The 131364-nt window shown below is 59.0% G+C and overlaps 12 protein-coding genes across 37 annotated transcripts; 6 read left to right on the forward strand and 6 right to left on the reverse strand.

Annotated features, from left to right (window-relative positions):
• Positions 1 to 2422: 2422 nt before the first annotated feature.
• IL12RB1 (interleukin 12 receptor subunit beta 1) lies at positions 2423 to 7593 on the reverse strand. The gene is made up of 14 exons (XM_049807069.1): positions 7127 to 7593; positions 6793 to 6962; positions 6569 to 6720; positions 6010 to 6046; positions 5733 to 5843; positions 5567 to 5649; positions 5259 to 5484; positions 4998 to 5168; positions 4804 to 4905; positions 4536 to 4685; positions 4291 to 4434; positions 4050 to 4146; positions 3868 to 3949; positions 2423 to 3764 (listed from the first exon to the last, which is right to left on the reverse strand). Exons 1-14 carry the CDS (start codon positions 7591 to 7593, stop codon positions 3345 to 3347), a joined length of 2412 nt encoding a protein of 803 aa, XP_049663026.1. The 3' UTR covers positions 2423 to 3344.
• Positions 7594 to 7641: 48 nt separating this feature from the next.
• Positions 7642 to 38782, forward strand: MAST3 (microtubule associated serine/threonine kinase 3). Of its 7 annotated transcripts, none has more exons than XM_049807054.1 (29): positions 7642 to 8024; positions 12661 to 12692; positions 15331 to 15420; positions 24205 to 24293; positions 24553 to 24625; positions 24809 to 24829; positions 25934 to 26012; positions 26559 to 26716; positions 28426 to 28501; positions 28879 to 29088; positions 29170 to 29271; positions 29874 to 30006; positions 30512 to 30579; positions 30969 to 31054; positions 31196 to 31404; positions 31752 to 31890; positions 32124 to 32256; positions 32368 to 32533; positions 32821 to 32922; positions 33202 to 33324; positions 33646 to 33755; positions 33900 to 34045; positions 34246 to 34478; positions 34590 to 34790; positions 34875 to 35101; positions 35226 to 35348; positions 35487 to 35623; positions 35828 to 36009; positions 36118 to 38782. In XM_049807054.1, exons 1-29 carry the CDS (start codon positions 7677 to 7679, stop codon positions 37161 to 37163), a joined length of 4842 nt encoding a protein of 1613 aa, XP_049663011.1. In that variant the 5' UTR covers positions 7642 to 7676; the 3' UTR covers positions 37164 to 38782. The 7 variants fall into 7 exon arrangements, with proteins under 7 accessions (XP_049663011.1, XP_049663012.1, XP_049663013.1 ...); XM_049807056.1 differs by lacking the exon at positions 7642 to 8024 and adding an exon at positions 9585 to 9688; XM_049807055.1 differs by lacking the exon at positions 15331 to 15420.
• Positions 38783 to 39783: 1001 nt separating this feature from the next.
• Positions 39784 to 60430, forward strand: PIK3R2 (phosphoinositide-3-kinase regulatory subunit 2). Its single transcript, XM_049808166.1, has 16 exons — positions 39784 to 39907; positions 46848 to 47574; positions 51093 to 51185; positions 51725 to 51787; positions 52821 to 52952; positions 53155 to 53356; positions 53667 to 53752; positions 54052 to 54157; positions 54263 to 54361; positions 54500 to 54680; positions 54920 to 55045; positions 55319 to 55461; positions 55664 to 55840; positions 56127 to 56198; positions 56427 to 56597; positions 56878 to 60430. Exons 2-16 carry the CDS (start codon positions 47235 to 47237, stop codon positions 57068 to 57070), a joined length of 2184 nt encoding a protein of 727 aa, XP_049664123.1. The 5' UTR covers positions 39784 to 39907; positions 46848 to 47234; the 3' UTR covers positions 57071 to 60430.
• Positions 60431 to 61050: 620 nt separating this feature from the next.
• On the forward strand, positions 61051 to 63240 carry IFI30 (IFI30 lysosomal thiol reductase). Its single transcript, XM_049807849.1, has 7 exons — positions 61051 to 61308; positions 62095 to 62274; positions 62353 to 62427; positions 62515 to 62610; positions 62713 to 62865; positions 62958 to 63026; positions 63115 to 63240. Exons 1-7 carry the CDS (start codon positions 61066 to 61068, stop codon positions 63178 to 63180), a joined length of 882 nt encoding a protein of 293 aa, XP_049663806.1. The 5' UTR covers positions 61051 to 61065; the 3' UTR covers positions 63181 to 63240.
• A 1640-nt stretch (positions 63241 to 64880) lies between these two features.
• MPV17L2 (MPV17 mitochondrial inner membrane protein like 2) lies at positions 64881 to 67714 on the forward strand. Of its 6 annotated transcripts, none has more exons than XR_007506914.1 (6): positions 64881 to 65162; positions 65411 to 65581; positions 65889 to 65965; positions 66055 to 66183; positions 66276 to 67107; positions 67274 to 67714. XR_007506914.1 is itself a non-coding variant. In XM_049807538.1 (5 exons), exons 1-5 carry the CDS (start codon positions 64988 to 64990, stop codon positions 66339 to 66341), a joined length of 618 nt encoding a protein of 205 aa, XP_049663495.1. In that variant the 5' UTR covers positions 64881 to 64987; the 3' UTR covers positions 66342 to 67714. The 6 variants fall into 6 exon arrangements, 1 of the variants encoding a protein (XP_049663495.1); XR_007506915.1 differs by having other exon boundaries at positions 67434 to 67714; XR_007506916.1 differs by having other exon boundaries at positions 66276 to 66709; positions 66943 to 67714.
• Positions 67715 to 67985: 271 nt separating this feature from the next.
• Positions 67986 to 71450, reverse strand: RAB3A (RAB3A, member RAS oncogene family). The gene is made up of 5 exons (XM_049807537.1): positions 71343 to 71450; positions 70060 to 70287; positions 69662 to 69780; positions 69394 to 69518; positions 67986 to 68975 (listed from the first exon to the last, which is right to left on the reverse strand). Exons 2-5 carry the CDS (start codon positions 70285 to 70287, stop codon positions 68785 to 68787), a joined length of 663 nt encoding a protein of 220 aa, XP_049663494.1. The 5' UTR covers positions 71343 to 71450; the 3' UTR covers positions 67986 to 68784.
• A 1853-nt stretch (positions 71451 to 73303) lies between these two features.
• PDE4C (phosphodiesterase 4C) lies at positions 73304 to 84508 on the reverse strand. 4 transcript variants are annotated; one of them, XM_049807532.1, is made up of 17 exons: positions 84438 to 84508; positions 83825 to 83874; positions 82956 to 83176; positions 78253 to 78441; positions 78131 to 78167; positions 77956 to 78020; positions 77785 to 77834; positions 77069 to 77181; positions 76847 to 76940; positions 76142 to 76320; positions 75960 to 76058; positions 75724 to 75888; positions 75542 to 75641; positions 75298 to 75452; positions 75082 to 75204; positions 74694 to 74876; positions 73304 to 74620 (listed from the first exon to the last, which is right to left on the reverse strand). In XM_049807532.1, exons 2-17 carry the CDS (start codon positions 83864 to 83866, stop codon positions 74108 to 74110), a joined length of 2328 nt encoding a protein of 775 aa, XP_049663489.1. In that variant the 5' UTR covers positions 83867 to 83874; positions 84438 to 84508; the 3' UTR covers positions 73304 to 74107. The 4 variants fall into 4 exon arrangements, with proteins under 4 accessions (XP_049663489.1, XP_049663490.1, XP_049663491.1 ...); XM_049807533.1 differs by lacking the exon at positions 84438 to 84508 and having other exon boundaries at positions 77069 to 77178; positions 83825 to 83917; XM_049807534.1 differs by lacking the exons at positions 82956 to 83176; positions 83825 to 83874; positions 84438 to 84508 and adding an exon at positions 80406 to 80668.
• On the reverse strand, positions 80563 to 82496 carry LOC126041605 (uncharacterized). Its single transcript, XM_049807536.1, is given in 2 exon segments — positions 80563 to 81307; positions 81309 to 82496. Coding segments are annotated over 2 exon segments (921 nt in total). The 5' UTR covers positions 81485 to 82496.
• A 5012-nt stretch (positions 84509 to 89520) lies between the features above and the next one.
• On the reverse strand, positions 89521 to 90920 carry JUND (JunD proto-oncogene, AP-1 transcription factor subunit). Its single transcript, XM_049808906.1, has one exon. It carries the CDS (start codon positions 90801 to 90803, stop codon positions 89811 to 89813), a length of 993 nt encoding a protein of 330 aa, XP_049664863.1. The 5' UTR covers positions 90804 to 90920; the 3' UTR covers positions 89521 to 89810.
• A 4748-nt stretch (positions 90921 to 95668) lies between these two features.
• On the reverse strand, positions 95669 to 103002 carry LSM4 (LSM4 homolog, U6 small nuclear RNA and mRNA degradation associated). 2 transcript variants are annotated; one of them, XM_049807486.1, is made up of 5 exons: positions 102896 to 103002; positions 102666 to 102707; positions 102428 to 102526; positions 99708 to 99891; positions 95669 to 97157 (listed from the first exon to the last, which is right to left on the reverse strand). In XM_049807486.1, the coding sequence occupies exons 1-5, from the start codon at positions 102896 to 102898 to the stop codon at positions 97069 to 97071; spliced, it is 417 nt and encodes a 138-aa protein (XP_049663443.1). In that variant the 5' UTR covers positions 102899 to 103002; the 3' UTR covers positions 95669 to 97068. The 2 variants fall into 2 exon arrangements, with proteins under 2 accessions (XP_049663443.1, XP_049663441.1); XM_049807484.1 differs by lacking the exons at positions 102428 to 102526; positions 102666 to 102707; positions 102896 to 103002 and adding an exon at positions 101018 to 102421.
• On the forward strand, positions 102982 to 119701 carry PGPEP1 (pyroglutamyl-peptidase I). Of its 6 annotated transcripts, none has more exons than XR_007506899.1 (6): positions 103672 to 103741; positions 106436 to 106488; positions 112091 to 112207; positions 112744 to 112976; positions 113338 to 113923; positions 116613 to 119701. XR_007506899.1 is itself a non-coding variant. In XM_049807483.1 (5 exons), the coding sequence occupies exons 4-5, from the start codon at positions 112771 to 112773 to the stop codon at positions 113528 to 113530; spliced, it is 399 nt and encodes a 132-aa protein (XP_049663440.1). In that variant the 5' UTR covers positions 102982 to 103171; positions 106436 to 106488; positions 112091 to 112207; positions 112744 to 112770; the 3' UTR covers positions 113531 to 119701. The 6 variants fall into 6 exon arrangements, 2 of the variants coding, with proteins under 2 accessions (XP_049663440.1, XP_049663439.1); XR_007506901.1 differs by having other exon boundaries at positions 119048 to 119701; XR_007506900.1 differs by having other exon boundaries at positions 113338 to 113871.
• Positions 119702 to 126989: 7288 nt separating this feature from the next.
• On the forward strand, positions 126990 to 131243 carry GDF15 (growth differentiation factor 15). 6 transcript variants are annotated; one of them, XM_049807481.1, is made up of 4 exons: positions 126990 to 127424; positions 127577 to 127627; positions 127717 to 129250; positions 129972 to 131243. In XM_049807481.1, the coding sequence occupies exons 3-4, from the start codon at positions 128938 to 128940 to the stop codon at positions 130763 to 130765; spliced, it is 1107 nt and encodes a 368-aa protein (XP_049663438.1). In that variant the 5' UTR covers positions 126990 to 127424; positions 127577 to 127627; positions 127717 to 128937; the 3' UTR covers positions 130766 to 131243. The 6 variants fall into 6 exon arrangements, with proteins under 6 accessions (XP_049663438.1, XP_049663434.1, XP_049663436.1 ...); XM_049807477.1 differs by having other exon boundaries at positions 126990 to 127883; positions 128061 to 129250; XM_049807479.1 differs by having other exon boundaries at positions 126990 to 127883; positions 128093 to 129250.
• The last annotated feature ends 121 nt before the right edge of the window (positions 131244 to 131364 follow it).

Raw genomic sequence — 131364 nt, forward strand, 5'->3', positions numbered from 1 at the left:
TTGCGGGGTTGTAAACTTCTTGGCTGCCCGTGCTAAACTCAGGCTGTTGTTCTGCGGGGCTGTGTTTCCCCGAGGCTGAGAAACAGGTTAAACTCCTCGATCCGGGAGCAAAATCCCAGCCCGGACCTGCAGGGATGGACCTCACCTTCCCCGGGGGCTTGGACCCCCCAAGAGCTGATGTTTCTGGGGCTGGAGCAAAGCCCGCTGGCTATTTTATGGTTTTCCTCCTGTGCTAGCTGAGCTTTTATCCCCCAAAATCAGGGAGCCCAAAGCAAATCCCCAGGCTCCGAGCATCTTCCCGCAGCTCCGGCTGGCTGCACTGCGTGCTTTTTAGGGATGCAGCACTGAATTTTCTGCTTAGCAAGAGCAAGCACAGGCAGTGGGGGGGAGTAAATCCACTCGTGTGTGTCCCTGGTGCCATTTGCTTTTGGGGACACGTCGCCAGGACCCCGTGGGAATAGGGAGGGAATAGGAGGAGGGATGCTCAGCGCTGGCCCCGGCAAATGGCACCTTCACCCCCGGCATTTGGGCAGCGCTGGCACCGGTGGGTATAAACAGCTGTACGGAAATAGTCAGCCTATCAGGCAATATAAAAAGGCATTGTGGGACATAATCAGATAGCCCCTAAAAATAAAAGGCAGCGGGTCTTAAATTAGCTTCTTGTAAAGGTGTTGGGGGATGTGCGTGGAGATGGCTGGGGCTGCTCCGCTCTGCTCACCCGGGAAGACCCCAAAGCCGAGGGGAGACCCCACGGCTCGGGGTGCCTTTGGGATCGATGCCGATCCGGCCGCGCTTCTGCCATGCCCCTGCCCTGGGCTGAGTATTTTTAATTTTTTTTTTTCACCGTTGCGATGGTTTTTTTGCTGCTTACCCCAGAGCTGTCCTAGAAGGAGTCCCTCATTCGGTGTAATGAGTTGCCCGTTCTCAGGCTGTGGGTGGCGGTGTAACCGGGTGTAACCGATGGCCTGCGGCACATCTGGGTCCTGGACGGGGTCGGAGCCGGACAGAGGAGCCGGGAAGGTCACGTCCTGGCTGCGAAAGCTGGCCCGGCAGCTGTCCTTGGGTCGCTGGGCTGAGAGCGGTTCCCGGAGACTCATTTCGAAAACAGTCCTGTGAAATTTAAACTAATTAGAAAAGTCCTGAGCCAGTCGCTTGCACTAATTGGGAAGGCCGACTTAATTAGTTTTCCCCGGCACGTTGCCTGCGGGCTCCGCGCGGCGCAGTGTTCCCGGCAGAGCACCGGCCAACTCGGGACATGTGTGGGAAAGGATGCGTGGGGTTGCTGGTGGGGACGGGGTCGTCCCCAAAGGCATCGGGGGGGACATGAGCGGCACCACGGGTGGGACAGATCCGCAGGAGGTGACCCCACTGGGGCGATGGGGGGGTGTCTCCAATCCCTCCCCCTCCCCTCCCTGGGGTGTTTTTAATGCAGCAGTCGGGACCGGCTGTCCCGGCATGAACTTCTTCCATGGACAAGAATGATTAACCGGTGGCGGCGCTGGCCCCGAGCCGGGCAATGTGTTTACCGCTGCCGCCCAACCGTGCTGAGCCGTGACGCCAGTGCTTCTTCCTTCGCCGCTCCGGCCCCAAAAACAGGCTGTAAACAAGGGCCGGCACTGAAACCCAAGTGTGCGCTCATGCCGAGCCGGTAACCGAATACTTCCTCCGCACGTGGCTGGCCTGGTGCGCTCCGACGGCAAACGCGGCATCGCCCAAATCTCAGTAAAAATCCTTAAATCTGATCTCTCCGGCTGGGTTTCTGGGGCCAGGAGGATGCCGGATCGCCGGCTTTCAGCCGATCCCCAAGGGATTTGGGGTGTCGGAGAGCAAGGACGGAGGCTGCCGGCGAAGCAGGGGCCCGTAGGGTGATGCCTGGCGGCGCGGCGGGGAGGGAAAGATGGATTTGCTCTGCCGGGAGGTGGGGAAGCACCGTGGGGACGCGGGGCTGGTGCCACCTCGTGGCTCCACCGGCAGCCGAGACGTCCTGGCCGTGCGGTGCCGGACACCGGTGGGCACGACGGCGGTGGGCACGGTGGTGGGGTGTCCTGCGTGCGCACAACCAGCCGGGACCCCCAGCCATGGGAATGACACCATCGCGACCATTCCCGGAATGCCGGGAAAGGCCGTAAATCCCAATCCACCCATGGTTGGTGGAGGTCGCGTGGGGGGAACGTGTCGAAACGTAGCCATGTGATGCCCCGGTCGCGCTTCCCCTCCCCTCTCCCCGGTGCATTATCTCCAGTCGGCATCGGCGCGGTTTCCGCCTGTGCGTGCCGGTGCTGCAAGCGTCGTTTTGGTGAAATCCCTTGCAAAACACGACTGGGGCTAAAAGCAGCAGCGACGAGGCCGAGCCGTACGCCGGCGGCTGCGGCGGAGGCACCGCCACTGCGCTGGCACAGCCTTTCCCCGGACTTCCCCGTGCTACTAACCCCATTTATATATTTTTATTTTTTTCCCCTTTTTATTTTTTGCACTCTCAGCAAGTGAACGCTGACACCTCCGGTCCCTGCGCGCAGGGCAGACAAAACCGCAAACCGCTCTTCATCTTCAGCAGCATCTCCGGTTCTGCCCCAGATAAAGCCCGAGGCGGTGGCACAGCCCCACACTGGGGGTGCTGGGGGGGGCCCTGCCTGTCCCGGGTCACCCCCAGTCCCGGCCCCGCTGCCTGGCTGCATCCTCCGCAGTGCCGTGGATTGGTCTCGACTCTAAATCCTTGCTGTAATCTGCCTGGTCAGGCAAGGGAAGCCATCTCAGCCCTGCTGCTTGGTGCATTTATTTTAAATGTTTTTTGTCTTTGCCTTTATTTTTTATTTGTGCATCTTTTTAATTTTTTGCAAATATTTTAGTTTCGCGCTTTTTAACATTTTTTGCACGTTTTTTATTTTTGCCCATTTCTAAATTTTTTCCCCCATTTTTTATTTTTCGCCAGTATTTTGTGGTGTTTGGTGCTGAGGCTGTTTATGCCCCCATCCTGCCGGGGCGATGCTGGCCCCAGCTGCGGCAGGACAGCAGGAGGCAGCCGGCCGGGATGAAGCTCTGCCTCTCCTCCCGAACCAGCCAAGGAAATAACCCTCAGCCCCGTCGGGATTCTGCAACCGCCTTCCCTCGTTATTTATCGTCAATGAAAGGTTGAGGCTGGGAAGTGCGTGGCCAGATCCTGGCCCTACACAACGCTGTATCCGGAGGCATCGCCTTCTGTGTCCTGGAAACCAGAAAACCCTCTGAAAGTGCCGGTGCGACCATGAACCCACAGGGTGGGTGCTCAGCATCCCGCGTGGGTGCTCGGCATCCCGTGGGACCCCCCTCTCCTGCCATCCATCCCCGCTGCCCCAGCCCGGTGTTGGCTACAGCACCAACTTCTCCAGCGATGGGTCCCATCCTTCCTCGTCCCTGATGATGATGGGTTTGTCGGAGATGAGCAGGGCGATGGGGACCGGCGCTTGGCGCAGCCCCTGCCTTCCATCCTCTTCCTCCTCCTCTTCTTCCTCCTCCTCTCCCAGCGGGTAGCCGGTGCAGCTGGTGCTGCCAGGCGGTAGAAATCCCTCCGGGCTCAGCACCTCCTGCCTGCGGTAGGTAAATGGCAGCTCCTTCTCGCAGCCCAACGGGCACACCACTGCCAGTTTGTCGGCCGCGGGGCCGGGCTGTGGCGTGCCGGGCCGTGTGCCGGCGTCGGTCGTCTCCTTGCCGGGATTTGGCTCCGGTAGCAGCAGCTCAGCCGGGCTGAATCTCTCCGAGGGCTCCAGGAAAGCTGGCCAGGGCTGGCCCTAAGGGTTGGATGCGTTTGGGGTGGGAAGATCCTGTGCCGGGACCGGGCACGGGTACTTGCTGGGGTGCAGGATCCGGCCCCTCCTGCACCTTGCATCTCACCTGGCTCATTTCGCTGGCGGAGAACTGGATGGCTTTGCTGCCCACGGGTTTGGGCAGGGGTGGGAAGAGGAGGCGGCGAGCCCTGGGGAGGGGGGTGGTTGGTGAGGGGGTGGGTGATGGGGAAGGCTGGGGGGGGGGGGGGGGCAGCGAGAGCAGGGTGGGGGTGAGGGTGCTGCCGTCACCTCTTTTTGCTCAGTTGGTAGATGGTGGCCACGGCGGGGAGAGTGAGTGAGATGCCCAGGTACTTCAGGTTGGATCTCCACGCTGCTCCTTGAGGACCTGGGGACGGGCACGGCTGGGTGGTGGCATTTCTGTCCCCAGCACCCCGCGTGGGACACGGGAGCTGTTTTGGGACGAGGGTGAGCACCCCACAGAGAGCACCCCACAGGGACCGGGTAGGGGATGGGGTCTCCAAGCCATTACCCAGTGCCTTGGTCTGGAAGTGCCACCAAGGACGGCAGGTCCCCCCGGTCTCCGCCGTCACCTCCCAAACGCCCACCCTGTAGGCTGTGCCGGGCCGTAGGTTTTGGAGGGTGTAGTGCGATGCCGTGGTGTTCGCTTCGCCGTCTGGGCAAACGACAACGAGCAGGCAATAGTCCGGCAGCTGCCTGCAGGTTAAAGGCAGCCCCCTCCTCCTGCCCCACGGGGATGGTGGGGGTCCCACTCACAGGTCACGTTGTCCCCCTCGGCCGCGTGGCAGATGAGATACTTGGCCAGTGCCCCGGGACAGGCGGCACGGGGGGATGGGGTCCACCGGAGGACGACGGTGGCGGCATCCCCGGTGCTGGCGTTGATGCGGATGGGCACGGCCAATGAGGCTGCACATGACGGTGAGGGGGGTGCAAAAAAAAAAAAAAAAAAAAAAGAGGGAGCATTTCGGGAATCTCCCTTTTTGTGGTTAAACCGGGCGCAGATGCTCCATGTTTCCGTACGTACTGTTGCTGGTGTAGCGGTGCTGCAGCATAAGGGTGGACCAGCCCCGTGCCGGGTCCCGGCCGTGCACGGCGAGGCGGTAACACACCGGTGCTTCCAGTGCTCCTGGGGCAGGAACCGGGAATGCCGGTTAAACCTCCACCAGGCTCCAGCCCCAGGTGAAGGTAATGGGACGGGGGCTCAGGGCGCTCCCTTGCCTCTCTCCGTGTGGATGCTCTTGGCAGGGAAATCCCGTTGGATGCAAACACCCTGTTTCGGGGTTCCTGGCAGCGGCTGCTGCTCGAAGCAGTAGACAAAGTCAGCGCTTTGTACTTCCCACCGCATCGACACGGTGCTGCCGGCCACGCTGACGTCCTTGAAGCCGAGATCTGGGATGAAACAGGGGCGTGTGAGGGATGGTTGGGAAAATAACACCCTCGAGGCTGCTGGGGAGTTCGGTCCTTCTGCTGGGCAGATACCTGCACGCTGCTCTGCCGGCACACGGAGCTGTTGTGCCGGCCCCGGCCCGGCGGCGTTGGCCGCCGTCAGTAGGATTTCGTACTCGGCCCCGGAGAGGGTGAAGTTGTGCGCTGTCACCTCCGTCCCCAGCACCACGGTGTCATTCTTGGCCGGCTCGGCGCAGCGGCACGCCGGCATGAAGGCACGCAGGGTGTAGGTGACGTTCCCTTGCTCCTCGGGGGCTCGCTGGGGGAGGGAGAAGGGACGGCTTGGGGGATGAAATGGTGGGGGGGGCATCCAGGAGGGTCCCCGGGGGATGCCGCCGTACCTGCCAGCCCAGGCTCAGCACCCGCTGCCCGTCTCTCCCCAGTTTTCCCAGCTGGTAGCTCAGTACTGGACTCGCCAGGATTTCTGCAAGAGGAATGAGCCCAGCTGGGTTGTCGACATTTTCGGGAGCTGTTGGGATCCCACCCGCCTCCTCTCCTCTTCCTCACCCTCGGGAATGAAGATGGAGCTGCTCCAGTCGCTCCAGTAGCTGCTCCAGTGGGGGCGCTTGTGCCGGAGCTGGACCTCGAAGGCGCCGTCCCCCCCGAGGGTGCAGGTCACTGGAGCGGGGTGGCAGGGTCAGGCGGGGGGTGACATCCCCTTTCACCCAGCTTTTGGCCATCATGGGGTGCTGGGGGGGGAGCAGCAGGGCAGAGACCCCCTGCCAGGACCCGGGGGCACCCCCAGGAGATGCTCGTCCCCCACATCCCCACAGGCTAAACCAACCTGAGTCATCCTCGTCCGTCACCGTCTCGCATGTCACCTGCAGAGAGAAACAGGGACAGAGTCACCCAGCCAGTAAAACCAGTATGCTACTGGGACATGAAAGCGGATGGTGCCCTTTGTCCCCTGAACATCCCAGGGGCTGGGAGAGCCAAATGGGGTGCAGCGGACATGGTGGCCAGGATGGTCCCCTTGGCCGGGGTACCACGGATTTGGCCCTGGGATACCCCTGGCAGTAATCGAGAGGGGGGGGGGGATTCCTGGCTGCGGGGGGTTTCGCTGGGGACAAGCATCCAGATTTCATCCATCGTCGTCATTAGTATAATCCGGGGTTTTGCCTGTGTAATCCCCGCGAATCGCGGCCTGATCCTGTTAAAGGGCGGCAGCAGGATCCTGTGGCCGGGAGGACGGGGAAGAGCCGATAACGCCACAAAACAGATGGGACATGGATGGGTTTGGGGAGGGGACACTGGCGTCACCAAGCCCCCACGCTCCCCGGGCTGCCACGACACTACTGACCAGCCTTTCGGTCACCGCCGGCTCTGGCAAACGGCATTTTTACCTGCGTCCAGCCGCGGTCGCCCATCCTCTGGAAGCGAGCCTCCCACTGCAACGGCTGGCCCCCACGGTGACACGGCGGCCACGGCACCCGCAGCCGCAGCCGGCCACCGGTTTTGTTGAAGGGCATCCCGGCGGGGGGCGGATCCAGCTTGACTGGAAAGACGAGGTGGTCTCGCGGTTATCAGCGCCGGTGCTGGCCCCCAGCCTTGCCCCGCCGGGGCTTACCGGCCTCGTTGAGGTACAGTGTGAGATTGGGGGTCTTGTGGACGTGGTCCCCCCAGCGCGCCTCCACCCAAGCCGTGGCGTTGGTGAGGACGTAGACGTGGTGGTGGTTCAGGGTATACGTCGTCCTCGCGCCGGCCTCAAACCGCTGGCACAGCCTGGGCGTCGTATAGCTGGGGCGGGGAGCGGGCGCAAGGTCGGATCCGGATGGGGCAACGCTCACCATCCAGATGGGTTTGGGATGCAGAGGGCGCACGTCCCCACGTGTCCCGCTCAGGATGAATCCTGTGGGTTCCCCAGGACGTGGTGATCATCCCCGCCGCGGTGCCCGACTCACCAGAGCGTCAGGAGGTAGGAGGTGTTGCCGGCGGGGCCGTGGGGTGGCCAGGAGCAGAGGAACCGGCGGGAGCCACATTGCTTCCAGCAGGAGAAGCCGGGGGCCGTGGCGGTGCCTGCGGGAGAGGGCAACGGCTGGGGGGCTGCTGTACCCCAAACCCCGGCAGGTCGGGCAAGGCCAAGATGGAGCAGCGGCGTAGCTGTCGCCCCATCGTCGTGTTGCTCGCCTGGGGGATGGGAGCAGCCGTGCGGGTGATTCTCGCCCAAAAAACACCATATCCCTCCTCCCTGGGGATGCGGTGCTGGCCTGCGCTGCTCGCCCCGGCTCTTGCCCGCTGCCGGCAGGGATTCACCGGGCTTCACCCCGTCCCTGTCATTTTGAGCGAGCATCCCCATCGCAGCAACAGCTCCCCGGGCCTTATCACCCCCAAAATCGTTCATTGAAAGTCTTCTGAAGTTATCTCTCATCTCCCGTCGCCGCAGGAGCACTTACCACCCCACGCCAGCGCCGCCAGCGCTGCCAGCAGCCACCCCACCATCGGCCACCCGGGATGTCCCACGCCGGATCCGGGGCTCTGCTGCCCTTCCTGGCTGCCCAGTTCCCCGGCACCCAGTGGGTGCCCCCCCCCCCAGCTCGGTGGCAGCCCCGGCGCTCGGCGCAGCTCCCCACACCCGGCGTTTCCTCTTCTGCTAAAAGCTTGCCGAAGGGTGGCTGTTCCCAGGCAGGGCAGAGCGCGAGGCGTGAATGCATGCCTCACTTTTACCAAAACCAAAAGAGAAAGCAAACAAAATATCCCCCTTTTCTGCTGGCACGCCTGCTAGGACTTGGCCAAACCCTGCCCCGGCTGCACCGCATGCCCCGGCCGCATCGCGTGCTCCGGCCCGGTGAGAAGCGCAAGGTAAGCGAAAGAGATGTCTTGGGGTTTTTGGCTTTTTTTTTTTTTTTGCTAACTTCACAGCACATTTTGGATCCTCTGCCCGTAACCGGGTAAAATCTCCCACGGCTGCTCAAAGGTTGGGGTCGTTCGGGTTTTTGGGCAGCGTGCGGCCGCGTGTGCGCGTGGCTCTCGCCGAAACCAGGCTCCTGTGCCCATCCCGGGCACAACTTGTCCCCTGCGGCGGCGAACAAAGCCCCAGTGAGGCAGGAGAGCGCGGTGTCACTGGAACGCCGGCGGCCGCGTGACCCCGGGACGGTGGAGCCGGGTGGCACCGAGGGCCGCGCACAGAGTCCCCTTGTTCCCGCAGAAAGTGTCCCCTTGTGTGGCTTTTGCTCGGGGCCGGAGGGCGGCGGTGGTGGGAGCGTTCCTGCACCAGGACGGCGCTGCCGGGACCCCTCCGTCCCGTTGCCGCAGGCATGGCCGGGGTGGGGGCACAGAGGGTCTCCTGGCACCTCCTGCCCTCCTGCCTCGCCGTGTGCCCTCTCCTGCCCACCCGGGGTGGGGGGACACGCCAAGCTGTGCCGTGCCGTGCCAAACTGAGCCGTGCCGGGCTTTGCCATGCTGCGACATACAGCAGGACTGGGCCGTGCCATGCTAAGCTGGGCCAGGCCATGCTGTACCATGTCACGTCAGGCTGGGCCATGCTGGACCATGCCATGCCGGACTGGGCTGTGCCATGCCATGCTGGACTGTACTAGGCAGTGCTGGGCTGCGCCAGGCCGTAAGGACCGTGCTGTGCCGTGCCAACCACAGGACAGCCAGGGGGGCTGTTCCCACCCTGTGCCCTGCTGTGCCAGCCCCAGGCCGTGCCGTGCCAGGTTGTACCGAGCCAGGCAGACTGTGCCAGCCCTGTGCTGTGCTATGCCAGCCCCAGGCCATCCCGTGCTGTGCTGGGCTGTTCTAGCCCTGTGCCGTGCTGTGTCATGGCAGATTCTGCCATGCTGGGCTGTACCGAGCCAGGCAGACTGTGCCAGTCCTGGGCTGTCCCATTCTGTGCTGTGCCAGTCCCATGCCATGTCATCCTGTGCTGTGCCATGCTGTGCCAGGCTGTTCCAGCCCTGTGCCGTGCTGTGTCATGGCAGATTCTCCCATGCTGGGCTGTACCGAGCCAGGCAGACCGTGCCAGCCCCAGACCGTGCCCTGCCATGCCAGCCCCATGCCATATCATGCCAGCCCCGTGCTGTGCCATGCTGTGCTGTGCCAACTCTGTGCCATGCCATGCTGTGCTGTGCCGTGCCATGCCATGTTGTGCCAGCTCTGTGCCATGCCATGTTGTGCTGTGCTGGCTCTGTGCTGTGCCAGCTCTGTGCCATGCCGTGCCGTGCCGTGCCGTGCCGTGCCAGCTCTGTGCCATGCCAGCCCCTGCCGTGCTGAGCTCTACCGAGCCATGCAGACTGTGCCAGCCCCAGACTGTGCCGTGCCGTGCCGTGCCAGCCCCGGGCTCGGTGCTGATGCGCGTCCGGTGACGCGGCGGGGCCGCTGGGCGGCGCCCCGGGCGCACCGGGCGGCGGCGGCGGCGGCGGCGGCGGCGGCGGGGCGGACCGGGCGCACCGGGCGGAGCGGGCGCAGCGGGAGGCGGCGGCGGGATGGACGAGCCCAGCATCCTGCGGCGCCGGGGCCTCCAGGTGAGCACCGGGAACCGGGCACCGGAGGCGGGGGGAGCGGGGCACCGGAGGCGGCCCGGAGCCCGGCGGGGACTGGAGGGGAACCGGAGGTTGGGGGGAGAACCCAGCCCCGGTGAGCCTGGGGCGAGGTGGGTGCTCTGGGTGCGGGGTCTGCAAGGGGTGGGTGCTGCAAGTGAGAGGTGGGCGCTCTGGGCGCGCGAGATGGGCGCTGCGGGTGCAAGAGGTGGGTGCTGCGTGTGCGAGAGTGGGTGCTGCGTGTGCAAGAAGTGGGTGCTGCGTGCAGGGCGGGTGTGCGCAAGAGGTGGGTGCCGTGAGCGAGAGGTGGGTGCTGCGAGCGAGAGGGCGCGCGTGAGGTGGGCGCTGCGGGCGCAGGGAGTGGGTGCTGCGGGCGAGAGGTGGGTGCTGCGGGTGTGCGTGCGCGTGCATGGGAGGTGAGGGTGCTGCGTGAGAGGTGGGGGCTTCGTGTGCAAGAGGTGGGTGTTGCGTGTGAGTAGAGCGGGACTTGGGGGGGGGACACGGGAACCGGGCACCCAGCGCTGGGAGCAGGGCAGGGTACGAGCCCCAGCCACGCCGCGGGGTGCTGGGGGGGAGGGGGGAGAGCACCCGCCTGTGCGAGGGATCCCATGGGAGCGCCGTGGTCCCTCCAGCCCAGCACACGATGCCAAACCGCTGTGCCAGCCCGGATTTGCCCCTCCGAACAGCCTCCATCACCCTGTGCTCCTGTTCCTGGCAGGCCGATGGGCACCCATCCTCCCTGCCCATCCCGTACCCGCTCCCCACAGGAACCCCGGCACCCGCTGTTATTCTTGGAGGGGTGACGGCCATGGTTTCCCCCCCTCCCGGCTCATAGAGCTGAGCGCTGAGCCCAATTTTCCGGGTGACCTCACGCCTTCATCCCCATCTGCAGAACGGAGCCGCAGTAACCGGGGGGCCTGGCCCGAGCTGTCTGGGCGGTTGGAAGATGGCACGGTGCTGCCTTCATCCGAGCTGGCAGCTCCGCGGGGCAACTGCGCTCCGCTGCACGCTCAGCCTGGGAAAGAGCCTCGCATGGGAGCTGCATCCCCACGGATGCGGGTGGATGGACGGACGGAGCCACGGCAGTGGGCTTCGGGGCTCTTGGCCGTGGGTGTCGTTCCTGGCAGTCGCCGGGGAGAGCAGAGCCGTGGGGTGCCGGCTGCGTGCCCACATCCCCATGGTGGGAGGGATGGGATGGGGCTCCCACCAGGGACCTGATCCCAAAGCGCCGAGCAGCGATGCCATCCCCGATGCCGTCCCCGCAGGGATCAGCCGATGGTTAATCCCGGCTCCCAGCGGGACCTACTGATGGGAGATGCGCCGTGCTGGATGGGTGCATCGGGCACCCTGGGGGTGCTGGCCCTATGAGGCTGCCCCACGCGGGTCCCCAGGACCCTCAGGGGATGCTCTGTCTGTCCCCATGGATGCAGCGTGGCCGGGGAGCCCCCGGCAGCGATGGGTGTTGGGACCGCTCTGCACCCTTGCACCCATAGATGGGTGAGGAGGCTGTGCCTCGGGGCGGGGGTGAGCGTGGGGGTCAAGGGTGTCTGTCCTCTGTCCCACTGTCCCATCTGGAGATGGCCGAGCCGTAAAACCCTCGGCGTCACCCTTCTCTGCCTCATTCTCTCCTCGGGGGCTGCTGGCCGGCGGCACGGGCCTGGGTGCGGGTGGGGATCCGGGCTGGGCGACGGCAGGACTGGATGAGGGTGCTGGGTGGGGGGGGGGGGGGGGTCCTGCTCCATGCAGGGACCCTGCACCCCCTTCCCCAGCCCAGGCCTGGGGTCACCTAGTGCTGCTGGGTGCACTTGGGACACCCACACCCACTTCGGGCAACCACCCCCTGCACCCACAACCCTCACCCCCCCAAGCACCCACGCCACCCCGGGGCAGACGTACACCCGGGGGCTGCCGCGTCCCTGTGCGCCCAGGCATGATGTCACCCGTTGCTATGGCGATGCTGCTGCATCACTGTGTTGCAGCTCGCCCCAACTCTGGGATTTCCGCAGGGGCTGCGTGGCGTGGGCAGCAGGATGGGCCGCAGGCACCCCGGGGGGGTGGAGGGTGCATGGGTGCTGCTGCGTGCCCCTACATGGGTGGCAGCAGCCCTTGCCCGGGGGGAGCTCCCTGCCCGTGCCAGGAATGTGTCTAAGCTGCTTAGGGGTACGGATGGGGCCGGCGGGCACCGGCGGTGGGCGCAGGATCAAGGCGATGACGGGGCATGAGCCAGCACGTGGGCAACGCCGCACGTGCCAGCATCCCGCGGCGTGCCAGGGCACGCACCGGCCCGTTCACGCCGTGCCCCATGCGGCGTGCCGGTGGGATCTCTGCTACTCTCTGTGGCGTACCCGGTGGCAAAACGGGTGGGTGCTGGATCTGTGCCGGAGCCGGCTGGTGCCCACCACGCCGGGAGGATGGCATGGGCCAGGGTTCCTGCCCGTACAGCTGCCCTTTGCCCCGTTGCACCACCTGCGAGCAAACGTCTCTTGCAAGAAATATTCCCAGCGGCTGGAAAAATAAACAGCGTGGGAGCTCCCGGCTGCTCCCCATGCCCGGGGTTATGGGGACGGGGTGGGGGATAGGGCACAGCCACCACCACCCCTGGGCCATGCTCCAGCCAAGGCAGCTGGGTGCTGCTCCCGCTCCACCACCCTCGTGTCCTTGCTCCTGGGCCTGGCCACAGGGCCACCAACCCTGGGGACTTTGGAAGGAGATGTCCCCCTTGCCCTGACCCTTGGGAGGGTGATTTGTCACCCTCACCCGGCACAGCAGAGCAGGGACACCCTGGGCGCAGTGAGCTGGGACGGATTCTGCGGTGACAGCTTGGTGCTGCTGGCAGCGGGGATGCTGCCGGACGCGTGGCCGTGGCTGGCAGGAGGTGGGGGTCCCATCCGTGGGCACCCCCCCCCAAACACCTGGGGTCACGCTCTGATCCTGCTTCTTCGCTTTTCTCGTTGCAGAAGGAGCTGAGCCTGCCGCGCCGAGGAAGAGCGTAAGTCCCCGAACTGGGCCACCCGGGGCATGGGATGGGGTGTCACCGGGAGGGACGCGGCACCGACACCGCGGGGGGCAGCGGGAATGGGTGTTGGATGGCGCCGGGGCTTGTCGTGCTCAAATCCAGCGTGGCATCACCGTGTTCTCTGATACCGGAGGGACCTGATAGTGTATCTGCTGGGGCATACTGGGATGTGCTGGGGTGTGTTGTGCTCTACTGGAAGTGTATTGGGGTGTTCTGCAGTGTATTGGGCTGTGTTGGGGTGTTCTAAGTGGTATTGGGGTGTAGTGGGATGTACTGGGGTGCGCCGTGCTCTACTGGAAGTGTATTGGGGAGTGCTGGACTGTAGTGGGCTGTGTTGGGTTGTTCTGAGCGGTATTGGGGTGTACTGGGGTGTACTGGACTGTCGTAGGAGGCTGTTGCGAAGCTGCACTGGGTTTGTGTGTTGGGGTGTACTGGGGGTGTTTTGGGGTGATGCGGAGGTAACGCAGGGGGATCTTGGCACTGGGCTGGGGCTGTCAGGGGGTCATGGGGCTGTGTGCTGGGGGGCGTACAGGCTGTGCTGGGAGGGCACTGGAGAGATGTTGGGGCTGTGCTGGCGCCATACTGGGGCTGTGTTAGGGATGCACTGGAGGGGCACTGGGGCCATACTGGGGCTGTGTTAGGGATGCACTGGATGGGCACCGGGGCCATACTGGGGCTGTGTTAGGGATGCACTGGAGGGGCACCGTGGCCATACTGGGGCTGTGTTAGGGATGCACTGGAGGGGCACCGTGGCCATACTGGGGCTGTGTTAGGGATGCACTGGAGCGGCACTGGGGCCATACTGGGGCTGTGTTAGGGATGCACTGGAGGAGCACCGTGGCCATACTGGGGCTGTGTTAGGGATGCACTGGAGGAGCACCGTGGCCATACTGGGGCTGTGTTAGGGATGCACTGGAGGGGCACCGTGGCCATACTGGGGCTGTGTTAGGGATGCACTGGAGGGGCACCGTGGCCATACTGGGGCTGTGTTAGGGATGCACTGGAGGGGCACCGGGGCCATACTGGGGCTGTGTTAGGGATGCACTGGAGGGGCACCGGGGCCATACTGGGGCTGTGTTAGGGATGCACTGGAGGAGCACCGTGGCCATACTGGGGCTGTGTTAGGGATGCACTGGAGGGGCACCGTGGCCATACTGGGGCTGTGTTAGGGATGCACTGGAGGGGCACTGGGGCCATACTGGGGCTGTGTTAGGGATGCACTGGAGGGGCACTGGGGCCAAACTGGGGCTGTGTTAGGGATGCACTGGAGGGGCACTGGGGCCATACTGGGGCTGTGTTAGGGATGCACTGGAGGGGCACTGGGGCCAAACTGGGGCTGTGTTAGGGATGCACTGGAGGGGCACCGGGGCCATACTGGGGCTGTGTTAGGGATGCACTGGAGGAGCACCGTGGCCATACTGGGGCTGTGTTAGGGATGCACTGGAGGGGCACTGGGGCCATAATGGGGCTGTGTTAGGGATGCACTGGAGGGGCACCGGGGCCATACTGAGGCTGTGTTAGGGATGCACTGGAGGAGCACCGTGGCCATACTGGGGCTGTGTTAGGGATGCACTGGAGGGGCACCGGGGCCATACTGGGGCTGTGTTAGGGATGCACTGGAGCTATACTGGGGCTGTACTGGAGCTGTGCTGGGGCTGCGGTGGCTCAGCACCGGCAGCACCCCAGCACATCCCGGGAACGGTACGGATCAGGGTTGCCGCCGGACCGGACCGGGAGCACCGGGGGGCCGGGGGCTGCCGTGCCGTACCGTGCCGAGCCGTGCCGTGCCGCAGGGGCGGGCCCGGGCCCGGCGGGCCAAGCACGGAGCCCCGGCGGGGCCGCCGCTGCCGCCCGCCCGCCCGCGGGAGCCGCCCAGCGCGGGGGCAGCCGGTGCGGCGGCGGCGGCGGCGGCGGCGGCGGCGGCGGCGGCGGCGGCGGGGGGGGGGGGAAGCGGGGAGCGGAGCGGGGCGGCGGCGGCATGAAGTCGCGGCGGGACAGGCTGAAGATCCCCTCGCTGACCTTGGAGTGAGTCGGGGCCGGGGTGGGGTGAGACGGTACCGGCCCCCGGGGGAGGGCTACGGGGCCCCGGGGACATCCCTGTACCGGGGCGTCCCCGTCCTGCTGCATCCCCATCCCGGAGTATACCTATTCCGGAGCATCCCCATCCCGGTCCATCCCCATCCCGGTCCATCTCCATCCCGGTCCATCTCCATCCCCGGTCCAACCCCAGCCCGGAGCATCCCCATCCCCATCCATCCCCACCCCGGAGTATCCCCATCCCGGTCCATCCCCCATCCCGCTGTATCCCCACTCCCAGGCCGTAGGTCCCAGCCCTTCCTCCTGCATCCACAGCCCCGGACCCTTCCCGGTGACACCCCCCACCCTCGGCAGCATCAGACCACCCGGTGTTTCTCCCCCCCCCCCTCAGTGTTCCTGCTGTCTCCTGCACTCCCCCTCCAGTCTCTCCCCCCCCCTCCAGCCCTTGCCCCCTCTGCTCTTGGTCCCTGGCCCCCTCCGGACCCCCCAGCCTGGCTGGGGGGGGGGGGGGGCTGTGCCACCGGGGTGCCCACCGGCACCCCCTGATTCCATGCCGGCACGTCTTGCTTTGCAGCTTGTCTCCGAGCAGCCAGAGCCCGACACTGCTGAGCCCCTGCAGCCCCTGCAGCCCCTGCAGCCCCCTACTAACCCTGCACCCCTGGAGGTAAGACACCCCCCCAAAAAACCTCCCTGGGCATCAGCTCCGGGGTAGGGGAGGGGGAAGAGGTGGAGATGGGGGCAGCAAGGTGGGTGCCCCCCCCCCCCCCCACCAGAGATGCCCTGGGAGGCCCCAAAAGCGGTGCTGTCTTCTGCAGGGCATGCGGGGCAACGTGGCCGGGGTCTGTCCCCAGCCCTGCGCACCCCAAAAACGGCCTGGCCGTGCCGATGGGCTCCGTCTTTGCTACTGACTGGTCCATTTTGGGGAGCCCTGATGGGAACGCCATCGCGGTAGCTTGAGCTCAGGCTCCGAGCATCCTTGTTTTGATGGGGGATCGCCTCGAAATCGGACCAGGGCAGGGCACCGTGATGGGAGAGGGGTGGGAGCAGGGATGCCAACCTTCACCCCTCCCGGGAAACCTCCCTCGCCGCCTTTTCTGCTCCGCCATGGGGGAAAGTGAGGGGGAGAGCTGCTCTGGGGGATGGGTGCCCCCCACCCAAAATCCTCCAAGCCCCTTGAGGTGCCCCACCGGGTGCTGCCGTCGCGGAGGCGTTTGGCCGGACCCTGCGGCACGTGCCGGCTGCGCTGTGCCCTTGGGGACAAAGGTGCAGCGGGTGCGCTGGCACTCACCGGTGTCCTGGTTTAAACCACGACAACCGGTCACACCCCGGCCCTGTGCTGCGTGGCACTTGCAGGGCAGAGCTGCGACCTGCCCCGGCACCCACGGGCGACGCTGGGTGCGTCCATCTGTCTGTCGGGGAGAGCGGCTGGCACCGAACGAGAAGGAACCGGCGGGGAGCTTTGCCGCTGCTCAGCAACAGGCAGAGCCATTTGCTGCGGGCAGGCAGGAGCCAAGGGTGCTGCCTGCGCTCTGCCTGCACCCCGGGGTCCCTGCCTGCTGCGCTCCCTCCGCTAGCCCTGGCTGGCTACCCCTTGCCCGCAACGACTTGCGGCGTGTGGAAAAACAAGCGCGGCCATGCGGTTGCTCAGCCGAGGCCTCGGGAAGGGTGGGTTTTTGGGATACTCATGATGAGGATGAGGATGGGGAGTCTGGCAGCACCCATGGGTGCCTCCATGTGCTGGTGTCTTGCGGCTGCCGGGCAGGAGGTGAAGGGAAGCGTGGTGCTGCCAGGCTCTCGGTCCTGCCCTTTCGCCCCACTGAAACCCTGTCCAAACCCGCCGGCGTTGGGATTTTTGGCCGTGGCACTAGCCGGCTGCCGCCCGGTGAGCGTGGCGATGCCATCCCAGGTGGCTCTGGAGGCTCTGCCGCTGCGTGGGGTTTTGTCACCCGCACGAAGGAGGATGGGTGTCACCGGGTCTTTGCTCGGGATCTCCCCGATTAAACGGGAAAGCCAGCATGGGAGGGAGGTTGAGGGGCGATGGGGTGCTGCCGGGAGGGTGGCCTCCAAGCACGGTGTCCCATGGGTGGCAGGGTGCCCTTAGGGGAGGCCCCCAAGGGAGTCCCCAGGCTTTGGGGCCGCTCCCGCTGACTTGGGGGGGGGATTCATGCCCCTCGAATGCATCAGCGGCAGATGTTGTATCTCCATGGAAACCCTGACCCCATTTTGGGGTGCTGCTCTGTCTCTATGGTAACCCCAACCCTCCATTTTGGGGTGATGTCCCATGTCTATAGTAATCCTAACCCCATTTTGGGGTGCTGCCCCATGGCTATGGTAACCCCAAGCCTCCATTTTGGGGTGCTGCCCCATCTCTGTAGTAACACAGCCCTAATTTTGGGGTGCTGCTCTATCTCTACGATAACCCCAAGCCTCCATTTTGGGGTGCTGCCCTGTCTCTATAGTAACCCCCAGCCCCAATTTTGGGGTGCTGCCCCAACTCTATAGTAACCCGAAGCCCCAATTTTGAGGTGCTGCCCCATCTCTGTGGCAACCCTAACCCCATTTTGGGGTGCTGCCCCACCTCTATGGCAATCTCAGCCCCAATTTTGGGGTGCTGCCCCATCTCTGTAGTAACTCCAAGCCTCCATTTTGGGGTGCTGCCCCATCTCTGTAGTAACACAGCCCTAATTTTGGGGTGCTGCTCTATCTCTATGATAACCCCAAGCCTCCATTTTGGGGTGCTGCCCCATCTCTATAGTAACCCCAAGCCCCAAATTTGGGGTGCTGCCCCATCTCTGTGGCAACCCTAACCCCATTTTGGGGTGCTGCCCCATCTCTATAGTAACTCCAAGCCTCCATTTTGGGGTGCTGCCCCATCTCTATGGCAATCTCAGCCCCAATTTTGGGGTGCTGCCCCATCTCTGTAGTAACTCCAAGCCTCCATTTTGGGGTGCTGCCCCATCTCTATAGTAACCCCAAGCCCCAATTTTGGGGTGCTGCCCCATCTCTATAGTAACTCCAAGCCTCCATTTTGGGGTGCTGCCCCATCTCTATGACAACCCCAGCCCCAATTTCGGGGTGCAGCCCCACCTCTACAGTAACCCCAACCCCATATCGGGGCGCTGCCTCGTTTCTATAGCCCCCCCCCCCCCACATTTCCGCCCCCCCCTTTTGGGGGTGCTACCCCCCCCCCCAGTCTCCATGGCAACCCGGACCCCGTTTCGGGGCGCTGCCCGTCTCCATGGTAACCCCGGCGCCGCCGGGCGGGAAGGGGCGGGAGGCGGCGGGAGGCGGCGGCGGGAGCCCGGCCCGGCCCGGCCCCGTTCCCGGCCCCGTTCCCGGCCTCGTTCCCGGCCCCCGGGCGCCGTCCCGGTCCCGCGCGGCGCCGCTCGGCCGTGTCGGTGGATGCGGTCGGGCCCCGGGGGGGGGGGTAACCGAGCCTCCCCCGCGATGTCGGACCCGAGCTGCTGGGGAGCCGCCCCGCCCGGTTACCGGGGCCAGCGGGCCGCCGGCGTCCTGCTCCAGCGCTCCAAGAGGTACCGGGGGGGGGGGGACTGAGCACGGGGGGGGGGGGGGGCACCCTGGGGTGCGTGGTTTGGGTGGGGGGGGTCTTTGGACCGGGGGGGGCACCCTGGGGTGCGTGGTTTGGGTGTGGGGGGGTCTTTGGACCGGGGGGGGCACCCTGGGGTGCGTGGTTTGGGTGGGGGGGGTCTTTGGACCGGGGGGGGCACCCTGGGGTGCGTGGTTTGGGGTGGGGGGGGGTCTTTGCACCGGGGGGGGCACCCTGGGGTACGTGGTTTGGGGTGGGGGGGGGTCTTTGCACCGGGAGGGGCACCCTGGGGTACGTGGTTTGGGGGGGGGGGGTCTTTGCACCGGGGTGGGCACACTGGGGTGCGTGGTTTGGGTGGGGGGGTGCACCGGAGTGCGTGGTTTGAGGTGGGGGGGGGGGGGGGGTCTTTGGACCGGGGGGGGCACCCTGGGGTGCGTGGTTTGGTGTAGGGGGTGCACCGGGGTGCGTGGCTTGGGGCAGGGGGGTGCTGTGCACGGTGGGGGGGCACCCTGGGGTGCGTGGTTTGCAGGGGGGGGGCTGTACACCGGGGGGGGGCTGTGCACCGATGTGCATGGTTTGGGGGCTGGGGGGGGCTTTGCACTGGGGGGGGCACCCTGGGGTACATGTTTTTTTGGCAGGGGGGTGCACCGGGGTGAGTGGTTTGGGGTGGGGGGGGCACTGGGGTGCTTGGGTTTGGGAGGGCTGTGCACTGACGTGTATGGTTTTGGGGGGGGGGCTTTGCACTGGGGCGTGCATACCGAGGTGTGCGTTTTGGGGGTGCTGTGCATCTTTTTGGGGGGTGCTGTGCACTGAGGGTGCATCCTCAAAGCCTCTAGGCTGCCGGGGTGGGGTGGGCTGTGCATCCGAGGGGGCATCGGTTGGGACCCCAGTGCCACGGGGGGGGTGCAGAGTTTAGGGTCCCGGGACATTAAGGGATGCACATTTTGGGGTGCTGGGCACTAGTCCGACGGGGGGGGTGGGTTGGGGCTCTTTGCAGAAGGGTGCACATCGGTGGGGGTGTCTTGCATGCGTAAGGGGGGGGCAAAATACCCCTGTGAGCCCCCATGCTGAGGTGGGCACTGCACTGATGGGACGTGTCCCACGCGGTGACATGTCCTGAGTCAGGGTGAGAGTCCCCAGGGTGCCCGGGGAGGGGGGGCCGAAGGGGCCAGTCCCTTGGGCAGGGCTGCAGGGGATGGCAAAGTGGGGGGGCAAAGGGCTCACACCCCCTTCGGCAGTAGGGCTGGGGTAGTGTTGGGAGCTGCTGCAAAATATGGGGTGCTAAGGGGGCTACCCCAGGTCTCCAGCTACAACGCCAGGCTTGACCTGGGCAGGTAGGTGGGACGTGTCCCCGAGGAGGGGGACAGGGAGCGCTGCTGGCCCTGGGAGGGGTGCAATGAGCACCCGCTGAGCCCCCCCCCGGGGTCTGGGTGGTGGAGGGGGGCACCTCCATCCAGCAGATTTGGGGTGCTGTAGCCGGCCCAGGCATAAAACCCTTCCACGGCTTGATATAAAAAAGGTGTTTAAGACAGCGCGGAGGCAGAAGGGAGATATTCCCATTGTGAATGTCTTTTAATATTAGTGTGGGCTGGCACAAAGCAACATGGTTGCTTAGCAAATGAATCCATCCAGCACCGATCCTGTTCCAGGAAGATGCCTGCTTCACCTGGGCTGTGGAAATTACTGCTGCCAGCGCACGAGGATGGGCAAGGGGGACTTTTAATAAAGAAGAAAAGGCAGTGGATGGGGTTTTCCAACCTGGGATGGCTGAGCCGGGGGGGCCCTGGGAGAGATGTGTAATTGGAGAGATGATCTAGGCAGTCATCTGTCTCCAGCTGAGCATGATGAGGTTGTAATTCTCATGAAGGGCAGAGGATTTGCTCTTCTTTCATCGGTATTCCTAGAATCCACAGCGAGAACTGGTCTGGCCTATTTTACAGTGGGCAGAAAGCATATGATGTTATTTAGTGGGATTAAGAGGTCTGAGGGATCCTAATTTCCTGCTGAGGGTTGCTGAGATGGCCGGCGCGGGGCAGGACGGCCAGTGGTTCAATGGCTGATGGGGCTCTTCTTCTCCGTGGATGCCGCCCGTGGTTGTTCACACCTCGCGCACCGCAGAAAAACGTGCCGGCAGACGTAACAGGTACCATTTTCCACCAGCTAATGGGAAACTGCGGCACAGGGACGTGCAGGGATGCATTCCAGGGTGCGGGGCAGTTTCTTCAGGCTGTTTTCTTGTAGTGCAAAGAAATAAATAAGTCTATAGCCAACTCATTATCCTGCAAGTCCCTGCGAGGATTTGGGATTTTGCTCTTGAAGGGTGTCCGGCATGTTGCTCAGTGCTCTGGGGTGGGTTAATAAAAGCATCTGCAGCGCCAGGCTTTCGGCTGGGGTGGGACAAGAGGCCAGAGCGGCTCCGCAGAGCGATGCCGGCTGTCTGGTGGGGTTGTGCAGATGTGGTGGGGTTGTGCAGATGTGGTGGGGTTGTGCATGGCCCGTGCCAGGCAGCGTGTTGCATTTTACCATTGAGACCCCGGTCCCCAACCTCCCCCATCCCAACCTCCATCCCTGGAGGCAGCCGAGTTCAGCGCCGCCATCACAAGTCACGGAGGAGAAATCCGTGCTGCTTGGTTCGGCAACTTTCAACGCTAAACACAAACTTATCCCACTGGAAACCGATTTTTCCAGGACGTGGTGATCCATGGCACTTCCCCAAAGCTTCAGGCATGTGAGCACTGTGTGCCCGTTTGGGGGATACGGAGGAAAAATGTTGTCCGCAGCCATGTAAAGAAGGGAGCCGGGAGCGCCGACTCATGCTCTTAATCACGCAGCCGGGAGCGGAGCCGCCCGCTTGCCCTTTGAGACTGCGCCCGCTCCCTTATCGGCCTGACTCTGCCCTTGCAGCCGCGCTGCTCCCACCACCCTGCACCCACTTTGCCCCAAACAGCCGCTTTTCTGCCTCGTATTTTGCCCAGCACCAGGCTGGCATCTGACACACGATGCTCTGCCATCCTGAGAAGTTTTCGGGGTCGGATCCTGTCGGAGAGGAGCGGGATGCTGCAGTCCCTCCGTGTATTTACCGGTGGCAGCCGGTTGCGTTAGCGTGACCCTCGGTATTGCACGGTGCTGACTCCTTGCCACCCAGTGCCGCTCGCCCGGATCCTGGTGGAGCCATTTGCCGGTTAGAGGCATCAGTGTTGTGCTGCACAGCCGGATCCTGCCCTTCCCGCGGCTCCAAGGAGGCAGCCTTCGGGAAGCTGCCAGATTTTGCTCTGTCTCCTGCCTGTGGACATCCTGGCTGTGCCGTGCCGAGGCTGGGTGCCGGTGTGGGTGCCGGCAGCAGGTGGGATGTGCCGGTTCCTCATCGCAGGCAGCCTGGAGACGGGTGACACGTTATTTTGCTCCAGGCTTCAGGGTCACACCAGTTGTCACACACTTTCCGCATCCTTTGAAATACGTGCTGGATGGCAACGGCAGCGCCGAGGCCGAGGCAGCCTCGGCACGAGCAGCGTGGGAGATGCTGACGGCGATTTTCCACTCCATTTTTGGTACCGAATGGGCAATTAGGTGACAGAGGCAGCGAGGACAGCAGCCCTAGCTCCTGCCTTCAGGGCTTGGCAGCTCGTCTCTACCCCGAGGCTTGTTTCTAGCCCGAGGTTTCCGTGCTGTAAAAGATGGGAACCAGCTGTAGATGATGCATCAGGCGAAGCGGGGTTAAAGTGGCGCAAGATGGTTGCGGAGCCGAGGGTGGAGCGCACGGAAACAGGAAACGTCGGCCTCCCTCTGTGTCACCATTACTGGAACTTGCTTCGTTAAAGGTTTGTTTTCACTTCCAAAATGAAACCCAGCAAGCAGGAGCAAGCCCCTGGTCCCCTCGGATGTCCCCCCCTGCAAGACACAGATGCACGTGGCAACCCCGGTCCCCACGGCGGGACCGAATGGTGAAGTAATGCCAAAGCTGGCTGCTCTCTGCAGCCCTCCTGGTTAATAAACCTCTGCTTGTGCCACTTCGGTGGCGAAGCAGGTTTGCTTGCAGTGCCTCGGTTTCCCATCCGGCACGCAGAGCCGGTGGCAGCGAGAGGCTGTGGTTTGCTCTTGCTCCGGGCGTGGGTGCTGGGCTGGGAGTTTGCAGCTGTGGGTGCTGCAATTGGTGTTCGAGCTTGCGTTTAAGCAAGAAAAGCAAATGGAGGGGGCAGGAAGGGGTGAATGGTTGCAGGGGGGGAACGTTTCTGCCTCCCCCCCTCCACACCCGCTGGCACGCCGCTACAGCTCCGCGTGAGCTCAGGGTGGTCGCAGGGTGCATGTTCCTGGGGTGCACCCAGGGACCTCTCATCCTGGGTGGAGGGAGGGTTTTGGGGGGGCCCAAAGCAGCCTCCCCAGTCACTGGCTTGGCCGAGACCTTCAGTCTTGAGCGGAAGACTTGGGGCTCCCAGTTTTACAGTGGGAGCAGGAGGAGGTCCGCAGGGGGGGAGATGCCAGCGGGAGGTGCCGGGGTGCCAGGCGTTGGGTGCGGAGCTCTGACCACGCGTGTGGAGCTCTGATCACACGTGCAGAGCTCTGACCACGCGTGGCTGGCGTTGCCCGTGCATCGGTGCTATATACATCTGTCTGGAGAGACGGCGTGTTGCAAAAATGTCGTCCTTTGCACCCTGGATACCATATCTGCTGTTCACTTCTGGTTTTGGGATCCAGGAAGAATCCCTTCTCTCTGGTTCCATCCCCTTGATTTTGTGGGTGTATCTGGCTGCGACGTGATGTTAAACAGTCCTTTAATTAATGGCATCCTTGTGGGTTCCCCTTCCCAGCCTAGTGAGGAAATTCAGCGTCACCTTTGCAGAATTTGCAGCTCGAGGAAGCGCAGATAGAGGAAGGGGAAGGTTGTCCTTGTGCTTGAGCTTCTGCTCTGTGCTGTGGATATCTGTAGTTCCCTCTCGGCAGAGTGAAAGAGAACTTAAATGAGCTGATCATATTTTATTCATATTGAAATGGGCTGAATACGGTGGGAGTGGGGCTGCAGCATCACTGCAGGCAGGTGGGCTTTTCGAGGCAGGGCTGTGCTTGCAAGGCAACCTTGGGCTCAGGGCTTGGAGAAGGGCTGGAATGAAAGGCAAAAGGAAATTCCTGCAAGAAGGATTGAAATCTTGTGAGTTGGGAGGGTGGGAATGGAGATGGTCATACAGAGACCTGGTGCTTGCAGACATGGCCTTTTGGTTGTTCCAGAGGAGCTCTGTGGGATACTGGAGCGTGGCACTGGGATGGGAGTTTCGGGGTGTTTGGGGTGTCAAGGTGCCGGTGCTGTCAGTGTGGACCTGCACATGGTCTGGTCCTGCTTTTCATCTGGTACTGGTGCCCGTGGCTTCCTCCTGTTGCCTGCAGGAGCACGGCCGAGCCGGACCTTTGCCACGGCATCGCAAAAGCCCAGCGATACCGCAAAGTCTCAGAGGGTCGGGGACCAACTGTCCTCCCTGCTGTGACCTGAGGACCACGAAGCGCAGGGAGGTTTATAGGAACTGGGGGGCATTTTCCATGTGATGGAGCAGGTCGGATGAAGCCACTTGGCATTTCCATCGCTTCCTCCTTTTACATCCCTTTTTCTATTCCTGCCCTCGGCCCGTTGCCCAAGGGGCCGCCTGCCTCTGCCCTCCCCAGCCAGCCAAAACCAGAAGTGGGACTTTGACAAGACAGTTCATCGTTAAAAATAACCCTGTCGGCCCGTCTCTGGCAGCGTTGAACCGGGGACAGATCTTCCCTGCGGTGGGAGATCCGTAATCGATGGGGTGACGGCAGTCGTGTCCCCTGGCACAGGACATCACGTACCGGTGGACCCGTACGTGCCTGAGCCTGTCCCGCAGTGCCCGTCCTTCGATTCCCCAAATTAATTTCCTCTTTTTTTTCCCCCAGTTGCCGAAGCAGCAATAGGAAGAGCTTAGTGGTGGGCACCCCCTCTCCGACCCTCTCGCGGCCTCTCTCCCCCCTCTCCGTGCCGACAGGTAAGGGCTGTCCCAAGGGGATGGGTTGACCATCTCCCAAAATGACCCAAATATTTCGGAGGGGTGGCGGGCGACCCTTCTGCTTCTGCAGCACCTGTTAGCAGCAGTGGGCTGGCTCCTGGCTGCAGGTGCCTTTTCCAGGAGGGAATAGCTTGGGAAGTGAATTGCCCCCTCTTTCCCCTGAAGCAGCAGCCCGTGGCACCCTGGGCATCGCACCGGGGACGGTATCGGGGTGACTTTTCCCCCTTTCTCCCCACAGCCGGGAGCAGCCCCTTGGACAGCCCACGCAACTTCTCTGCCAGCACCTCCATCAACTTCCCCTTTGCTCGCAGGTGAGCTCCCGGCCCCTCTCCCAGACCATTAATATTCACTAATAATTATAATCCACCAACTGGGACTGTTCTGTTGATCTCAAATGATTTGGTTTTGGTTTTTTGCTTTTTTTCTCCCTTATCTTTTTGGTCTGGTGTTGTTTGCTCTGCCACTGCCGTGACCGGTACCTCCCGCTCCCCCAGCCATGCTCCTCGGACTGACAGGTGAGTACTGGAAACCAGCTGGGGCTGCATTCCGGGGAGATGTCTGCTCTGCATCAACAAGGCCCTTCATTGTCTGCATCCCTGGGCGGGAGATTTTGCTCTGGGATTGGGCTCCCTGCAGCTCCAGGAGCAGAAATATCCCTATTCCCATCACACCCTCCCCAGCCACGAGCTCAGCCCCAGCTCGGACCCACTCTGAACACTCCTGACGGGTGCTCGGCAGATGTCCGGGGACAGATGCTCGGCCAGGTCCCCGCAGATGCAGATCTTGCTGCATCCCCTCCCCAGCCTGCACTGCTCCAGACACAGATGCCAAAATCCTGTTTAACTAATTAATTAACTGCACGCATGGAGACAGACAGCTGATTTTAACCCATCGATCGTCACATGGAAAAAAACTGGAGGCTTACAGCTGGTTTTCACGCTTGTAACAGCGAAAAGCCAAACTGCAGGGCTGGGGTTTTGCGAGCCTGCCGGCAGCGAGGGCATGCGGTGGGGCCGGTGCCGGATCCGGCACCCTGCCAGCTCCCGTTGTCCTTGGCCCCACACGGGAAACAGCGGCGGGAGGTGAAGGGCCTCATCTTGACGTGGACATTGCCCCGTCCATTAGAAACATCTCCAAGAGGAAGCATTCGCCTACGTGTGAGCGGTTGCCTTCCTGTTTATAACCGGGCTCTGCTCCGCGGCGCCTGTTGTCTCAGGATGGGTCTTTAGGAATCCCGATTTCTCACAGAACAAAGTCCCAGAAGGCTGAATTTTGCTCTAATTAAAAATCAGATTCTCACAGAGTGTTTTTTTTTAACCCATCTGAAATGGATTTGCCACTCGCCCGAGCCCCAGCACCATCCCTTTGTGGGGACCCCGCTCACTGTCACTGTCCCCGTCCCCATGGCCACCTGCACACCGGGGTTGCAGAACAGCCCCCCTTCCCTGCAAACCCCTCTTATTTCACTTAATTTCAGTCCATTCTGCAAAAAGGTTTCAGGGCTTTATTATTCAAACCAAACCTGCATCTTCTTCCCTACCCTTACCGCTCTGACGTTATTTATTTGCATTTAGATGTTGTTTTTTTCCTGTATGTGATTGGCACATTTGCACTCACAGGGCTGATGGCAGAAGGTGGTCACTGGCTTCGTTACCCTCCTCTGGCTATGGGACCAACACCCCCAGCTCCACTGTCTCGGTAACGTTTACTTTCTCATGACAGCAGGCGAGAAGAACCCAAACCCCTTGATTTTTGGTGAAATGCCTCCTCAGCCCCACAGTGTTGGTTCCTAGGCAGCCCCTCCATTCCTGGAGGACCACGTGCTTTAGCTGCACCGCACTTTCCAAATGTGCTTTTAAGAAAGCCGTAGAGCTTGGTGAACGGCTTTACAGCATCCCTGGGCTTTACAGCATCCCTGCATGTCATGGCACATCCCAACTGCGCAGGGGAATGGCTGGGCAGGAGCTGCCCGGGATGCTGCAGGTACAAGGGATGGGGCTCAGCGGACCTGGATTGAGTGGGAGAGCTGGGGGGTTTGGGGTGGGAGTGGGCAGCAGACCTCCCCAGGCTAGTCTTGCCATCCCTATTTCACATTACCGAGCACAGAGCATGCTGCCTGTCAGTGTCTCCAAGCCTCCTAAGAGGCTCCGAGGGATATTTCACTCGTGGGTTTGCTGGTTTCCACCCTGCTGCCGGGAAGCACGGATCCTTTTCCCGATCCCCTGCATCTCTCTTTCTTTCCAGTCGTCTTCGTCCTCCCAGGAGCGCCTGCACCAGCTGCCGTACCAACCCACACCCGACGAGCTGCATTTCCTTTCTAAGCATTTCCGCAGTACGGAGAGCGTCACGGATGAGGAGGGGCGGCACTCGCCCTGCCTGCGCCCACGATCGAGGAGCCTCAGGTACGGCACCCACTGCAGAGAGCACCCACGGTGCTGCTGGGACGATGCGCTGGGTGCCGGCACATCCAGCGCATCCTCTGCCCCCTCGTAAGCTGTTCCTGGGATGTCCTGGTCCTGCTAAGCCCATCCCAAGGTGTTGACACCGATACGGGTTTTCTCCTTGCAGAGGAGTGGAGAAGCTATGGCTTGAGGTTGTAGATGCCCCATCCCTGGAAATATTCAAGGTCCGGTTGGACGGGGCTCTGAGCAACCTGATCTAGTTGAAGATGTCCCTGCTTGTTGCAGGGGGGTTGGACTAGGTGACCTTGAAAGGTCCCTTCCCACCCAAACCGTTCCATGAGTTTGTAATTCTATGATCCTAAGCTCTGTGATTTTGGGCATTAGGGCCTCGTTCTCAGCATCTTCTCAGCTGTCGGGATGTGGCATTGCTCTCCTGGCAGCAGCCAACACCTGAGAGTGAGGTTTCCTGGGGCTGAAGCTGGAGAAAGTGGGATTTGTTCCAAAATAGTTGGTTTGCAGCTTCTTGCTCAATTGTCTCAAAGGTTTCAGAGGAGAGAAGGGGACCGCTGAGCAGAAGCCTGAGCGGTGGCCATCCTTGTAGGGCACGGCTGGGAGGCCACCGGCCTGACCTGCCATTAAAAGGTTAAAAATCCCATTTTTGGGCTTGTGTAAGGAAACATCATCTCTGTTTGCTGGGGCTGAGCATCAGCCTGGTCTTTGCCTCTGCAAAAAACAAGGAATGCATTTGTGGGCTGGAGAGAGGAAAATTTGGAGAAAGCATCAAGCCAGTGGCCGTAGCATTGTGCAAGCTGACCCTGCGGACCTGCCGAGCTCTGCATTGCTGCTCCAAGACCACGCAAGGAGCCAGTCATGTTTTTGCTTGTCCAGCACCAGGAGCTTGTGCTTTTTAAAGGGGTTGTTTCGGTTAAATCCTCTTTTCCCACTGAAAAAGCTCCCAACCCTCTTTGTGCCAGAGGCAGAGCCATAGCCCTGCGTGTTGCCGGCTGAAATTTCATTAAAATCAGATTAATTATCTGACAGGGTTTTGTAGGTGGTGAAGTTTTCACCGAGGAGATGCCAGCTCTGCAGTCAGCATGGCATGGCAATGGCCGAGCTGGGGCTGGCAGCAAGCAGCTTGGGTCTGGTTTTAATCGCTGCATTTATTATATAGCGGTTAATGAGTTGCTGGCTGCTCCTGCGACTTGCTTTGCATAAGGGGATCACCAGGCAGGGGCCTGAGAGAGGCAATGTTGGGTGAGGGGAAGAGGGAAGCCTTGTTTAATGAAGGTCCTTGCGTCCACCACGAGGTTTGGTTGGGGTTTTTTTGCTGGTGAGCTGCAAAAACGGCAACGAAGGTGAGAAATTGTAGGATCCAGAGGAAGGAAAGGATGAGCTCGCTCTTCAAAGCCAAGTTGACTGATGCACCAGCCTCTTAGCTCTGGATTTTCAAGTGACTTGAGTTTGGAGACCTGGGCCTGTGGGAGGTTAACCTTCCCCGGACTAGGTGCCAGGGACCACTAGATCCATGCGTGATGGGAGATGCTGCTGAAAGTGCTGACCCAAGGCTGATGGCTCTGCTCAGATGAGCTTTAACTGCTTGGGATTGGGAGTTAGGAGGAGGGAACAAATTGCTCTCCAGGGGCAGTAGCGATTTGCATAGATGTAAATGACTTGGACCTCATAATGCAACTGGTTTTCTCCCTCCGCAGCCCTGGACGGACGAGTGGAACGTTTGATAATGAGGTTGTGATGATGAACCATGTCTACAAGGAGAGGTTCCCCAAGGTAACTGCCAGGACTGGGGGGGATGAGCACGTTAGTCCCTCCATGGCAGCATCTTCTCCAGAACAACCTCTTCTCTGTGCTGGAATACAGAATGCATGGGTAGATACCAGGGGGTGTTGAGGACACTGGAGATGTGGTAATGAACTGGGGAGGCACAGACCTGTGGGTCTGCCTCATCACACGTGCAGGCAGAGGTCTCTGGGAGACTTTGACGGAGTTTTTCCAGTCTGCTGGAAGCTGGGTCCCAGGTGGGGCTGTGATGTGCACGTGGATATTGGAGCTGCAGGAGGTAGTAGCATGAGATCCTGGCTGGCCAAACCCAATGCATGCCATGGGGACGCGCGTTCCTGGGCATCACCATCCATTCTGCCTTGCAGGCCACAGCCCAAATGGAAGAGCGTCTGCAGGACACCATCACAAACTTCTCTCCGAGCAGCACTCTGCCGCTGGCAGATGGGGTGCTGGGCTTCATCCACCACCAAATCATCGAGCTGGCCCGCGACTGCCTGGCAAAGTCCCAAGGAGCTCTCATCACCTCCCGCTACTTCATGGAGCTGCAGGAGAAACTTGAGAAGATGCTCCGGGATGTGAGTGCAGGGCAGTTCCCTGGCTGGTGCCATCTCCTGAGGCTACCGATAGACGCCTGGCTTCTGTCTCCTCTCTGGCAGGCTCAGGAACGTTCGGAGAGTGAGGAGGTGAAGTTCATCGACCAACTGGTGAGGAAGCTGCTGATCATCATCTCCCGTCCTGCTCGCCTTCTGGAGTGCTTGGTAAGACACGGCACGGCAGCTCCTGATGTTTCTTTAATGTTTCTTATCTTTCATGGTCCGCGCCCGCCCAGAGAGGAGGCTTTGCTTCCTCTCTGGGCGGGCGCGGAACATGAAAGACAAGGCATCTCCTCACCACTTCGCCTGGTCCACCATGGGAACCGCTGCTCCACACCATCCTGGTCAGGCTGCAGCAAGGAGCTGAGACCATTCCTAGCATTAAAGCCATTTCTTGCAGAGGAGAAGCTGGTTTTTCCTAGTGGGATGTGAACTTCTTAGCAAGCTTTCTCACTGTTGTGCTGAATTTCTAATTAGAGCAGTTGCCTTTGTGCTATGGTTCCTGCAGCTGGAAGGAGCTGTGATGAAGTGTGCTGCTAGTGTGCTTTCCTTGGTTTCCCCTCCAAGGCCAACTCATGGGGCTCTGTCTTTTTTCCATCAACCCTTCACATGGGGAACAACGCTAGAAACAGGAGCAGAGTGTTTAGCTTGCTCCTGCAAGCATTCGTAGCCTGTCCCCAATTACAGGTGTCACCTGCAAAGCTTAGAGGAAAGGTTTAACTTTGCAAAGTCTCGCTCCTCAGCTGTGCTTGGTTTTCCCCATCCAGGAGTTTGACCCAGAGGAGTTTTACCATCTCCTGGAAGCTGCAGAAGGACACGCCAAAGTTGGCCAGGGAATAAAGACCGATATTCCCCGATACATCATCAGCCAACTGGGGCTCGTCAAGGACCCACTGGAGGGTAGGGAACCGCTTGGGTTGGTGGCCTCGAGGCCTGCAGGGATGCGGACTACCAGTTTGGCCACTGGCGAGCGTGAATGAGCAGTGGGAGGTGGCAGGGGGACCAACGGGACTGAGCTGGTGTCATGGGGTGGGTCACAGCAGGACCAGGATGGTGTCCAGGTCTCCTGGCCAGCCCCACATCCCTCGTTATTGCTCCCAACACGTTCAGCAAAGCAGATTAAGCTCAAGAACGCTTAATCCATAGGAAGCCATGGCCTTGGGGAGGAACCATAATCCCTGAAGAACACGGGAATGACCATGGAAAAAAGAGAATTATATAAATGTTTAACCTCCTGTTGAACCTCTTAACGCCATGACCTGAATTTCTCCATACAATAGCTCGAGCAAAGCGTGTGGCTAAATCCTCGCGGGATCTCTGAGTTTGGAGGGAGAGTGGTTGGTGGGGGCTTATTTTGGTGGGGGCTGACCATGAAGAAGGTGAAAACCATCCCTGTCTTCTGCAGAAATGGTCCAGCTGGATCACTTTGACAGCGGGAACACCATCACACCTGAGAATGATGATGCCTGTGAGGTGAGCACGGTCCTACCTGCCTGTCCCACTTGCTGCCTCCAGCTTCGTCCTGCCTCACCCCACACCAAAGCTCCTTCCAGCAGCTCCTCTGCTATCTTAGGCTGGGAGATGTTAATTCGGGTTGTCCCCAAGGGTGACTTGTATTCAGGTGTAATATCTCACAGTCCCTCGTCTGGCTTCTTGAGAGGACAAAGCTCAGAATGGGGCTCTTGATCTGCAGAGCATCTTGCTCTTCAGGTTTGGGGTTTGTGGCTGGAGAGGTCTCAGGGAGGGATGTTCTCTGGCAGCAAGGAGTACTCAGAGGTGATACGTGATGTGTTGCTCAAATTCCTGCCTGCACTCAGAGTGCTGGCATGCCGGGAAACCTTAAAAACCTCTGTCTTCTTCAGATCCAGCCTTCGGCCACCGCTCCTCGGAGGAAGCCGTGCGAGGGGGACTTTGAGACCATCAAGCTGATCAGCAACGGGGCTTACGGGTCAGTTGGGAAGTTCCTAATGCTTGTCTCCCTCTGTAAACGTCTCCAAAGTCCTCCCCATCCAAGCCCTGCGGTGCTGCATGGTCAGTCCTGGTAGTTGGAGGACATGTTTTGAGGTCCAGCTGTTTCGCTGTCTCCTAGGGCCGTGTACCTGGTGAGGCACAGGGAGACGCGGCAGCGCTTCGCCTTGAAGAAAATCAATAAGCAGAACCTCATCTTGAGGAACCAGATCCAGCAGGTGTTTGTGGAGAGGGACATCCTCACCTTCGCGGAGAACCCTTTTGTGGTCAGCATGTTCTGCTCCTTTGAGACGAAGCGACACCTCTGCATGGTGATGGAGTATGTGGAAGGTGAGAACAGGATCCGGTGCTGGACAGTGCAGCGGGGACAGGGGAATATCAATGTCTAAGTATCGAGGACACCACCGGGACATCTCCTGCCCTGCTTTGGTCCAGGGAGCAGAGGGAAGCACAAGGAGATGCTTTGGTGATCCTGAGTCTCACCTCAATGAAGGTGGTGGCCATGCTCACCTAGGAGAGCATTTGTGCCCCATTCCCAGGGATCAACGCTGCTTCCAAGGAGGGATGGGAGGGTCTGGCTAGGAGCCTGCTTGGCAGGAGAGGCAACATAGCCCTGCCCGGTGACCTCCCTGCCTTCTCTGAGCCTCCTGTGCTCAGGAGGACGTGTGTCCCTGCAGGGGGGGATTGTGCCACGTTGCTGAAGAACATGGGCCCGCTGCCTGTCGACATGGCGAAGATGTACTTCGCTGAGACCGTTCTTGCGCTGGAGTATCTCCACAACTACGGCATCGTCCACCGGGACCTCAAACCTGACAAGTGAGGACGTGGGTCAGGTCTGAGCAAGGACAGGGTTGGGTTTGGATGGGGAAGGGAAAGGGACTGATCCAAGCCAAGAGGGTAAGGGAGAATGAGGTCATGGGTTTTTGGTGCCCAAAGACCTGGTTCTGTGCCATTGCACCAGTACCAGAGGTGTTGGAGTCTGCCTGGTCCTGCCCAGGTCTCCGCAGAAGCAAAGAGCATCATCATGGGGCATCTGTCATCTCTTGCAGTTTGCTCATCACCTCCATGGGCCACATAAAACTGACAGACTTTGGTCTGTCAAAGATCGGCTTGATGAACATGACCACGAACCTCTACGAAGGGCATATGGAGAAGGACACTCGGGAGTTCATGGACAAGCAGGTACGAGGTCCTGCTCCGCTTGGCCGATCTGCCATCACCGGGGGATGGGGATAGCCTCAGGACTTGTTGCAAAGGTCATTGCAGAGGTGTCAGCCACCGCTTCCCACGCAGGTGTGTGGTACTCCGGAGTACATCGCCCCAGAAGTCATCCTCATACAGGGCTATGGGAAGCCCGTTGACTGGTGGGCCATGGGCATCATCCTCTATGAGTTCCTGGTGGGCTGCGTCCCTTTCTTTGGAGACACCCCTGAGGAGCTCTTTGGGCAGGTCATCAGCGGTGAGTATCAGTGGCAACTTTGCTCCTCCGTTCGCTCTTCCCAGCAGTCATGGCTCATCCTTAACAAATGGAGAGCTTCGTTCCTTCATTTCATACTCAGCTAAATGGCAAGGAGGCTCCTCAAGCTTTGATTTCCCAGTTTGGGAGGACACTTTCATCTGCTGCGGCTCCTGGGGGACTTTTCTCTTGCCCAGAAGTGACTTGTCCTGCAACCTCACATCATCACAGCCCCCATTGTGTCCAAACTCTTCCAGCCACTCCAAACTCCTTTTCCTTTTTCCTTGCAGATGAAATTATGTGGCCAGAAGGGGACGAGGCTCTTCCCGCGGACGCCCAGGACCTGATCACACGGTTGCTGAGACAGTGTCCCCTCGAGCGCTTGGGCACCGGTACGCGTGGCAGCCCCCGCGCCATGCTCAGGGGGGTTACCTGGAACCCTAATTCATGTCAAGCCATTTTCTGAAACCAAAGCGTGTCCTGGCACATTGAGGATGCTCAGGGGAGGTCACCTGCTTGGGGTTCACCCCGGGAAGGCAGCTCAGGGCTCCAGGCCATCCTGTTTTAAGTCATTTGCTCTGCCTGGAGGAGAGACCGTGCTGTTTGGGCTGGCAGCGGGAGCATCCTGGATCCTGCTCTGTCCCCCTGACGTAGGTTTTTCTGTGTGGCAGGGGGTGCGCATGAGGTGAAGCACCATTCCTTCTTCCTCCACCTGGACTGGAACGGGTTGCTGCGGCAGAAGGCCGAGTTCATCCCCCAGCTGGAGTCAGAGGACGACACCAGCTACTTTGACAGTGAGGCCAAATCCATCCCCTTTCACCCCCTCTGTCAATCCGTTATCTCAGCTGCAGGTCGGATGCTCCCGCAGGAGATGAAAATGTCCTGGATAAAGTCAGTTGCCTTACAACCGAAGTCACAAAACAGATGCAATCCTGTTTCCAGGCTGCTCAGCCTTTCCAAAAGCCTTACTTTCTTACCCCAAAACTCTCCCGGGATTTGGGACCGGGCTGTCAGCTCCCTGTGGGTGCAGGTCCCACCGGGGCCCCAAGGGCAGGCAGGACGTGGTGTGTTGCAGGCAGGGTGACAGCCCTGCCTGCTCTGGCTCTTGCTTTCAGCTCGCTCCGAGAGATACCGCCATTTGGATTCGGAGGATGAAGAAACCAACGATGAGGAATCATCTGTGGAGATCGGGCAGTTCTCCTCTTGCTCCCATCGTTTCAGCAAGGTGCTCCAATCCCTCCTCCAGCATTCAAAACGATGGGTGCTGTGGCTGGCACGGTTACGCCAAGCATAAGTGTCCTGGCTGATGCTGGAGCACCTGGGGATTCCTGAATTTCTGCTCCTTGCTGACAGCTCATCTCCTCCTCAGGTGTACAGCAGCTCTGAATTCCTGGCAGCTAACTCCAACCTCAGCCTCTCATCCTCCGACCGGAGTCACAGCGAGGACAAAGAGGAGCGATGGGATAGGCACTCCGGAGACGAGGACCGGAGCCGGCTGGCAGGCACAGAGCCCCGGTGCGTGCTGAGACAGGGGATCCAACGCTGATGTGGGTTTGTGTCGGTGCGGAGGCTTTGTGCCAGTGTGGAGGGGTTTTGCCAGCCCCGAGGGTTTGCAGAGGCATCGGTGGGATGTGTCTGGGGGTGCTGAGGGGGCTCAGTGTCATCCCCCTTGCCCATCTTTGATTTTCCTGAGCCTTCCTGCTCTCTCCACACAGGCTCCGCTCCTGGACGTCCTGCAGCTCCACCCCGTACACCTCCCGGCACGAGCGAAGCCGCAGCCCCGCCGCACTGCCCAGCACCTACAGCCTGGACACCATGCCCAAGTTTGCCTTCTCCTCGGAGGACGAAAGCCCTTGCGTGGCATCCTCCAAGCCAGAGAGACCCAAGTTTGTGCTGGGAGACCCCGACGCGGGGACTGGCAGCGCGGCAAAGCCCTCGGCACTATCTGGTGTGTTGGCTGTGGGCACTGGTGCGGGATGTTCCGGGGGCAGCCGGGGTCCTGCGTGGCATGGGGTGGCTTTTCTATGTCCCCAAACTCTCCCTCCTCCCCTCTGTGCAGCTGATCTCGTCAGCCTGAACCGTATACGTCTCCGGAGCAACAGCACCGGCACCAAAAACTCAACTCCCCGGGGCCTGGAGCCGGGCGCGAGCCGTCGGCTGGGCGGCCAGAAGGACGTGCCAGACAGGCAGAGAGCCTCGCCAGGCAGCCGTGTCCCCAAATCTGCCTCCGTCTCAGCCCTGTCCCTCATCATCACCTCAGGTCTGTGTGCCATGCAGTTAATCCTGCTGGATGGCAGTTGCCATGTGGTTTTTCCAGGCTGAGCTTGGCTTCTCCCGCTTGCAGATGACTTTGGCGGCGGTGCCCTGATGAGCCCCATCTCCCCCCACTCCCTTTCCTCCAACCCCTCTTCCCGTGACTCCTCCCCAAGCCGAGACTCATCCCTCGCCATCGCCAGCCTGCGGCCCCCCATCATCATCCACAGCTCGGGCAAGAAGTACGGCTTCACCCTGCGAGCCATCCGCGTCTACATGGGGGACAGCGACGTCTATACTGTCCACCATATGGTCTGGGTATGTGGCCTGGGCTCCACATGGAGGAGGACCGGTGGTGCCAGACACCGCGTTTCCCGATGGGAAAACCCCCAGAGGAAACTTTGGTTTGTACCCGAATAAAACCTTGGTCTCTCAATTGCAGAGCGTGGAAGAGGGAAGCCCTGCGCAGGAAGCAGGGCTGAGAGCGGGCGATCTCATCACACATGTGAACGGCGAGTCAGTGCTGGGTTTAGTTCACCGGGACGTCGTGGAGCTGCTGCTGAAGGTAGGTGACCGGCACTGCTCTGCTCACCTGGGACTGGTGCATCAATCCAGCGGCTCCCCGGCATTGCCTCTGCTGGAGCCGGTTTGGATCTGGTGCTTAGATCTGGCACGCTGCAGCAATTCGTTTTCCATCCCTCAGAGCGGGAATAAAGTGGCTCTGCGGACAACAGCCCTGGAGAACACCTCCATTAAAATCGGCCCTGCTCGGAAAAACAGTTCCAAGACGAGGATGGCGCGGAGGAGTAAGAAGAGCAGGAAAAGGGACGGCCAGGACAGGTGGGTAGAACCGGAGCGGGATAAAATGGCATTTCTCCTGGCGTGTCCTTGAAGCTGAGGGGGGATGCTCCGGCTCTGCCATACTGGGGTGTCCAGTGGGCTCCGGTCCTGCCGGCACCAGCTGAGCAGACTTGGGGCCACCAGCTTTAAGTAGAAGCCGAGGCTATTCCTTTCCTGCTACCTTTGTCCCCCCGACTCCCCCAGGAGAAAATCCCTTTTCAAGAAGATCTCCAAGCAGTCGTCGGTCCTCCACACCAGCCGCAGCTTCTCCTCCGGTCTCCATCACTCGCTCTCCTCCAGCGAGAGCCTCCCGGAGTCCCCCACGCACAGCCTGTCCCCGGGTCCTGCGACACCCTGCCGCAGCCCCGCTCCCGACCTGCCCCCAGGTACCCCAACCCACGGCGGGGTTGGGGGGGGATATTTGCTCCGGGCAAGGCGGGGATGCCACGTGTCCCTCCATCCTTCACGGTGACCTGTTTCTCTTTGTACGGCAGATGCTGCGTCCCCGCAGAGCACCTCTCCCTCCTCCAGCACCCCAACGTCGCCCGCCGGCCACGTGCGCCCCAGCTCCCTGCACGGGTTGGCACCCAAACTGGGTGGGCAACGCTACAAAGTGGGACGTCGCAAATCCACCAGCAGCATCCCCCCCTCACCCCTCGCCTGCACCCCTTCCTCCGCCCAGCGCCCGCCTTCTCCCCAACGCTCCCCATCTCCGCTTCCCGGGTACCCCAAAACCCCCCATTCCTTTCAGGGCAAGACCCTGTCCCCCCCCACCATCGTCCGGCAGAGCTCGCGACCCCGCAGCGCCGATTGCCCCCGCTCCCCTCTCCTCAAACGCGTTCAGTCGGCCGAGAAGATCGTCACCATCCTGGCGGAGAAGAAAACCGCCGGCGGCCGCAAGCTGGGATTGGAGATGCCGGCGATGGATGGGGAGGCCATTGGGGATGGCGAAGCGTCGGCATACCCCGGGGAGCACGGTTATCACCCTGCCGGCTCCCGGCTTGGGGAGAGGCACGACCGGGACCAGGAGATGGTGGTCATGCGGCGCTTGAACCTCTCTGAGCGCCGGGACTCCTTCAAGAAGCAAGAAGCGGTTCAAGAAGTGAGTTTCGATGAACCGGAGACGGTGCCGGCAAGCGAAGACAGCGGCAAGAGCGAAGCCGGGCAGGGTGTAGCTCTCCAATGTGGCGGCGTGGCCGGAGTGGAGCCGAAGCCGAAGCCCAGCCCGGTCCCGCAGATCGCGGTGCAGGGCTCCGAGAGCGACGAGCAGGAGCCGGCAGCAGCCGAGTGGGAATGCCAGGGCTCCTACCCCATCGGCAACACCGAGCAGCCAGACGGCAGCATCTCATCGCCGCGGCGGGATGGGTGTGAATATTGGGACCGCGGCTCCCAGCAGCATCGGAACTGCGGGGAGAGAGCAACCAGCCACCAGCAGCCACCGCGGGTGCCGCCGGCACTGCTGACGCACGGCCAGGAGCCAGCGGGTGCTCGGCTCCCGGCACCCCGGGGCAGCACGTGGAGCGGGGCCGAACACGCCTGAGCCCCACGCCGGCACCCAGGGCTGGTTCAGCTTCCCCACAGCATCCCACCGCCTCCCCGAAAAACCCATCCCGCGTGGCGTATCCGTGAGATAAACGTCCTCGGAGCCATTTTGGATGTCGGCGCTGGCCGGGCTGGCTGCACCCCGGCACTTCGCCTCCCTCGAAGGCTTTTTGTACTCCCCGAAAGATGCTCATATTTTTATAGAGATGCGGGAGCTTTTCCGGTGGCGGCGTTTCCCCGGCAGGGCCCCAGCCTTTGTGTATAGAAAGGACTCGATGCAAATATTCGTTAATTAATTTATTACTTTTTATAAGCTAAACGGGCAGTGCAGGACCGTCACAGGGTCCAACTCGGCCCCAGGGGGGGTCCCAGGCTTTTCCGTGTGTCTCCCAGCTCCCAGCCGGATGACACACTCTTTTCTAACCTTGCAAAGACCCACTTTAACGTCAGTGTTAGCTGGAAACACCCCAAATCTCCTAAGAAACCCCCGTCAGGAGGGGTAATTGTAATATTTAAAATAAAAAACCCCAAACCAAAACCCACAGCAACATCCCCCAAACACTGGCAGCCCGAGCTGGGATGCATATGGGTGATTTTATATGCATATGGTTCATCGTGTGATGATGCATATGGTTCATTTTATAAGCGTATAGCGGATGTAAAGGTTTTAATTCTTCTATTCGGAGCCTTTTGGAGCCATCCGGCTCCATCAGCTCTTCCAGGCGGGAAAAGCAGAGACCTCCCCGTGGGGTCAGCAATCGGATGCGAATACTAATGGGATTTTTAGGGCCGTTTTTTGCTTTTTGCATTTCTTCTGCCACCACAGCCTGCAGCATTTGTCGGTGGGTGCATACAGACATCCGTGAAAAGCCAATATTTCTTTTTTTTTTTGAGAAACCCAACCCAGCGAGCGCCTGTGCTGCTGCTTCATTTGTAATTTGGAAATTTCATCCCTCTCTTCTCCCCCGTCGCTTTTTATCCAGCAAACTACAGCTCAACCTGGCATTTCCCCCATCCATTTCTACTGTTTTCTATGATATAAACGTTTCCATTTGATCATGCATGTACCGGCTTTTCCCCTCTAACACGGTTTGCCGCCCCGGTGCTTTGAGCACCGTGCTGGTGATGGGGGGGACCATCCCCGGTTTGCTGACCCCCCTTGCCATCGGGCATCACCGCGCCACCGCCGACGGGCGCGTTTCCTACCCCAATGCAGCCGACGGATTTTTTTGGCTGCGTGTTGGACTATTTTGTGTGCGTGCGGTTTGTGCCAGGCTCCGTATCCTGCTTCTCCTGCCGTTAAACCGGCGCCGTTTAACCCCAAAAAACGAGTAGCCGGAGCTGCTCGGCGTTTCGTTTGCTTCTTCCTCCACCGTCTGTATTAAGGTCTCAGGAAGGCAGCGGGATTTGGGGGAGACACCGGGCACCCCGTGCCCACCGGCACCGTGGGAAAAGAGGGTTCGGCTGCACACCAGTGGTGTGGATATGGCGGGAAAAGGATTTTTTTAATGGAAAATGTCTTAAAAGCCAAGGGGACCGTGTCTTCCTGCCCAGCGCCCAGCTCTGTTCTTACCTTCGGGAAGTTTTATGTTGTATTAAAATTGTTCCTTGCGATGAGCCCGCGGTGTGGTGTCTGCAGCCGGGGAGGGTGGATTCGGCGCTGCCGGCACCGGCGCGTGGCTGGGCAGGTTGCGCCCGTTGCGTGGGGTGATGGCGAGGGGTAAATGGGACTGGTGGGTGCTGGAGCTGCCCCAGCTCCGGCAGGGAGGGCTGGGGGGACGTGGCCCTGCCAGCGGCACGCCTGGCACCGTGCTTGGCTCTGGCCCTCGGCCTGGATTCTGGGTGCCCAGTGCCGTGACCGGTGCAGCGCCTGGTGCAGTACCCCATGTCCACAGCACCCACAGCCCAATGCGGTGCCCGGTGCCGTGCCCCATGCCCGGTGCAGTCCCGGTGCCCGGTGCAGTCCTGATGCCGTACCCCATGCCGTGCCCCATGCCCGGTGCAGTCCCGGTGCCCGGTGCAGTCCCAGTGCCCAGTGTCGTGCCCCATGCCCGGTGCAGTCCCGGTGCCCAGTGCCGTGCCCCATGCCCGGTGCAGTCCCAGAGCCCGGTGCCGTCCCGGTGCCCGGTGCAGTCCCGGTGCCCAGTGTCGTGCCCCATGCCCGGTGCAGTCCCGGTGCCCGGTGCAGTCCCGGTGCCCAGTGCCGTGCCCCATGCCCGGTGCAGTCCCAGAGCCCGGTGCCGTCCCGGTGCCCGGTGCAGTCCCGGTGCCCAGTGCCGTGCCCCATGCCCGGTGCAGTCCCAGAGCCCGGTGCCATGCCCCATGCCCGGTGCCGTCCCGGTGCCCGGTGCAGTCCCGGTGCCCAGTGCCGTGCCCCATGCCCGGTGCAGTCCCAGAGCCCGGTGCCGTCCCGGTGCCCGGTGCCCGGTGCCCGACCCGCCGCCAGGGGGCGCCGCCGCGCTCTCCCGTAGCGCCGCTCGGCGGTTGGCGCCGGAGACCTTTTCGGCTCCTTCCGGAACCGCTCGGGCGAGGGGCGTGGCTCCGATCGCTGCCGGCTGCCTGGGGAAAGAGGCGGGGCTGCAGAGGCTTCGGGTAAGTTCGTCCCTCTCCGGCTTCTGTCGGGTCTTTCCGGGGCGGGTTCGGGCCGTTCCGGCGGCGTTCGGGCCCTTTCCCAGGCTGCCGCCGGGCTGGGAGGCAGGAGCGGGCTGGAGCCGAGCGGCGGCGGATGGGGCCGGCGGAGAGGTGGGACGGGGACGGGGAAGAGGGAGGCCGGGACCGGGAGAGAGGGGAGCCGGGATCAGACCCAGGGCCTGGCGGGCTGGCTGGCGCCGGGACCCGCCGTCAGCGCGGCCCCTCAGCGTGAGGCCCCCCCCCGGGTGGGATCACCTCGCCGGCCCCCCCCCCCCCCCCCCCCCAGGCCGAGCTTCTGTCCCTTCTCCGGGGGCAACACCGGGGCTGTCCCCGTCCCCCTCCCGGTGGTGTCAGCGCAGGGTGCTCCGCTGCCAGGGCAGTGTCACCCGCCCCCCCCCCCCCCCCCCCCCGGGCCGGCCCTGTGTCGTGTGTGTCGTCCCCCCCCCCCCCAGCCTGAGGTGCCAGGGCAGGTCCCCTGTGCCAGAGCTGAGTCCCCTCCACCGTGGTGCCAGGGCTGTCCCTGTCCCCTCCCTGTGCAAGGGCTGTGCCCCCCCATCAACCCACCACCCCCCCACCCCCCCCCAGGCTATCTCCATCCCCAGCACGGGGACCTCTGTGCCATTCCCCCTGCAGGGTGCCAGGGCAGGGACACCCCACCACCACCACCCCCTTGGCAGGGTGCAGCCCCCATTGCCAGGGGTCCTGAGCCCCCTCTTTGCGTGACGGAGCCGGAGAAAAGCAGCCTGTCAGGGCTGCATGGCTCCAGCCTGGGGGCTGAGGGCTTGGACCCACTGCCGTGCCCCCTTCCCTGCCCGGCTGCGGTTTGGTCCCACGACGGTTTTACCCCAGCAGGCCCCAGGTTGGGGCCAGATGACCTAGGGATGCGCCTGTCCGGCTGGATGTGTTGGAATCCAGCCTGGGGGTGGCTGTGGCTTTGCTGGCTCTAGACACGGTTGCCCCCAAACCCTGGCTCTGGGACGGTTGGCCAGGCCACCTCTTTCCAGTGAGGTTTGTGCTCCGCATCTCTCCCAATCCTGGGAATGTTTCTCAGCCCCTTGAAGGGGAAGCTTCTCATGGTTATGCACCTCTGAAACTGAGGGTCTGTGTTCAATGGGAAATAAAACCTGGGGGGCAGGGGAACCTGTCTACAATGAGCTCTGCAAGAGCTGCGAAGAGCTGGAGCTGCACCAGCATTGCGCTTTTCGGCACCCGTGCCCAGCGCGGCAGAGGAATGGCTGCCTCTCCTCCCCATTAATGCGTGGCTTTTATTTCCCGAGTAGCTCTTAGAGTCACTGGGGAACTGGCCCTGTGACTTTCTCTGTGAGAGCAGAGAATGGAGACAGCTGAGTAAATATAGCCTAAATCACTGCTTTCCTGGCCATTCCCCCGCCCTTCCCTAACATGCGAAGGGCTGGTGTGTCCCCGAGGCTGGGTTGGCCTCTGCTCCAGTCATCGACTCTTCCATGATGTGGGAAAGTCCAAGCCATGGTTTGGTTTCTTTGGTGACTCTCTTCTCTGACGTGGGCAGATCGTGCTTCAATCTGCCTGTGTGGTTTGCGGCGAGGCTTCTGTCCTAAAGGTGATTGCTGCCCCAAACCCTCGGGTTTTCACTCGTAGAACAAGGTTTTAAGCACGCAGGAAAATCCTTTCTGCCCGCAGTTGGGTCTTGCTGGACAAAAGCTCTGGGTTGGAAGAGAAACCGCAGCTCAGCTGGAATGCGGCGAGGAGCAGAGTGGTTTGCGGAGCCAGTTTGGAGCCGTGTCAGAGCGCCGGCGCTTTGCTCCGAGTGCTGGGTTGTGTTTACAATGAAAAAGAGTATTTATAATATTGAGGGCTCTTTTTATTCCTCTGGGAATATCTGGAGCTGCAGCTTGGAGCTAAAGTAATCAAGTAATGGAAGATAAAAAGCAAACGGGAAGGGACAGTGGATTTCTCAAGTTGGAAGGTCTTGCTTCTCTCAACCAATACCCAAATAATGCTGGTTGCTAACGTGGTTGCTTCTCACCTTGTACGTTACTTCATGTGATTGCTGCATTGTGCAGAGCTGCTAAGAAATCGTCATATAAATTCCAAATACCCCGGGGAATGTGATTTTAAGCAGATAAGTTAGCAAGAGCAGTTGGATTTTTTTTTTTTATAGACTCAGTTTTTTTAGAACTGTAATTTTTGAGGGAAGTAGCTGAAATACAGCTCCTGGGTTTATTTCTGAAAAAAGTCCCTAAACCCAGCCCCATGAATGCTCCTAAAATGGAAGTAGTGCGTTCTTGCTGCTTGGGGGCTGGTATAAAGGGAGCCTGGAGTGAAGCAATAGCGCTGGTATAGGGTGCTTGGTCCTTCTCTGCTTGGTGTGGGTGTGTAAAAGTCTCCGGCCAAGTAAAAGGCTCTTGCGGGGAGGAGGAGAAAGTCCCTGAGGTGGGTGAGACAGGACAGGCTTCAACTGAAGCAAGAATGTCCAATGTCAGGAGAAGCCTCCAGACAGTAAGAGAAGCCTTGGAGTAGGTCTGCAGATTGCCTGAGGTGCTCTCAGACTGTCCAGCCGTTGAGGAGGAGGTTGTTGAGACCTCCAGACGCCTCTCAAAAACGAGGTAGGTATCGGTTATGCCGAGGCAGGGATTTATGAGGCTCCTCAGGTCTCTGCTAACCATAGCATTTACGTTTTCGGTGAAATGTTTCAGATATTCCTTCACGTCCTTGGGCTTCACTGAATAAAACAAAATATTTAATGAAACTGAAGTCTGAGCAGCAAATGCTCTGTATCCGGGCAAAGGGCAGCTGATGGCCATGGGCAGGATGATGCTGCTCCTCAAGCTCTGTTGCCAGCTGCGTGGGAAGCATTTCTTGGTGAGAAAAGAGGTGAAAATGGCCTTGGCTGCGCTGTGCCTCTGCTGCAATGTGGTCGCTCTCAGGACAGCAAGCCTGGCTTGGGCACGACTTGCGGCGTAACTCGCCTCCTCTGCCTCTTTTCCCTCTTTGGAGGGAAATACCAGCTTGCTTGGCAGCGTCGTAGCCGTTGCCAATCTGGGAGCATGAGCCCCCAGCATGGCTTCGGCTCTCCCCGCTCCTCTGGCCGCTTCCCTGGGGGCAGCTGGTGGACCGTGTCCAGCTCCTCTTCCCACCCACACCAGTTCCCTGTGGGCTCGCCTGGCTCATTCCTCCGCAGCTCGTCGTGGCATCGCCACCTCCACCGTGGCCTCGCTTGTAGCTCAAGCCTTGCGAGTTGTCGTTCAGGCTTTTCAGCAGGGCTGGGGAGGGAGCCGGCCTGGGAAGCTGCCTGGGATTGCGGGGAATTGCTGTGCTGTTTGTCCCGAATTATAAACTAGGGGTTGCCAAGCTCTTGCCCTCTCTGCCCCGGCGCTGCTTGGTGTTTTGGCTGCCTGTGGACGCAGCGTGACCCGTGGCGTGCTCGGCACCGCCAGCTTCTGCTACTCCAATGGGGCCAGCAGAGCTTCCCTGGCTGTGTAGGTCAGAAAGACTTGATGTAGCAGCAGTTGTCACGATAGGCCACGATGTGGCAGGCAGTTCCGTGTCCGTTTTTATTTCCATCCCTAGTCGCATTGTCCTATTTTCTCCCTTTAATAAAGGAAAGATTTGTTCTCATTGTTTGTAACCCATTAACATGTAGCGTTTTGCAGTTCAAAACTTGATTTGGTGGTTTTTTGCTCACTAAGGATCTGATGTAACTTGGAAAGGTTTGAGCTGTGTAGATTGTTGTAGGCATATTCTTCTTTTAAATATTTTTATGTGTTCTTTTGCCTCACTGGAGGGAAAGTAATGCTCAGTCTCGCTTCGAGTCAAGCTGCACTTTGAACTGCATTTGGAACTGGGTTAAAAAGCACAGGAACCACATTTAAAACGTTAAGATGCTTTTATTTATGTGCTGGGCACACACAAAAAGACTGGTAATGTGTTTTTTGTTTCAAACCGATGTATTAAACAAAGAAAGTATTGACAGCAGTTAATGAATCAAGGGATTGTTTCTGGGCACTGAGATAGATTTACCAAAGGTATTTAGATGTCTGATGCATGGGATTTTCAGAGCAGCCTAAGCAAAGTGCTCGCCAGCACAGACACACGAGGTTCCTCTCGGAGAGCTGAGTGAACCTGGAGCCAGGCCCAGCCGAAATCTTTTGGCAAGCTGCTGCCTCTCTCCTGCGCTCGGAGGTGTGCTTCCAGCCGACAGGCTCATGCGTGTCCCAGGCTCTCGGCGCTGCCTTCCCCAACTCGCCTTCCCTCCAAAGAGCTGGTTTAAGGTCTTTTGAGAAGCGTGCGTTCCCTCTCTCCAAAGACACTCCGATTCGGTCAGCTGCTCTCTGTGGGGTGCAGAGCTTTTCTGACTGGCGGCTGCCATCCTGCACACACAGCTTAGCCTGGGAAGCTGCTCACTGGGTCTGTGGCAGGACAAGAGGACAAGTCTTTCCCCTGGAGAGGATGGTGCCGGCGTTAGCCATGTGCATTTGGGTTTCCCGGGTGGCTCCTCACCCGCGTTCATGGGCTTTTGATCCCCCATAGGCTGAGTGTGGGGAAGGCAGGTGAGGCTGCTTCCAGGACCAGGCTGGCTCTAAGTTATCTGTATTTTTTCATGTGTCCAGTGACCTGCTGGGACGCGGAGAGCAAGGCAGCACAGAGCTGCGCCTCTGCGTTACCGCCGCAGGGAAGGAGGCTGGAAGGAGTCGACGGAGCAGGAGCTGCGGGACCTGCTCTTTGGAGACACTCAGTGCTCCGGAGCAACACTCTCCTCTTCCCACCCCTCCACGCAGATCTGCTTTTAAAAGCTACTGAACGAGTTTGCCAGGGCTGAGTGTTTTGTCCTTCCAGCCTCTTCAGCTGCACCAGCATGTCTGAAGCGCCTGGAGTTGGGGCTGGGATCTGCGGGTGGAAGCTGGGGAGGTGCCTTTGGGGGAACATTGACCCCGCTGGGTTTGGGCTCCATCGCCTCTGGGTGCGTTACGGGGTCTGTCCACTCCGGGAGGAGTGGGAGCTGCCGGCGCCTTTCCCAGCAGACAGTGGCCGCTCTGGGCCCTGGCAGTCAGGCATTGCCCCCAGTGCTGCCGTCTCGGCTCCGTCAGACCCTGACAGCCAGCGTTCAGAGGGGCGAGCGGCAGGCAGCGAGCCTGGTCATAAATCTCTCTTTATGCTCTGGATTATGAAGTAATATTTTCCTGGCTGGGGCCAGTTGGATTGGGGAAATGCGGGCTCCGCTGCGAGTTCCCTGCGGCTGCCATACCAGCGTGGTGGGAGCTTGCATGGAGCTGTGCTGGGTCATACTGCTTCTCCCACAAACACCCCCTGTCCCCAGGGTCTCTCCATGAGTCCTGCAGCCTGGTTTTATTCCTGGAGCTCCAGAGAAGCTCTCCAGTGACCCGGATCAGGCTCAATCCTGGCTGCAAGTGTCTTATCTCCCCGAGGGCAGTGCCTGCTCATTCACGGCAAAGACAGACGGGCTGGGACGCTTGCCCGAGCTCGGGCAACCAGCGCGGGCTCTGGCTGCCGCACAGGTTTCATGTGCCATGGCCTCTTTGTGCCTTTCTTCTTTGTCAAGGGAAGGAGCCCTCAGCGTGGTGCTGGGCTGGAGAGCCTGCCTGCAGAGAGGTGAAGCTGGCTTCCCTCAGGGGACCCGCACCGATCTCAGACTTTCTGGTAGCGTGCAGGGGTGGTAGCATGTGCAAGAGGAAGGGGGGGGGGCTTGTAGCTGATGTGAACTGTAATGTGTTTCTGGCCCCAAAGAGTTATTTTGAAATACTGCAGATCACCGACGCTAGTGCCTCTCGCAGAGTCCAGCCAGCGGTCGGTCGGAGCAGCCTTGGCTTCGTGCCGTGCTTGGTTGTGCATTGACCCCGCCGGGAAGGGTGCCCTGGCTCCCTTTGCCTCCTCGCCTCCCTCTGCAGAGGCTCCGGCAGCCCTGAGAAGCGCCTTCCTGCTCACTAATAGCTTTCAGATGAGACTCAAGTGTTTGAGCTGGGTTTAGTGGTTTCTGGGCCAAAACAGCTCAAGCAGTGTTTCAGCAGGCCTAGGGTGTCCCTGGGAAGGCTGGTTTCTGGCTGCCCCGGTGCCTTGTAGGTCCGGTCCTTGGTTGCATGCCGTGGCTGCGGGAACTGGAATGCTGGGATTTGCCTGGGGGAGGTGGAAAACTCGCCTGTGTGGCCGGGAGGGGATGGAAAAGAGGACGTGCCCAGCTGGTGGGAATGCCCCAGCTCATACATCTCTTCCAGAGCATGTTAGAACCTAGGTTTATTCTTTTTGGTGGATTTCTGGGCAGGGCAGGCAGCATATTCTTCAGTTTCTCTCTGAATAGCTGAAAGGCAGTTAGCAGTTCTAAGTAGACTTGAAGGCTTCTAAAGGTTGGGGTTTTTTAACTCCTCTCACCTCCCTCTCTGTGGAAAGAACCCATGCCTGCACTTGATGCTGCTGCTGCTTTTGAAAAGTTCAAAAATTTACTTTGCTCAGAGCGAAGCTTTGAAGTGCTGCTCTGTGGGAATGGCAAAGCATCTCAAAAGCCTTTTGCTGAAAGCTTGGTTAACCTACCTTTGTGGGCAGCTACCTTCAGAAAATGACTTTGTGGGGGATTGCATGGGGAGATGTAAAGGTGAACTGTGAAATTTAATCGATTTAACAAGGAAAGGTTAAATCTGTTTGTTTTGCTCCTATTCAAGGCCTCCAGCTGGTGGTTGCAGGGTCACCCTTTTCTGTTTGCAAAAGTTCTGCATAAAGGCTGTTTTGTCCTGCTTGTTGTCTTGTTTGCATAAGTGCTGCGAGGAGGGTAAGCTGAAGAAGCAGGAGCGAACCTCTTTAAGATGCAGAGCTGGTGCCTGACTGTAGCAGAGAGGAGGTGGCATTCCTGCCCACAGCCGCTGGCTCCTCTCTTGCTTTTGGGAGTGTAAATTGGTATTAGCGTGTTCTGGTTGGATCCAGGGCTCAGCATCAGCTGGTTGGTAGGAGAGAAACGAGTCCTGCCTCTCTCAGCTACTCGGATGAACCCCTACTTTGAATGTTGGCGTCTCAGGAGGGTGTGGGGTGCCTGGCTGTGCAGTGACAGGTCGTCTTCTCTTTGCAGGCACTGGGAAGGGAGACGTAGCATGCCACGCCGTTCTGGGCTGGAAGCCTGCTGTGCTTTTGCCCCCTGGACTCCAAGAAACCTGCTTCTTTTTTGGTGAAGCGGACCCTGATCTCCTGTTTCTTTGTTGCATGCCCGCTCACAAGTGCTGGATTATGTTTGTCTCCTTCTCCCTTTGCTCCATAATTTGGTTGAATCGTGGTTTCAAGCTAAGGAAAAGGGGCTGCACCTAAGCGCACCGAGGCACCCATACCAGGCACCTGGTGTGCTGGTTCATGCAGAGACATTCAGAGTGCTGATGGGGGAGAGCTGCCTCTGAGATCCCTTCAATCCTGCCCGAAACGCACTGCCTTACTCTTCAGAGCCCTTCTCCCCACAGCAGAAAGAATGGGCAGCACCGATGGGTTCCAGTACCGTGCGCTCTACCCCTACCGCAAGGAGCGTGAGGAGGACATTGATCTGCTGCCTGGGGACATCCTGGTGGTGAGCAAGGGGGCCCTGCAATCCTTGGGCTTCAAAGATGGGGATGAGCAGACCCCCAATCAGATCGGGTGGATCCTGGGCGTCAACGAGCGAACCAAGCAGAAGGGCGACTTTCCCGGCACGTACGTGGAGTACGTGGGGCCTGTGAAGATCTCCGTCCCTTCTCATCGGCCCAGAGTGCAGAGACCCCTGCCCGCAACGCCAGGGGCCAGCGGCTGCCGGCTGCAGGATGCTTTGGAGCAAGGTAAGCCCTGCTGCGTGCCATGTTGCTGCAGGAGACCTCTGCTCCCAGCATGCGATGGATGAGGGAGTGTGAGTGGCTTTGCAGGACAGTGGTGAAGCCCTCGGCTCGATAGCACTGGATTGTCCCCACTGGCAGCAATGCGGTCGAGTTGCCTGGGGCTTGTGGGCTCAGTCCTGGCTGAGAGAAAAGCACGTTGTTCCCCCAGTTTATCAATCTGCTTAGCAGATTTTTGGGGCAAGCCTTGTCCCACTCTTACCTCTCTGAGATCCTTCTCTGGCCCATGACCAGCCATGATCCCCGTGGTCCTTGGTTCCTTTCCCTGCTCCGCTAAGGGTTTTGCCCTGCTCCCTCCCTTTAGGAAAAAGTCCTGACCTCTCCCAACCACCTCCCTGCCTCGGCCTCTGGAGCGCTCAGGGCATTGCTCCCTGCCAAGAGCCGCTCAGCCCTGCTGAGACACACAATTACTTGTCTCTGGGCAAGAGTAGAAAAGTCAGGGTCTAAAAGAGTACTTCCGAGAACTGGAGCTAATTGCTTGTCTGCCTGGCACCCGTCCCTCCCCGCAGATCGCAGAGCTCTCACTGGGGCTGGGCAGCCGCCCTCAGGCAGGGCATGGGCTGCTCCGCACCTGCGGCTGCCTCCCAGCCGGCACTGGGCTTGGCACGGACCTGGTCCGGGAGCTGGGAGAGCTTCAGTGCTGCCCGTAGCAGCTGCCTTATCTTTGCTTATTTTTTTTGCTCCCAGGCATATGAACCCTGTGGCAGGGGCTCAGCAGCCCCCGGGTGCTTTGAGACAGCAAACAGGGGTGATAACCACACTTTGCCTTCCCATGCCTTGCAGAAGACCTTGTGCTTGTGGGCATGGGAGGAGTAGTGTCAGAAGCAGGAGGTGGTGGGCATCGAAGCACGCTCCCAGCTGGCAGTCCTGTGTCCTCCTCTTCCCTCTCTGCCTGGGAGCCACGGCTGTCCCATCAGATGCTTCTAGCTGTGTGAAACCTCTCTGGGGTCTTAAGGAATGGAAGTGAGCCCCTGTCTCAGAAACCAGGGTGGTGGGGCTGGGGCAGCTCCCCATGGCTGCCTCCCAAGCTCTCCCTCCCGGAGCTGGAGAGGCGGCCCCAGGAAACGTCTCCGCAGGGTGGGAACGTGACCGGGCCATGCGTTTGGGTTGGCAGCTAGAGCTGCTGACCTGAGTCATCCCACTCGCAACCTGCCTTTCCAAGAAAGCAGCTCCTCTTGGGAGCCTGGGACATGCTCTGCGGTGGATGTGGCGACCTTGCCTGCATCCAGCCTTGTGCTCCCTCGGGGGCTGTATTTATGCCTTCATGGGCTCTCTCCTCTTCTTCTCAAGCGCGGCTTGGTGGAGGTGTGTCTGGGTGGTCAAAGCCGCTGCCCTGCACAGGGGTGGGGATCACTGGGATGCGGAAGAAGATACGTGCTAAAGCTCCTGACACACAGAAAAGATGTGGTTGGGAAAGAAACCAAAAGCCAGCCTGTCTGCATCCTGTCCGGGGCTGGAGCAGAGTGAGGGTCAGGTACCAGGGCACATGAGGGGGTGCCAGCCCTGTCCCCCCAGTGGGTGCATCCCCACGGCCAGGCTCCACCTTGGGCACAGCTGGGGCCTGCAGGGTGGCAATTCAAATGCCCAAAGCCATTTTACACACAGCCTGCTGGGATGCTGGTGCGGAGACAGGTTTTTGTAACCGAGAAACTGTATTTAAGCCAAGCCCATGTTATTTCTTCGTGGTCTGCACTTTGGGAGGTGCAGTGATGTCTCCTGGCTGCCCCACAAAGCTTATACTGGTGGAGTTTCTGCCCTGTTTCCCGGGTTCTGCCCTGGCTGGCAGGGATCCCTTAGGCCCCTGGTGTCACACATGGAGCAGGACCAGTGCCACGGCTGTCACGCAGCCCAGGAGCTGGGCTGGCCCCGCAGAGCATCGAGACTCAGCGCTTTCTGCCGGTGAATTTATGAGCTGCCGGTGTTTGCCTTCCGCAGAGAACACGAGCGGAAAATGCGGCTCGGAAATATTTCCGCAGCTGCCCCGGCCGTGCTGTGAGCGGCCTTGTTCACGGCGGCCCAGCCTGGAGGGCCCGGCAGGCTTGGGAGCTGCCGCTGGCTCCGGCACAGGCTGCCTGATAAAAAAAGGCAAGCTGCTGCCTGCTGAAGCAGCACATTCCCGGCTGGGCCACGTGGGCAGCACCAGTATTTACTCTCCCTTCAGCCCTTCCCAAGGGTCAGGCTCGGAGCTGCCAGCCTGGCAGCTTTCCTGCAGCTTCCCTACCCTGACCAGTACCATCCTGAACCCTTTCCTATGCCCAGGGACTCTCTCTGGTGGGGGGGATCACCCTCCCCCCCAGCAGCACAGACCCTTGCAGAACTGCTGGGCACCTGCCCCATTTTCTCCCCTTTCCGTGGCTGCACTGACACGAGCTGTTTCGCCTCCCCGCGAGGCCGTGGATGCAGGAGGCTCAGCCGGGTGCGGAGTTTCAGCTTGCTGCACCTCGTGGTGAGACCACACTGGGCGAGTTCGGGTCAGATCCGTGACAACAGAGCTGTGTTTCGCAACGGGCAACAGATTTTTGGCTCTGCCTCCCCACAGAGCAGAGCGTGCTGGGTATCCTCACCGACTGTGGGCTCCCCAGGGTCTGCCCGGTGCTGTGGAGCGGCCCCAAGGAGCCTCCTGCACCGGCTGGCGCTCAGTTGGAAGCGAAATGGAGCCTGGCACTGCTCATCCTTCGGCAAACCTCCCGCTGGCAGCTCTCCGGCTGGGCCTGCGTGCTCCTGCCCTGGCATGCGTCACCCCTCCAGCACGGGGGAAGGGGGGTGCCCGGAGCTGGGACCTCAAGATCTTCTGGAAGTGGCAGCAAAATGTCACCCAATGCAGGGCTGTAGATCCCCCAGAAAGGGGGGGAACCCCGGTCCTGTGCCGCAGGCTGTCTGCACCCTGTAACAGCTTGCACGGAGGCTGTGGGCTCACGGGGAGGGGGAGGCAGAGGGCTGGTTTCCATGTTAAACGAGCAATCAAGGGCAGGAATTTGCTGACATGGCGTTCTGTCTGAATCGCTGGATTAATCACAGCTCACCACCGCGGGCGAGCTCCCTAGCCGTGCTCCTCCGTCAGCCCTGCGCAGCCCCTGTGCTGGGCAGGGACTGAAACCGGCCTGAGCTCCAGGAGCCCTGGTAACCCCTGTGCTCCCTGCCCGGGGTGCCAGGGTCCCCAGGGAGACAGACTCTGCTTCCTTGCCTCTGCACGGAGCAGTAGGGATGCACACACCGTTGGGGGCTCGGAGCAAGGTCGGACTCAACAAGTGCTGTGCTGTTTTCTGGGCCAGCTCACAGGTTCCCTGCAGCCTCTGTGCGGTGTTTTTGTGGGCTGCGGCTTCGTGGCAGGGGCCACGGCTTTCCTCGCCCTCGGACGCTGCCTTTGGGAACGGCATTGGTTGTGCCCTGGCCTGGTTCCACTGCAGAGCATCTGGTAGGGGCTGAGCTGGGGCTGACCCCTTCTCTCCCTCCTCCTCCCCCAGGGTCTCCTCTCCCGGACTTGCAGGAGCAGTTCAGCCCTCCTGAGATTGCACCGCCGCTGCTGGTGAAGCTGGTGGAAGCTATTGAGAAGAAAGGTAAGGGGGGATGCTGAGCACTGAGGGGCTGATACCTCCCAAAACCCCCCCAGTGAGGGCAGAGGGGGAGGCAGAGGGGGAGGCAGCTGTCTTCAAAAGCTACTAATGTTGGACTGAGCTCCTTGGGACGGGCAGGACGCAGCAGCCTGCAGAAGGGGAGGCCCTCCTGCTCCTGCCTGGCTTGAGCTGCTGTTCCCCAGAGCCGAGCTTGATCCCCTGTGCCATCCTGCACAGAGGCCTGGGATGAGGGGGCTGGGTCTGCACGCAGGATGCCTACGTGCCCTGGATGAGTGCTGGAGTTTGGGAAGCACCTCCAGCCCGGATCTGCGCCATGGGGGAGAAACGGGGCCACTGAACTGGGTGTCCTGGGGGCCAAGGGGGCTGTGGCAGCATCTGCAGGAGATTGGCTTGGACACCATCCAGGCCTGGTTAGCTATGCCGCAGCCGTTGCCCGGCCGGCACGCGGGTGCCAGGCTGGCACCGAAACAGTGCGTGTGCTGGGAGCTGTGCAACTCACAGCAGTGTCCCCGCTTCCGCAGGGTTAGACAGCGAGATGTTGTACAGGACATCTGGCTCCGAACTGAGGCAAGCGCTGAGAACCGGTAAGAACCAGCTCCGCGTGGTGAGGAGGCGAATCGGCTCAGATGGAGGAGATTAGTGGATGTGACAGCGCCAGCAGTAATGCAATCCAGGCCAAGCTCGCCTGTCCCCGGCAGTTCCTGACTCCCGTCACGCTGCCTGTGGGGCTGGGCCGTCCCCGTCCTGACACGTCCCTGTCTCACGAGGAAGGGATGGGAAAGGGGGGGATTCCTGCCGCTGTCCGTGGGCTGGAGCAAAGGGACGCGGCACCAGCTCGGAGACTCGCAGGCCAACAAGTGAACCCCTGTGTTTGTCTCCCGCTGTCTCTTCGGCGTGCCCCACTCTTGGGGTGCTCTGCTGATTAGCTGGTGGAGGCTTCTCTGGCTCTGTCACGCCACTAATAAGCAAGGGAGGATCTTTCAGCTCAGCTTGGTGGCTGGAGCCTTAGCTCCGCTGTGCCAGCAGCTGATGTCTCTGTTGGGGAGCCTTCGGAGCTGTCTGCCTCTCGGCTGGGCTTGGGCCTCATCCAGCACCACGCTGGCTTGTCCCCTTCCAGAGATGTTCTTGCAAACCCCAACTGCGCGGTGCTGTCGGCTCTGGCCATGCCACTTTCGGGACAGGCTTTACATGCTGTCCTGACAGCCTGCGCCTTGCATTCGTGGGACGTCACAGTTCGAGGGAGACGTTTTCCCCATTGGATTCAGTGTGTGACTGGTCAGTCTGCACTTGTCTCTACCAGCAGCAGGGAACAAAACTCTCACCCGAGTCATGCGTGCCCTGAATTCCTGTGGCAGGGCTCAGGGCAAAGGGTGTGGGCACCTGAAATGTCCTCTACCCCCTCCCCAGGGGGGACCTGCATGTGATCCCAGAGCCAGCTTATTTCTGGGATGCAGGGGGCACTTCCCGGCATTCTTTGTCATGTGGGCTGCTTGTGTCCCGTGATAGCTGGCTGGGTGGTGTGCGATGGTCTCTGGGATGGGTGCTGGCAGCACCAGAGCTGCTGGCTGGGTGCCTGGTGCTGTGCCTGCCACCCATGGGAAATCTGTGCCCTGGCAGATTGGACCCTGGGTGACCTGGAGCCCTTTGATGTGCACTCCCTGGGTGAGGCGCTGCGAGGCTACCTGCAGGACCTGCCTTCCCCCGTGGTGCCGGTGTCCGTGCACGGAGACATCCTTCGCATCCTGCAGGGTAAGGGCCTCCCCTGGCCATGCTTGGGAATGGGTGGCTGGGCACAACGGACGCGTTTGGGGTATTAAAATAAGTCCTGTCCCTATGGGGTCTGGCTCACGCCCCCTGCTGCTGACAGCGCTCCCACACTGTGACGCGGGTGGAGTGTAGAGAGCAGTGCCGGCTGTCCCAGCCCTTCCATCGTGTCTTGTTCTCTCCCCAGAGATCCCACAGCCGGAGAATTGCCGGAAGCAGCTGCTGTTGGCCCTGGAGTCGCCTGCGGTCCCGCTCCAGAACACGCTCACCCTGCAGTTCCTGCTCCGGCATCTGGGGAAGGTATCACAGCAGGCCGAGAGCAACAGCCTCCACCCTCGGGCCCTGGGAGAGATCTTCGGCCCCCTTCTCCTCCGGCTGCCTGGTGCCAGGTACGTGAGGCTTTTGGGTTCCAGCCGTGTACTGAGCGTTGGCCGCTGTGCCTGCCAGGACAAGGAGTCCAGCCTGTAACAGCAGGTCTGCCCGCAGCCCCTGCCTTGTTGCACGTGGGATTAAACTGCTGGCAGCACACAGAGGTGGAACTCAAAGCCAGGGCAGAGCCCTTGCTTCTGTGTCAGCCTGGGATCTGGCAGCTGGGATGAACCAGCTGACCCCAGCTGCCCCTTTGCCTGGGGGGCACAGGAGCAGTGCCAGCTTCTCCCCCACAACCGCTGTTCTTACTTGGCTCCTCTCTCCCTGCAGCCCAGAGCTGAGCCCTGACTTCTCTGTGCTACTTTTGGAGATACTTCTGCAGACGAAGGAGTTGGAGCCGGAACAGTTGCCTCCAGGTACTGAGATGCCCCTTCCCTGGGGCCCAAGGCTCTGGTGTTTGTGCTCCATGGGTATGGAGTCTCTGCCCCCATGAGTGGGTTGCCGAGGGCATTTCTGTAGCCCAGCTGTGCCTGGAGGCAGGCTCGAGGCATTTATCTGCTGCTGCAGATGTACCTAGAGCAGCTCCTGGCAGCGTGGCAGCCAACGGGGCTTCCCAGGATGGTCGCTGCAGGGAGGGGGACTCAGCGCTCCAAGGGATTGCCTGTGGGGAGCTGGGACTTGGGCTCACCGTGCTTCAACCCTCCTTCTCTTACAGCCTTGCCTCCAAAACCACCTAAGCCAAAGCCCAGTGCAGCCAGCTTGGCCAACGGGAACAGTGTGCCCTTGCAGGACGCCGAGTGGTACTGGGGTGACATTTCTCGGTAAGGGGGTGGCTGGCAGCTCACATCCTGGGTGCCCTGTCCATGGAGTTATCTAGGGGAGCTCTGGTTGCACCTCACAGGCCGTGACAATCATGTTCCTTGTAGGGAGGAGGTGAACGAGAAGCTACGGGACACGCCGGATGGTACCTTCTTGGTACGCGATGCCTCCAGCAAGATCCAGGGAGAGTACACGCTCACACTCAGGTAGGGCGCTGGGGTCCCCTGAGAGCTTCTGCTGTCGGCATGTGTCCTTGTGCTTGCGGCTGCTTGGACACCCAGACATCAGGCAGGTGTAGGGTGCTGGGGTGGTGATAAGTGCCCTCTCTCTCCTCCCTGCTACAGGAAGGGAGGCAATAACAAGCTTATCAAGATCTTTCACCGGGAAGGGAAGTACGGCTTCTCAGAGCCGCTGACTTTTGGCTCGGTGGTGGAGCTCATCACCCATTACCGGCACGAATCACTTGCCCAGTACAATGCCAAGCTGGACACCAGGCTGCTCTACCCCATCTCCAAGTACCAGCAGGTGAGGCCTGGGCTGCAGCGATGCGGCTGGCCAGCACAGCCTGAACCAGGGGCATGTTCTCATCCATCCCTTATCCTTTGGTAGATGACAACATCCCACCCCTTCTCCTGCGCTGGGACATTGCTTTGTGGGGTGACAGACATCCTGCAGGGCTGGTGGGGTTTTGTGGGACCAGCTGCCTTGAAGAAAGGCTGCTGTAGGGCAGGAGCAGGTCCTGACAGAGGCTGTGTGTATGGCAGGACCAAGTGGTGAAAGAGGACAGCGTGGAAGCCGTTGGGGAGCAGCTGAAGGTCTATCACCAGCAGTACCAGGACAAGAGCTGGGAGTACGACCTGCTGTATGAGGAGTACACACGCACTTCCCAGGTACGCAGGCGCTTGCCTTCCCCTTGGGAGCACAGGCCCCATGGGCTGCCCTGATATCCCGATTGCTGCACTGCTGTGCAGAGAGGAGAGCAGAGATTGGGCACCCGCTGCCCTGTTTGTCTGCTCCTGGACTTGAGGGGACTTCCAAAGAATGGGCTTTGAAGAGGGGGAGATTTGGACTGCAGCAAGGACAGTGCTGCTTTGGGGAGGGGGAAAGAGGGATGTGAATAGGCAGAAACCTGCCCTTTCCTCAGTTCTCTCCTCCCTTTTCAGGAGCTGCAGATGAAGAGGACGGCAATCGAGGCCTTCAACGAGACGATCAAGATCTTTGAGGAGCAGTGTCAGACACAGGAGAAATGCAGCAAGGAGTACATCGAGCGCTTCCGCCGGGAGGGCAATGAGAAGGAGGTGCAACGGTGAGAACACAGAGTGGTGGTGACCTGCCCTGCCTGGGGAAAGGCTCTGGGGGCTGGAAGGATCATCCTGGCCCAGGACAGAGCCGAGGCATGCGCAATCCTTGTCTCTCCAGAAGCGTGCTGTGGGCCGGAGCTGGCAGGCTGCCTCCTCTGCCTCCCCCACCCTGGCTCGCAGCCTAAACCCCCCCCCTCTTTCTCCCAGGATCCTCATGAACTCAGAGAAGCTGAAGTCTCGCATCACAGAGATCCACGACAGCAAGATGAAGCTGGAGCAGGACCTGAAGAAACAAGCCTCGGAGAACCGGGAGATCGACAAGCGCATGAACAGCCTCAAGCCAGACCTCATGCAGCTGCGCAAACTGCGAGACCAGTATTTGGTGTACGTAGAGCCTGCCTCCCCAGAGGGCTGGGAGCGGGGCCCCGCTGCTCCTCCGGCATGGACCAGGAGCAATCCAGCTAGCTCCTTGAGGGCTTTGGGGCTTGTCGAACCGGCTTGTGGGCTGCTGGGTGCAGGATGGAGCCCTGCAGTGTGCAGCCTTGGGGCACGGCCGTCCCGCAAAGGGGACGGCTGCTGCCCTCTGGTGATGGCTGCGCAAGCGGTGTCTGGTCCGGATGCCGCAGGCCGGGCACGCTGCCTGTGCTGAGTTCTGCTTCTCCTTCTCCAGGTGGCTGACGCAGAAAGGTGCCCGGCAGAAGAAAATCAACGAGTGGCTGGGCATCAAGAACGAGACGGAGGAGTGAGTGTCCCTGTTTGGGCGTTGTGGGATGTGGGGGGGCTGCAGGAGCACAGGCTGCGCAGCCGGTTCTGCCCACTTCGGGGTTGTGGGCAAGTCCCATCTCCCTACCTGGGAGCTGAGGACATCTTCCCTGCCGGAAGGGGTGATGGCAGCTAGCAGTGTGAGGGGAGATATGGGGGCCACATGCCCAAACTGAGGGGGTCTGACCCTGCCTGTGCTCGATTGCAGCCAGTACTCCATGATGGATGATGAGGAGGAGCTGCCCCACCATGAGGAACGAACGTGGTACGTGGGGAAGATCAACCGCTTGCAGGCAGAAGAGATGCTGTGCGGCAAGCGGGACGGCACTTTCCTGATCCGCGAGAGCAGCCAGAAGGGATGCTACGCCTGCTCCGTGGTGTGAGTACCCTCGCACAGACGTAGTGGGATGGGGCTGGCAGGGGCTGTGCTCCCACATTGCTCTGCCCTTCTCTTGCCAGATGCTGGAGGCTGGCGGAGGCGTCAGCTGGCAGGCTGGGCTTCCCCGAGGTGTCCCATCTGCCTCGGCTCCTCCTGCCAGGGCCATATGTATCTTTGGGCTGCTTTGGTGATGCCCACTTGTGCTCTGCTTGTCCCTGTGCCTATCCCAGAGGGTCTTCCTAGCGTGCCACTGACCTGTGCTGCCTTGTCTCCCTGGCAGGGTGGACGGTGACACCAAGCACTGCGTAATCTACAAAACGGCGACCGGCTACGGGTTCGCTGAACCCTACAACCTCTACGCCTCCCTCAAGGACCTGGTCTTGCACTACAAGCACACGTCCCTGGTGCAGCACAATGACTCCCTGAATGTCACGCTGGCTCACCCGGTCCTTTCCCAGCCACCAGCCAGATGAGCAGCCCATGCACAACACAGCAGCTGCCTTCAGCTTCTCCCCAGAGCGCTGCTTTCTGGCTCTGGACTCTTGCACCCTGTATAGTTGAGTCTCTGTGCTCCTGCCCCTCCAGAGCCTCTGAGATGTCTGTGACCGTTCCTGATGTCCCTCTTGGTCAGTAGCTGAAACCTGTGTTGGCTGATGGGGCAAAAAGGCTGAGCTGTTGATTCCCAGTGGGCTCCAGCCTCTAGGAGGTGGGATCCAGTTGTGATTGAATTGCTGGGGGCAAGCACAGCCCCCTCCCCTTCCCTGATAAACAGGTCAGATCCCCTTCTTGCTGGCAGGTCGCCCCACAACGCAACACTGTAGAGCTAGGTTCCCATTCCTCGGTGCGCTACAGCATCAGTCACCGTCCCGGCCGAGCAGCCGCAAGCGCTGCTCTGAGCAAGGGGCTCTCTGCCTGGATGCCGGAGGAGGCAGAGCAGGAGGCTCTGCTGAATGGTTGAGCATGTGCATCCTCCACTCTTGCTTCCCTCGGTGATCTTGCAGGCTGAGGTGGTGTCTGGTACGAGGGGTGCTGCTCTTTCCGTGCAGAGACTCATTTAAAAGGAGAAACCCCATCCTCTGTGGGGCTTCTCGGCCGAGGTCTCCATTCTGTGCTGTGCCCCACCTCACCATCTTGTTCCCTAGTGTCATAACCACCTCTTGAGTGTTGCTGTCTGGGGAGGGAGGATCCGGTTAGCGATGAATCTCTCGCCTTAGTTGTGCCAACTAAGCTGTGAAATCCGTGTTGGTACCCGTGTTTTTCCCGGCAGAATCTATGGGATGCACAGCTTGTTGTTTCCGGCTGTCTTCGGTGAATCTCTGCAGACGTAACCCGTTGAAGCTAACTGTAGCTCTGTAAATACGGTTCTTTTTGTAATCGGCTGCTTACCTAGTACTGGTGTTTGCTGAACTCCCATTATGATATGCAAGCGCGTGGGCAGCAGCTGGCCAGGCTGTTGCAGACTCGGGTCCTGCCAGCTGAAGCAGGAGGGGGCCAAAGTCCGACGCACACTACGAGCCCTACACAAAATGAAGGACCTCTCTGCTGCAGGAGGACGGTATCTCCGCTGGGCCACGGGCCTTAGCGCATAGCAATGTATATGCATGATGTCGAACTATGTATGCAAAGCACTTATAATCATGAGTACTGTATGGGGACTTGGGGTGAAAGAGCTGGGGGTTGCTGTAGTGCTGCCCATCGTAGCTGGCTGGCACGGGCAGGGATTTGTTGTGAATGAGTTCAGAGGGCTCGAGGGCAACGGAGGTGGCCCTGGAAGAGCTTTAAAAGCTGGACCTGGGCTGAGAGTTGAGGCCGTGGTGGCATTTGCTTTATTGGGTTATCCCGTCTGCCTGGCTTGAAGAAAGCGTTAATTGTTCTCTTGATTTGCCAGAGAGGCTCTTTCCCTTTTGGAGGCTGCATCCTCAGGACGGGCTGGTGGATGCCGTAGGCTTTGCTGCTTCTGTTTTTTGTTGTGACTCGGGCTCTGCCGAATCTGCAGGGTGCTGTGTGCTCATGCTCTTCCCGCTCTCCCTGTCCTCGACATGCCATCTGCATCGGGGACCGTGCTGCCCCTCCTCGCCCTGGTTAGCTCTGCTGCTCACCTTGCTCTGGGCTGGTCCCCGGATCCTTTTGGATCTGGGATTGCTGGAGCAAACATCCCATTCCTGTTGCTTGTGGCAGCTCTTGTATGCTTGACTGTACAAACCCCGTTCCCTGCTCTGCATGCCCTCTCCGGACCCTGGGCTGTGTTTTTTGGTTCTGGTTTGTCGGCATTTGGTGCTCTGAGGATGTGGGGCAGTGGTGCTGTCCCTGACCCATCGCAGCCTGGGCACACGCTCGGGTGCCAAATTCCCACGGAAGGGGCAGGCGATGGGTCGGGGGAGCTGTGGGACACACAGTCCAGGAAAGGCTGCGTTTGGCTTTGGGGATCACTTGGGAAAAGCTGTCAGGGATATTTAAGGGAATAGTTTGGGTTCAGACATGTGAGAGATAAGAGCACGTGGGAATGGGGCAGGGAGGTCCAGTGCTCATAGCCCTCTCTGCAGAGATCTCCTGGGGTCTGTGGGGTGCCTGGGGGGACCGTGCCAACACCCCAAAGCTTTCTGCCAGACTCCCACACTGGTGGCACGTTTTCAGCCTGGGGGGACTCTGCTGGTCCTGCGCTCATCCCTGCGCTTCCAGCACATCCCTGCACCACGGGGCAGGCTGCAGACAGATGGGATCCTCCAGCCGCTTGCCCCACAGGGTCTGTGTCCCCCCCACCACCCCAGCAACATGAGCTTGGGGCCGGTCCTGCTGGGGAAGGTTTGCTCCTGGCTCATGCCAGGGCCTGCCGAGCATCTGGGAGAGTCTCAGCTTCAAGCCATCACCTGTCAACATTTTGCTTGGTGCTCACCCTGGCTCTGCTGGCTGGGGAAATTCCAGCTTCTCTTGACAGCTTTTTTTTTTTTTTTAATCCTTTTGGCTGAATTTTTGGTGTTCTTCCCCATGCTGTCCCTTCCTGCCACCCAGCCGGAGCCTCTTTCTCCCCAGGAGCGTGGGCAGCTCAGCGTAAGCAAGGGGGCTCACCGTCACCCCTTCCAGCACTGCCATTCCTGCCTGCCGGCACCCATCACCGTGGCCCATCCCCGACGGGGCTCTGCTTGCAAGTCCAGTGTACAACGAGGAGGAAAATGCCCTTCCCCAGGGCTGCCTTTCCCCGACGGTGCTTGACTTGGCTCCCTAAAACGCAGCTTTTTCTTCATCCCCCCCTGGAGTGGAAGCCCAAGCCCTGAGCTCCCTGCCTGCAGCGCAGCTCCCCTAGAATAAGCTAGTTGTGATTTGTCCTTTGATGCTTTTGCTCGTGCTGTTCACGCTGCCGGATGAACCCGGTAAGCGCTGTGTTTTGAGGCCCTGGGCTGTGCTTTGCTGCTTGTTGACCCCCCCCCGTGTCCCTCAACCGGGTCCCGCACCCGCATCCCGTGGGTGCATCATGGCTGTTCCTGCTCCCCGGGGCACAGCTCGGGTCTTGTCCCTCCGTGTCCCGGCTTGGGATGCTCTACGCTCCCCCGTGTGCCCCCCACCCCCACCCCAGAGGGCTCTCGTGCTCTCTTTGTGCTCGGAGAGGATATGGCGGCTGCGTGAGCGCTCCTGAGATTTTTAGTTCCATTTAGGTATATGCAATAATAAATAACTTGCCACTTCAGCTGTTCGTTACCAGCAGTAGTTCTCTATGCTCTTTCTGTTGATGTTTACTAATGTAAACCCAGTATTTGTTACTGTAAGAGGATTTTTGTACGGTACTTCAAAAAAAACCACAAAAAAACAAAAAAAAGAGAAAGAAATAAACAGAATTAATGAAACGGCTGTGGGGGTTTCTGTGGGAGGGGTGTTAGCTGGGGGAGCGGAGGGGGTTGGGGCTGTTCCCTAGCTCTTGGGCTGGGTGCAGGATGTGGCCCATGGCCCAGCTGGAGCTGGGCTGTGCCGGGACTCTGCTCCCCGGGGTCTTGCAGGACTGGGGCACACAGCAGCCAGCCCCAGGCTCGCTGACCGGGCAAGCGAGGAGGCGGCAGCTGAGCCCGAAGGGGTGAGAAACAGCCGGAAACAACAGCTATAAACAGCGGGGGAAGTACGAGGTTCCTCCACTCTCAACCCCAGAAATAAGCCCAAGGGGTGTTTTGGGCAGCTGCCAACCTGGGGGTGCTTTGGCACCCATACCCAGCGCTGGGGGGTCTCTGTGGGGGCTCAGCAGCCAGCAGCAGGGCTCTGGCAAGGAGCCACCCCCTTGCCTGTTTGGGAAACACTGAGCATGGGCTTCTCAGAGTTGGGTTTCTGTCCCTGACCTGTCGCAACCTGCGGAGAAGCGTCAGCCGTCGGCGGGGCTGGGAAGAGGGGCTGTGACCCCAAAGCCCCAATTTGGGGCTGTGGCCCCTGGCGGGACAGGGTGGCCAGAGCTGGCTGGCCCCGCGTGAGTCAGCAGCGTCGGCGTCACATGAGGAGGCCGGTTGAGCTGGGCAGGAAGGGCGGTGGAGGCGGGCGCAGCCGGGCTTTAAAAGTCTTCGCGGGGACGGATTCGCCTCCACACCACCCCACCGTCCCCATGGCCCCCGTGGTGCCGCTGGCTCTCCTGGCACTGGTGGCCTTGCTGGCCCCAGGGCTCGGGGTGGCCCTCCCCGGCTGTGACTACCCGGTCCACCTCTGGTGCAGCTCACAGGAGATCGCCGTCGCTTGCCAGGTCAGAGCCGCCGGTGCCAGGGCTGCCCCAGCCACCCACCCGCGCTGGCAGCCCATGCCAGGGCAGGGCCACCTGGCATGCGGAGACGTGTCCCACCGAAACGGCACGGACGGGGCTGGGTGCCTACCCGGCAAGCAGGGATGGGGTGTGCGGGGACGGTGTCAGGGCAGTGGCTGGCTGCCGTACTTGGTGCAAGTGCCGGCTCTGAGCATCCCCGCGGCACAGGCTGGCACACCGTGGGGATGCTCAGAGCCCCCGTGCTGCGCTGGCATTGCGGCATTCCCCAGCATCCCCAGGGAAGCACCGTGCTGCAGCCAGACCCCAAGCCCAAGCCCTCCCTAGGCGTCACTGGCATTTCTGCTTTTTCAGCATAAAATAGCTTTTCAGCTTATTCTGCACTGAACATCCATGGATGGTGACACCGCTGTGATGGCAGGTTCAGCAACGCCCTGCGAGCCCCCTGGGGCTGCAGCCCCCACCCGGTGGTGGGTGCTGGGCTGTACACCCACCCAGGCACATCTTGGCCCTGCCAGATATCTTTTCCCCCAAAATATTTTGGGGAAGTTCCTGTGGAAAGCCCCAGCACTGCGTGCCGGCAGCGCACAGCATCCTGTGGCTGCAGGAGGCCCCTGGCCACTCTCACTTCCCTCTGGGCCCTGAACATCCTCGTCCCCCCCCGCCCCACATCCCAAGAGCTTTGCCCCATCCCTTGAAAATATGGGGGGGGGGGCTGCATCCACACACACACTGTCCCTGCCATGTACCCCGAAACCTCCCTGCACACAGGTGGAGAGCCGCTGTGCCAACCTCTCACGTCCAGCGGCCGCCCCTGTGGAGCTGAGCCTGTTCTATGAGAGTCTGTGCCCGGCGTGCCGTGGGTTCCTGATCCAGGAGCTCTTCACCACCTGGCTGCTGCTGCCCAAGGAGGTCCTGAGCATCACCCTGGTGCCCTACGGCAATGCCGAGGTAGGAGCCGGCCCGACCTGGTGCCGCGGGCTCTCGCTGGGGCACCACCGACCCCGCTTAGACCGGTTGGTCCTGCAGGAGAGAAACGTCAGTGGGAAGTGGCAGTTCCAGTGCCAGCACGGCCCGGAGGAATGTTTGGGCAACATGATCGAGGTGACAGTGACAGTCCCTGTCCCCATGGTACCAGCATGGGGCTGGGGGGTGTGCGGCAGCCCCTCACCGCCTGCCCTGTCCCCGTAGACCTGCCTGATGCACGAGGCCAAGAACTTCAGCACCTACTTCCCCGTCATCTTCTGCCTGGAGTCAGGCAGCTCCGTCACCAAGAACCTGGAAGCCGTACGTCCTCTTCTCCGTCCCCTGTCCCCTGCCTCAGGGACATCCCCATCCCCCTGACCTCACCGTGTGTCCGTGTCCATGTTTGTGTCCATGTCCCGGCAGTGCCTGCAGGTTTACGCCCCACAGCTGGATGGCGGCCGCATCGCCGCCTGCGTTCAGGGGGACGTGGGGGCCGCCCTGATGCACCGCAACGCCCAGTTGACCGAGGCGCTCGACCCCCCGCACCAATATGTGCCCTGGATCGTCATCAACGGGGTACTGCGGCCTGGGGGGGGCTTGGGGGGAAGAAGTAGGGTACAGCAGGGACCCCCCCTGACCAGCTCCATCTCCTCTCCCCCCTCCCACAGAAGCACACGGACGAGCTGCAGGCGCAGGCCGAGGCCTCGCTGCTGGGGCTGATCTGCCGCCTCTACCAGGTGGGAATGGGGGGCTGGGGAGGTGGGGGGGCCTGGGGGGGGACACGTCCCCATCCCCACCGGGGCTCTACCGGCCACTTTTTGGCAGGGGGAGAAGCCCGAAGCCTGTGGGGGCTCAGGGGCCCTGAAGGCCCCGGCTGGCTGCAGGCGCTGAGGGACGACGTGGGAGCACTGAGCGAGCGGTGAATAAAAAAGAAAAAAGATGGTTTTAGTGGAAAAACAAAAAGGCTCCGGAGTGTTGTGTTATGGGGGGGGAAGAGCGGTAGCTGGGCCCCGGGCCTGGCTTCTTCCCGGTACCGCGGAAACGCTGTTGCCTCGGTAGGTGTCATGGCGGCCGCCTGCGCCTTGGTAGGTGTCATGGCGGACGCCGGAAGCGGAAGACGTCCCGTTCACGGGACACCGCCCCTCTTTCGCGTGCCGGGGGCGGAAGCGCGCGCGCGCGGCGGTGAGCGGGGGAGGGGGACCACGACGGGGGAACTGGGGGAACTGGGAGGGTCTGGGATGGGTCAGTGGGGGGTCCAGGGGAGTAAATGGGGGTACAGGAATAACTGGAGGGGGGGGGGGCGTCCAGAGAGGGGGACTGGGGGTGTAGCAATGGTAACGGGGGCGCATAAGGGTTACTGGGGGAACTGGGAGGCACTGGAGTGACAGGGGGGGCAGCAGGGGTGCCTGGGGAGCACAGCAGGAGTAACTGGGGGGACTGGGAGAGTACAGCAGTGCGAACTGGGGGGCACAGAGGGAACTGGGAGGGCATAGCAGTGCTAACTGGGGGGCACAGGTGGAATTGGGGGGTTACAGCAGTGCTAACTGGGGGAGCTGGGGGGCACAGCATGGATAACTGGAGGACACAGAGGGAACTGGGGGGCACAGCGTGGATAATTGGGGGACACAGAGGGAACTGGGAGGGCATAGCAGTGCTAACTGGGGGAACTGGGGGGCACAGCATGGATAACTGGGGGACACAGAGGGAACTGGGGGGCACAGCGTGGATAATTGGGGGACACAGAGGGAACTGGGAGGGCATAGCAGTGCTAACTGGGGGAACTGGGGGGCACAGCATGGATAACTGGGGGACACAGAGGGAACTGGGGGGCACAGTGTGGATAATTGGGGGACACAGAGGGAACTGGGAGGGCATAGCAGTGCTAACTGGGGGAACTGGGGGGCACAGCATGGATAACTGGGGGACACAGAGGGAACTGGGGGGCACAGCGTGGATAATTGGGGGACACAGAGGGAACTGGGAGGGCATAGCAGTGCTAACTGGGGGGCACAGGTGGAATTGGGGGGCACAACAGTGCTAACTGGGGGGAACTGGGGGGTTACAGCAGTGCTAACTGGGGGAACTGGGGGGCACAGCATGGATAACTGGAGGACACAGAGGGAACTGGGGGGCACAGCGTGGATAATTGGGGGACACAGGGAACTGGGAGGGCATAGCAGTGCTAACTGGGGGGCACAGCATGGATAACTGGGGGACACAGAGGGAACTGGGGGGCACAGTGTGGATAATTGGGGGACACAGAGGGAACTGGGAGGGCATAGCAGTGCTAACTGGGGGGCACAGCATGGATAACTGGGGGACACAGAGGGAACTGGGGGGCACAGCGTGGATAATTGGGGGACACAGAGGGAACTGGGAGGGCATAGCAGTGCTAACTGGGGGAACTGGGGGGCACAGCATGGATAACTGGGGGACACAGAAGGAACTGGGACAGCATAGCAGGGCTAACTGGGGCACAGGGGGAACTGGGGGGGTACAGTAGTGCTTACTGGGGGGGCTACAGGGGGAACTGGGGGGGTACAGCAGTGCTAACTGGGGAGCACAGCATGGGTAACTGGGGGGTATGGTGTGATGGGAGGGCGGTTACCTCAAGGGTAACTGGGAGGCTGTGTGTGGGGGCTACATCCCCACTGACCCCCATGGCAGGGGGGGTGGGGTGGGGGTGTCTGCCCACAGGATGCTGGCACAAGGCCGGCGGCTCCTGCGCTCCTGGAAGCCACTCTTCACCGGCCGCCTGCTGCTGCTGACCAACACGGTGAGCTGCGGCGCGCTGCTGGCCGCCGGCGACACGCTGCAGCAGGCCTGGCACCGCCGGCGGCACCTGGACACCGAGCCCCAGGTGGCCCGCACAGGTGACAACCTAGAGTGGGGGTACACATGAACCGGGGAGGGGGGTGCAGGGCAGCCTGATGCATTTCATTCATGCTCGTTATCATAGCGGGGGAAATTAGGGTCCAGGTCCCTGGTACCACGTAAAACCACGGTCCCTTTGTGCCTTTCCCAGAGCCGGATCCGCTTTCGGAGGTGGGGGGGGGAGTTGCAGAGAGGGAGGGGGTCACATAAATAATTCATCGGTCACCAGGGCGGTGTTGTGTTGCAGGACGCATGTTCGCCGTCGGCTGCAGCATGGGCCCGCTGATGCACTACTGGTACCTCTGGCTGGACGCTGCCTTCCCGGCGCGGGGTGTGCGGGGGCTAAAAACCGTCTTGAAGAAAGTCCTTATCGACCAGCTGGTGGCTTCACCCTCCCTGGGCGCCTGGTACTTCCTTGGTACGTGGTGGCACCTGCCTTATGTCAATGTTGCTGAATATTGTGCGTGGCCCACGCTGCCGCTGACGTGTTATGGTGCGTGGGTGCTGGCGTGATGCCTGTCACCCTCCCTTGGTGGGGAGGACGTGGGTTTCCTGGAGCTCCCTCCTTCTGGCTGGTGCCGGCACTGCCCTTCCCTCCCACGATGGGTTTTTTTGGGGTATTTTTTGGTGTCAGGCACAGCTGAGACAGTAATTCGCATCCTTACTCCCCAGTGTGGAGCCTTGTGAGTGCTCCCATCCCCACTGATGTCCGTCTGTCCCCGCAGGCATGGGCACGCTGGAGGGCCAGTCTCTAGAGGACAGCTGGGAGGAGCTGAAGGAGAAATTTTGGGAGTTTTACAAGGTAAATACACCCCCCGGAGGTTTTTCTCCCGCCCCCGGTGTGGACCGGGGTCCAGTGGGGAGCACCTGGCTGCTCTTTGCTTTCGGCAGGCTGACTGGTGCGTCTGGCCGGCGGCTCAGCTCGTGAATTTCCTCTTCGTCCCGCCCAAGTACCGGGTGGTTTACGTCAATGTGATCACACTGGGCTGGGACACCTACCTCTCTTACCTCAAACACAGGGTAAGCACTGGCACCACGGTGCCACGTGGCCGTGCCTCACTGCCGTGACCAGCCAGGCTCACGCCAAACACGTGCCATCTCCTATTTTCTAGCCTGGCAGCCCCCCGAGTGCAGAGAATGACTCGCCAAGTGAGAACCAGCGCGGTGTCGGGCTGTAAAGAGGCAACTGCTCTTGACGACTGCGACGTTTTCGGAGGTTCCTGCCCGCGGCAAGTGATTTTCGGGGCATCGCAGTGGACGCGGTTCAGTCCATCCAATGAACGTGATGGCCGGAGACCACCGCAACCGCTGTCTGCAGCTCCCTGCAGCCTGGGTGGATCTTGCCGATTAACTCATCTACTGATTGCAGTGATGGGTTTGGGTATTGTTAACCAATTTTGTGTCACAGGCTAGCCTGTAAAGCCATTTCTTTTTGTATTCTTCCACAGAACCCGCGCTGCCCAGGGTGGGGAGGAGCTGCCGCAGCTACGTTTTGCCTTCAGCCCCCAGGGAAGGGCCCCAGCGCTCTCCCCTCTGCTGCAGCCAGGTTTTTTTTTCCCTTCTCCAAGGCAAGGCTGACCCCTTGCTCCCCTCCACCACCCTCCTCTGCTCTTCTGCAGAGCCAGCCACTCGGGTCCCTGCCTTGCTCCGGCTTCGGCTGCTTGGCAGAGAGATGCTGCCCCTCTGCTCTCAGTGCCGCTCCTCAGCCCTTTCCCTGCTGCTTTTTGTCTTTGAGCTGAAGGGAGAAGTCACTTGGCTCCTCTTCACTCCACCTTGCAGCCCCCCTTCCTGGTGCCGTGTGTGGGCTTGGCTGGGCTGGGCTGCAGCCACCCAATTTTTATAAAAATAGTGGTGTGATCGCCGCCACCTGCTCGCCGCCAGGTTTGACAGCAGCAGAGTCGACATGGAGGTGGTTGGGGGTTTTTAAGGCAAAGTTTTTGCCAGGTTTGTACCACAGCCCCCCCCCACTTCTCCCAGCCCCACAGCTCCCTGGGCAAGATGGACACTCGCTCCATAACCTGGGCACTTCTTTATTATTTCCAGCATCGATCAAAACTGCCTAAATGTGACTTTTTTTTTTTTTTTTTTTTTTTTTCCCTAATGCTTAAAGCTGTGCCTTACTTACAGCTCTGTCCTCATCCCTCCTGCCATCCACCCCCCTGGGGGACACCGTCCCTCCCACCGCAGCAAGCCAAGCTGCTGAGCCACGGCAGGAGCCATTTGGTGAATGCTAATTAAGAAACCAGATCGTTCTTGCTCCTCTCCGGCAGGGAGCTCAACAGCACTGGGCCGAGGAGAGCTGAGGTTATCGACACCAAGCAAAGGGACCATCCCACTGCCCCCTCTCCACCTGCAATGACCCCAAGGAACCGGTGCTCAGCATTGATTTATTTCTTCACAACATTTCTTTAATACAGTGATTTTTAGGAAATTGTACTCTTTTGACACTTTTGACATTTGTACAGTACAGTGTAACTCTTCCATAAGTAAACTTCACAAAAAATAGGAAAGGGGAAGGGAGGAAGATGGTACTGGGGTCTGGGAGGGGTGGGAAATCAGTAAAATAAAGACACAGCGCTCCAAGAAAAATAAATAAGAGGGCAGCAAGACCTCTGGGTCCCTCATCGCTACAGGAATATCCACTTATTCACAGTCTCCACAGAAGCACGGTACTACAGGAACACACGAGGAGCCGAACGCCCTGTAGCAAATTAGTGACGCTCCTCCGAGCCCTGCTCGCCCCCCATGAGCCAAAACCGGGGGCTCTGCAAAGGTCCCCCATCCCTGAACTGGGGCTAATTTGCTACAGCTTGCTTGGCTAGCCTCGCTCATGTATTATTTTTTTTTTTAAACCTTTAAATAATAGATTTTTCAAAAGTGATATTCACAAGCAAGGTTACCACACAGAGAAAAAAAATAAAAAATAAATGCACCAACACAGCCACAGCACAGCAGGTCACGCGCACAGCATCACTTCCTATGCCTATTTACAAGGAGTTTTTCTTATGTACAAGGAGGAAGACGGCGGGAGCATAAATTAGCATCTATTTATACAAATAAACAAGAGTTAGGAAATATCCATTCATCTGGGGAGGGGAGCCAGGTGCAAAGAGCCCCCAGGAGCTCTTTGGGCAGGTGGGATCGCTGCCAGGTTGGGGAGGGGGACACACAGGGACTCCCAGCCAGGACAAGGTTTTGGGGTCCCATCGCAGCCCCCCCCGCCCCCCCAACCCTGGGCAGGGGGCGCGTCCCTGCTCCCCAGGGAGGGAATGGGACCGGTGGTGATGGGAGCTGGCGGCGGTGAGGAGACAGAGAAAATGATATTTCTCGGAGAGCGGAGCTCGTGGAGCGATTAAAAGCAGTATGGGGGGAAGTTTTCTACCAGCCCAGGCTTAAAAATAAATTAAGGGGCGGGGGGGGCACAGCCTAACTGAATTGGGGGGGGGGGGGGGGGGGGAAGGCTCCTAGAGGGGCCGCAGCCCTTTCGGAGGTATCAGCAGCAAAAGCCCCCCCGGGACCCCCAAGAAGAGGGGCTCGGGGTGTGGGGGGGGAGGGGCAGGGAGGGGTGCACTGACCGATTTTTTTGGGGGGTAGGGGGGGTCGGGGGTGGGGAGGCTGGCCCTAGCAGGCACAGTCCTGGTGCGGGGGGGCCTGCTGGTCCGTGAGCTGGGGTCCCTGCTTGGCGCCGGTGACCGCCGGGTCGGCCGTGTCCAGCGATTCCGACATCTTCTCGCAGATGATGTCCACCAGCCGCTCGAAGGTCTGCTTGACGTTGATGTTGTCCTTGGCGCTGGCCTCAAAAAATTCAAAACCTGGGGCAGGGGGACGACAACGACATCAGGGCTGCAAACCCCCACCCCATCCGCTGCCGCCCTGCATCCAGCCACGCGAGGTGGGAAACCTTTCACAGCTCCTCCTCCCTTCGTTAAAGACGGAAAGGGCTGGGTGTGCCGAACGCCCGGACCACCCGGCTGCAACCTGCCCCTGCGCCCACCCAGCAACACCCAATTTTCCCCACCCGGCACCTCTCGGCAGCCGGCAGCGGGTTTACGGGTCTGTAATAAAAACCGCCATTGCACCCCGGCGCTCACGGCTTAATTACACCTTATTTTTTTCCTTAGGTGACAAGTCACCGCTGCTATTGAAGCAGAAGAATTATGGCGAGGGAATTAAGCCCCTAATTAAATTATTTGTGGGAAGATGGGGCGGGGAAGGGGGCGGCCAACTCACCCAGGTGCTCGGCAAGCTGGCGGCCCTTCTCCGAGGAGACGACGCGTTCGTCCTCCATGTCACACTTGTTCCCCACCAGCAGGACCTGGGCGTTATCCCAGGAGTAGGTCTTGATCTGGGTGGACCTTCGGGGAAGGGAAAGAGGGAAATCACGCGGGATGGGGGGCAGAGCACGGAACCGGGAGGGGGATGCCCGTGAAGGCGGGGGGGGGGGAGGGGATGACACGACATGGTTGGGGGGTGAGGGGGATGTCCCCAGGGAACTCACCAGTCCTGCACGGCATTGAAGGACTCCTCGTTGGTGATGTCGTACATCAGGATGAAGCCCATGGCGCCGCGGTAGTAGGCGGTGGTGATGGTGCGGTACCGCTCCTGGCCGGCCGTGTCCTGGTTTGGGCAAGGGGGGGTGGGTGGGAAATGTGGCACGTTAACCCCCCGGGGACGTGGGGACACCGGCAGCTTGCAGCGTCCGGCCACCCCTCGGGGGACAGTGGGGTCCCCACGGACACGTCCCTCCCTACCGGCATTACCCCCGGCATCGCCCCCGGCGCTTCCAGCCCCGGCGAAGAGCAGAACAACCCCACACCAACCATCCCACCCCCCCGCCGTGCCACACACCCCCACACCGTTGTGGGGACCGACGGGGACAACCCCGTGGGGTCTCACCCAGATCTGCAGCTTGATGCGCTTGTCGTTCCGGTAGATGGTCTTGACCTTGAAGTCGATGCCGACGGTACTGACGAAGGCGGGCGTGAAGGAGTCGTCGGCGTACCGGAAGAGGAAAGAGGTTTTCCCCACGCTGCTGTTGCCGATGATCAGGATCTTGAACATGTAATCGAAGTTCTGGTCCGAGGATTCCTTCTGTCCATAGCGGGAGTCGGTAGCGGACGCCATCTGCAAGGCGGAGGAGAGGGCCGTGACGGGGGACGACGACGTGGGAACGGCGGTTGCAAACTCAACACGACGCCAGGCCCCGGTTGGCACACGGAGCCGTTTCCCAGCGGTGCGGGCGTGGTTAAGTCATATTTTGATTTGGGATGGGCGAGCATCACCCAAAATGAGGTGCGCTGCCATCAGTGGGGGGGGGGGGGGGGGGGGGGGGTCGCTCGGCCAGGCCGGCTCCCATCACCCCCCAATGCAGTCACCCCAAGAATGTGCCTGCAGAAAATACGGGGGGGGTGGGGGGTGCAGACCCCGGTGTTTGCCAGCACTAGACAGGGGGGGTGGCGGGGGGGCGGCCATGACCCTGGCAGGGGTACAGCTGGCAACCGGGGTGCTGCAGCTTCTCCTGCAAAATGGCACCTGCAGCGATGCCCCCACACGCCGTGCCCACCCTGACGGCACAGCGCGGTGCTCCGGGGTGCTGCGGGGAGGGTGCTCGGTGCTTTTTTGGGGGGGGGGTGTGCTCTGGGGGGGGTGGGGGTGGGTGGGTGATGCTGGGCAGGGGTGCACAGAAGTGGGTGCTGGCCTGGGGTTGCAGAACGGTGCAGGTTGCTGCAGGGTGGAGCGTGGGGGTGCCGGGTAGCTGTGGGGTGCAGGGTGCTGCTTTGGGGTGGGGGGGGGTGGGGGTGGGGGGGGTGCTGCAGGGTGGGGAGGGGGGGTGCGTGGAGCGCAGGTTGGTGCAGGGAGGAGGTGCAGGGTGCTGCAGGGAGGAGGCTCAACCCCCCCTGCTCCTCCCCGCAGGCCCGAACCCGCTGCACCCACCCGGTCCCCGGTGCACCGACAGACACCCCCCCCACCCCCAAAAACTACCCCACCCCCCCAAAACCGGAGAACGCGATTCCCCCCACCCACCCCCCCTCCATCCCGCTGCAGTCGCCATCCCCCCCGAGCAGCACACACCCCCCCCCCCCGTCCCTACCCGGTGCCACCACCGTCCCCGGTGCCGGGGGCGGGGGGGGGAACCGGGAACCGGGGGGGGGGGGGGGGGGGCGGGGGCGCGCGCTCACCTCCAGCCCGCGCTCGCGCCGCCGCCTCCTCCTCCTGCAGCGACTGCAGCAGCGGCGCGCGCCGCCCCGGCGGTTGCAGAGCCCGGATGACGTCGCCGCGGGGGGGGGGGTGTGTGTGGGTGGGGGGGGGTGTGGGGGTATGGGCGGGGAGAAGTATGTAAATGAGAGCTGGACGTCAGTAGACAGGCCCCCGGGGGGGAGTGGTGATTGGCTGGCAGCGCGCTGTGATGGACAGCTAGTGGGTGATAGGCTGGGCGGGGTGGAGGGGGGGGGGGGAGGAGGAGAGCACACATACAACCCCCTCTCCCGGCGCGGTGGTGGGCGCCGGTCCCCCCCTCGCGGCGCGCAGTGGTGTGGTCCGGCGGAGCCCCGCGGGCTGGGGGCTGAACCATCCCCACGCCGGGTGGGGGAGCGCGGGGTGGACCATTCACCCTTGGGGGGGGGGGGCGGGCGAGTCATCGCCGCTCAAGGGGGGGGGCGAGCCCTCACAGCCTCCGATGTCATGACATGACCCCCTATCGCGACGGCCAGCGCGGCCCCCCTCAGGCCTGCAGCCGCAGGCAGCCTGACTCCATCCCCTGACAGCGGCACCAGGCCCTGAGGTGAAGCCCTGTTGCTCCCAGTGCTTCCCAGTACCCGGCCCAAGCTGAGGCGAGGTGCCCAGGTGGGCGGCCATGTCCTGCCCGGGCCCCTGCGTCCTCCCTCGCCCTGAGGCAATCAGCGGGGATTAAGGGGAGGCAGCATATGGCGGGCCCCGTGGGAGGGTGGCGGAGGCCCGACCGGGGGGTGGGGGGGGGGTCCACAGGCCCTGGGGCAGCAGCGTTCCCCTGCCCGCCGGCCTTGCACTCGCCCGGGCCTGCCTCTGCCCTGCCCAGAGCCCAGCAGGCCCCTGGAGCCTCCTAGGCCGGCCCTGCCTTGACCTGCCCTGCCTGTGGCAGCACGTCGGCCATTGGGGACTCAAGGGCTGGCGTCCTGGTGCAGCTCCTCGCCACCACAGGGACTCGCCGAGGATGCCACAGCCTGTGGGAGGACGGAGCAGGACGCCCCTGGCTCGTTGGGGCTTTGTCTGGAGCCCGACAGACATGGTGGGCACTGGAACTGCCCGACAGCAAGCACCCCCAGCAGGAATGCGGCTTGGAGCACCCAGAAGCAGAGGGACTGCAGTGGCAGTCGGTCAAGGCATGACTGGGAGGCAGGGATGGATCCAGCTACTGCCCCTCACCTCCTCCGGGCACAGACTCCGCCGCCCTCCTTGGTGCATGGATGCTGCAAGCCCCGCAGCCAAACAAGGGGTGAAAAGGGCTTTTTCAACCAGCTCCTGCTGTGCTCCCAGCCTGGCAGAGAGCCTAGGACTGGATCTGGGTGCAGCATGAGGCCACCCAGGGAGCTCTGGCAGCACAGAGCCTCGCCTGGTTCCTATCGACCTGCCAGCACGCAGCCCCTCGCTGCTGGGAGAGGCGGGGGGATGCCCGAGCACCCACCTGCAAGGCAGGGATGGGACAGAGCCACCCGCCCGCCCGTGCAGCACCCGGCACTCCCGGCCAAGCCCTGGAAACCAGCTGGGCTGGGAAAGGAATATCCAGCTCCCACGGCCTCACTGCCGATGGGGGAGCACGGGCGGGCAGTGGGGTGAGAGCTGGCGGGGCCCCACATGCCAAGAGTGCCACGGGTGGGGACATGTTTGCAGATACAAATCACCGTTGGGAGCAATGCGGAAGAGAGGGGGACCGGGCTCTGCGCCACGCCAAGCCGGCGATTAAATATTTACCTTAGCCGGTTGTGTTTGCCAGTGATGGATCGACGTTTCCAGGGAGGAGCTCGCTTTTGTTCAAAGACGGAGCAGGGCCCTCCCTGCTGCCCAGCAGGAGACAGGGCCACCAACCACACCAGTCCCTGGGGCCACTGGCCTGACTGGCACAACCATGGCTCCCCTGCCAGCAGCACGGTAAAAAGAGGCGCTTACAAGGGTCACATTTTGGGGGGAACAAACCAGGTTTAATCTCTGGAAGGTGAAGGAAGAAACCAAAAGGACCCCGGCGGCTGCCCTGGGGGTTGCAGTGCCCGCTGGGGCCCAAAGTGCAAAGTACAAACACAGCATTTCAAGTGCTGATCACAGAGCAGAAACGCATCTTTCTGCCACAGGAACGCGTGTGAGTGCACCTAGGTGAGGCTTGTATTAAAAAGTGAGCTACAAAAAGCTTTAAAAAGTGAACCTATCCCCAAATAAATAAACCACTGACTCATGCCTGTGCTGTGCCCAGGTGCCGGGCTGCACTGAGGTCCCTCGTGCTGGGGGCTGGCACCAGCACCCTTCACCCACCTCGCCGTCCCGCCATGGGGCTGCTGTTCTGCAAGGGGCCAACCGGAGAGACACCGAAATGCTTTTGGCTATGCCTGGCCCCGTGGGGGACCTCCTCCTGAAGCCCTGTGGGGCATGATGTCCCCAGGGCTGCGATGGGGCGGAGCACAGTGTCCCCAAGACCTGCCTGAAGGGGACAGGGACCTTTCCCAGCAGCTGTACACAGGGACGCTGGGTGGGAGCAGGGGACAGTTGCTGGGAGAGGGCAAGCAGCGTCCTTGTGCCCATCAGGACCTGCCCAGCTCCTGCATGGGGACACGCTTGGGATTCTTCCACGTCCCGGCGGCCAACCCGGTCCCTGCGGTGCCGGTGCTCTCCACTGCCAGCCCACTGCCCCCAGCTCTTGCCAGGGCAGCACCCGGTCCCACGTCCCCACGGCAGCGAGGGGACCCACCAGCCAGTACCGCTACGTGCTCAGGGGCAGGAATGTGACGTTGCCCTCTGTGTCCAAGCACAGGCCCTGGCTGCCCTCGGGCCCCAGCGACAAGCACCCGCCGCCACCGCCATCCTTCGGCAGCGTCCCTTCTAGCGCCCGCTGGTTGTCCACGTCCCTGGGGTGGGTGACAGGTGAATCTTGGTCCCCAGGGCCGGGTGACAGATGCTCGGTGTCGGCCAACTCCGAGTCATCTGTGGCTGGTGTCTTGGAGCCGCTGTTGTCCTCATCCAAGGGGCTTTCGGCCCCTTCCAGCTCTGTGTCCGACTCACCCTCCTCCTCCAGCGTCAGCTCGAACTGGAATTTGTCAGTGGTGGCGGGGGACGCTCCAGGTCCCTCGGGCGGTGGGGATGGGCTGCGCGGGATCATGCTCTGGTACCATTCCCGGTTGTCCTCCAGCGTGTCCAGGATTTCCTGGGCATCGGGGTGCACCAGGTCGGCCCACGTCTCCCACAGCGGGTGGGCGATGAAGTCGATGAAGCCCACCTGGGGGAAGACAGACCTGAGCCCCCAGCCCGACACTGTAAACTCCCCCCCAAGCCCCACGCCGCTGCCCCACCTGGGACTTCTCCACGGAGGCGGTGTGTTTGTCGCACATGGGGCTGATCTCCATCCCTTTCTCCCGTTCCCGATCGCCTTGGCGGAAGAACTCCACCATGATGCGGTCGGTCCATTGCCGGTACAACTCCAGCGGCTTCGTGGGGTTGCTGAGGTCGGCGCAGTGCACCATGTTCTGCAGAACCTGCGGACACAGCCACGGCATCGCTTACCTAAAGCCCTTTGTCCCCCAGAGCCACCACCCCTGTGCCAGGAACCCCCTTGGCCATGGCTAACTGGGGTTGGGAGGGGTGGTGGCACCAAACAGGACATCCCGGCAGCCCTGGCCGGAGCCAGGACCAACACCTGCAATTCCAGGAAGGTTTCCCCACCCGTATCCCCACACCCACCTGGATCCGGTCCGAGTAATTGTCCAGCAGCAGCACCCCCAGGCTGGTCACTTTCTTGGTCTCCACCATGGTTTTCAAATCCGCCAGTAGATTCATGTGCTTGGACATGTCCGTGGCCAGCACCTGGGCAGGGCAAGGCAGGAACGGGGCTCAGCCTGACCCCACCACAAAGCCCCCCCAGCCCAGATTCCGCCCCCCCCGCTCCCGACTCCATACCATGTCGATGACCATTTTGCGGAGTGACTGCCTCTGCTTCTTGCTCAGGTTTTGGAAGATGTCGCAGTTCTCCTCCTGGAGAAGCTTGAAGCCCACGGCCAGATGGTGGTTCTCCAGCACTGAGGCGTCGTTGTACATCAGCGCCAGCTCCGAGTCTGCGAGATGGCACCGGTCACCCCAAGGTGGCTCCTGGACGCCGGGGTCCCCCGCGCCCCCCCAGCTCCATCCCTGCACCCTGGCTCACTGGTGTTGATGAGGAACTGGTTGGAGACACCAGGGTGGTCAACATCATGGATAGCGCTGGCGAAGATGGCAGCCATGATTTCCAGGTCTGTGAAGACAGCCTAGGAATGGTAAAAAAAGGCATTGCAGGTGTGTTATGGCCCCCCCAGACACACTTGGTGGCCTCGGGTGACCAGGGCTCACCTCCAGCGCAGGCGTGGAGAGGAGGACATGGGTGGACTGAGCCACGTCAGCAGCGTGGATGTTGTTGTGGTAGGCCACGTCAGCGTGGTAGTGGTCCTCCAGCGTCAGCATGTAGGTGATGAAGGTGTTGACAGGGATGCGGAAGGTCTTCATCAGGTCGCGCTCCTGCAGGGAGGCGGGAGGTGGCTCGTCCCCACCCAGGCACGGGGACGGGGACATCCTGTTGGGATGCTCACCTGGAAGATGCTGTACATGATGACCGTCAGCGGGCGGTTGCCCGAGTACTCGGCGACTTTAAACACATTGAGCCCCCACTTGTTGATGTCCTCCAGCTCCTGGGGACCAGAGGGACAGATGTCCAGGCGGGGCCAGCGCCGGGGACCCCACAGTCAGCCGGGTCACCCACGCTGGGGCCCACCTTGGCCAGCAGCCCCTCCTGGTCCGTCCGCACCCCGAAACGGGGGATGCCGGCAGCGGCAAGGCTGGAGCCGTGCGTGAGCTTCCTGACGCCGCTGATCTGGGACATGGGGCGCTTCCTCCGTTCCTTCTCCTTGTCCTTGGCCAGCGCCGAGGGGATCTCCACTTCATGCTGCTTGTCTGGGCCGGCATGGGGGGCTGTGAGCAGGGTGGGAGCCCGATCCCACTCCCCCTCCCCAGCATCCCTCTCCCCGGTCATGCCGATGATGTCAGCTGGCACGGATAGCACCGCGACGCCATAGCAACGGGGGGGGCTTCATGGGGGATACCCAACGCTTTCCCTCACCCCCTGCATGGGGCCAACCGCCTGCCATGGGACCCAGACCCTGCCCTGGGCTCCCCTCGGGGCCACAGGGACAGCCCCAGTGCACCGATGTGCACCAGTATGCACCAGTATACACCAGCATTCCCAGCCATGACAAAGGCTGTGACACCCCCCCAAGGCAGCAAATCCCATGGGGACACCTGGGAAAGCCCCCTCCCTCCACTCCCCCATTAAATTTCTTTGCAAGAAGCGAGCAGCACCAGCCGCTGGCACCATCCCAGCGGGCACCCAGTACTACAGGATTCGTGCCCAGGTGCAAAGCCCACCCTGCTGCTGGCAGAGAGGTGACACCAGTTGGTGTCCCCAGGGGGGGGTCCTCACCCAGGAAAGTGCTGGAGATGTACTCGGAAACTTGGTTCCCGGAGCGGCTGGTCTCCGAGAGGTGTGTCAGCTCCCGGTTCAGCATCCTTTTGAACTGCGGGCAGCAGGCAGGGCTCAGCGGTGCGGGGGGCAAGCAGGACCCCCCGCTGCCCGTCCCAGGGGGGTCTGTGGTACAGGGGTACCCCCCAGGGTGATGGGGGACTCCGTGCCAGGGACCCTTACCTTGTTAGAGGCCATCTCGCTGACCGAGTGCCTGGTCTGCAACGTCTCCAGCTGGTCCAGGCACCAGTCCAGCTCCTCCAGGGTCTCCCGCGAGAGCTTCTGATGGGCATCTTCTGCCAGGGGCACCCACCGGCTTGGCAAGGGATCTGCCAATGGCACGGCGACCCGGCACGGGGGCACACGCAGGGTCCCGGCCACGGCACCCCGAGCCCCGGAGGTTGGTTGTGCCACACCGAGCCCGGGGGCTCACCGGCTTGGCTGCTCACATCACCCCCTGAGTGGGGCGGCTGGGGGCACAGGGGGATGCGGGGCACTGGCCGGGGCCGGGGGCCGGGGTCGAGCATCCCCGGGCAGCGGGTCTCAGCCCTGTCACACAATCCTCATCGTACAGCAGCCCCGGCACACGGCGTGCCATGCCGTCCCCGTGGGGTGACGGCCAGCCCCAGGGCAGCCAGGCTCCCGTGGGGCCCCGCTCACCGCCTGGGTTTTATTAATGGAAGGTTTGACGTCAACGGGAGCCTTTCCACCGCCGCCGCGGCGCGAAGGGCGGCCAGGCGGGAGGAGCTGCTGAAAACCAGACATGGATCCCAAAGGGCAAAGCTGCAGCTCTGTCCCCCCCACAGGGCCCAGCAGGACCCATCCCCGGGGATATAGGGACAGACAGCTCGTCCCAAAAGCATCCTCCCCATCTTCCCCCCCCCTTCTCCGGCACTCACCGGCGAGGCTGGCCTTGCTCCCGGAGGGCAGGCTGCTGCTCGATGCTCGCCTGTAAAAACACTGAGGGGCTGAGTGACCGAGACCCCGAGGGCAGCGCCCATCTCTTGCCACGGGTCGGAGTCCCCCACCCAGGCGAGACCCTCGCCCTCGCCATCCCACGGCCAACTCACTTGTTGCCGGTGCGGTCCTGGAGGTGGGTCAGGTTGCTCCGGACGGTGCGGAGGCTGGCCAGGACCTGGAAGGCGAGAGGGGACTGGGGCCAGCCGGACCACCCCGGGACACCCACCCCGGTGCTGGGTGCATGGCCGTGTCCCCTCCTGACCGGGGTGTGGGGACAGCACCTACCTGGGCAAACGGCGTGACGATCATGTCTTCTCCATGCCTGCAGGAACAAAGGGAGCGTGAGCCTCAGGGAGGGGACCAGGGGTCCCAGGGGAGTTGGGGTGGGAGGGACGGGACACACTCACAGGTCGCTGGCGATGGAGGAGTTGCGGGACATGGCTTTCGGGGACAAGTCATAGTCGCTGTCGGAGCGGTAAAGGAAGGACTCGCGGCGCTGGCCATGGGGGAAGGTGCCTTGCAGGACCAGCCCCGCTCCCGGGCTGGCCTGGGGGTCCAGCGTGCCCCGGCCGGGGGGGCCATTCTCCAGGTCAAAGCTGCGAGGGGAGAAGGGATGAGGCTGGCACGGGGCGGGTGGCCTGGGGACCTCAGCCAACGGGTGCGGGGGCACGGCCCGGGGGATGCCACCAGGTTTGCCAGGCTCTCCGTGCCACCGTCCCGCTCAGCCCAGCACACCCTGGCTCAGTGGCCCCTGCGGTGACACCGGCCACTGCCCAGTCTGGCCCCACTGGTTCCTTCACCCCGGTGCTGAGAATAGGCACAACTCAGTGCACACGGACCCCCTCAGCACCCTGCCAGCACAGTGGAGTCTGGGACTGGGGACACCGGCCAGCAAAGGCAGGTTGTCCCATGTCACCCAGGTGGGACAGGACCCCCTGCCCCAAAGCCCCCGGCTCCAGAGACCCCAGGAATGGTTGGCCCTTGCCCGCCCCATCCCCTCCCTGTCCCCAGCACCACGATCCCCAATTGTCCCAAGTCCTTGAAAGTCCCAAAACCTCCATCAACCCTGGCTCAGGGCACTGTGTCCCCCGGAGGGGGACAGCGTCCCTGCCACGGCACAGAGCCAGGGGACGTCGAAGGACAGAAAACGCCGGGAAAACCAAACCCTGACCCTTGGGGACGCGCTGGTGGCGGCCTGGGGACACCCCAACCGGAGCCACCTGGCAGCCACGCAGATCTGTGGGGGGACAAGGGGACAGGGACAGTGACCCTGCGGTGTCCCTGTGGTGGCCACGGCCGCCTCACCCCCCTCCTGCTCCGCTGGCCTCGGGGTCATGGGAAAGACTGCGCGCGGGGACACGGCGAGGGCCACCCGGCCCCTGTCCCTTCCTGCAGCCGCCACCGCTGCGGGGGGGGGGGACGGGAACGAGCCGCCCCGGTGCACTGGGTGAACTGGGAAAGCGGGGGGTACCACTGGGACCACCCCATCCCCATCGCGCCGCTGGGAACTCGGCACCTACCCGATGCAGGAATGCCTCCGGGATGGACACCGATTGCCCGGCAGCATCTCCCCGCTTCGGCAACGCTGCCGGTAACCCCGATCCCCGCGGCGTGGCCGTCCCCAGCAGCGGCAGTGCCAGCCAGGCACCGCGTCATACCGTCCCGCAGCCCCTTGTTTTCCTGCCTCTGCTTCACGTCCCCGATGGTACCAGGGACACAAAGCCGCATTGTGGCTCCGACGGCCTCGCTGGTGAGGCCCGGGTCTGTTCCCGGCCCTGTGCCACCACCTCTGACCCCCCCCTCTCTGCCACCCCAGGGGACAACCCTGAGCCCCTGGGGAGGGCAGGGGGACACACGAGCCCCCCACCACAGGGCTGGTGCTGAATTAATCCCCCCCCTTTTTTTTTTTCGGTGACAGGCTGTCGGCATTAATAACCGCCAGGCGGTGCCGGATGGCGGTGGTGATATGGGGAGGGGGGGGCCGGGGGCTGCTATAAATAGATGCTGTTGCTGCTGAGGAGGGATCTGCTGATCCCCACGGCGCCCACGCAGGTGGGGCCAGCACCCACTGGCACACCAGGGTGTGGGCAGGGGGGCACCCCAAAACAAACCCTATATAACTCCAGTGGAGGCCGGGGAGAGGGGGGGGGGCACGGTGAGGTGCCCGGCTGTGCTGCGGTGGGTGGTTTGGTGGCTTGCTGTGCCGGGAAAAGTCCCTCTCCCTCCCCGCCACGGCCCCCCCGCCGCTGTGGGGCAGACACCCGTCACATCTGCCAGGTCCCTGCCTGGCCATCGCTGCAATGAGTGCGCCAGTGCTCAGCCACGCTCAACCGGTGGCTCCCCCCTGCCCGGCTCAGCCCCCGGCTGCGTGGTGACCCCCGCTGTCCCCTGCTCATCCCCCACGTCCCCACAGCCCTGGGAATGTGACACAGCGGTGGGGGGTGGGGGGGGGCTGTCCACACTGACCCCGTCCCGGCATCGCAGCCCGGTGCCTCCTCCCACCCGCCCGGGGGCCAAGCGTGGTCCCTTGCCGGGGACCCACCAGCGTCCCCCCCCTTACCAGAGGGGATGCGCCACGGTGAAGCGCCGCTGCAGGCGGATGCTCTGGTTCATCAAGAGTTTCCTGAAGAGGACGGGGGAATTGCGGGGGGAACTGCGTGGGGACGCCGCCGGTGAAGTCCCCGGCGACTGGTGTGCGGTGGACAGCATGGCGCAGCTCAGGGAACCCCTGGTACGGTGGCGAGGCCACGCTGCCCGCCGGTGCGGAGCAGGAAGCGTGCGGCCGTCCCAGCCCCTGCCCCGGCGGCCCCGGGAAACTTTCCATCCCCCTCCCGCCCAGCGCCTGGGAAATTAAACAACTGTCTGGCTCCGGCAGCCGGCACATGGAACGGGTCCGTCCGTCCCCCCCCCGGCTGCATCGGCCCGGTGTGCACCCGGCTGCTCGGGCACGTGGTCCCTCGCTGGCCTTGTGCCACCGGCCACCCTGCTGTCCCCGAGGTTGCAGCTGCTCCCGAAAGGGCAGGGGTGCTCTGTCCGGACACACACGGCAAAAGCGACCCGGACATACGGAGTGGCCGTGCTGTGGTGCCACCGAGGGACGTGGCTGAGCCTGGAGCATCCCAGACACATGGTGTAGACATGCCACGGTGCCAGGGAGAGACACGGCTGAGCCTGGAGCATGCCAGACACACGGTGTGGCTGTGCCACGGTGCCACCAAGGGACATGTCAGAGCCTGGAGCATCCCAGACACACTGTGTGGACACGCCACGGTGCCAGGGAGAGACACGGCTGAGCCTGGAGCATCCCAGACACACAGTGTGGACACGCCATGGTGCCACGGAGAGACACGGCTGAGCCTGGAGCATCCCAGACACACAGTGTGGCCGTGCCACGGTGCCACCAAGTGACGTGTCTGAGCCTGGAGCATCCCGGACTTGTGGTGTGGCCGTGCCACAGTGCCACCTGTGAGAGCCAAACCCGCCCCAGGGCTCACATCGTGCCCCCAGCCCCTCCTTGCTGCCGTGTTGAGCCCCCTCCTGGGGCCGTGCCCGATAGGGACAGGGAGCAGCAGGATGAGGCCTGGCCGGTGGCAGCGACACCCGTGGGGGAGTCACTGACCCGGCCGTGGGAGCTGGCATCTGCCCAGCGCGACACCACGGCCCCGCTGAGGCAGCTGGATGGATACCTGCTGTTCCCGACGGCCACAAAAATATCCGGCAGCTGGCAGGGACCCAGGAGGGACGACAACGGGGCCCCCCCTGCCACGGCACCACTTGCGGGGACCCCGAAACCCACCGGATAGGGGTCCTGGTAGAGGGGTCCCCCTCGCTTCTGAGGGACTGCAAGCACGATCATGGGGACATCAGGGCAGAGGGACATGGGGACAGAGGGACAGCAGGGGACAGCGGGGCGGGGGCAGAGCTGGCCCCCCCCCCCCCGGGCTGCCTGGCAGCCAGCAGTCCCTGGGACAGCTGGGGCAGGACTGGCCACAGGACAGCCAGTCCCCGTCCCCAGGACAGCCAGTCCCTGTCCCCTCCCGGGCCGCGGCTGTCCCTGCCGGACACGTGTCTGTGCAGGGGGTGGACAGGGAGTGACACCGGAGCCAGGTCCCTCGGCCGTGCCAACCCCATGTTGTCCCCACAAGCCGGGCTGGGACACGCACAGGGAGTGTGTCTGGGGTGGGGGGGGGGGGGGAATGGCCCAAAAATAACCCTGCAGCAGCACAGTTGGGGCCAAGCCACAAGCGGGAGGGACCGAGGTCATCTCCAACCAGGGCCAGGCCAGCCCGGCTGGGACAGGGGATGGGGACAAGGAGGGGGTGAGGAGGATGAGGACAGGGGATGGGGACCGGGATGGGCGATGGGGACAGGGTGACAAGGATGGGGTGATGGGGACGGAGGTGATGAGGATGGAGTCGGTGGAGATGGAGAGGACAAGGTGACAGGGATGGGGTGATGGGGACGGATTCGGTGGAGATGGAGGGGACATGGGGGACAGGGATGAGGATGTTGAGGACAGAGGTGATGGGGACAGGGTGACAGGGATGGGGTGATGGGGACGGAGTCAGTGGAGATGGAGGGGACATGGGGGACAGGGATGGGGGTGATGGGGATGGGGGTGATGGGGACGGGGGTGATGGGGATGGAATCGGTGGAGATAGAGGGGACATGGGGGACAGGGATGGGGGTGATGGGGATGGGGGTGATGGGGATGGAGGGGACATGGGGGACAGGGATGGGGGTGATGGGGATGGGGGTGATAGGGGTGGAGGGGACATGGGGGACAGGGATGGGGGTGTTGGGGACGGAGGGGCCAGGGCCTGGGCTGTTGAGGATGGAGGTGATGGGCACAGACGCTGATCAGGACGGACATCCCGGGGCCGGAGCAGCGGCGACGGTGAGAGAGGGGGTTTGTCCCCAGCCCAGCGGTGCCGCAGCGGCTGCTCTGCCGGTGCCGGTGCCGGTGGCCCGGAGCCGCTGTCCGCCCGCCGGTGCTGAAACCGGAGGCGGTACCGACGGCAGCGACCTGTCCGGTAACTCCATCCCGGTACCACCGGAGCCAGCAAACACCTCCCCCCCCCCCCCCCCCCCCTCCCCGTTCCACTCTTACCGGGGGGGTTCGGATTCGTCGCCGCTGCTGGGGCCGCTCTCCTCGATGGTGAAGACCACCCGGGTACCCTCGGGCTCGGGACCGCGGGCCCCCTCCGCCAACCGGCATCCCAACGGTGGCAGCAAGGGGCTCCCGGAGAAACGCCGGCGGACGGCGCCTACCGCCGTTCCCGGTCCCGTTCCCGGTCCCGACGGGGCGATATCGGTGGCGTCGCGGCAGCGCTGTGGGGAAACGGGGCGGCGGTGACGGGCGCCGGTACCGGTACCGGAGACCTCTGTAGGGTGCTGCTGCCCGGTGGCTTGTGTGTGTGTGTCCCACACCACGGGGGGGGTCCCTCCCTCCCCCGGGGACCCCCCCCTCCCCCGGGGACCCCCCCCCTCCCCATCACCGGGAGCCGGTAGCGCGCGGGCTCCCCCTGCCGAGCACGGTGCCGCGCTGCACACCGGGGGCACCGGGGCCCGGGGGGGGGCGGAACGGGGGACACCGGGGCCGGGGGGACACCGGGGCCAAGGACGTAGCCGATGTACCGGGAACAGCTCGGTCCATAGAGCACGGAGCCACCGGGACACCCCCCCCCCGTCGCCACCGGAGGGGACCCCCCCCCCCCCGGGAACTCCACCGGAAAAACCCCCGGAGCCGGCGCGCAATTACACAGAGGTGACTAATAATTAACCGCCCATTAAGGGGATAATTAACTCCTGCTGAGCGCCGCCATCCCGGTTATTGCTGCCCGGGGGCCCGGCGCTCAGACGTTCGTACCGGGGACACCCCCTTCGGGAACACCCCCCCGGTCGTGTGTGTGTGTGTTTGTGTGTCCCCCCCGCCGGTCCCGGTCCCGGTCCCGGTCCCGGTCCCGGTGCCCGTCTCACCTCCGCACCGAGGAAGGGCAGTGCCGTCCGGCTCCGTCTCATCGCCGTCCCTGCGGGGAGGGAGCTCCGGGAGCCGCGGCCGGTGGGGGCTTAGTGGCAGGACCCCCCCCACCCACCCACCCGAGGCCGGGACACGGGGGTTCCTCCCGCCCGTGATTTACGGGCACCGGCTCTCAGCCGTGGCAGCTGCCCGGGCTCAGCCCCCGCCTCGGGTTTCAGGGCTCCGCACTGGGCCCCCCCCCCTCGGCACAGTCCCCCCCCCCTCCCAAAACCTCCGGTGCCCCCAAAGGGCTGGATGAGGATGGGCCACCCGGGGGACGTAGACCCGAGGCCACGGGGATGGCCCCCCCCCCCCAGCCCCCAGCACCCGCCACACCACGAAGCCGCTGGCACCACGTTAATGATCAACCACGGGCACCCGTTACCCACCGTCCCCGGGGAACCGGTGGCTCAGCCCGTTGTGCCTACGGAGCCCCCCCTGTCCCCTGGGGTCGAGCCCCCCACGTTCCAGCCGGTACCGGGAGCAGCCTTAACCCAAGGCCGGGGGATACCGAGCCCCGGCACGGGGGTCCGTGTTACGGCCAGCCCCCCACCCTCACCCACAGCCCCTTACCGGTGCCCGGTCCTCGCGGTGTGCCACGGTCCTCGCAACGTGCCGCGGCCCCGGCCGAGTGCAACGGAGCAGAAGGAAGGCGACGTGCGTGCCTGGCCGCTCGCTCCCTCCCATCCCACCCCGCCGGGGGGGCCTACGCAGCCCCCACCACCTTGCACACCACTGCACCGCAACCTGCACCCACCCTGTCCGGCCTAGGGGCACCCCAGGGTCTCTAGCCCGGTGTGGGGGACCCCAAAAACTGTCAGGGCCTCCCCCTTGGGACCGGGGTTTTTTTCCCAGGTGGGGAGCAGAGCGCACGACAAGCGGGAAACCAGAGCCAAGGCAGCAGCTTCTTTATTCAGCCGTGTGGGGAGCCTGGGGGGCTGTGGTGGGGGGGTCAACTGGGTGCCTGGTGGGTGATGGGGGACCCTTCTGTCACCTTGCTCTAAGGAAGAGAGAGAGCAGGGTGAGCACCCACAGCCTGGCCCCACTGCCCCCCCTGCTGCTCCCCGGCCCCCCCCTCCACGCACCATGGGCACCTCGTCCAGGTGGTGGAAGCCGGGGGTCCGACGCCGGCACAGCCACACCAGCAATATCGCTGCTCCCCCCACCAGTACGCAGACGAAGAGGCAGATGACGATGACAACGCCGGGGTCAGGCTTGGCAGGGGGCTGCGCTGCAGGGGTGAGACGGGCACCCCGTGACCCCCCCGGCACTGACGAGCCTCGTGCCCGGCCTCCGAGCACCACGGCGGCGGCTCTCGGGGCGAGAAGGGGGCTCAAGACTGGCTCCAGCTCCCCCCACCACCACCATCCCACCCCTCACAGACCTGGCACCCAGCTCCCGTGTCACCTCCACCCACGGGGGACCAACCTGGGGCTCCCCCACCCTCCCTGGCTGCTATACAGAGGCTGGGGGAGAAAGGGAGAGCTCTCAAATCCCCCCCCCCCCCCCAAGGAGGACAGGGCAGCCTAGGGGGGCTCTGGGCACAGCCCCTGAGTGGGGGGTCTAGGGGTACCCGGGGCTGCTGCCATGCCCATGGCCACGGGCAGGTTTGGGGGCTCCCTGCCTGCGCAGTGCCCCCCCAGCCTGGCTCTCACCTGAGTTGCCGGCTGTGGTGCTGGTGCCGATGACCGGTGGTGTTCTGGAGCTGGTGGCCAAGGTGCTGCTGGAACTGGGGCTCACAGTGGGCGCTGGCGAGCTGGGAGCAGGAGGGGGCCCGGAGGGCCCAGGTGCTGGCGCTGCCGTCGAGCTGGATGGATGGCCGGTGGCCGGGGAGCTGGGCACAGTTGGGTGGGATGGAGACGGTGCCGTGGTCGTGTGGAGTGGAGGTGAAGGTGTGGTTGAGCCCGGTTTCGTGGATGGAGATGGTGCCGTGGTCGTGTGGAGTGGAGGTGAAGGTGTGGTTGAGCCCGGTTTCGTGGATGGAGACGGTGCCGTGGTCGTGTGGAGTGGAGGTGAAGGTGTGGTTGAGCCCGGTTTCGTGGATGGAGACGGTGCCGTGGTCGCGTGGAGTGGAGGTGAAGATGTGGTTGAGCCCGGTTTCGTGGATGGAGACGGTGCCGTGGTCGCGTGGAGTGGAGGTGAAGATGTGGTTGAGCCCGGTTTCGTGGATGGAGACGGTGCCGTGGTCGTGTGGAGTGGAGGTGAAGGTGTGGTTGAGCCCGGTTTCGTGGATGGAGACGGTGCCGTGGTCGTGTGGAGTGGAGATGTTGAAGGTGCTGCTGAGCCCGGTTTTATGGATGGAGATGGTGCTGTGATCGTGTTGGGTGGAGATGAAGGTGTTGCTGATCCCGGTGTCATGGATGGAGACGGTGCCACGGCTGTCCCTGAGCTGCTTAGAGATACTGGGCTGCTGGCATCGATGCCATGTCCTGACTCTGAAGTGTGGAGGAGAGAACTGGTCGGCAAGGTCAGACACGGCAGGGCCCTGCTGGGTGGCGGGGACAGGCAGGGCTCCAGAAAGGGCAGCGGTGCCTGCCCCAGCTCCCAGCCTTGCAGTGCTCATTTTCCAGGTAGTTTCACCATATACAGAGGACCAGATTTAACTATTATCAGATCCCAGAAATCCAGGGTCAGGAAGAGCCTCCCAAGCTGTTGCAGCACGGGCACAGAGCCGCCAGGGATGAGCAAAGCAATGCGGCAGTGGCGGGCACGTGCCACGGCACAGGGACATGTGCCAGCCCGGCACTCGCGGCACCCACTGGACACCCTTGGGGCTAGGCCATGACAGGGGGGCTCCGCCGTGGGTACATGGGACATGGCAGCATTTGCTGGGCAGTGCTGGCAGTGCCCTTATCCGCCAGAGTCCTGTTTGCACAGGAGGAGGAGCAGGTCCAGCCTGGCCCCGCTGGGGGACACCGGAGCAAAATACCACACGGCACAGCCAGCACCCAGCGCCAACACCCAGGGGGACCGGCGTGTGGCTGGGTGCTGGGGGTCCCCGCAGCCGGCAGGCCCCTCGGGAAAGCCATTCCCACCAAGCTGCCACCTTATGCCGGGATGGCGGTGAACCCAGGGCCAAGCACCCAGCGTTGGGTGCCAGCTTCCATGCCAAGACAGGTGAGCCGAGGCACTTTGGGGTGCAGGGTGAGGGCTGCTGAGGACCCAGGCTGGAAACAGGGGGAACACGGTGCAGGACGGCCGCCAGCCGCACAGGGTACCGAGGCCCTTTGCCCCCAGAATGCCAAGGCGGTGCCGGAGCACCCACGCCACCGCGAGCGCCAGCCGGCCCAGCCGGTTTGGCAGCACCGGGGTTGTATCCTGTCCCACGGCGCTGCCAGCTGCGGGGAGGAGCAGGGTGCTCGCCTCCAGCCTGGTGAATCCCTGGGGGTTCAGTCCCCAATGCCCCCCCTGGGACCCCTGGGGAGTGTGTGCAGCCCATCCCCGCGCCACACGTCCCCGGCTGCCCCATGTAGGGCTGGATCCGGCCCCGCTGCAACCCCCGGGCCCAGGCTGAGTGGGGCAGGACCCCCCCTCCCCATGACCCCCCCCCCTCCCTCCCAGTGCCCGGTGGCCCCAGAGCACACTGACCCCATCAGTGCAGGGCATGGGGGAGCACACGGACACCCCCCACCCCACTACCCGGTGCTGCAGGGGTGGACGGTGGAAGGCCACGGACCCACCTCCCGGTACCACCGGGAAGCACGCAGCCCCCCCTTCCCCGGTGCTTGGGGTGCACAAACCCCAAGTGACACCCGGTACCCCCCCCCCTCCCTCCACCCCCCGGTACCTGCAGCCAGCAGGGCAGAGGCACAGCAGAGCAGCAGCAGGAGCTGGCCCCTGGCCATGCCGCCGTCCCGGGGACACACCGTCCACCCACCGCCTTTATCCACCCCGGGGGAGGCGGGGGCGATCCCGCCTGCCAACACTCCCTACCAGCTCCCGGGGCTGTGCCACAGCCCCGGGGACTCTGGAGACCCGGGGAGGATCTCACACACACGCACCCCCCCTGGTCAGGCAACACAGACCCACACACGGACATACTGTGACTCAGTTTCCCCCGGACCGTGAGGCCACCCCAGGCACCAACCCTCCCGAGGAGGACAAGGGTCAGGGTGGGGACACGGGGATGCTGGGGTGGGGGAAACATGGGGACAACGGGATCTGGGGACATCAGGATTTTGGGACTTGGGGATGTTGGCACACAGGGACCTGGAAATGTGGGTATGTGGGGACATGGGGACACCGGAGCTGCTGCTGGAGGCAGCCGTGGGGCTGCGCTGGGGGGGAATGGGGAACACCACCCCGTCCATCTCCGTGCCGAAATAACACCACATCCGGGGCGCAGCACGGCCATGCCGGGACGGGGCTGCTTCCGTGCAGTGGGGAAGGGAACTTCCACACGGCAAACCGCAGCCGGCCCAGCACTGTACTGGGTCCCCGGGGAGGCCATGCTCTCCCCCCCCACCACCCATGGCAGGGCCCCAGCATGCCGGGCTCCCCGCCAGCAGGGCGATCCTGGGTGTTGGCACAGTATGGCACAGCTCGGCACGCCATGGCTGAAACAGGCCAGCGCAGGCCAACGGCTGCCAGGAGGCCGATCTCCCTGCCATCGAGTGCCACCGTCCCCGAAACGCTACAGGGAAAAGAGGGTCTGTCCCTCGGGTGCCGTTCGGTGGGATGGAGCGGGGACCAGGCCTCGCAGGTGGGGGACGCGGAAGAGGATGAGGAGGAGCAGCAGCGACAGTGGTGCCAGGAAGCGAAGGCCGGTTGCCGAAGTCCGGGGAGGAGCTGCGGAGGCCCAGCCTTTGCTGGGGCCCAACCGGGCCCGGTGGGGTGACCCCAGGGTGCTAGGGCAGTGCATGTGTGGGGTGGTGGTGGTGAACCCCCCCCCCCATGGAGGCACCAGCTGCCCCTCCAGGGGTCTGGCAGGACAGCAGCCAGGACAGAGCTGCAGCCAGGACCAGCAGCTGGAGTCCCCTCCCCACCTACGGGGACTCCCAGTAACCCCAAACACCCCCCTCCCTCCCAAGGGACCCCCAGTAACCCCAAACACCCCCCTCCCTCCCAAGGGACCCCCAGTAACCCCAAACACCCCCCTCCCCCCCAAGGGACCCCCAGTAACCCCAAACACCGCCCCAAGAGACCCCCAGTAACCCCAAACACTCCCCCCAAGGGACCCCCAGTAATCCCAAACACACACCCCCCCAAGGGACCCCCAGTAATCCCAAACACCCCCCCCCAAGGGACCCCCAGTAACCCCAAACACCCTCCCAACATCCAAACCCTCCACTAACCACCAAATGAAATCCCTCCTCCCCAACACCCTCCAGCAACCCCAGAGCCCCCCCAACACCCTCCTAACCGCCCCCCCGCACCTTCCCCAGGGTCTCCCAGAGACCCCCCCCTCCCTCCCTCAGGTTTAACCCCCCTCTTCCCACACCCCACTCTCCGACCCCCCGTCCTTCCCCCACCCGCCCCAAGATGGCAGCCGGCCGCGCCGCTTCCTGCCCGCGCCGCCGCGCCAGGCTCCGCCGGGCCCATCCGTTCCTTCCCCCCCCCCCCCCCCCCCCCCAAAAAAAAAATCACCCCCCCCAACCCACCCACCCTCCCCGCATCGCTCCCCCCCTTCGACGCAGCAGACAGCGAGAAGCGGGTCTCCGTGTCGCGGGGTTTTACTGGGGGGCCTGACTGGAATGTCTCGGGCGCAGGGGGCCCGCCAGTCCCGGTGGGGGCGCGGGTGGGGAGTTTTGTGTTTTGGGGGGGGGGGTCGGCTCGGGCTCCCCTTCAGTCCGTTTGCTGGGCAGCCCCCACAGCTTCCCCCCCCGCCATCCCCACCTCAGGAACACCGTCCTCTCCCGTCCCTCAAGTCCGTTCGCTGGGAAACGTGAGGGGAATTCCCCTCGGTCCCCGTCCCCCCCCCCACCGTGGGGGAGGCAGGGGGGGGGGTCAGTAAGCCGGCACCTGGTGCTGGTGCTGGGGCAGGAGCTGGCAGCCGCTGTTGACGTGGCTGAGGACCTTCTGCTTGAGCTGGGCGACCTGCTCCCGGAGCAGGCTGGCGGTGGAGGCCAGCTCCGTGTTCTGGCTCTTGAGGCTCTTCACCTTCTCCTCCAGGCGGGAGATTCGTTCCAGCTTCCTCTTACGGCATTTGGAAGCGGCGATGCGGTTCCTCAGCCTTTTTCGTTCCGCCTTGATACGTTCCTGCGTGTCCATATCGATGGGGGAAAGCGGTGGGCTTTCCCCAAAATTCGGCACCTCCGGGACGATCTGAGGTTCGTCCTTTAACGGCGGTGGCGGCGGAGGAGGAGGTGGAGGCGGCGGCGGGGGGAGCCGCGGAGGAGGCGCGGCGAAGGGGCCGGGATCGGCGGCGTAGCTCACCGCCGGGTAGCTGCTGAGGTTGGCGTACACCGGAGGCTCCGGGGCCAGACCGGCGGCGGGCAGCTCGCCCGCACCGCTGCCGCCGCCGCCTCCTCCTCCTCCTCCTCCTCCACCGCCGCCGCCGCCTCCTCCTCCGCCGCCGCTCCCCGCCGCGCCGCCGCCCAGCTGGTTCTGCTTGTGCAAGTCCTCCAGCGCTTTAACGAAGCCCTCGGCGAACTCCTGCTCCTCGGAAGCGGCCGTTTTGGGGTAGAGGAACTGCCCGCTGGTCGGGGTGGTGGTCACCAACCCGTTGGACTGGATGATGAGCCGCTCCAGCTCGGGAGACGCCAACTTCAGCAAACCCAGTTCGGCCGAACCCAGCAATCCCGCCGCTTCGCCGCTCGCCGAACCCGGTGCTTTCAAAGCCGCAGCCACCTGCTCCGGTAAGGCCATTCCGAGAGCGTCCTTCTTCATCATGCTGCCGCCGCCGGGGAAGGGCAGGAGGAGCCCGCTGCTACCGGAGGACGGGGCGAAGCCGCTGCCGAGGCCGCTCAACACATCATCATGGTAGAAGGGTGTTTCCATCCTCCTCCCCCGCCCGGCTGCGGGGGAACGGGGCCGGGGCGGGGGGGAAGAGGGGGGCGGTGAGGAAGGAAAGAAAAGGAACGGGGCGAACGCCGCCCGCCGGGGCAAACGGGAGGGGAGGGGGAGGGGAAGGGGGGGGGAAAGGAAAAAAAGGCGCCGGTAAGCACCGGCCGCGGCCCGGCTCCTGCGCGCGCGCACACACGCGTCTGCCGCCGCCGCGGCCCCCGCGCTGCCTTAAATAGGCGGCGCCTGCGCGGTGACCTCACCGCGCCGAGCTCCTATTGGTTGCAGATGACGTCCTCGCCCGCCGTCCTTTGCATAAAGAAGGGGAGGGGCCTCCGCCCCGGGGAGGCGGGGCCACGCCCACCTCCTTGGCCCCGCCGGTCGCCCCGGCGACCGGCGGGGTAAACGGGACAACAGCGCGAGGGCCCCTGGGCTGACGTCAGGGGCGGGGGAGGGGCGGTCACGTGGCGCGCCGCGCGCCCCGCCGGGGCTGATGGGCACAAAGAGAGAGGCGGGGCCTCGGCGGGCACCGGGAACCGGGCACCGGGAACCGGCGGGAAATAGGGCGCGATAAATCGATAAACGCAGCGGGACGCCCCGGCGGGACCCTCCGGGGGTGGCCAGGACGTGACACCCCCCCACCCCACCCCCCTTCCTCCCCCCCTCCACGCCCTGGGCCGGACCGGCGGCTACACCGGCAGCGGGGCAGTTCGGTACCCGGGCACACCGGGGCCTGCCCACCCGGTCCGTGCCCCGGTGGGACGGGGCCGCCGTGGCGTGCGTGTCCCCGGCCCCTCCCTTCTCACCGTGTTTCCCCACCCCCACCCCGGCACCGCAGCCCCGAGGTTTGCCGCTGGTGCGTCCCCCGGTAGCACCGGGGACGGTGGGGTTTGCCCAGCGAGCACCGGTGCGCGGCCGACCACGGTTCACCGTGGGGGTCACGCCATCACGGTTCCGGCCTGCTCTGGCTGGGCCCGGTGCCGCGGCAGGGTGGGTCAACCGGGCCTGGTGTTCCCCCCCGCCATGGGCTCCCGCTCAACCGGCAGCGGGGAAGGAGTTAAGCGACGGCAACGGCGGCGGTGGCGGCGATGGCGCACGTCACGGCCGGCCAAGCCCGCGGGCGGCTGAGGGGGTGGATCGGCGTCAGCGGTTGACGTCACCGTCGATAACCCCCCGCACCGGCAGGATGCGGCCCCCGCGGCGCAGGCCGAGGGGTCCCGGCACCGCTCGCCCCCCCCGGACCACGCGGTGCACGACAAGGACCGCAGGGACGCCGGGGCCGGGGTGACGCCGAGCCGCCTCTAATTGCAGCCAGATGGTTCCAGGCCTGCGCTAACGAGGGCGATAAATCAGCAGTGGCAGCCCTGGGGGGGAGCGAGGGGCCCGGTGGGACCATGTGCCGGCGGTGCCAGGCCGGAGGTGACGGCTGTGCCAGTGCCGCGTCGGCCCTGTGCCTTCTGCCCTCCTGGTGCGGGCAAGGGCAGCGAGGAGCCCGTGTCCCGGCATGCCCGACCGCAGCCGACTGGCACAGCGGGCCATGGCGTGGGGACGGCGCGGCATCGGGCACGGGGACGGCACACGGCACAGGCCACGGCACAGCTCAGCCCTGGCTGCGGGGAGGCCGCAGAGGACACGGGCAACAACCAGGATGGTGCCGGGACACGCGGTGCCGGCACTGGGGAAACCGAGGCACGAGACTGACGGCGGCCTCCCCTCCCCCCACAGCTGCAATTAATTAAATCCCAAATAAAGTCAGTCGATTAAACCTCAAATAAACCAGAGCGTGACCAAGCCCCGTGCCTGGCGTCCTCCCATCCCCGTCAGCCCCGGTATCCCAACCCGGGGAGGGGAGCAGAGGCGCCGGTGCCGGTGTCCTCGGCGGGTTGAGCCGGCGAGGAGCTCCCAGGTGAAGCCGCCGTCCATGTTTCCGCTGCAAACCCGTCATTAGGGGCGCGGCCGGCGGCCGGACCGGCAGGTTCAGACTTTCCGTCCTGACGAAACCCGGCCAGCGAGGGACAAGGACTTGGGTGGGGGGGACACGGACACACGCACACAGACAGGGACCGGGGCGGGGAGGGGGGGGCAGCTCCCTTCACCCCGACACCGCACAGGGATCCCCCATCCCGGGCCGGGGATGCACCCGTGGACACGGCTGCCTGCACCCCACGGTCACTGGTGTACGCCCCACGGGCACCCCTGTGTGCCGTGTCCCGTCCCCCCATCGCAATCTGGGCTGCGGCGGGACGAAATGAGAACCAGCTTTGGCCGTAGGTGCTTTAATCGGTTGCAGGGAGGAACGAACCGGCCCCGGGGCCTCCCTTGGAAGAGCGGCTGGCCGGTAGCCAGGGATGCGAGCCACGAGCCGTGCTCCGGCCGGGTCCAGCCGCCGGCGCCTGCCGCCAAAACCCCACCGCCCCCCGGCATCTTGTCCTGAGGGTCGCAGCACCCCGGGGTCCTCACGCTGTTGTGTGTTGTGCCCCCCCCTCCACGTGCTCGTCCCGCACGTCCCTTGTCCCCAAACCGGAGACACCGCAGGTTGTCTTGCAGGTGGCAGCCTAATGCCCGTGGCGAGCCGGCATCTTCGTTTTCCTAATGAGCGTTTAATGAGGGTCATGAGTCAGTGGCCCCTTCCGCCTGCCGGGAGGGCAGACCCGTGGGGAGCACGAGTGGGGCGGTCCCCGTCCACGGAGCCGGTGGCAAGTGCCACCATCACCTCGGCTGGGGACTGAAGCTGCTATTCCCAGAGGCGTCGGAGCCCGGCTCGGCCCCGCGAGCGCCCACTGAGTCACACTGCGCCTTGCCACCTGCCAGCTGGGCTATATTTACCCCGGAGGAGGCAGCAAGGATTTTGGATGAACCCATGCCGCCGCCGGACCTCGGCGAGGCACGACGAGCCTCGAGCGGGGCCACGTTCACCAGAGCGTCCTCGCACCTCCCGGTGCGGCGGGTCCCCAACGCGGTTCCTGCTCTCCCCATTTCCTCGGCCCCAACGGGACCATTCCCTGAGCGCAGCTGGTTCCATTACACCGGCAGCACCCGATCCCGCTCCGCCGCTCCAGCCGGGAGCCGAGACAAGGTGCCGCGCCGGCACTCGACACCCACAGCTTCGACCGAGGACGTGGGCAGGACCCAAAGCAAGATGCCGAGATGCCCACAAGTTACCGTGGATGCGCCCGCATCCTCCTGCCCTCCCGGCACACCGGGCCTTCCCCAGAACGGGAACAAGCAGGAGAGCGTTTGCCACCCCGGGATTTGCACCCCGGGCACCGGGCACACAGGGGAAGCCGCCTCTTAGTCATCGCCGCGGGGAGGGAGAGAGGAACCAAGCCGGGAAAACAAGAAGTCGCCGGCCACCAGCGCCTGCCCCAAACCCACACAGGTCCCCAAGGAAGCCCCGAGGGGCCGCGTTACCCCCAGATGCAGGGGCCTCCAACAATCAAAAACAAGAACTCAAAAAAAAAAAAACAAGAAAGAAAGAAAGAAAACACGTTTTAAAAGGAAAAAGGAGGAGGAGGAGGGTTTGACGTGTATTTTTAGTTGCTTAGCGCAACCCTGAACTATTTCGGCAGCCACTCCCTCCGCGTCGCAGGCGGCTGGTGTGTAACTATTCCTGTGCTGCCTCCCCAGCGAGGCACAGAAGTTATGAGTCACCGTGGGGCGGCCAGCAGCGCCATGCCACAGCACCAGCGCCGGAGACACGGCCCCACGGCTGCCGGAGCTGCCACCGGCTCGGCCACCATGAAAACGTCAAGGGGAAAAGGAGCAAGGGAGGGTTTCCACAGTGGCCTTTGCTTGGTCCCCCCCCAACCCAGCCCGTCTTTCCGGCCGGGACACGTTCGCCCTGCCAGGCTGCGCACACCCACCCACGCCGACAGCAAGGCTCAGACCTTTTTCCTCCTCTCTGGTTGTTGCTTTTATCTCGCTCCTCCCTGGTTTGGGGTTTGGGTTGCTTTTTTTTTTTCCAGCTGTGGCTCGCCTCCCCACACCCCTTGCTGTGCTGCTGTGGGGCAGGACTGGAGCACACGACAGCCCCAGACACCCATTTTTGGGGCAGAAAGGCCCAAAGATGAGCGTCGCGTCGATGCCCAGGCTCGATGCCGCTCTTACACGGAGCCATCTTCCACCCAACCTGCTGCCACGTGGGGCCAATTGCCCTCGCAGGGGCTGCGCCGCAGCGTGGGACAAAAATTTTCCTACAGAGGTGGAAAAAGGAAGGGGGGAGACAAGCAGGGAAGGCTGTAATTAAACAAAAGCAGAACTTAACGAGCTCCAACACCTGACCCCAGAGCTTCGCCAGGAGATAAGGCATACTTGGAGGACTCTACCCTGAGCCGAAGCCAAAGGTCCCATTGTTGCAGTGAAGATTTATCTGGCCAGAACAGACCTTAAATCCAGACAGCGCTGCAGTCGTTTCCTTTTTCACCAGGGCAGCTGTAACACATGGAGTTTCTGTGGCTGGAGGGACTCGAAAGGGAGGGAGCAGGTTGGGAAGGGAAAGTCTGACACAGGGCTCAGCTTGGGCTTTGTTAAAATGCCACACGGGTGTTTACATTGAGACCGAGTTTCCAGGAGGGAGGACACGCGTGCCCTGTTCCCATCGACTGGAATTGGCTCCTTGGCAGAAGCCAGCTCGCCCAGGATGGGGATCGAGTGCCGGCGCTGCCAGTTAACGCCTCGCCGAGGAAAGGTGGCTGCGGAAAACACGTGGCTGCTATTAGAAACCAAAGGGTTAGCCCATCTGCTTGGGGATTTATTACTTATACCTGGGCTCGAGCAAGGGTTTAGGCAAAGCCGGCTGGCTGCAGAAGCGCGTGCGGGGTCAGGCAGGGCTCTGCGCCGTTGCAGACAGAGGAAGGGAGTCATTTTGTAGAGGTTGGCGATTTATTCCTACTCACCACTGCGCACAAGTTCTATAAACGTTAAAAAAATAAGTATATATAAAAGCATGTTCTTTACTCATTTTCAATACCGTGGTGATGGCAGAGAGTAGGCTTCAACATGGGAATCAGTTGTAAAAAACAAAACAAACCAAACCAAACAAAAAACCTGTTTGGAGCAAGTCACAATATCAGCTTTTCCCCTAAAATTAAGCTATTTCATCCATTCAGGGGGTTGAGGCACGGCCAGAGCCTCTTCCTTCCCCCCGTGCCCCCATGCAGACATTCAGTTCAGATCAGCCTGGATATTCTGCGGGTGCATTTTGCTCATGGGACCCTGCACCCCATGGGATGGAAGACTGGAGCAACCCGACCTGGGAATTCACAGGAGCTTTCCTAATCTACAGGAAGGACACGCTCACACGCCAGTCTTTGTCCCCAGGGAAAGATCATCGGTGACTAGAAAAGGAAATGGCAAGTACGCACAGTGAAGTCAATCACTAGGTACCAGAAGAAATAAGCTTGAGAAATACTGTCAGAGTTCAGGACTTTGTGTTGCAGGCATGAGGGAGAGAGTTTTCAAAGTGGGGGAAAAAAATTAAATCAACAGCTGGGTTGCTTTTCAGAAAAAACCCCCACACATGAAGAGTAAGGGGCACACCAGCCTTCCGCAAGAAAACACAGAAACCCCTTTCCTTTAAAGGAAGCTTCTAACCTGAAGTCAAATTAGTAATACATTAATTGGGAAATCCTCATTTATCACAAAGCTCTATTGGAAACAACCCTTGAAGGCCAATGCAATGTTCATCCCAAGCTCTCCTTTAAGCCATAGGAGAGAGACAGAACCAACTGGCCAGAAATAGAAGCTAAGCAATAGCTTAAAAGTTTGTTGTTTTTAAAAAACCCCAAACCTTTAAGACTACTCAGGTAAAGATACAATATCCTCAAGTTCAGTGTTTTTAAACCAAAACACTTGCATCTGTTACAAATGCAGTAAGTTTCCCAAGTTTCAAGTATAAAAAAAAATCCAAACAATCCAGAAAGTGTTTGCCTTCATTCTTATACCACTGTACAGGATAATCTTTTAAATTAAACCTGGGGACCCTGAAAAATTAAAGAGTGTTTTCACTCTCAGGAGAAGGCAGAACTTAGGTCCTTAACCAGGAATGATTTTTTAAATATTCCCAATGACTTGCTGACTACAAGGAGTGAATAACTCCACTTTACGAGATTAAATTGCAAGGGGCTTCCAAACTACACGATTCGGGCACTGATCAACTGACGGAAGAGTAGAAAGGTAACGCTTTTGAACACATGGCAATCCTGAGGTGATAAAAACCAAACAGCATCGCAGCACTGTCCCTGGCCAGGGTGCAGACAGCCTCTCATTGCTTTGCTGATTGTCTGCCTGGCTTTTTCTCCTGCTGGCCTCTTCCACTGCCTGGTATTCCTCGGCCACGGCCACCAAACACACCTATAGGGCGGAAAGAAAAGAGCACGGATGTAACAGCATCACTGTAAGCCAGCAACATCTCCCAGCTGCTTGGAGCTCTACGGCTATTTATGTTTTACCCAAACGCATGCCTGTTTTCTAGTCTTAGAAGCAGAAACGGGACTTTTCGATTTCACCCTTGTCAGTTCCAGACTCCGTATTTATGAGGAGCATAAATTTATCCCCCCTTGCCAGCAAGTTCTGCGATACCTCGCCGGGGTGTTAACGTGCCCTCTAGCTAGCTGTGCTATCATTGTACATTGAAGTGAACTTCTTCTGAAAAATAGAACCAAGGAAGCGATACCACGTTTTAAATCCAGTGGGATGAGGAGGTTACACCGTGTCCCCTGAAAGCTGTAAGGGCAAACCAAAAGCAGCAAAGAGGGTGACTCGGTTTGAAGACTGCTCAGCAACAAAACAGAAAAAATACATCCCTCTGTCACTGCCTCGCTGCTGGTCAGAGCGATCCACCGCTCCGGAGAGGGCACTGGATACAGCACACTGCCAGGGAGGTGGCAGGAACCGGGAGGCTGCGGCGAGACCCTCTGCAGACATACGAGCGTCCTCATACCCGAGAGCTGCGACTGTCTTTTGTCATGGGAGCTGCTGAGCCCACCCCCACACTCCCTTCAGATTCACCCCAAACAGAAAGCTATTCTAGGCAGTAATTTTTATCTTGGCGTGCAAGCAATAAAGGGACTGTGGATCTACCCTGCCAGCCACCTCCGCACAAAAGACAGAACCTAAAGGAGACCCAGTCTGGGCACCAGGCAGAATTGCTTCTCTAGAGCCCTCTGCTCTGGTTGCTTCATCGAGGAGGCATGCCTAGACCAGAGGAAAAAAAAAAAAAAAAAAAAAAAAAATTGTTCCTAAGCCTGCAGTCCTTGGGATGCTCACAGGGCTCCGGCTGCTCCCAGCGAAGCTGAGCAAAGACTGCCGTACTTCTGAATTTGGCAAGCCGAGAAGTAAAAGACGAAGGATTACCAGTGTCAGAAACAATAATCCTTTCAACTGTGTGCACAATTATAGCTTTACTTCTGCCTGCTGGCCTCTCAACAAAATTGTCCTGCCTTTTTTTTTTTTTCCCCTCCTCCCTTCATGTCTCAGTAATGAGAGCCAAACCTTTTAGCTAATTAGCAAATGCCAAAGCTTCCCTTTAAAATATTCCATCAGCGAATTTAAGCTGCACATCAAAACAGCAGGGAACTCCACCTCAAACAGAGCTCAGCTCTGCTCTCCACAAGGTAGATATTTCCACAGCAGAGAAAATATTTCAGCTAAAATGTTTGTCCAAATAACCATATCCAAAAAAACTGTTATGCCAAGCGCTTTGGACACTGAAAAGGGAAGGAGGAAAAATAAAAGGCGCCTTCAGATTTGTAAAGGTCACTGTTGCATGCTTGGAGCTTCCAGGAGGTAGCATGGGCAGCAGCAATAGCAGGGGTTTTTCCTCCAGAAGTCCCTGGGAGTCAGAGACGCTGCACATTGCGCGTCCCAGTGTGGCGTGATGGCCCCAGGTAGATCCCAGTTGTCCTACCAGGATTCCTTGCATAGTCAAAATGCAGGCAGCTCGTTAAGGGTGCTCTGCGGAAAGACTCTGCCCAGGGTGCTCTGTACAGAGACTTTGCCCGTCGGTGTCTCAGTCCCCAGGGCTTCTTTTAAAAGCTAAGATTTCCTGGGCCAAACCCAATTTTGTTGTAGCAAGTGAGCACACTCAGGATTTTAAGCTCCTGCTGCAGGCTAAGCCTGTATCGAGAGCAACCCTGAGGCCGAGCGAGGTGACCACAAAGCAAAAATCACAAAGACATGGCAGGAGGGGTGAGCAGGAAAGGAGAGCAACGGCTCTTGGGCTTCCAGCAGGGCAGTTTGGGGAGAAAAGAGCTAATACATCCCCAGGCTGAAGTGCTCCAAGATCACCTAACCCCATGAAGTGGGACAGGGAAGGAAGAGTTGTTTTGGTGACCTATTTCTTCATAAGTGGCAACCTCCTCTTTTATCAGAAACAAATTATTCATGTCGAGCAGGAGGAACACAAACCCTCAGATATTTAAAAAAAAATAAACAAATGAACAAGTCAGGAGATCAAAAGGCCCATTATAATGGGAGAATAGATGATGTTTTTCTATCGCTGCCATGGTTAGAGACCAGTCTATTTTCAAACAGAATAGCCATTTGTTTCCCTCCCAGAGTTGTTAAGCTAACAGACACCAGTTTTGTAGGGCCACGCTCCCAAACCAGCCAGGAGGGGTAGAAACGGTCAAGTTCAGACTCTCTTAAGCTCCTGCCCAACCCCAGTAACGAGGGCGGCACATCCCTGGCACAAATCCCTTCTATTCTGTGGCACAGGCTGCCTTACAAGCGAGGCAACACGCTCACTCAGCTAGATCTCGCGCAGGAGCGGCTCTAGCTTCTCCCAGACACGCAGTCCCAGGTTTAAAGCTGAAAAGAGCCGTTCCTTGCACAAGAGGTGAAATTTAAAGGCAGGGATCCCGCTCACCCCGCTCCGAGCTGAAATACAAACAGGATCGTTACCTCGTCCAGCACCTCCAACACCACGGCCCTTCTGTTGCTTCTGCTGTTGCATCCCACCACGGCCTCTGCCCTTGGACACCACCTCTTCTTTCACCATGTCAATTATTTCATCGGGGATACGCAGGTATTTAATCGTGCTGCCACGAATGTAGCACTCTGGCATTCTCCAGAACTTGTCTCCATCCTATTGGGGAGCAACACGTTAGGCTACAAACAAAACCTGGTGCTTTTGTTTCACTTTTGGAGCATTTGAATATTTCCATCACTTCTGGAGAGTGAGACAGCTCCGCCAATCTTTTCTGAAAGCGTTATCTGTAACTAGCTGCAAAAAAAGGGTGGTTTTTTTTCCTCCAAAACATGTAGCCCTACAACCTGGGGGCGGGGAGGGCACTCAGCCACAAGCAACTGTAGTTTCAATCTGTTCCACAACTGCCTCTAACACTCGCAGAAAACGAAGGAAGAAGAGGCTGAGAAAACAAGCACCTTCCCTTCTTGTGTAAGAAGGGAATCGAAAGTGGGAATAGAGAGGCAAGGGTGGTAAGTTACAACAGCTACAAACAACCAACTCTGGCAAGAAAAACGCAGCTGCAGTAAAGGCGTATGCGCGGCCGGGTTTCTTCTCCAGCAGCCTCAGCTGGGAGTCACCTCACTCCTTCACTCCTCTGGGGTGTGGATGGAGCAGCGAGGCAGGTCTGGAGCCAGCTGGCTGCAGGGTGTGTGCCACCAGAGCACCATAACTGCAGCTGTGGAAAATAAGGAGCTTAAAGATCATATATATACAAAAAAAGAAAGTCTTCAGGTGCCTAGTTACGGAGCAGCCCTCTCTGTACGTTGTTTGTTAGTTGTTTAATGCAGTTTCAGGGCTCTCCTTAGACGTAACCTATCAGGGCTTCAGCTCCCGCATACTGAGGGCGGCTGTGGGAATAGGAATCGAGCATCGAAGCTGAACAACAACTCTGCTGCCCATGATGTAACTGGGAGGAGGGACGGGGACCCACCTCGCCCCGCTCCGCCACCGCAGCCCCAGCTCGGCAGCAGCTCCGTCAGGGTTTGGCTGCAGATGGGATCGCTCGAGCCCAGCGATTCTCAAGCAGCAGCATGCGGATGAGGCATCTGTCATGTCCCAGAAGAGTGGGTTAAACAAGAACGCCTCGTTCCTCCTCTCCTGGGATAAAATAGTCAGGTTTCCCCCCCACACCACCACCCCAGGAGTTATTTGGGGCAAGTCTGCCTGTACAGGCAAGTCCTTTGCGCACAAGACAAGACAGAGAGCAACAGTCCTCTTCCAAAAGACACCCAGCAAACCCCACCCTGCCTTGGATCTGCCTGGCTGCTCCTTGGCTCGGGATGCAGGAAGGGATGGAGCCAGGCTCCCTCGCTTCCTCGTTCCGGCCTCCCCGGAGTAAACAACCGCCCCCCGCCCCGGGCCGGGCCGGGCCAGCCCGTCCGCCGCCGCTCCGTGCCATCTAGTGGCCAGTCCCCACCAGTGCCACCAGTACAACCCGGGCAGAGGCTCCAGCTCTGCTTTCACCCGGCCTTTGGAGGCGTTTTGGTGTTTTAAGGCGGGCAGAGGCGCAGCTGATGAGCCCGGCTGCTTTGCTGTGTGAACAGGATCCCTCTAGGTCACACAGAGGGAATAAAACCTGAGCTACTGCTCTTCCACAGCAGAGCACAGAGCCGTAGGAAGCGACTTCCCAAGGAGAGTGACAATATCCCCCGTGTCATGGGCACGGATAAGGCTTTGCTGTCACCTCCTCTTAGTCCCCCTCCTGTTAAATTCAACAGCAGTTCCTTCCCTTTGTCCCACCACAACCCACGGTGCGCCCACAAATTTCTAAGCCACACTGCTCCGCCCCGAAGGTCCCTCTTAAACCTCGCACAAGATGTTTACTCTGTCATATCGACGTGAAAATGTGCCCCAGCAATATCGCTCAAAGCTTTCCTGTTGTAGAGACAACAGGTACTGGGAGTTTGCAAAGAGATTTTTCAGAAGAACGAGGATCTCTGCCAGTCTCTCCCATCGAGCTCTGATGTTGCAGGGCAGGGAAAGAGCAACGACAGCCGACATCCATCTGGCTGCCGTCTCCCACAGCACGCAACCAGTAGGGACAAGACCAGACGCTTCTGACTGAGGTCAAAGCCCAAAACACAGATCACAATCTTCTGGAGTGACTTTGGCCAAGGGCGAAAGTACCAGACAGCACAGAGCCTCAGCGCGGGTAAACAACAGGCTCCTCTGTTTTGACGTGGAGAGTTAGAGGGTGAGAGACAAGCAAATTAATAAAAGTTAGTGCAGTGTTTGAAGCAGACCTTGCTTCTCGGACAGCACGCGACAGATGAGGGCTCCATTCTTGGGAAACCCAGCTCAGCATCACGGCACGGGCTGTCGCACCCCATCCTGCGGCCCCCAGCCCCACACCGAGAACCCTCCCGCAGGGGGAAACGCTCGCACGGCGTTTCTGTGCTGTGCAGAAAGCCGCCCCGCTCGAGCGTGCAGGCGAGCGCGTTCCTTCATTGCGGCTATTATAAATAACTATATTAAGCTTGCAGTTCAGGCAGAAGTCATGCTTCCAGGGGAGCGATAGCCTCTGAGCTACAGCAGAGCCGGCCCAACTGCAGGGCCGGAGGTCGGGCACCCTCAGGGATGCTCCTCGGGGGCACAGAGGGTGGGTGACCCCTGCCCGGCTGCCCGGGACGGGGACGGGGGGACCCGGCCTTACCCGGGACGTGCAGATGACCTCCCGCAGGTTGATGTTCATCCAGTTGTCGCAGCTCACCAGGTGCCCGTTGTACGTCTCCCCGTTCTTCAGCTCCACCAGCTGCAAGAGACAGGAGTCACGGGTCGCTGGGCCGGACCCGGTACAGGGACCTGCCCGCCCCCCCCCCCCCCCGGTGTCACCCGCACGGCACCGGCGAGCCTGAGACCGACCGGGGCTGTGCCGCGCTGCCGGTACTGACCATGGGGTGGTTCTGCGCCGTCTTCAGCAGGGACAGGGGCAGCTGTAAAAGAGGAGAGAGACCTCAGGCACCGCCGGGAACCGGGACACCGGCTGAGAACCGGAACACCGACCGCGACACCGGGCACACCGCTCCCGGCGGCGGCGGAGAAAAGCGAGCCGGGCCCTTCCCACGGCTCCAGCCCCCCCGGGGCCCTGCCGCCCTCCGGGCCGGCCCCACCGACCACTCACCATCGTGCCTGAGCCCCGGAGCCGCCGCCGCGCCGGGTTCTGCCGCTCAAACCGCCCCCGGCCCCGCGCGGGACCAATCAGAGCGCGGCGCGGCTCCGGCGGAGCCAATCAGAGAACGGGACACGGTCTCGGCCGTCAAGCAACGTCGCGAGAGCCCGGACCGCGTCTTTACGACAGCGCCGCAAACTGAAGAGCGGGGCGGGAAAGCGGTGGAGTACCCACAGTACCCCGCGGCTTCCCGGCGTCCCCTCCCGGTACCCGCGGATCCAGGCCCCGGTTCGTGCTCTTCCCTAGGCCCTTCCCGGGGGGGGTGGGGGGGGGGGAGAGCAGCGCCCCGCGCGTGGATCAGGCTGAGCGTCTTATAACGGTTTAACCAACTTCCACCGGGGCCCGCGCTGAGGCGGCAGGGCCGGTACCCCTCACAGATTTCCTGCCCGGAGGGCAGCGTTTAACGGTGAAACAGCTCCGGGCCCAGCCCCTCCTGGGTCACCCCACCACCCGCCCCCTCCCGCCTAACAACTTCCGCCCCGGCGGCGGAAGCGGCGAGTCGTGGGCCGCTCTAGGCGGCTGGGCGGTGCGAGCTCTGTGGCCGCGCGGAGGGGGGGGAGGAGGAGGAGGAGGAGGAGGGGGGTGTGTCCGCTCTAGGAGGCTGGGCGGAGCGCTCTCGGTGGTGTCAAGGGGGTGGGGGGGGCCGCTCTAGGCGGCGGGGCGGAGCGCGCTCGGTGGCGGGGCGGGGCCGCGGCCGCGGGCTCAGTGCGGGGCGGCGGCGGCGGCGGCGGCGGCGGCGGCGGCGGCGGCGGGACGGATCCGCGATGGAGAAACCGCGGCGGGCGGTGGTGGTGACGGGTACGGGGCGATGGGGGTGGTTGGGGGAGCTGTCCTGGGAGTGTGTGTGTGGGGGGGAGATCCTGAGGGGGAGGCTGTCCTGAGGAGGAGGGGGGCGGTGAGGGGGTAAATGGGGGGGGGTGGGTGGGTGTTGATGGAGGACCCCTTCTCTGAGGTGAGTGAGGGGGGTGGGTGGCCAGGAGCTGGAGGGGGGGGGTGCTGTCCCCTCAGGGGGTGACTAAGAAGGGGGGGGGGTTGTACCCTGGGGGGCTCGTTTTGGGGGTGGGGGGGCTGTCCCCTGTGTGGGGTGCTAGGGGGGGCTGCTGTGGGTGAGGGGGTGTCAGGAGTTGGGGTGGGGGTACGTTGTTCGGTGAGGGGCTTTGCGGTGGTTTTCCTAATGCTTGGGGAGGGGGGTGGCTTTGGGATCCCCCTCTTCCCTCCCTGATCCTCCCCAAGAGTTTGCTGGTTGGGGAAAGAAGGGGACTGAATCTTCCAAGGAGCCGGAAAAACAATTGGGGTGTGCGCAGCGGAGGGGGGGGGGGGGGGTATTTTCTCGCTGACCGCCCCATCCTGAGCCGTCAAGGTGTCGAAGCTGTTATCAAAATCACCCAAGCAGCACGGCAGAAGCGCCTCAGGGAAGAATAAGCGAGGGAATGAAAGGCCCCGGCGTCGCAGGCGAGAGCTTGTCAGGCTCCTTTCCCCGGGGTACAAAGGCCGGACAGCTTGATTTGTGGGGAAGGCAGTTCTGTGACAAATGGGGAACTCGGTGAAACTATTCAGGTCTTCCCCCCCCCACCAGCAGCTGAAGTTGAGGCCGTTTGAATAGCAAGCGCGGGGGCGAGGGGTTCGTTGTCGTCGATGCGCTGGAGCAGTTTTAATTGGAGGCAAGTGTCTTTGCAGAGAACAGTTGCGGAGAGCAAAGAAGCAGGTGGCACATTCTGGCTTTCCCAAACCTGTACCTAGTGCTGAGCGGCGGTGACTAAACAGAAAACTTGCGTCAGTAAATACTCTGCTGCTTGCAGTACTTCTTTCTCTTCCCCCCCCCCCCCCCGTTTTCAGGGAAGTCTGTTTCTAAAATGCAGTGGTTATCTTGTCAGGTCTACCCATATTCAATAATCGGTCGTCAGTGTCATGCTAAATTCCTTTTTAAAACTAGCAATGGTGTTGTGTTCCCGTTCAGTTACGAGCATGTGCTCGCTGAGGATAAGTATTATTTGTGCGCAATTTCTTTTTTAGAACTGTTTAAGGAGATAATCCCATAAAGATCTCTGCAGCTGGTTTACTGCTAATGAGCCTTGGAGGGCCCTATTGTGGATGCGGAGGAACTCCTGGGCATGCTCGGTGGAGTTTGATGCTGCTGACAAAAGTTGCTTATCTTCTGCGAAAGAGATAACACGAGGGATCTGTATAGATGAGTCAGAGGAGCAATAGCCCACAGTTGTATTTGTGCCAGTTTGCGTTTGGCTCCAGAGTGAGAGGGTTACGTTACGTGCGTGGGCACCTGTAGAACTTCAGCCTTCCAATTCAGGTTGAATTGTTAAAAAGGAATAGATGTATTTTATTTCTCTTGTAAGACTACCACAATTTCTTTAGGAATGAAACATAAGCAGGTCGTGATTGTTTGTTTCCAGAGAGTCCTGTAGGACATGGCTGAATTGCAGAAGCAGCTGAAAAGGCATTCGATTATTCGACTTGTTTGCCCATGCTGCAGTCGTAGCTTGTCTTAGTAATGTTGGGGGTTTGCTCACAGGAAAACACACCTACACTTTGATTTTGTGGAGACCTTTGGGAGATTTATTTTGGGGAGATACCAACATTGGTTAGCTTGTAAGATCCATCAGCGTGGATGATCCCATGCTGTGCAAATTCCTTACGTCGTCATGTGCAGTATAACCTCAGACTCACTGTTGATAGCAAATAGAATGTTTCCATTAACGTGTCATACAATATTTGTAGTCCCTCTCAAATCCTTTCACGAGTTAGACAAAATTTATGGCTCCTAATTGCATTAGGCTCATAGGGTAACTCTGACATTTTAAATTAAAGCATATTGACGTTGCACCCAGATAAATTGCTTAACCTTTGTGTGCTTGCTCAGGAAAAGATGTTATGGATTACTAGTTAACTCTAAGTTACTCATTAGGAAATTTAGACGTGGCGAGTAAGTATTTTTGATAATGCTATCATAACCTTTGCTGCTTGGTGTAGGTGGGTTGTCAGCAGTATTTTATTTCCTTGTAAGGCGTAACTAATCCTAACAGAGATCTCGGTGAAGACCTGAGCAGAGAAGAAATATTTGAGACAGGCTTGTCCGCATTTGTGGAAGCATCTGCTGTGGGCTAAACCAATCAGGAATAGAAAATCCAATAATAATTCTCGTTCCTTGATATCGGTCAACTTATCTGTTAATAACAAGTTTTTCTAACCTGGTCAGAAAGGAAAAAATATGCTTCCTCAGTGTCTGTTGGGAAAAAAGAGTTTCTTTTGAGGCAAGCTATTGTTTTCCTTCATAGTACAAGGTGTATAGTTCAAAGATTTCTGTGAAGGTCTCTTATTTAGTACTTGGATGTGAAGTAAATAGGGATTGAGCATTAGAAGAAGTGGGTTTTCTTTCAGGATACATAAACCAGGAAAGCTCAGACTGCTTTGCAGCTTTAAGTTTAGTCAAACCTGTGAGGATGACTTCATCACTGTGGATTTTTACTTCTCTTCCAGGGTTTGGTCCGTTTGGAGAGCACGCCGTTAACGCCAGTTGGATTGCAGTTCAGGTAACACTATAACTTTGTTCTTAGCGAGTTAAAACAGAGAGCTGTGCTGGTAACATATCTGTACCAATTTTAGTTTGCAGCTCTTTTATAACTTGTCTTCCCAGTTTATTAACTGAGACCGGCTCGCTCCAGATATCCAGATGGTCAGCTGGATAATGTTTTATTCACTTCTCAGAAAACAATCCCTTAGCTAGTAGAATTTAATGAGACTGAGTTAATGTAGCTGAGGCAAGTAAGGAATTCATAGGCCAACTCCCTAGATGTGAAAGATGTTAAATGGGGCAGGGAGCCTGGAATCTTCCTCTGCCGTAGAGAATTAAAAATAAACAAACAAACAAACAAACCTAGAAGATTTTTTATGTTCTTCTCTCAGTTCTAGCTTGAATCTGGGCAAATTGGTTAACCTTTAAGCCAAGTCTCATCTGTAATGAGACTTCCACCTGGTAGTATTGTGGACTCAAGCGTACTGTGGGGTCGTCCAACGTGGGTCTGTGTGTCAGGACTCTGACTCCAAAGAAAAGCAGCCGCTGCTGCCTCCTTTCCCGCCTCGGTTCCTTCTGTGGCCGCCTGCTTTTGGTGGTGGGTGAAGCAGGAGGCGTGAGGGGATCAGGCAGTGTTTGTTGCTCCGGAGCCAGCCTTCTCTCTGCTGAGAAACAGCAGCAAGGGACGCTTGACTGACAGAGTTGGACCTTGCTGGAGGCAGGAGTGCTGGTGGAGGATCGTTGCTCAAGCAGATCGTATGCGCTTGAACAAATCACGTTTATGCCACTTGTAGCTGCATATCTGCCTAAGCGTGTTCATCTGTGTAACACCGATACGTTCACAGATGAGAAGAAATCAAACTCTTGCTAGATGCCTAGCTAAACTGAGGAATTAAGGTTGCTTGCTGTAGAAATGTTAGCTAGGGACAGTGCTGCCACATTATCCCGCTTCTTCCTTATTTGTCACTTCTGGATGTGGTTTATGACAAAGCTACTGGGAATTCCAGGGTACCTTTTAGTACAGTTGCCCAGGGAATTAAATCTATTTTTCTCTCCAACACATCTCTCTTGCCTTCAGAGCTCTGAGATTAATATCTTCCTTAGAATGCTTTTAAATTAAATCACAAACTCTAATCAATTACAGTCAACTAATGTCCAGATGTCTAATGTGTTGGCTGGTATGAGAAGATGAAACCTTTGCCTCCAAGAGCCTTTTGGAAATGAATATATTTGAGTTAGGGTTTGCTCGGTTTAAGTTTGGGGAAAAACGCAAGCCATGTATGTGAACAAAAAAATTGCACGTTGCTGAAATTTAGTAGTGGGGCTAATTGATTTGGTTTGTTCTTACTCATGTAATGTCAGTTATTGTAAACAAGCTACTTTTATTCTAGAGGAGATAGACAAAAGGGTATTGTGCTTCTGGAACAGGAAGAGTGGTGGGTGTTCTGATGTTGCTTACAAAACCAAACCTAATGTATAATTCCTATGAAGAGAAATGGCGTGTCATTCCTTCAGCCCGGCAGCTCAAGGCACTGATGGCTGCTCAGCTGTGTGGCTGATAGATGAAGTAATCACGTGCATTTTAAATTCATTTTATGGGCTTCGGGGTATTTTGAGAGTATAAAACTAGAGTTGGTGGTGTGCGATCTGCTGCGTTGGAGCCTGTCTTCCTCTGAGTCCTGTTTAATAGCTCATGCTAACTTCTAACTAAAAACATAAACTTTCAGGCAGCGGGGAGGATTTGCCTTTCCTTACCCTGTTTCAGCCCCGAGAGGCCCAGACAAAAAGGAACAGCATGTCTTTGAGCACATGCGAGTTGGGCATTGTGCAAGTTTCAGACAGGGGACTTCATGGAGCTGAGTGGACACAAAGGCGTGTCTGAGTTTCTGAATCCCAGACGGTGTGATCTGCATTTTAATAGAAGAAAAATCAATTAAACAATCTTTGTAAATCCTTCCTAGCTTTAGGGCTAAGCTAGTTCTGGTTTATTACATCTTTTATTATCCTGCATCCTGAGGATAAAATTCTCTGCTTTTCTTTCCAGTCCTCTTTTTGGTTTTATTTGGCTTCTTATATAGAATGCGGATACGGTGTGTCTTTTCCCTCTGACTGCCGTGAATTTATAGTATAGCTGTTTGTTTTTGAAAGCTAAACGATTTTTACACGTGGGTGCCTTAAATAGCGGCCATCGCAATCCAATAATGTGAAGATGAAATGTTTGGAGATTTTCACGCGTGGGGGAGAGATTTCCTATGAATTCGGAGTGAAGAATAACTTCTTTCTTTTTTAAGGCTTACGGTAAAAATATTCTGTGTTAATGTGGCTTTGCTGTTCTGTGTTTTCATCGTTTTAATATTTCCTTTGAGGACCTTTTTCAGCTGCAGTTTTTGCTGGGGAGGGACCTTCCTTTCAAGAAGAAGTTACTGAAATGGGCTTTCAGTTCAGTGCCTTTTCTGGCCTCCCTGGTGTGACTTGGGTGTAGACACAGGTGTGCCCCGTGGACTGTGAAGCTAATGGGCTCTTGCCTTCATCCCCCCAAAGTGCTTCTGGCTGAGCCGGAGGAGGAGGAGAGAGGTCAGAGTGCGTTTTGACATTACTAAGGACAATTGCTGTCAGGGTGTCTAGACAGACCTGATAAGGATATTAAAGGCTCACAAAGACAGCCATTGTTGAGGGGTCAGGGAATCGGTCAAACATGTTCGTTTTTCTATATTTGTCAGGTATACAAGGCTGTGGGTAATAAGTTGTCTGGGGGCCAGCGTACATCTTTATTACTGAATGGAAGCGCGCGAACGCTGTGTTGGGTTAAAAGAAAGTTGTGAATTTGTGAGGCTAAGGTTTAATGTGCTTGCGTTTGGAGAAGGTAGCTGTCACCGAGATGGTGCGGCTCATACGGCCTGAGGTTTCTTGCTCGCTGTAGATACTCATTCTGCACAGCCGGTAAAACTTTCCCTGGTCAAATTCATCTTTAGGAGCTGTTTCACGCTCTTTAGAGAAATGATGATGAATTCCTACCAATTAACGCTCTGGAGATGTTCCTAAAGAGACTGACTTGTATTTGAATACTCTCGTTTGTAAACTACTTACTTTATTAACGCACCACATAAACCAGCTAATGTTTTGAAGGCAGATTTGTGTAAAGAAGATGTGATGAAACATCACTTAGCATCCATCTCTGGTAATGAATGTCTGTGTGTGCCAGACACTAATCAATACAGCAAGCCTTTAATATCAGACTTGCCCTCAGAGCCAGAGCAAGTGATTTATCATTGTTGTTGCTCATATCTGCTGGTCCGTGAAAGTCTTACTCTTGCCTTTGCTGCATGTTTTAGTTATCCTAAATCTTGTTACGCTGTCTGTGGTCTGCACAAGTGTGAAAGGTTTTTTTCTTCTCAGCAAAGAAACGACTTATGCTGATAACTACAGAAAAAAAAGGATGCCAAGATACTGCTCACGTTTATATAGAGGAGGTAGGATTGTAATGGGGGAGTCCAAAAACCTCCACTTCTCCTCTCTTTTCAACTGTCTTTAATTTGGAATAATTTTAAACTTAGGGAAATACAAGATTTGAAATGGAGTAAGCTTCATTGAAGTAGCTAATCTGCACTCCTTAGCCTGAAGTTTGCAAGTATAATCTCTGTGTGCAGGAAAATAAAGCCTAAGAATTGCATGAAAGAGCAGCTCTTTGCTCTGATCACCTAATCCGAACCTGAAATAGAGATAACTTAATCATTCAAGAATATTTTGAAATGTCCTTTGATAGTTTGGTGGCTTCTTACATTGATGTTTCTACCTTAGATCCATGAGAACAACTACAGTGGTTTGTGGATGTGAGAGTTGCAGGTTATTTTCTTGCTGTGCACGCAGCCCCTTTGATGTTAGTGCAAGTAATCATTTTGAGCTTTTGGCATGAGTAAGCTTGCATTTTTCAGCCGACATATCTCTCGGAGGAGAAGAGCAGCACCAGATGACAAGCTTCTGCTGTGTATTAACTTGTGAAAAGCTGGAGTTGGTTCTTCTAACTGAAACACAGGCCTGGTGACAGAGATGGAAGAGCGCACAGCTCCTTCTGTCTTCAGAGAGAAAGATGCACTTGCAGCTTCTTTCCAGAGGAGACAGAGCTATGGGAGGACTCTGACTAAGGCTGTCAGCTCTGTGGCATGTGCAGTCACTTACCAGTCTTGAAAAGCAGCTGTAAAATTTTTCAGAGTGCCAAAAAATGTTGTCTTCATCAGAGGGAAACTCGATCTGAGTTAGATGGTGTTGGAACTCATTAAACAGGGTAGCTGAAGTCGCTTCAGCCGCTGGAAAAGTGCCTCCTGGTGTAGATTTGCACAAGGCTCCGAGGTTTGAGCTCAGCTGATGATTTTGTTTAAGAACATTCTTTTTCAGAGGCTTCAGACCATGTGGGTGTTTCCTTTCCTTGGGTTCTTGAAAGTTTGGGTTTGATGGCTCTGAAAGGTTTCACTTCTGATGAAGTCCTGTTCTGGGCTAGACTGGTAAAGCCTGAAGTACCAAATAAGCAAGCCTCGAACTGAAGCCTTACTGGTGAGACTGGAGTGTTTTGAAATGGAGGCCAAAGAAGACCAAGGGAGAAGTGCCCAGGGACGTGGGCTGTATGTAGAGGGAACTCAACAATGTTGGGATGAAACAGTGTGCTTTCCAGTCAGGTATACTGAGGGGGTGGGGGAATGATCTTTCCTCTTCCCTCTGGTTTTAAAGAAGTTTTTGCAAATTATTTAACTGACACTTTGTGTTTTAAAAGGTTTAAAGGAAATTGGCTGAGTTTATTGCCTGGATATTTAGGATGTTTTCAAGGCATGGCTTTAGTTAATGTTACAGAGGGAGAAATACTTCACTGCGTTAGTTGAATCACTACAGTGGTAACAGGTCATGTTGCAAAATTTACGTACAGTGTATTAGGTATAGGTAAAGGTAGCGATGGAAACCAGTTTTACCTTTTGGAAATAGGCTGTGTTTTATTCCAGATTCTGCCAAAATAGAAGTAAGACAAATATATTGAGGAGGATGTGCCAATGCTGCTTCAGTTTCTCATATGAGGAGTGTTTGCTAATATTTGTGGAGACTCATAGACACAGAATCACAGCCTGGTAGTACTGTCACCTAACCCTGGGAGCTCTTTATCTGGAAACAAATGTGAATTTTCTCTCCAGGCCAGCAGTCCTGAGAGAGGACAAATTAGACGATGAATATAATCCTCCCAATTCTACTTTCTCTACATAATATCTAGTTCTTTCAAGAAGCGAATATGACTACATGCCTCTATAAATAATGTCGCCAACCTTTCTTTTGAGTGTGGGTGTTGCTGATAACTATTGTCAGTTAAATGTTGATTTCTTTGTTATACACACATCAGAGCAAAACAAACGGTCCTGTGGGTGAAGACTGTTAACGCAGGTGGAGAGATGCCTTTGTTGTTCCCCGTTATGTTTTTTTGTTGGTTTTTTTACAGTGCTGTTTACAAGGTTATACAGCCTGTAGTGTAAGCTGATGTTAGTCCCTCACAGCAGACTTGCTCTGCCATTAAACCTTCCAGAACTGTTCCCTCTGCTGAGCTTGTGTCTGACCATCTTGGTTTTGTTATTTCCTTATGTTCGTAGGAGTTGGAGAAGCTAGGACTGCGAGATGACGTGGATCTGCACGTCTATGAAGTCCCAGTTGAATACCAGACAGTGCAAAGACTCATTCCTGCATTGTGGAAAAAGCACAGTCCACAAGTGAGTGAGTAAAGGGAGGAGGAGAGAAGACACAGCAAACGGTTGAAATCTGTCACGCTTACAGCAACAAGCATAATGTGAAGTCCTACTTTTAATGTCTGTTCAGACTGGTAGTCCCTTGCTAGATCTTTTCCTCTTTTGTCGTGAGAACATGTGAATTTGTAGAATTTTATAGCTCAGAAAAGAGTGCTCCAATTAACGGGAGCAGTTGGTGTGAAGAGGCCGCTGCAAAGGGCTGTCTAGACAGCTTGCAGTTAGTGTGTGCCACCTGGGCTGTTCCAGGGGTGGGCTCGGCTGTGAACGTGCCAGTGTTCATTTTTACCCTGATTAAATTACAATTTAGGTCAGGAGCGGGTGAAACAAGAAGAATGGTTCTGTACTGGACCTACGAGTTCATTGACAAAATGACTTGTTACTGTGATATTCATGCAAGAACTCGTGTAACAACTCCATCAGTCTTTAACTGGGAATAGCGGGCTGTTGATTTTCCACCGTTTGTATTTTGGTTGATCTAACTTGTTTCTTTTCTCTTGTAGTTGGTGGTTCATGTAGGTGTTTCCGGTATGGCTACGACTGTAACTCTGGAGAAGTGCGGCCATAATGTAGGTTACAAAGGCTTAGACAACTGCCGTTTCTGCCCAGGCTCTCAGTGTTGCGTAGAAGGTGGCCCAGAATGCATCGATTCCATTATCGACATGGACACGGTTTGCAAGAGAGTCTCAGCGCTGGGGCTGGACGTCACGGTCACTATATCTAAGGATGCTGGCAGGTATGGGATGCCAGTGATCGATGGGGAAAATAGACTCACACTGCAATGAATGTTCCCTTCATGCTCAACTCACGAGGCCTGTACGATTCATACACTTTTCACTTCTCATGGGGCTGGCAGTACTGTCTCTTTTTCAGTGGTCACCCAATCATCAGGGCAAATAGAGAGATCTTCACATTTCTTTGTCCTATATTTGATTAAAGCTATTACACAGACTCACAATACCTGGCTTGTATTCCACACTTTATTGCAGGATGTTGCTGCAATGCTGAATGATAAGAATACACAGTTCATCCTGTCCTGCAGCTTGCACACTGTATTTGTCACTTGTTGCTAAATAAGCTCTATTCTTGTATTTCAGATACCTCTGTGACTTCACTTACTACACTTCCTTATACCAGAGCCGCGGGAGGTCAGCTTTTGTTCATGTGCCTCCTCTGGGAAAACCATATACCGCAGAACAGCTGGGTCGGGCACTACAGGCTATAATAGAAGAAATGCTCGATGTTTTGGAGCATTCTGAAGACAAAATCAATTGTCAGCACGAACACTGAAAGTGGGCAGAAGCTATTCTAGTATTGCACTTCCAAAATTTTCCCTGCTACTGAAGTACTGGGGAAAACGGTCTGAAACATAGAGACCCAGAATTGGAGACTGCAAAAAGGAAAATTCCACTTCTAGAAATTGACTTTTTTTTGTCAGATGTGTGCATTTCAGCCTAGGCAACAAAGGATTCAAAATCTCTTCTTTAAAACACCTGCAACTACTCGTTTCTGAAGTGACTGAAGTGTGTGTGCTGTGCTTTATCCAGAGCTTATCTGTCAGCCAAGTGACAGCTACTGACCAGTCTAATACAGCGCAGATGGAAGGTTTCTCATCTGGACTTGGCATTCAGGTGCAGGGAGTTGATAACCCAGTCTTCTAATGACTAGTTCTTAAGTTGAAAGGTTTGCTTTTGGTTTTTTTTGGTTTTTTCCCCTCTTTGGCCCAAATCATAGGTTATAATGTAAAAGTACAACTGAAAAGAGTTGGAATGGTGTGAGTTTGTCTGTTGTAAAACAGTGCTTGGTGGAGTTGAGGAGTCTTAAAAATTGCTTTGCTGAAATGGAAAAATATTTGACGCACTGATTTCTCACCCCACATTGTCGAAATACTCGTAGGATCCTCTGTAATGTACTGGTTAACTGGTAGCTGCAGATAGAAGAGATGTGTTTTGGGTTCCTTTTGTTGTGGAGCAGGAGATAGGTTTTTGGTTTTTTTTGGTTTTTTTTTTTTTTGTACACAGTATGAGCCTAACTTGCGCCAAATATTTCCAAATGTCTTTTTTATTATGCTCTAGATGCCACCTTCCTCACTCAAGTCAACCATATACCTCCTGTACAAAACACATTGTTTCATATGTGTATAAAACAAATCATTAGCGGTTAAATAGCTTTGCTAAAGGCCACTTTCTCCGCAGGAGATCTTTATCCTAGACTCTTGGTGCTAGCTGTTATTTTTAAGGTGAAGGTTGAGTAATTTATAACTTCCTTAGTTAAAAATTTTCATTCTTGTTAAAGGTTAGAAGAGTAATGTTTAACTTAAATTCTAAGTTGCCACCTTGATTTATTATAGGCATAAATATGCAAATGTGCGGATTCGAAGACATTCTGCCAAATCAAATCTAAAAATCTTAAACCTATTCCTGCTGTCTGTAAACCAGAGGCAATTATTTGAAAACTAGGAATTTTGCTTAGAGTGAGTATTTGGGGCTGTTTATTAGTGTCCCCCTCCCAATGGGAGGGTACAAAGTGCTGCTTCTTGTGTGAACTTCCCCAGTAATTAATTTGGGGAAGTGTACATGCAGCTTCTAAGCAGGACTTGAAAAGTGGTTGACCCTAGTCGTGCGTGTAGGGTTTGCTGCCAAATTACAAGACTCCAGCGAAAGACAGATAATATTGCAGTGGGAACAGACACAAGATTGGTAATTGATGACCGGTAGGTCTCATTGAGAGGCCATTTAAATGAAGAGGTCTGTGATTTGATTCTAATACTTTTACATATATATATATATATATATATATATATATATATAAAAACCAACATTCTGAACTCTTCTAAAATACCATTATTTTAATTTTTCTAATTATGAATGATTCTGCTATAGTATCTCTCAGTGAGAGCTGCCATTAACTTGCTGTTTTCCAGTAGAAGTCTAGTGACAAAGGAAATACCGCTTCTCCTTGTAACCCTTGAGAGAGGACGAAGACTTCTGCAGTTGTAATAACTTTGCTAAGGGGACCTGTGTATGAAGATGTTTGGATAGACTTCTGGTTTACCGAGGAAATTACTGCTGTATTTACAATACAGGCTTTCCTGATCAAAAGAGTTTGCCTTCAAAGTAAATATTCTCTTTTACATTCAAATATGAAGTAGCACTTGTCAGATTGTCAGCAGGCAGGCAGACTTTCTGATTAGTAATTTATTATATTTAATATTTTGTTTAAATATTCGTGGTTTGACACGTTTTTGCAAATAGTTGAGCTACTTATCTTGTAGGTTTATTCCTTTATCTGGTAAGAAGTTTTTGTCATCAGTGTATCTTAGCTGCTAAACTTTTAAAAGAGGAGTAATTCATGTATTCTGCTAAGTTCAGCAATTGATTTAAGTAATTTTCAGTAATGCTATTTAATTTACGTGTAACGTAGTTGTGAATAAAATGGAAGATCAACGGTTTAGTGAGGTGGTAACAAAAAAAATGACCGTGGAATCGAAGTGGCCGTAGGAAGGGCTGGTTGGACCAGCGGTGCCCATGGATGCCGTGGGCAAGGTTTGTCTGCCGTCTGTCCCTTGCCTTGAGCAGAGAGGGTTGGAGTAGGTCGCTGATCAGGCTCTCTTTGTGCTAAAAGTCTCTAAGCGAGATGTGCCCTCTCTGTCCGTGTCTGTTGAATGTTTATGCTTCCTTTGAGCGTATGAGCAGGCAGCCTTGGAGATCCCCCCTGGATGTGACTGAGGAGGAGTGGCTCCAAATTCATCGGCAGGGAAGGTAGACAGCGGCGGCTGCGTGGGGAGAACGGCTTTCCATGCTAGTTTATTCAGCCTGTGGAGTTATGTCCTGTTCGACACCTATAGATATCCTTTCTTGGGTCCGCTCTGCTGTTCAAGGGGAAAATCTTGAGCCAATTTCTGTGACTGCTGTTTGTCTAAGGACTGCAGTGGTTGTGGCCTTCTACGTGTCAGTGTTAAAAATCTCATTTTTGGAAATACTTTGCTTTGGGCATCGCTTCGAGCTGTGCGTTTCCTCGTAACCTGTTTTTGTGAAGCTTCCATGTGATCAGTTTCTTAGAAAACATAATTTATTATATAATCTTTTTGCGTTTTTGAGAATTAGTCCTCAGAGATTGTATTTGTAAAGGGTGTCTTGGTGGTAGAGAAATTTTGTATAGTGAAACTTTTAAAAATGGCATTAAACTAATTTTATTTAATCTGACCTAAATTAAATACTTTTGGTTTTTTGAAAGTTTTTTGTTAAATTCATTAATTCATAATGCCTTTTCTATAGGTGCATATTTTCTTTGGAAATATGACATCAAACTGATGCAGAGCTTCAAAAAGCTGATGTTTTGTGTAATGCTTACTATCTGCTTTCTCTTCCAGATCATCAATAACTAGAATTTGCTAATTTGCACTGACTGGGAGACCTGTTGCCAACCACAAAAAATTTCGTGCTAGTGAGTAAGCGTAGGAAGTTCAGGTTTAGTGTTAATTACTGTGCCTGCGATTTGTCAAATGTAAAAGCTGGTAAAGTTTTAGAATCCTGTGATTGCAAAATTGTCTCTGGGGATATGCTTCACGGAGAAATGGGGGTGAGAATATTTTGTGTGGAAGAGAGAATTAGGGAGGTTCCACTGTATCGGGTCTGATGTCATTTTATCTGCTTGCCAACAGCTTGGAGTAGGAACTGGCTAACGTGTTGGGGAAGTTTGGTGATGACAATTTAATTGTTTCAGTTATTAAATGCTGCGGAGGATTTTGAGGAACTCCAGGTACTCATAAACTCCTGCATAATTTGGTGACACTGATGTCGGGAGATACTTCCTTTGAATTAAATATGGTAATCTGCTTTATGAAACACAGCAAAAAGAAACTGTAAGCTTAAAAGTTTCTTTAAGACTCATGGGGGACTTGATGATCCTTATGGGTCCCTTCCAACTTGAGATATTCTATGATATGGTTGAAGGTGAACACCCATTGTACAGAAGCGATTTGTATTTTTGGGGGCAGCTTTTGGAAAGGATGTAAAAATCTGTAAGATCATATGGAGCAGTTCATGCTTATCTGGAGTATTCCCCAACCTGGTTGCTTCCTCCTAAATGTGGTAGTAGTGGGAAGGGATGAAAAGGTCATGAAGATGGTTAGAGGTATTGAGTGTGGTTGTGACATGAGACTGCAGCCAAGAACTGCTGAGCTTCAAGAGTCCTTCCAGGAGGGACCTGACCGAGGGTGTTCAGAGGTTTAAGACTTCAGGACAACTAACTGGTTGCTCTGCTTTCACCCTGAAGAGGAGGGAAATGCGAAGGCAAGGCGTCTCGAGTAAATTTGAGATAAATGCTTCCTGGCTGACTCCTTGCAGAAATTGAGAAGGCGTTTACATGCAGCATCACGTTGTAAAGCATTGCCTGATGCGTTGGGTACTGCCTGCTGCCCGCAGCAGAAAAACAGACTCATTGAACCAGGGCTCTGATCTAATATGTCAACTTATCTTTATCTCTGTAGGGTTTGTACTGCAGGTACTGTGGTAAGTCAGGTAGGAAACTGTACTATTTGTATTTACTTACCTAGACAGTCATGCTTAGATGTAGCATTCAAACTCCGGTGTGTCTCTCACTGTTCTGCCGGTTGTGTAGGCAATATTTAACCTTTTAGTGCCTCAGTCAGCTGGCAAAGGGGATTATTCTGGGCCGCTGTCACGCAGTGCCATGCCTGGAATAAAAGCCCAGGAGCTTCCAGGCCTGCAGACTCGCAAATGGACAGCACAGGCTCCTAGTGGTGTTATTTTTGTTAATGAAAAGTCTAAAAAAGTTATAATCCACTGAAGTTGCTTCTAATACTCGAATAATCTTCATTTGACTGAGTGCGTGATTTGTTGACCTCACATGCGGGCTTTCTTATGAAATGTGTAAAAGGAATTGCAGTAGGAGGAGCTTCTTAAAACCAAAAATGGGAAAACCATGTAAATGAATTGGTAACTCCCCACTAACACGAGAGCTGGCGCTAGACTAAAGCAGCGATTATGGTCTGACCGTGTTATTTCATGGTTTAACTTGTTGTGACTCGTGCATCTTTTTTAACCTATAGGGTGTTTCTAACTCTCTAATCACGCAGCTGATGCTCAGACACTAAGCTACTTTTAGAGTGAGTGGTAGTGTTTGAAAGCCGACTGGAAAACAGTTATGTTTAGACATAGAAAGTACACTTGTGTGGTTTTTTTAATTATGATTTTCAGATTTCATCCCGCGGTGCAGATAATAAAATTGTCAGCAATTAATTTGTACATACTTTCACAAAGTAACTTCCTTCCTGTTGTCTCCTTTACTTACTTTAATATGCTATCCGATAATATTTTAATGAGAGAAATTTCAGAGTTGCAAAGGCTTTCTTTCAAACTTTATCTGTTGGCTTGGGTAAAATACCCCTGGTTGATACCATAAGTACACATCTTGATGTAGATGGATTTGTTATATTTGCACCAGAAACCCTAATGTTTTGCAGTTTAAAGTGCACTTTTTCTTAAAAAACTTGTATTCATGTCTGATTAGTGTCTTATGTGATGAAAGTAATATTCTGCCAAACCTCCAAAGCTGAGGATATTGTTAATTCTTCATCGTATTAATTGAAACCCGAGATCTGCTTCTGCTCAGTCTATTTTGAGACAAAGTAGAGAAGAAAATGCCTCCCCATAGATAGGAATTAAATATAGGAAGTGAAACTATACACTGCCCTTAAATAAAATGCCGTGCTACTTAAATACACGTTCAGGTTTTCTATTGCACCAGCTTCTTAAATTGCAAATGTTTACTTTGATTAAACAGGGAGTGCCTTGTCCTGTGCTGGGCTCGCTTTTGGAAAGCAGAGTGGTGGTGATGGGGACAGATGAGCCTTTCGCACATAAAGTGGATGGAAAGACTGGGCTTTCGGCACTGGGAGAAACTGCTGAACTTGTTTGGTATCCCCTTTATCCAAGGATGCTCTTCAGAAACTGCACTGAATTGAGTTCTCGAGGTTTTCTGACACACACTCGGACCTGACAGTGGAAAAAACCAGAGTATTTGCTACTTCGTTGTCACTCTCGGTTAGGTTGGCCAAATTCGTGAAGGTTATTCTGTCTCTTCTTTAAGGTTAGGTGTTTTGTTTGGACTCCGTTATGCATGTTACAGCATCACTCAGCCTCTCGGGTCCTCTTCGTTAATTGTGGTGAAATAAACAGTTGTCTGTCTGGGTATCTCAGGTGTTGCCAATCTCATGCTTATCAGGACTCTTGGAGCTACAATTCTAAATCTGTTGGGGCTTCTGTTTTTCTCAGTGTGTTCTTGCAGTGCCTTGTAAAACCAAACAATCTAGTGTGTCACAAAAGGGCTGTGTAATAAAGAACCGTTAACGTACTTTCAGCTTGCTATTGCTAGACTGGACTTTGTAACTGAAAATTTAAACTGATGTTTCAAAGTAAATAAAGAGTTTAACTCTGACTCCTGGTGTTCTTTAACAACCATCAGAAGAGGTAATTTTCAGAGATGCCTTTTGTAGGGTGGTAATTACATATCAATGATCACAGACTGACCAGATAACAGCGTATTTGGTTTTATACCATTCCCTAAGCACCTGCTGCTGTTGGAGATGAGCCCTGGGACGGTGCAGATCCCCTGCCCTGTCCTGCATGGCTGTTTTTCAGAATGGGAACAGATGCTATCTAGGCTCCTTCTCTTGGACTTCAGCTGCGTATCTTAGATGTTTGTGTCATATTATTCAGAAGAATATTTGGAAGTTTTATTTTGCCATCTTCTATTACGTATGTATGTTTCTTTTATCTATTATGTCCTTTTGTACTCAGAAGTAAATTTTCCAGCCCTTGCTTAGACCACGTAGCCTAACGGAGCACCAGACACCCTTCTACGCAGAGTGCTGCACTGAAATAGTTATGCAAAATTTGTTCAACATTACTGGTATTAAGACAGAGAGGCCTGGGGAGCGTGTCCTTCCCCTGATTTGACGACAACTCTTCAAAGCATGCAGCAGCACGGTTAGTTCTTGAGAGCCTGTAATCCTGAAAGCTTTGGGGAGCAAAAGCTACTGAAGAGTTTTTCTGAGTTTGAGACTTGCCCATTTCACACCGAGCTGGATAATTCCAGGAAGCAGTGGTGAAAGGATCTGATTAATAACCCCCCTTGTATGTTTCCCACACCAAAACCACCAGTTCTACTCAGGTTTTTTTAATTTTTATTAATGAGGAATGGCTTGATAGAAGCTCTCCCTGGGTCTTGGAGAGCAGAGTTTGGAGCCGCAGTCCTCCAGCGATTGGAGTTGCCTCTCTGCATCCTCAGCTGGAACGAGGACAAGACTTAACTCTGGTTTTAAGCATCCCCCCCTGCCCATGGCATTACTTTAAACAAAGAAAGAATAACTCTTCCTTCTTTGTTCTTAGATGAGGTATCGGTATGGCCCAGTATGGTGCTTGCTAGTGCCTCTGGCATCCGCGGTGTGTGTTCTGCACGTGGGTGAAGAGCAAGGCTGAACGGGATGTCGGATTTGCCCGCGAGCAGGTCTGTCTGCAGCCATCTGTTCCGAAGACAAGAAGGGGAAGGGCACGCTCTGGCAGGGTTCAAAGAGCTTCCCAAAACTTCTCTGGAGATACTAGTGTGCTGCAGGGCCAGAGAGGCGGTTGCTTTCCTGGGGGAAGGTGTTAAAAGTCTGGTAAAACTGGGGTGTGCTCATGTCAGATGCGTGAGGAGCTGGCGATCACAGCTCATCCCGCTGACTTCGGTTTCCTTTTTCGCTTGAGTTTCGTAGCCATGTCGTGCAAAGTCTGCATTGCCCGCTGAACCCTAAATCTTTTCAGTCTTTTCCAGACCTATCAGTTAATAAAGTTTTTCTGCTTTACACACCCTTTACTGTTCCCACATGGGTTTAAACAGCAGCAGCAGTTCTCCCCCTCTCCGCAGTCTTGACCAAAGGGGGTTTCAGCAACGAAGCCTTGTGGGGTGCAGCAGGTGACCCTCTGGCAGCAGAAGTTGCTGTGATGCTGAAGCTGCCTTTGATCCACACGCTGCAAATCCCTCCCAGGCTTACCAAGACACTTGGGAAGGAGCTCTAAGGCATTTTCTAGCCAGATTTCTTCCGCCACGCTCCTCTTCCGGAGGAAGAGCTCCCTTGAGGATCGTGGGAAGATGAGCAGCGTGTCTGGAAGCTGCTGAGGTGCATCGAACTCGAGCACCATTGCGTGCCGCTTTCCTTGAGAGCAAGTTGTTAACCCTGGAGCTCTCCTCGTCTTCCCCAAGAGAGTTTTCTTGCCGTGCCGGGCTGCTTCACGGTTGTCGGTTGAGTGCTGCCGGAGGCTGGCTGCCACAGCGGCTGCTCCTTTTGGGTTGTGAATCAACCTGGCTTCGGCTGAGAACAGGTGGAAGCCCTGTGTTGGCTGCCTTCGGGCTTCTACCCTTTCCCTGCTGCCACTGGTCCTGACTGGGAGCAAACTGGGGCGATGGGGAGGGCTGGTGCCACCAGATGGTGCTGCCATACAGCTTGACTGTGCTCAGCTTCACCCTGGAGCGGGACAGCCTGAAGGTCTGACACTTCCAACAGCTTCGGCTTGGTCCTGGGGGGGGGTCTTCTTGTGGTCCTGACTTTCCCCACCACTGGTGTTGCAGAGATGGGAGGGAAGGAGACGTCGGAGATGTCACCGGTGACGGAACACCATCGGGTCCCTGCCACACGAGCGCTGGTTCCACCAAGGGTGTTGGGGATTCAGCGTTCACCCCTCGCCAGCTGCTCCGCGGAGCAGGTTGGACGTCGTATTTATTACCGCGAGGCACGGCTTTGCTAAGACCGAGGGCTAAAGCCTGCCCTGGGTAAAACCCAGAGCCAGCCCGGCGTACCGAGGTGGGACAGGGCTCGGGGCGGTCACACGGTGCTCCTAGCCCAAAAGTTGGGCTGTGAGAACTTACTGTGCCCCTGGTGCGGAGAATTAACGGTGGTTTGTGGCCGGAGGGGGGATCAGAAAGGAAAACTTTACAGTTCCTTTTGAATCTTTGCTTCTTCTCTGTCTTTTTTTGATGTCCTAGCTCTGGGAGCGTTCTTCTCCTGAGCTGCCGTGGTGATCTCATTGAGTTCTCCGGCCTTTTCTTTGGAGTTGGAGCAGTGTGGTGTTCTGCTTTTATTACACTTGCTGATACCCAGCGTGCGATGGGCACCAGGGAGTTTTTATCTTGCCATCATCTCATTTATCTTGCCATTCCTCAAAGGTGAGCCAGGACACGTGCTCCCTGGAGAGGACACGGGCTCTCCTGTGAGCCAAGCCCTGATGAAATCACTCTCCTTTTAATTCGCTTTATAAAGTGATAAGCTCTTCCTGCAAGGTGGTGTTTCCAGAGTGATGTCATGCTGTTGGGTAAGCCATGTGTCGATGAGGTCGTTTTGCAACGAGAACTCTCTGGAGGCAGAAATCGAAGGTTTCGCTGGTCGGTGGCAAGGAAGCTCATTGTAGAGCATCCCAGCTGGGTTTCTTGGATGCAGATCCAGAGAGCTGGGGAGGATATCTCTTTGGCGGACTGGCTCCTCATAGATCTTAATCTTAATTCTTTCTTGCAACAGCCTGCTCTGTTCCCCCTCTTTTCTTCCTCCCCTACTCCTCAAGCCCTCCAAACCCTTCGTAAATGAGGTGGGATTTTTGGGCAGCGTCCATCTGGCAGGCTGCTCGCTCTCCGCGTTTTTTCCCCGGCTTGCAAATCAAAGCTGACCTCAAGCAAAGGTGCTGGAGAGCCCACCCTCTCTTACAGCCGCTGCCGAAGGGCTCCCCAGAGCTTCAATCAGAAACTCGCAGCTGCGGATCTGGTGCAGGGGAATGGCTGGAATTTCCTGCCCGCTCGGAGCGGCCCTTGCTGCCTTCGGTGGAGGCATGTGCGGGCAGGTCCCAGGTCAGGGTTCGCTGCCTCTCGCACCCTGCGCTGGGTGGCTGGGGATGGACAGGCTCCCGGTGCAGTGGAAAATTCCCAGTATGAGCTTCCCATGCCAGGGATGATGCTCTGGCTGAGTATTTCCCCGTGCTGGGGCTCTTCACCATGGCATTTCAACCATGCTTTTCTTTCCCTGCTGCTTGGAGGTAGCTCATCGTCTGGCCCCAGCCTTCCAGGAGATATAAATGGATATTCACCACCTACCTCTGCTACGGGCTGGGGTTTTCTTGGCCGGTTCCCAACCAGCATCATGGCTCAGGCCTGGGGGAAAATCTCTTTTTGCTGCTCGTCTCCAGCTGCTTCCCACTGCGGTGGATGCTCTGCTGCTGCGGGAGCAGCGTGCCCTGTGTACACAGCCCTTCCCCGAGTCACGCTCCGGTGACTAATTCCCTCCTGACGGCCGCATGAAGCCTGGTCCATGCCCGGGTTCACAAATAAATAATTTTTTTTTCTCTTGGAGGTTAGGCTAACAGCAGCCTCGCCTAATTCTTCAGCAGCTTTCATTCTCACGCCTCATCCAAAATTGTGCCTTGCACTTAAAAAAAAAACGTCCAGGCTCTTACAATCCTACGGTTTTAAGGAGTTTTCTGGGTTGTCCTTCCCTCGTAGCATCTCCTGAGGCTTTGCTTGGTAAAAGAGATGCTGCGCTGGGATGTGCCTAGGTTGGATTTGATTTCCTTCATCTATTTTCCCCCTCTGCTCTGTATTGGAAAGCTTTTTGGAAGAAGGATTTAGAGCTCATCTGGGTCCCTCCTGAGCGCGGCTTGGAGCCTGCACGAAGGCAGGCCCCTGGTTAGAGCTGCAGCTTTCCTTCTGCTGCTGCCTTTTTCTTCGCTTCTGGGCTCAGCGCTGCCGTCCCGAGAGAGCACGATGCTGCCGAAAGCCTCAGCGTGGGGGTACCTGCTGGATCTACGCTAAAAATGGAGGCGAAGGGCTGTTTCGGCATGTCAGAGGGGCGAGACGTATCCCCCTTTGAACGGAGAGAGGCTCACACCATGGAAAAGCTTCTTTTTAAAGCTGCTTTTCAATAACCATCACTTCGATCCTACCCAGGCTGAGCTTGTTGCCTGCTGCTCGTGCAGATGATGCTCTCAAGGCATTATACCAGATTTAAGTCTGCCGCAGGGGAAATACCATTGCAAGCTGTAAAGCATCCTAGCCAGAGTACAGACCCTACCTGTAAATCCGTCTGTCCGGGGAGTCCGTTCCCGGAAAGATGCTTGTTGCAAGCGGAGATCTTCCTCGTGCCGAAAGCATCGCTGTAAGGAAGGTGGCCGGGGTGGCGAGTGAAGGTCTCTCAAGCGAGAGTTCCATTTTTGGCAGTTGGATTGGAGTCATTTCTTGCACTTCCCGGGCTGAGGGGGCTGGGAATTCAAGTTAATAATTGACCGCGGGTGCAGTCAAGGCAGAAATGTCTTTGTCCAAGTGGGGCAGAAGTCTCATTTTTGGCAGATGCTGTAAAGGAAGAAAAATGTGATTCCCACCGTGATGGGGCAAAACCTGCTTTTTGCTCACCTGATCCATCCTGTTTGTCTTTTATTTAGAAACGTTTAAAGGTCAAGACAGCTTCCACTCTGCCAATTCATCGTGACAGTGGCCAGCGCTGGGAAAACACGGGATGCGGCTTCCCAAACATCCCACGCTGGAAGCGGAGGGAGAGCCCTCATCTCCCATCCCTCCGCGCCCATTTCCAGACCTGAAACGAGATGGGATGGAACAAACCTTGTCCGTGATGTGACCGATGGACCGTCTCGGAGGCTGGCTGGGTTCCTTCCCTTTGTCGAGGGTTTTCTCACCCTGAATTACTCCTGGAAATGCTGAAGCTGCCTCCAGCCACCAAATTCCCTAGAGACCAAGCCCTGAGGGCTGCTTGAAGCTTCACGTAGTGGCAAGAGACACGGGAAGCCGTGCTGTTCTTCTCTTCTAAGCCCTTGGCTGAAAAATACACCATGGGGAAATATTATCTAACTCTTCCCCCCCCCCCCCCCCCCGCAGCATCTGACTTGCTCAACCCGAGTGGTTTTGGGGAACACAGGAGGTCCCGTAGGTCACGGGGGGCACCCAGTCCAACGCCGTTTGCCTTGCGGCGGGGTGCTCTCCGTGATGGGATGCTGTAACCTCGCTCTGTCCGTCCTGGGGCTGATGCGTGCCGGTTCTCAGGGGGCTCTAGCTTTTGTCAGAGGCTCTCAGTGCCTTTTCAGGAACCATTTGCTCAACAGCCTCTGGGAACTGCTAGACCTAAAATCTGGAGGGCAGCACTTCCCCTCCTGCCGCTTGCAATAAGGAACACTACAAAAATAACCGAGGTTTCTGCAAGCGCGGGCGGGCGAGCGGCCGCAGGGAAGTTTCGTGCTTTTCGGGGAATCGAAGCCCTTCCGACCCTCCTCGTCTGCGCTTGCCCCCATCAGCGTCCCACCACCCAGGCTGGGGGGAGCTGCGGGGGGAGCGAAGCGGAGCCGGCCCCCCCCCCAGCCACGATCGCATCAACAACGCAGAAGGAATTGCATTCGAGGAGCCACGAAGCCCCCGTTGCACGTGGCTGGTTTGGGGATCGTCCCGCGGTCCGGCACGGTGCCGGGAGCTTCGCCGATCCCGCTCCGAGCCCTGCTCGAGTTGGTTCATGTTGAGGGCTGCAGCCAGCTTGAATTTCATGGGGAAGTGACTAATGTTCGTGTTCCCCTTCTTGTTTCTTTTGGCGTTTAATCTCAGTGTTTGCAACGTGGCTTCTTTCCCCGGTGCTGGCTCAGCTGGGAGCCGCGGGTGGCTCTGGGGACGGCAGCGAGCATCTGCCGTGTCCCCCGCTGTAGTCCCTGCTGGCCACCTCTCGTCTGGAGATGGAGAGAAGGCAAAAAGATTATTTATATCTTTCCAGGCTCAGCAGTGCACGCTCTGAGCTTTTCCTGAACTTTCTAGCAGCTTTTCCAGCTGCTGGCCTCCGTGTGATGCTTTAATCACCAAAACTCCGTTTCTCTCCTGCTCACCGCATGCAGAGGAGCGACGGCACCGGGGCATCAGCTCCTCCTCATCCTCAGACCCTGTCTTGGCCCCTCCAAGGTCCAGGAGTCCCCGGCCACCAGCAATCCCGTGGCCAAGTGCTGCTGTTAATCGCTACTCCGGATCCGTGCCAGATGGGTGAGAGCTGCGCTCTGGTTGTACCTTGCCAAGGGACGCATGTAGGCTGCATTAACTGGAGAGGAACCTGCATCCCGCTAGGAAGAGGTGTTGGAGAAATCGGACCTTCTGATGCAAAAGATGATGCGCTAACAGCCCAGTAAGGACCAGAGGAAACGTGGGATGCTGTTTACGCACAGGGCTGAGGCTGTGCAATCGCATCTTGCAGGCTGGTGAGGACACGCTGGGACATTTCATAACAGGTCGCTCGGCATTCACGACCGCTGCTCTTAAAACACAAGTTTTATGGCTGTTGCTGGACTGTAAATCTCCAACTTCCACGGCTGGCGCCTTTTGGGAGAAAACATCCGGCTTCGGCAAACTTTGATGCTCTCCGAGCGCGAGCCACTGTGCGTCACTCGTGGATGGGGCTTGTACCACGCAACGCGCCTACGGTTAGAAAATTCATTGCAAAAGCAGAACTGCAGGATTTAGGGGTTTGCTGGGTCTTGCTCAAGGACCGGGCAATGTGATTGCTGGTGGGTCGGGGCCTCTTCCTGCGCCCGGATGTGCTGCACGGCTCCGATTCGGCTTTGGACAAGCGTGTTTGGCACCTTGCAGATGGTGGAGGGTGCTGGTGGCCCGACTGGTGCCTGCTGGGGACCTGGAGATGTTCGGGGCGAACGGGCTGGCATGGCGGTTCTGCCCCGGGGTGTTACCTGGAGGTTTGTGGTCCTCCTGGGGTGATGCTCCGTCTCCCTTCTTCCTTGAATTGGGGGAGGGCTGAAGGTTTGCAGTCACCCCAGCTGGTAAAATCCCCAGGGAAGGGGATCACAGGGGTGCTTGGCGCTCCCGGGAACTCCCTAAGGATCCCGCAGATCCGTCTGGAATGAAAGCACCCACTGAGGAGCCAGTGCCTGGACCAGCTCCCGGCGGGAAGATGCTTCGGGTTGGGAAGCTCATCTGAGCATCTTCCCTGCCCGGCCGTGTCACCCCCGGCAGAAGCAGAATGGTGCCCAACTGCACGTGGGACAAAGCGCTCGAGATAAACCTGACCCTGAGGTTTCCCTGTGAGCCACACATGGGGTTTCTTTCCAAGCTGGAGGTTCCGGGCAGAGAAAGGCAGCTTGAAATGGTGCGAGGTCTCTGGGTGGGCTCCTCCTGCCCCTTCTTCATCCGTCCCTCTGCAAGGACGGATCCAGAGCAGGGCAGAGGAGCCCGAGCTGGGGCGGTCCCCTTCACTTGACGCTGCTCGTGCCGACAAACTTCTCCTTTCACGTGTTTTAGGGTGGAAGGTTTGGTCTCGGGTTTGCCTCAGGCAACCCCTCACGAAACCGGGTGAGAAAGGCAGGAGCTGGCTCCCGAGGAGGAGCAGAGAATAACCAGCTGGAAATCGGGGGATTACTGTAAGCACGTTCATCCCGTAGCAGGAGCACAGTTAAAGAACAGGCGCTTGGCTCAACTTCAGGACATTTGGGAACGGCCTCGCCTGCCCCGGCCAGCGCTGGGGGGAGACCTGCCCGTTGCCTCGTCTGACCAGGGATTTCTTATCCCTCCGCTCATCTTTTTTGGTCAAAGCATCCCTTAGGAGAAGGTGAGAGACAGGTGGTCCCATGCCGGCCTCGGTGGCTTGTTCCCACCTTGGATTTTCTCTTTCCCAGTGCGTGGGCAGTCCCGGTCTGGCACGGCACTTCCCAACGCACGTGGCCCCGCTGGATCCGTGCCAGCCTGGCGTGCCCGGCTCCATCCCAACCGTCTTTGGGCTGCCCAGGGATGATGTAACCCAGGCCACCATTGCTTCAGGAGGGACCGGACCCGGGGCAGAGCCGTTCCCCAGCCACACCGGTCATCGGCTGCACGGGGGAGCCGCTGCCGCAAGCCGGGCTGCGGCGTCGGTTTGGTAGGACGAGGTCCAACGCTGATCCGCTCCCTCCTCCGTGAGTGTGCCGGAACGAGCCGGGCTGCCTGGCCGCTGCTTCCCTGCTCTGCTTCTGCTTCCGAGGGGTTTTAGGGAACGGGCTGCGTGCCCGGCTCCGTCCCACGCCATAACGAGGACCCGTGTGCCAACGGGGATCGGCGCGAGGCGAAGGACAGAGAAGGCAGCCGAGGATGCAGGGATGGACAAGCTGCACCATGGTGCTGCCCTGCACATCATCCTTTCTCCATCACCCACAGCCATCCCCGAGGACATGGGATATTGCCCGTGGCTGCTTGCCCCTCACCGACGGGGCAGGGGAGGTGAGGGGGATCCCCCCCCCCCCCCCCCGGCCATGAGCTGGCACGGCGATCCGCAAGGAAAACGTGAGGTTGAAGGGAAATGTTTGTGTCTGAGAAAAAGTATTACATATTTTTCATCTCCACAGCTGCAAACCAGCTTGCAAATCACCCAACTCCAGCACCGCCAGAGCTCCCGTACGAAATCCCAGGCGGAGAGGAGAGATTCCTGCTGGGTGTTTACTCCGGCGTCACCCGCCGGCAGCCTGGGACGGGGAGGGGGGGACGGAGGGCGGGCAAAGTTCGGCTCCTATAAATTCAGGTCTGGTCCACTTCATTCATTCCCCTGGCAGCATCGCCGGGAGCTGCACGTCCAGCCTTCGCGCAAGAGGTTTTGCAAATAAATCCCCCCGGGACCGCCGGCTGCCTGCGCGATGCCGAGGGTCCTGAGGGATTTTGGGGTCGCCTTCGGCTGCCTCCAGCTCCTGCTGCTTCTCACCGGCGTGGAGCTGAGGCCCCACGCGTGGGACGAGGACAAGCTCCAGCTGGAAGCCATCAAAAAGGGGATTCTGGAACGGCTGGGGATGCCCACTCCCCCCGTGGTCCGGCACCGGCTGGACCAGGAGAGCATCCGGAGAGCGCAGCGGTTGTACCAGCAGAAAGTGGCCGAGCTGACGGGAAACCGGAGTCGGGAGGAGGAGGGAGCCGTGTCCAGGACCAGGCGCCTGCATCGCCTGACCCCCACGTGTAAGTGGCCACGGATCCACGTGCATCCCGTGACCCTTGTCGTGTCCCGTCCCCCCCCCCCGGCACACACACGTGTGTGTGTCCCCAACGTGTCCCAGCTCGGGCACGCCAGCCCAGCTGCCTCGGTGTGTGCCAGGACATGACCGGGCATGAATCGCGGTGACCGTGGTCATCCTTATCCCGGCTCCTTCCTTTGACCTGACGCTGGGGAGGAGCCACCGTTTGAGCTGGTTTTGCTTAAAAACACAAACCCCAGGAAATTTGGGATGGGAGCTTTGATCAGCGGCGCAGCGGCAGCCGTGGGTGCTCCGAGAGGGGTTCGAGATGGGTTGGGGGTGAGCGGAGGTGCCATCCCTCGAGCCCCAGCTTGAGCCCCACTTTGGGGTTTTATCCGGATCTGGGGTGATTTAGGGAAATACTCGGCTCCTGCTGCTTTGGCTGGGGGGAGGGGGGGACAGCCAGGGTGTGGGGTGGGGGTCACCCCGACAGGTCCTGGGGCTCCTCAGTGAGACCCTCTGGCTGGGGGTCCCCGGGGATGGTGGGTTCCAAGTGACCTGAGGATGAGGATGGGGGCCGAATCTCCCTGGCCTCAGCATCCCTCGGGATTGGGGTGGTTCCCGGGAGAAGGCGGTTTGGCTGCCGGACAGAAGCTGGTCACGAGCCTTGACTGGCGGGGTGGGTTGCCGTCTCTAACGAACATCTGTCCTCCCTGTCTCCACAGTGCTGCGTCAGCCGGCCACCCCCCGGGGACATCAGGACCCCCAAGGACACCAGGACCCCCGTGGTCCCTACCGTTACCATCTCCTCCTCTCCCGCACCGAGGCTTTCCACCGACAGCTCCGGGTGGCGCAGGCGGAGCTGAAGCTCTTCAAGGAGTCACTGGCATCCCCCGGCGTGTCCCTACCCGACACCTCCGTGTCCCCCCGGGTCAGCATCTATATGCTGGGGGGGGCTCACGGGACCCCCCAGCTTCTGCGTAGCCAAGAGCTGGACCGTGATTCCCGGAGCCTGGACCTCACGGCGGCCGTCCAGCCCTGGGCTGCCGGTTCCGAGGACACGTTGCGCCTGGAGTTGGCTTTCACGGCCGATGTCTCAGCCTTGCTGGCCACCTCGGTGGGGGAGACGCTGGTGTTGGAGGTGGAAACCCATGAGACCACGGGTCGGGGGGCCAGGAGAGCCCGGGGACTGGAGGAGGAGTGTGGGAAGAGCGACGGAAAGTGTTGCCTCAAGTCGCTCAAGGTCTCCTTCCAGGACATCGGCTGGGCGGACTGGGTGATCGCCCCCAACAGCTACTACATGAGGTTCTGCGAAGGTTCCTGTCCCCACAACTACAAGCCGGCCAGCATGCACGCCCAGATCAAAGCCCGCATGCATTCCCTCTCCAAAGCCACCCCACCGCCCTGCTGCGTCCCCGCCGGCTACGACCCCATGGTGCTGATGCACTACGACGGCGAGGGCAGGCTGGTCTCCACTCTCTTCGAGGACATGCTGGTCACCAGGTGCCACTGTGCTTGATGGCATCGCCTCTGGTTCGGACTGGGACCCATCACCGCTCGGATGGGGCAGAGCCTGCCCGTCTCCCGGCAGCTCCGGCATCCCAAAAATCGGACCCTGTGGCACAAAATGCCTCCGCGCCAGCCTCGGCTCCGCCATCTGGCTCAGCCCTCAGTTGTGAACTCCCCTCCACAGGCCACGATAACTTATTCCCCCCTCTCTTCCCTTATTTAAAACCGTGTTTTATTTGGTAGGTGGATCCTGCCCACCCGAGAGAGCCCAAACAGCCCGGGGTGGGTCTGTCCCTGCGTGGCCGCAGCCCGCCCCATGTCTGAGCATCGTCTCTTCTCTGCTTAGAGACTTATTTATACAACTCTCTTATTTATTGCTAACTTATTGTATTTTATAGCAAAATACCTTTTTGGGAAAGGGTTTTTTTGTGTGCGTGTATTTGCGTTTTATATATTTCTATAAAACAGAAGTAATGTAATAATGTAAATGAATAAAGTGATGGGAACAGGGATGCTGGCTGCTCCTCCCGCACAACCGGCTGGGGGTCTCCGACAGAAGCCCCGCAGCAGGTCACCTTCAGCTGGGGGTCCCACAGCTCGGACCCTCAG

The sequence above is a fragment of the Accipiter gentilis genome, chromosome 8 (assembly GCF_929443795.1).
Source record: "Accipiter gentilis chromosome 8, bAccGen1.1, whole genome shotgun sequence".
In the NCBI taxonomy this organism is placed as follows: Eukaryota; Metazoa; Chordata; class Aves; order Accipitriformes; family Accipitridae; genus Astur; species Astur gentilis.

Bases quoted from the DNA above. Each gene is read 5' to 3' on its own strand.
- GDF15 (XM_049807476.1), top strand. From the start codon at position 128,938: ATGCCGAGGGTCCTGAGGGATTTTGGGGTCGCCTTCGGCTGCCTCCAG. The intron at 129,251-129,971 runs GTAAGTGGCCAC...CTGTCTCCACAG, and splicing joins GCATCGCCTGACCCCCACGT to TGCTGCGTCAGCCGGCCACC.
- PDE4C (XM_049807532.1), bottom strand. From the start codon at position 83,866: ATGAGACGGAGCCGGACGGCACTGCCCTTCCTCGGTGCGGAG. The intron at 75,205-75,297 runs GTATGGAGTCGG...TGCCCTGCCCAG, and splicing joins GCAAAATGGTCATCGACATG to GTGCTGGCCACGGACATGTC. The intron at 74,877-75,081 runs GTGGGTGTGGGG...CTGTGTCCGCAG, and splicing joins ATTACTCGGACCGGATCCAG to GTTCTGCAGAACATGGTGCA.
- JUND (XM_049808906.1), bottom strand. From the start codon at position 90,803: ATGGAAACACCCTTCTACCATGATGATGTGTTGAGCGGCCTCGGCAGC.
- PIK3R2 (XM_049808166.1), top strand. From the start codon at position 47,235: ATGGGCAGCACCGATGGGTTCCAGTACCGTGCGCTCTACCCCTACCGC. The intron at 54,681-54,919 runs GTGAGGCCTGGG...TGTGTATGGCAG, and splicing joins CCATCTCCAAGTACCAGCAG to GACCAAGTGGTGAAAGAGGA. The intron at 56,598-56,877 runs GTGAGTACCCTC...TCTCCCTGGCAG, and splicing joins TGCTACGCCTGCTCCGTGGT to GGTGGACGGTGACACCAAGC.
- LSM4 (XM_049807484.1), bottom strand. From the start codon at position 101,173: ATGGCACGGAGCGGCGGCGGACGGGCTGGCCCGGCCCGGCCCGGGGCG. The intron at 99,892-101,017 runs GTGGGGTTTGCT...GCTCCCCAATAG, and splicing joins CCAGGCAGATCCAAGGCAGG to GATGGAGACAAGTTCTGGAG. The intron at 97,158-99,707 runs GTAACGATCCTG...TCCGCCCTATAG, and splicing joins TGTTGGAGGTGCTGGACGAG to GTGTGTTTGGTGGCCGTGGC.
- RAB3A (XM_049807537.1), bottom strand. From the start codon at position 70,287: ATGGCGTCCGCTACCGACTCCCGCTATGGACAGAAGGAATCCTCGGAC. The intron at 69,519-69,661 runs GTGAGTTCCCTG...CCTTCCCCGAAG, and splicing joins TTCAATGCCGTGCAGGACTG to GTCCACCCAGATCAAGACCT. The intron at 68,976-69,393 runs GTGAGTTGGCCG...CCCCTGCCCCAG, and splicing joins CCAGCTTGCCGAGCACCTGG to GTTTTGAATTTTTTGAGGCC.
- IFI30 (XM_049807849.1), top strand. From the start codon at position 61,066: ATGAGGAGGCCGGTTGAGCTGGGCAGGAAGGGCGGTGGAGGCGGGCGC. The intron at 62,428-62,514 runs GTGACAGTGACA...CTGTCCCCGTAG, and splicing joins GTTTGGGCAACATGATCGAG to ACCTGCCTGATGCACGAGGC. The intron at 63,027-63,114 runs GTGGGAATGGGG...ACTTTTTGGCAG, and splicing joins TGATCTGCCGCCTCTACCAG to GGGGAGAAGCCCGAAGCCTG.
- PGPEP1 (XM_049807482.1), top strand. From the start codon at position 103,708: ATGGAGAAACCGCGGCGGGCGGTGGTGGTGACGG. The intron at 103,742-106,435 runs GTACGGGGCGAT...CTTCTCTTCCAG, and splicing joins GCGGGCGGTGGTGGTGACGG to GGTTTGGTCCGTTTGGAGAG. The intron at 112,977-113,337 runs GTATGGGATGCC...CTTGTATTTCAG, and splicing joins ATATCTAAGGATGCTGGCAG to ATACCTCTGTGACTTCACTT.
- MAST3 (XM_049807054.1), top strand. From the start codon at position 7,677: ATGTCCCACGCCGGATCCGGGGCTCTGCTGCCCTTCCTGGCTGCCCAG. The intron at 35,102-35,225 runs GTATGTGGCCTG...TCTCAATTGCAG, and splicing joins CTGTCCACCATATGGTCTGG to AGCGTGGAAGAGGGAAGCCC. The intron at 35,624-35,827 runs GTGGGTAGAACC...CGACTCCCCCAG, and splicing joins AAAAGGGACGGCCAGGACAG to GAGAAAATCCCTTTTCAAGA.
- IL12RB1 (XM_049807069.1), bottom strand. From the start codon at position 7,593: ATGAGAGATAACTTCAGAAGACTTTCAATGAACGATTTTGGGGGTGAT. The intron at 5,844-6,009 runs GTTGGTTTAGCC...ACCCCGCTCCAG, and splicing joins GACGGACGAGGATGACTCAG to TGACCTGCACCCTCGGGGGG. The intron at 5,650-5,732 runs GTGAGGAAGAGG...TTCCTCTTGCAG, and splicing joins CTCCATCTTCATTCCCGAGG to AAATCCTGGCGAGTCCAGTA.
- MPV17L2 (XM_049807538.1), top strand. From the start codon at position 64,988: ATGCTGGCACAAGGCCGGCGGCTCCTGCGCTCCTGGAAGCCACTCTTC. The intron at 65,163-65,410 runs GTGACAACCTAG...GTTGTGTTGCAG, and splicing joins GCCCCAGGTGGCCCGCACAG to GACGCATGTTCGCCGTCGGC. The intron at 65,966-66,054 runs GTAAATACACCC...TGCTTTCGGCAG, and splicing joins AATTTTGGGAGTTTTACAAG to GCTGACTGGTGCGTCTGGCC.